The sequence below is a fragment of the Catharus ustulatus genome, chromosome Z (genome assembly GCF_009819885.2).
Source record: "Catharus ustulatus isolate bCatUst1 chromosome Z, bCatUst1.pri.v2, whole genome shotgun sequence".
Taxonomy (NCBI): Eukaryota; Metazoa; Chordata; class Aves; order Passeriformes; family Turdidae; genus Catharus; species Catharus ustulatus.
The window spans coordinates 65,535,702-65,679,880 of NC_046262.2; the positions used below are offsets into that span (position 1 = coordinate 65,535,702).

At 42.8% G+C, this 144,179-nt stretch overlaps 1 protein-coding gene across 1 annotated transcript; it reads right to left on the reverse strand.

Annotated features, from left to right (window-relative positions):
* Positions 1 to 37,690: 37,690 nt before the first annotated feature.
* TRABD2A (TraB domain containing 2A) lies at positions 37,691 to 117,730 on the reverse strand. The gene is made up of 8 exons (XM_033084608.1): positions 117,711 to 117,730; positions 117,599 to 117,671; positions 109,253 to 109,813; positions 65,331 to 65,477; positions 63,015 to 63,189; positions 49,896 to 49,986; positions 41,896 to 42,147; positions 37,691 to 38,514 (listed from the first exon to the last, which is right to left on the reverse strand). Exons 1-8 carry the CDS (start codon positions 117,728 to 117,730, stop codon positions 38,334 to 38,336), a joined length of 1,500 nt encoding a protein of 499 aa, XP_032940499.1. The 3' UTR covers positions 37,691 to 38,333.
* Between the last annotated feature and the right edge of the window lie 26,449 nt (positions 117,731 to 144,179).

Sequence of the window (144,179 nt, forward strand, 5' to 3'; positions counted from 1 at the left end):
GTCTTTAAGGACTATTCCAATCCCAACCTTCCTGTGATTACATGATTGTAGTCCAAAGAAAGTCTGTCATCTAAACAGGCATTCACTATCTTATGCTGAAGAATGAATCTTTCAAAACTCATAGTGGGCTGCATTTTGCAGATTAAAATGGGTTTTGCTTAGGAGGGATGCTTGAAAACACTAATTTCAACAAATATATAAGGGTCTTTATCTCAATCTTTGCAAAACAGTTCAGAACAGTATGCCCAGTTTTAGTTTGTATCTTCTAGTGTATGCGGAAGGTGACTATATAAATTATATAGTATTCAACAAAGAAAGCATTTTCATATTTCAACAGAAAGGAGACATTTGAATAGAAGCTCTGCCTCATCTCTGCAGACATTTTTCTCTGTTATACCTTACATCAAGTTACCAAGTTACCTTGGTTCCCTTTCCCTATCATAGGTGGAAGCTATGACTCCAGTGGAAGTTGGGGCCATAATGATGCAGTCCTGAGCAGTCTGAATTTAGAATGAGTATTGATAGGTATGAAAACTAATGAGTAAAAATACATCACCAATTCTAGAGCAGAATATAAGAGAGCTGTTTGTAAGAGTGAAAAACTGTAATAACCTTGGATAAGGCACTGTGGTATTGTGAATGCCCTGTTCAGTAACCTGTGGTGCCAGAAATAAATTGTCTAAATCTGTTCACTGATTCCCTCAATACATTGAACAGATGCTTGGTCAGCCTTGGAGGGAAAACTTCAGGCATAAAAATAAGACAGTACTGCTTTGCAAATGTCATGAAGGTGTGAAGTCAAGCCATTGTGAACTACTTCTGCTGCAGAGGGTGAAAGCATACAGTTGCTGTATACTCTGCAAAAGCATGAAGATTCTCTGTGGATGCTCTTTCTGTGAAAGCAAAAAGGAGATAATCAGCTGGGTAAAGGCTAACACACTTGGTAGACAAGATAATGGTAGAGTTCAAAGAGGACAGCAGTAAAGCAGTTGCATAGACCAAAGACTGTGACTGTGACTGAAAATAGTGAGCTGTGAAAGCTCCTTACCGTAAGAAAAATTTATTGCATTTTGTGTCAGAAGAGAAAAATAGGAAATTTTCTTTTCATCTTGGAAAAGGGATGTATGGGGTAAATGGTCTCTGCTAATATGAGAATACTTATTTTAGGATAGGAGACTTCAAGAAGATTACCTATGACTTGATAGGCAGCGTGTAAGAATATTTAACTACTCTGTATATGAGAACTATATGTGGAGTCTTTTAGTTAGAAATTTCTTCATCTTTCTGAGAAAAAAAGAAAAAGATGTTTCAGAAATCAAAATCTCTGAGTTATATTAAGAATATTTCAAAGGCACTCAATCTTGACTCATTAATCTATGAGTCTGAGATCAGCAGTGATCACAGATCCTGGACTTCAGTCATCTATCCTTTGTTTCACTGGGTGTTTCAGTTTTAGAGAGTATGTATAATTCAGCCCACCTAATTTTAGCCTTCAGAAAGAACAGCCCCTTCGTGCTAGCCTGCTGTCTTAAACCCTCTCCAGTCAATGGAATGAGAAGCCTCCTCACTAAGGTCATAATAAATCAGGAAGAATATCTAAAACAGATGGAATAAACATGTTAAACAGATGGAATATTCTGTGTCTACATAGTACGTGTTTTTCCTCCTTCACCTCTTTGTCCTTGCTTCTGTAAAGGGTACTAGAGGCAGCTCAGAGAATAGACCTATTAGCTTTATGCCACAATTAAGTAAAATACTTCTGCCTGTCAGTAACTAGCATTCACACTGCCTCTAGTTTGCCATGACAAGCTGTATTAACAAGAAAAACATCTTTGGGTTCTGCAAATGCTCTACAGCTGCATCTGGCAGCCAGCTGGTCATGTCAATTCTGGGCCACATTACATAACCTACCGTCTGCAGAGCTCTTCTTTTTCCGAGAAATGCCAGGAGCAGACAGCTGTGACGTTGCAGCCCAAGTGCTGTGCTTGTTATCTCAGTCAGGGCAGCCCACAGCCTCTGCCTGCCTTGACAACAAAGGCTTCAGGAAAGTATCACCCTCATTAAATTCACCCCAGATGTTCCAAACAACAGCCGCAAATGTTCTCCTCTCCTTCTGAGTTTAAAGTAAAATGTAGCACGTTGTTGTGTGGAGTGGGTTTCGTACAATTCCAAAAACATATGATGGCCAAAGCATAGATCACATCTTGTCCTCTAAAGCACAGAAAGGTGTCTGACAATCTCTCTGTGTGCTATCAAAGAAAACACTAATTAATGCTCAGAAAAAATCCTCTGAATTGCCGCTACATTAATTCTTGGAAAAACTGAAGCTGTCAGTTCAACTCTAGAAAAATTGCTTAAATGGTCCATTGAATTCTAATCTCTACTGGAATGCTAATCTCTTGGTTTGGACTCAAAACCAAGTTTTCATAATTTTAAATAATTTTCCTGACTTCTAATCACCCTTGTTAAAAATTTTCTTCACAGATGTATAGTTTTGGGTTTTTTTACACAGATTCTTTCAGATTTTTTCCTAACTAGAATGAATGAAAGTGGTCATGTGAGCATTTCTTAAGTTACAGCAGCAATTTTCTCAAGAAAATATTTTAAAAATCTAAAAATAAAACAGATTTTTGCTCTCAGCTTTTGAAATCTTTACTGCACAGTGAGATAAACAATGGGAAATGTGAAAACAGAATTTAAGCTGAAATCAATGGCTCTTTAATATGCATTTGTTGTCTTAAAACACGTAGCTTGACAAGTTTTCATTGCGTGACTGAAGAAATATGATGTTGCTTCTATGAGAAATGATAAACGAGAAATTTCTGCCACTTTGGGATGAAGCTAAATAAAATTTTAACATTGGTAACAAGTAAAATACTGCTGGCTGTAGTGGGAACTGGGATAAATATTGATTTACTGCAAAATCAGTAACAGAACATTGATAGTATCTATATTTAAAAACACTTTCAAAAATGAGGATGGAAAGAGATTGATGATGGAGGCATATGCATCCATGTGTTCACTCCCAGTCTACGATCTTATACTTCAGATGTGTAGTTTATTAATTGAACTGCTTGGAAACACAGAGGTCACTTCTTGTGTTTTCTTCCTTTGTCTTGTATTTTATAAGTTAGTTTTAATTAGTAGTTTTGTGTGGACCTTTCTGCAGAAACATAATTAATATGATTGATGAAAGGATTCATAGTAGTGAAATAAACACCATACTTATTCCCTTTGAACTGCTCACTATATAAAAACTGCAGAAAATTCTATTACAATTGTAAAACTCTCCTTAAAGAAGAAAATCCTAAATATGTAAGACAGGTAGAATAACTGTTTTAATGACTCTCTCCTCCTTTGTGCTTTAGTACAGTCAGACATACCTGGCTAACAGCACTAAAAAAAGAAACCAAAAAGCACCACAAATGCAGAAAAATATTTCTCTCTGTGTTTTGCCAAAGATATATTCTTTTAAAAAAATGTAGCTGTCATTTCTGTGAATGCTGATCATATGTCTGCATGAAGTCCTATCAAAGGTTCCTTAGCTATATGAATTTAAAAAACCAAAAAAACCCAACTATATATTTAAATTTTCTTTCCTTTTTTATGGTGCTGTGAAGTTAACAGATGAGTGTTAGCAACATGGAAATGGGATTTCCATTTTCTGAATTGAATAGATTTATCTAAAATAGGGTTTAGCTTTAGTCAGACGAGCATGCTGATTATATAACAAGTGGCATTAAAATTTTGCGACGTTTGAATGGGAGAAAGAAGAGATTTAGAGCAGAAAAAGATCTAAAATAAATGGTCTTGCAGAGATGGGCATAGCCATGCTATAAATCAGCAGAGAGTTGACTAAGTAAGTCTTATTATAATTTAATGGTCTTGTTTAGCTGTTATAATATCCCATTTTAGAGCAGCAGTTACCTTTCCTAAAGGGCAGAAAGAACAGTGAGGCATCAGAGCCAGCATTTTGAGTCTTTTTATTAAAAAGATATGGGTTGTAAAAGTAAGCTAGTTCAGTAAGTATGAAGAAAGAGTACAAAATCAGAGAGATAATACAATATTTCTTCCTCAGAACCTTTTCTAGGTAGTATTGATTTGTGGCTTATGCTTTCCTAATCTAGGGGTGTTTTCTTACTTTTTATATTTCATATAATAGGGTGGGTTTCTTTTCAGTTTGCTAACTAATGGCTTAATTTCATGCCCATCCTCCTCTTTTAAATGTACAGTAATTTCACGACTATAAGGCGCACCAGATTATAAGGCGCACCTCCAGGAGTTGGCAAATTGTGCAACTTTGTGCATTATATAAGGCGCATTGAACTATAAAGTGCACTTTTTTTTTTGCAGCGAGCATCCATGCCATGTGCAACAAAGTAACGAATTAGTAACAGAATCTGTGGCTGCTGGGCCCACCCCCTTCCCCGCGCGGCTCCTGGCCACCGGGGATGCCCCACTCCCCGTGCTGCTCCTGGCCACCAGGGCCACCCCCATCCCCACGCAGCTCCCGAATGCCGGGGCTGCCCTCAGTCACCAGCTGCCTCCCTCCCTGCATGCCTCCTGCCAGCCGTGGCCACCTGCTCCCACACCCCCTCACGACTTGGCCCTCCCATGGCACCGCCCCCACCATTGCGGCTCGCACTTCCAGGTTGGCAGATTTTGCAACTTTGTCCATTATACAAGGCACACAGGACTATAAGGCGCACTTCTGGGTTCGGGCCAAAATTTTAGTCAAAAAGGGTGCACATTATAGTCGTGAAATTACTGTACATTGTTATTTCTCTTCTACATTCGTTTGATCTTCTCAATATAAAGATCTGCTATTTCTTTCTTATTATTTTCCAGGATGAAGGTTTCTAGTCTATTTATTTGTCCAGCCAAAAAAAAACACCAAAAAAAACCCAAACAAAAAAAACAAAAAAAAAGTTTTACACACGTGTGATGATGCATACTGCTTTTTTGTAATCTTTTCTAACGATGCAGCTTTTGACAGGGGATGAATAGAATAGCACACACAGGACTCAGTGGGACCAACATGATTTGTACAGAGACATGGTGTAGAACTGTGCTCCTCTCCATTACTTTCCTTCTGTTTTTTTGCTCTTTCCAGACTGCTGCTCTTAGGTTTTCATAGAACTCTGTGCCACAACTTCTCAGATTGCCTTGTAGGAAGAATAAGAATTTTTTCCCACATGCATTATTTAAAGTTTATCTATACATCTTCCACTTTATTGTTCATTTTACTGCATGAAATATTTGGCGGGTCTTCAGTTTGCTTTTATTTTTACTTCTCTGTATATCTTCAATAATGCTACTTCATCGATCATCCCCTTTCACAGAGCAGTTATAGTCATTAACTGTACACAAGTGATCTAGCAAGGAGATTCATGAGTATTACTTGCATCACTATGATTACTATTCTGGTTTTGGTTTTTGTGTCTAAACAAGTACAGAGACTCCTTCTTATTCTGTGGTTTACTACTCTTTCTTTGGAGATTTTGCTGACCATTTTGAATGCCAGGAGTATTATCAATATTACAACTGGTTTGCATCTTTAACTCTTTCAAAGACCTGCAACTGATCCATGAGGCCTGACTTCACTTCACAAAATGGAATTCCCTTACTCTGTGATGCTTCCAAGAGTACTTGTTTATCCATTTTTAGGAAAAATGTGTAATGATATTCCTTAGAATAAATTGACTCATAGAACGAATCATAGAATGAGTAGTAAATTCTATGATTCATATTTTTTTTCAAATTTTCTCAACCTCAACAAAGACTGTTGTGTAGTTTCCAAAGATATCTCTTGAATCCTTTCTAAAAATTGCAGTCACATTTGCCACAAAGCAAACAGCAGATTCCAAGGCAATTTGAACTGGTTTATTTACACTTGAGCAGTACACTCCTTTCATCCTTGCAATGGTCTAAATTTTGGGGTCAGTACTACTCTGCTTTTGTTACTTGCAGCTCTCAAATGTATCAGGTGTTCTAACCACATCACTTCTGCCAATTCTAAAACTTAAGACAGGACAGAGAGGTTCTGGTTGGGAATTACATAAAGAATTAAAAATGCAAACTGCAATTTATGCTTTCTGTCATAATCATCCTGTGCTTTGATCATTTATTTAACTGGAGATTTCCACTTCTGGCTTCTACTATAATTGGAAAAGATCTATTTGTGGGGATTTCTTTTGCAACTGCCTCTTCAAAATTTTGAATGAAACACGTCACTTGTTTTTGAAAGTAAGGGAGAATAGGAGTTTATTCTAAAATTCTAATGTACCCAGAATTCAGGTTTCCTCGGAACTTACATTTCTATTCCTGAGACTTGATATAGGTACTTGCTTAATATTTACATGCATCACACTACAACTAAGACTAGAATTGCAAAATATCATGATTTGTTATCATGATATTCTTAAATATCTCCAGTGATGACTGCTTATCCCATTTCATGTACAGTAATTTCACGACTATAAGCACACCCTTTTGACTAAAATTTTGGCCAGAACCTGGAAGTGCACCTTAAAGTCCGGTGCGCCTTATATAATGGACAAAGTTGCGAAATTTGCCAACCGGAAGTGCGAGCTGCAATGTGGGGGCAGTGCCATGGGAGCGCCGAGTCGCGAGGTGAGGTGGGAGTGGGTGACAACTGCTGGCAGGAACAGCGTGGGGAGGGAGGGAGCTAGTGGCCACGGATAGCCCCAGCAGCTGGGACCCGTGTGGGGAGGGAGGAGGCCAGCAGCCGCGGGCGGCCCTGACAGCCCCAGACACCACGTGTGGAGGGAGGGAGCCATCACTGGCCCTGGTCCAGCATGAGCCACGTGGGGAGGGAGGGAGTGGGTGGCCACAGAAGTCCTGAACCACAGCTGCGGCCACCCCGAGCCAACCCAGAACTGTAAGCCATGGCTGCGCAATGGCAACCCTGAGCCGCGGCTACACCACAGCAGCCCCAGGCCACCCCGAGCCACCCCGAACCACGGACAGCCCCTAGCCACCCTGAACGGCCGCGAGCCACAGCTACCCTGAGTGCCAGGGGCAGGCGGGAGTGCCAAGGCCTGTAGCATGGGGAGGGCACCTGGGGCTGTGTTTAAAGGCTACACCAATCTGTGAAAAATGTTTGCAAATTGAGCACCTGCCAGTAAACCCCGCCATCGTGCGATTCCATTACTAATTCGTTACTTTGTTGCATGCGGCGCAGCTCCTTGCAGTAAAAAAAACCCGCGCCTTATAGTCCGGTGTGCCTTATATAATGTACAAAGTTGCAAAATTTGCCGACTCCTGGAGGTGCTCCTTATAATCCGGTGTGTCTTATACTCATGAAATTACTGTAATCACAAATAAAGTATGTCTTAAAACATAAAGGAAAATAACTGAAGATAAATCAGTGTGCAAAACACACATCCACAAATTTATTTTTTAGAAAACAACATAAATACTTTATCTGAGAGAGGCTAAAAGGAAATGGTTTCTTATTTTGTTTTTCTGAACATATTTCATTGGCAGTATTTGGCAGCACAGGGACAGGACATGTTTTACAAAGCAGAGAGCTTAAATGGAGATGGAAATTGCCATTAAATTAAATACCTGAAAAACAAATAGGTGTTGTGGTTTAACCACAGCTGTTAACCAAGCACCACAAACAGCCACTCAGTCACCGTCCCCTTGATGTGTCTGGAAGAGAGAATCTGAAGGGTAAAAGCTGGAGATAAAAGAGAAAAAAGGCTGGTAGAGATAAAAAGAGTTTAATAGGGAAAACAAAAGCTACACACACAGGCAAGAAAAACAAGGAATTCATTCACCACTTCTCACAGGCAGGCAGGTGTTCAGCCATCTCCAGCAGAGCAGGGAGGTGTCACGTGTAGTGGTGGCTTGGGCAGACAAAGACCATCACCTCAAACATCCTTCCCGATCCTTGCTCTTCCCCCAGCAGTTACTGGCTGAGCATGAGGCCATGTGTTCTGGGACATCGCTTTGGTTAACTGGGATCGGCTGTCCTGGCTGTGTCCCCTCACAATTCACAACACATCCCCAACTCACCTACAGTGGGACGGTGTGAGAGACAAAAAATGCCTTGGCTCTGTGTAAAAACTGCTCAGCGACAGTGAAAACATCCCTGTTACCAGTGTTGTTTCCAACACAAACCCAAAACATAGCTCCATACTAGCTACTGTGATGAAAATTAACTGTATCCCAACCAAAACCAGCACATGTGAACAGCTTGCTCTCTTGTTAACTTTGACTTAATGCCCTTAGCCCAGTTTTAACCAACATGACGTCACAAAATGAGTTTTTTATTAATATTTGCTAATTCGTCTATGTGTGATTTGGGAGACAGAATAAACAATTTTCTAATTGTACTTAGGAAACCTACTTGGAACTGGGGAGCTTGGAATTGGGTGAAGGTCCGGAAGAATGAACAAAAGTACAAAAATCACAGAAAACTTATGGGAGATGACTGTTAAGAATTAAAACTAAAGGAAGAAGATAATTATTGAAAATTGAGAAGGCAGTAATTGTGGGTTGTTTGTGCAATCATATAACAGCCAAAAACAATCTCTTTTTTGCATATAATTTTATCATCATGGCTTGAATAATGACATCCCTTTCAGAATCACTGTTACACGTTTAAAAAAGGTACAAAACCAATGAAATTAATAACAAAGAAATGAGAGATTATGGATGTGTAAGCAAAGTAAAGTTGCTGTAAAAATGAGCACCTGTTGCATTAGTGAAAGCAAATACTGGTAGTAGAGTGGATTTAGCAAAACTGATTTCTTGCAATATGTCATGTAAACCCGTCTATGATTCAGCTCTCAAGGTTTGAAACTGGATAAGTGTACAGTTTTCCGGTGGATTGGCATTAATTCTTTCGCAAAAGAACCACGTCTAAGTAATATGGTACACCTTAAAAAACCACAAAAATGGGAATGGCCTGAAGACTACTATAGTGTAGGTTACATTTTGCATAACATTACAGCTGATAGCCACTTTTAAAGCATCTTTCAATTTATCCTAAACTGCAAGTGAGAATTACAACAGCAGAATTCTGATCTGACACTAACTTTGCGAAAACATGCTGTAATGTGGCATGAAAATTACATACTTGTAATGTTTAGCTGAGTTAAACATTTTACAAGCTCTTATAGAGCAAACTCCCATGTAAGGTTGACTCGGCAGTTTGCCAGAAGTATTCCATTTCCCTGTTTTATTGAATCCTATATAATCTTTTTTCAGCAATAGAACCTTGGCTTTATCCCAGTGAAATTGACTCCAGTCGGCAATAAAGCAAAAGTTTTATGAGTGTTCATAGTAAATAAAATTCTGTATCTGGGCACTTTTAAAATAGCTGAAGCTTTGGGATTTGCTATTTTGAAAACTCTGGGGCTTAAGTGTTGAAATCAGTGCTTCCAGTCCAATACTTAGACCTAAAATGAAAATGACTTGATTTTCCGAAGAACTAAACACCACCAAATCCACAAGCACATAATTTTGATGGTAGTGGCTTAAAAGCCAGAAATCAAGCCACCATTAGGCATTTAGTTGCTGTGTATTACTTTAGACACAAAAAAACCCTGCTACTGTTCTTATAAAGGTGAAGAATTACATAATATATGTAAAATGTGTAGAAATATATAACACTATGCAAATGAAATCTTACCTTCTGCTAAGTCAGCAGTAAAATCTTGTCAGTTGTTACACAGCTAAGATTCCATGCATGACAATGTATCATAAGGATAGGTGTAAAAGAGACTGGCATTTTAAAGGCATCAAGTGGAATTCTTTTCCAAAGTAGTCTAAATAATTAATTTCCCAAATAGCACTAAAATATTTTGACATTTGATACTGGCATCTGCAAAAATCTGCCTGAATGCATGTGCAATCAAACAGTGTAACCAAGGCCTTTCTGAACATCCCTGCTTTTTGTGAAATTGCTCAGAAGCTTCAATTGGGTCAGGTCCTGTGCTCAGGATAAGCACTAATGCAGCTGAGGAAGATTTGTTTTTATCCAGAGGTCCAAATCTAGCCTGGAGCTTCTCTATGAATTGTTTTATAAGATTCCAAACTCAGCAAGTGCAGAGGTGATCAGAAGAAGTAATGATACAGCTGTATATAAATACAGAAAAGATGAGCAAAACAAGCTGCACCTTGGAAGCAAATCCATTTACTTCTTGAACAATACCTAACAAAATCAGATGGACCCTCATCGTTATACAAAGAGAAAAATAATTAAGAATTTTTAAAAATCAATCCTCTAGGATGCTAATTTAAAAATTTATCATGTCTAGAAACAACTTACTCAGTATATGCACAAGCAAAAGAAAGAGCTCGCTTCAATCTACTATTCAAGTACAGTAATTTCACAATTATAAGCCACACCAATTATAAGCCGCGCTTCCGGGTGTCAGCAAATTTTTGTTCTTTGTCCATATATAAGCCGCACCTGAATATAAGCCGCACATTACAATACAGAGCGTGATAAATGTATCTATTCTGTCTCCATCTGTTGAGGGTGGGGTAGTGATCCTTATCTCAACAGCAGGTATTCTGCTAATGGGCCATCCACTGAAATCAGGCAGGGCATTGTTCTTTATCTTTTCACAACTCATCCTTCCTTCAGCCAGTCATTTTCTGCTAATGGCCCATTGAGTCCCACTGTGAGACTGATAAAATTACTTCATCCCTTTGGAAGTTGCTCCAGCCAGGGGGAAGAGCTCAACATTTCTTACCAAGATAAAAACAGAGATTTGAGACACTAAGGTAGCCCCTTTATCCACTGGACTCCCGAGGAAAACTGGATTTCTCCACATCACCACTGGACCTCCGGAGGGAAACTGCACCTTCTACAGGAGCACTGCTTCAACTGAACCACATCTGTCACTGCAGGAGGACTGCAACCATCATTTAATGGCACTGCTACCAACACCCTGCTTGACAGGGTGTCAGGTTGTACTCTGACTTTGTCAGGGTTTGGAGTTTGTTTCTTTGTAGTACTGTATTTCTATTTTAATTTCCCTAGAAAAGAACTGTTATTCCTAATTCCCATATTTTTGCCTGAAAGACCCTTGATTTCTAAATTATAATAATTTGGAGGGAGGGGGTTTACATTCTCTATTTGAAAGAGAAGCTCCTGTCTCTCTCAGCAGACACCTGTCCTCCAAACTAAAACAGCAAATTTTTGTTCTTTGTCCATATATATAAGCTGCACCTGATTATAAGCCGCACTTTGGATTCGGACCAAAATTTTAGTCAAAATGGTGCGGCTTATAATCGTGAAATTACTGCAATATTATCTGTAGCTGTCAATGCTTCAAGAAATTGAGGTCAGCTGGACCTGCTCTGTATCACAGAGAGGAACTACAAAAGTGTAGTCTTTCCAAGTAGTCTCACTGAAGCCACTGTTGCCATTGGGTTCACAAATATAGACTGTAAATGCCACTGTAGAGCTCTAAAAAGCCTCTAAAAGGCAGGAAGAACAGACAGAAATTACCTTTCAGATCTATGTTCCTCCATAACAGCTATAAATCTACAAGCTAGGCTGGTCTACCAGTAACCGAGCTTGAACTGGCTCATAGAGGGCTATGCCTTCATGCTTTCAGGAGTCATATTTTATGATTTCTTTCACAGACAAGTATTGGAATTTTTGGAACAGGTAGAACTCAAAAGGAACCATAACTTTTCTGCAGTAAAGAACTTTACCACAATTAATTTCTGAAACTTAATCAGTCTTGAGCCTCAAGAAGCTTTCGTCACATTTTAATTTCTTTCTTCCTCGTGTTGCTCCATAGGAAAGGGTGCCTAATCATTGTGTCCCCATTCTGGATGAACATGAATTCCAAAGAACTTTACATATGGAACTACCATTTTCTACACCATGATTGTCTAGTCCATATCATATCAATAAGCCCACATCCAGGTCATAAATATGACACAGATAAAAGAAACAGATTTTTTTATGCTTCTAAGATAAAAGCCCTTAGAACTTCAAAGTGAACACACATTTTATTACATTCACTGGTAACACACTGCAAGGATTAAAACAGTTATCAGAAGACACATACTGCATGAAAATCAGTGAGCAAGTCTTTGAGCCTTCTCTGAGCGGAAGGATTGATCTACATAATGTCTTGCATCTCTTCTAACTTCAGTGAATCTGTGGCAACAAATAGATCATTTTCAGACTGACAGCTATGCCCATCTAACAGATAAAGGTCTTTTTGTGTGTGGAGAGGTTACTATAGCATGTCATCAAACAAGGGCACAAACACTGACATGGTCTGGGTTTGGGACAAGGAACAGGTAAGAAACATACTCTTTTGCATTGCTTCTGTGGACGTGGAAGAGGAGTTTTGAACTGTCCCATCAAGGTGTATGACAAGATCCTTTTATGCAGGCAGAGGAAACAGAAAAAGGGCTTTAGGAAACTACTGACAGACAGAGCTGAGCTGGTGTCTTTGAAATTGTACAAAATACAAAAATACATTCAATTAAATAAGACACTGTTACTATGAAAAATCTATTTTTATAACAATGGGTTGAAAATCACAGAAGTATCTTTCAAAAAATATATCTCGTTTTTTTTGTCACCTAATTTAATGAAGATAGGACTACCAATCCCATCCTTTTGAATTTCTGTGCATTTCATCTCAGTCATGCCACATAAATCACACAGTGTCTTCAAGCCATGGTACATCCAGTTTAACAAGGCATTGCTCTTGAGTAGAGACAATAGTCAGTGAAAATCAGATAAAGAGAATTGCAAATAAAAGTATAGGAAGTATATGACTTTCAGTAAGCAAAATGCAAGACTATAAGACAATTTAACACGGTTTAGAAGATACTTTATCTTGGAAATATATTGTGGTCCTACATATCAATATTTTAAAGTCTAAACTCTAGAAAACTATCTTCCTCCCTCGTCTATAAACACCACTGCAGACCTCAGATGTCTAAACTTTGATGGACGTCTTTAAGCCAAGCCTTTAACAAGGCACCTAAACCCAAGTCAGAAGGCCACTGGAGGCAGAATTCCATTCCATATCTCTAAATCCTTTTCTTTGCTGTAAGGTTTCAAGGCACAACATAAAGCTAGACAAGACATTGTCAGAAGCTCAGAAAGACCCCAACAAACACTGGGATATATTGCGTGGAGAGTCTGACTAAGCTGTATTAGGAAAAGATTCTCCAGATTACAGTTCCCTTTGAAAGTCTTAGTAGTTTAACTAAATAGTTAAAAGAACTATTTGTTTTAGGTGAACTCAGTAACTTAATTACAGCCAAATCCTGAACTAATTCACTAGACTGTCTGAAAACATTGCCCTTGATTTCATGTGCTAGATCGCAGTTTAAACTAAAGATGCCATAGACCCTTAGTTCTCACTAGTGACTCCATTATTTTTTCTCTAGAAGTAGTGGTGTATTAGATGCCAAACACACACAAGAGCACTCGGGAGGCAAGAGGACAAGAAAATTAGTGTGTTTTAAAATGGGGACACCTGCAAGGCTGCATATTCTTATTTTTGTTTTAATGGTGACAAGCCAGAGAGGAAAAAAGTAAAATATAAAGCGAAATGACAGTAGAAGAACCTGGTGCCTTTAGACAGTTCTCATGTGACCTTGAAGAAATTTGATTTAATCAAATGCTGTTTGATACTTAGCTTAGATTCATCCACCTCATAGTAAAAAATGACCTGATTTCAAAAGATGAGAAATAGTGATCAGCCATGCCAAAAAATGGGAAGAAGAACTTGCAGAATTTCTGTCAACGAAGTTTGCTAATAACAGCTTAAGCAAATGCTTGTAGAGAGTGATCTAGGCATTTCAAACCCAGCTTCAGAACAGAAGGGGATGGGCACCCTAGGTCCAAGAGCATTTTGGTCCAAGAGCAAGATTTATTTAAGCATCTTGACCTTAAAAAGAAATTTATATATATGTATATATGTATACATGCATATGTTTATATCTGCCTTGAAAGAGAAAGAAATTTTATTTGTCACCTAAACTAAGACTTAATACTGAATATGCACTGGAATTAAAGCATGAATATTTTTACAACTTCAGTGACCTCAATAGTTTCTCATAATGCTTACATGAGGTATAGAACAAAGAAGTCTGGCTTGTATTGCAGGACAAATTAATAGAATCCATACTAGTCCCATCTGTATTTTAAACTACAGTAATTTCACAAATACAAGCCGCACCATTTTGACTAAAATTTTGCTCCCACACCGGAAATGTGGCTAACACTCAGGAGCGGCTAATATGTGAATAATTTTCTGACATTTACAACCCCAGAAGTGCCAGCCAGAGTGCCGAGCCAAGCAACCTACCAGTAAAAGCCGGCATTTCGCGATTGTTACAAACTGTTACTCTGTTGAGCCACAGGTGGAGCCTGGCTCCCTGTAGACAGCACGGGGGCCAGGGAGAGAGGCGGGAGAGGTCTCCCCTTCCCTCCTCTGCCCCAGCCCGGGAAAGAGATGGGGGGCCCTGTATACCACCATCCCCGCGGCCCGTGGGTAAGTGGGGGGCTCCTGTCCCCGCCTGCTGCCGCGGGAGCCAGGGGGCTCCATCCCTGCCTGCCACCATGGGGCAGCGCCAGGCCAGGGCGAGCAAGCCCAGAGGCGGCGGTCGGCCCTGAGCAGCCCCGCCAAGCAGCAGCGCCGGGTTGGTCCACCTGGCCCTGTCAGCAGCCCTGAGTGGGCTGAGCCTGCACAGCCTTAGCCGAGCCAGTAAACCCCGCCGTGCTGCGGTTCTGTTACTAACTGGCAACTTTGTTGCACATGGGTCCTCGCTGCGAACAACAGAGTGGCTTATACTCAGGTGCGGCTTATTTATGGATAAAGAACGAAATGTTTGCCAACACCCAGAGATGCGGCTTGTAGTCCGTGTGGCTTGTATTAGTGAAATTACTGTATTTTTTTACAAATATTCCAGTTTGTAAGTGTGGAAATTTTAGTGCAATTTAATAAAAGGCTACCTTGGGACATTTAAAACGTGTCATGCAAAATCCAGTTTTCTTAAAAGATATACTAAACAAACTGGCTAAAAATAATTTAAATAAAAACCCCTGATACATGGCATCTGTCTCTGGGAGACTTGCCATTGCAAAATGTATGACAGATCCTTGAGTGGTGACAACTGAGTATTTCTCATGAGTAACATTCATTTTCTGTAACATTTCTTCTGCCTCTTTCATCCTTGAGTAATATAAAAGAAGTACATTTTCCCACAATATTTTTGTATGTTTTCTGTTACTAGGAACTGAACACTGGAGTAAACTTTGCTCTCCCAATGCTAAAGTGGTTACAGGGACAGGTCATCAGAGCGCATTTGGTATGTAAATTGTTATGTCATGCTGAAGGAGACCTGACTCCACACAAATTTCTCTCTCTGTCTCTTCTGTTCAGGAAGGTAGGAACTCAGGACGAAGGTTTATTCCTATCTTGGGTACCCTGCGCTTCTAAAATAATGAAATAAACCTAAAACCCAGAGGACTCTGTAGCATTCTGTGTCTTTAGAGCTGCAGAAGCTAATACTAGGAAAAGGTAGTAGCTAATATTTATTCCATAGGCACTGTGCCAGCAGATCATGTAAACTGACTTCTTGATCAAAAGTTCTGAAGAATTATTTTCAGAAGAAAAAAAAATTATGTAACATGTTCTGAAGGTTTTAAAAGTAATCAGTTGACGACCTTTACTTAAACAAAGTAACTTCTCAGCTCTGCTTTCTTGGCAGGGTGGAGATAGCAAAGTTATTTTCAGCTACAGAGGGGCAGCCTAAGCAGAATGTCAGTTAAATTATGTGATACCATAGAAGCCGTGGAATGTCTTTTATTCAGAAATCTATGTGGAATATGTGCAAATATAAGTTATTTTCCAAGAAAGGGAAAGGTACCCAATTCCTTAAGGCTCCCTTATTTAAAGAATCATAGAATGGCCTGGGTTGGAAGGGACCTTTCAGATCACCTAGATCCAACCCCCCTGCCACAGCCAGGAATACCTTCTGCTACATCAGGCCCAGCAAAGCTCCATCAAACCTGGCTTTGAGCAGAAAATTCCAGGTATCCACAGCTCCTTTGGGCAACCAGTGACTCACCACTCTCACATTAAAGAATTTCTCCCTGATATCTAACCTAAACCTACTCTCTCGCAGCTTGAGGGCATTTCCCCTCATCCTGTCACTGCTGTAACCTGACTGTAGAAGGTCACCAATTTTTTCAGGCATTATCTACTTAGTGAAGGTACACTGGTCATCAACAATTACCTAATTGTTTTTCTTGTGCTCTTCCGTATTTTCCAGGAGCATCTGACCTATGAAGGGTCCAGAAACATAGTTGGGACTTACTGGCCTGTTCCCCATTCCATCCTTACATACCCTTTTTAAAATGTGGGCTATGGTTTCCCTTTTTCAGGCAATAGGAACATCACCATATTGCCACAACTTCTCAAACATGGTGGGCAGTGTCTTAGTCCCTTCCCCCGCCAGTTCTTTCAGGATCCATGGATGGATCTCATCAAGCCCTAAGGACTTGTGCACCTTCAGGTTTATTGGATGGTCTCAAAACTAATCTTCTCCTACATCAGGTGGTTCTCCAGTCTCTTCACTTTCTGTGGCTTCTGCAATTTGGGCAGCATGGATGAAGCACTCACCAGGGCAGACTGAGTAAAAAATTCATGGAGTAGCTCAGTCTTCTCCATGTTTCTGGTAACCAGGTCTCCTATTTCCTTCCAGAGAGGGCCCATATTATCCTTAGTCTTCCTTTAATCACCAGTTTACCTATAGTGAATATTCTTGCTGCCTTTGATGTCCTTGGCAAGTTTTAATTCTATTAGGGCTTTAGCTTTCCTAACCTTATCCCTGGCTACTCAGGCAGTACCTTTGTATTTTTCCCAGGCTGTTGTCCTTGCTTCCACCCTCTGTGTGCTTCCTTTTTGTTTCAGTTTGTCCAGAAGATCTTCATTCATCCAAATAGGCCTCTTGATATTTTTGTCTGACTTCCTCTTCCTCTTGGGATGCATCATTCCTGAGCCGGAAAAGGTGATCCTCAAATATCAGCCAACTTTCTTTGGGCTCTCATTCCTTTGGGAAGTTTACCCATGGCACTCAACTAAGCACAGCCTGAGGAGACTGAAGTGTGCTCCTGTGAAATTCAGGGTACTGAGCTTGCTGTGTGCCCTCCTCACCGCCCTGAAGACCTCAAATTCTACCATTTTATGGTCACTGCAGCCAAGGCTGCCCTCACGGATTGCTCATGTCCTGCTGTATTCTACCTTGAACAGCTGTCAGGGAGGTTCAAGTCCCCTCTGTGGACCAGGCTTGTAAACATGAGGCTGCTCCTATCATCTATGGAGGGACTCAACTGCTCAGTGTTCCTGGTCAGGCAGCCTGTAGTGGGCCCCTAGTATACTGTCACCTGTTCCTGCCCAGACCCATGAGCTCTCAGCTGGCTCCTCATCCATTGCAGCACGTACCTCCATTCACTCCACCAAGTCCTTGACACGGAATGCAGAGCAACACTTTCTCTGTAGAAATAATCCCATCCTGGAGAAAAATAAAACCAAAAAAAGAACATCAATCATTTATTCTGATTTCTGTCCAGGAACAGCAAGCATGTCTCTTGCATTGGATTGCTGCAGTAGATCAGTGAATTCTTCATTGTCCAGAGTGTTTTCATGAAAATCTCACTCAGAATTTTGTCTTCAATGGTTCTGATTTTTATCCTTTTATTGTCAGTATTGGTGCCCACAGTGATTTAAATCCTTTGATCTCAAGCTCTGATTTCCACTGATGCACATCATCACTAGGGAAGATTTGTATTTCTGTTGGTTGCCCTGACACTTCTGATCCTTGTTTTCCTTTTCTTTAATTCAGGGCTTCAGCAAGTCTCACTTTAGCCCAACAAAACTAAAAGAGATCTTTTTCTGTTTATCCACCCTTTAAGTGTCTTAAAGGGATCACCATAGAGAGTCTCACAATTCTGTAACTTGCTGCTTCATCCTGGTGCTGTTGTAGGGCTCCAGGTCAGCCCAATTAGAAGCTTCATTTGACAGAGATGTCAACCCTTGGCAGCTACAAAAGCACTGCACCTACTCCTTATTAGCAATTCTAAATATAGAGCAGAAGTCATTCTCCCAATGCCTGAACTTAGAAACTTCCAACACTTGCCATTATGGGAGTGTCTACCTCCCAAACCAGACACTATCTTTGCTGCCTTCAGTACACTTGCAAGTTCAAGTTTTTGAAGCCAGAATCTTGGAAAAGATAAGTCTAATCTTTTCTCCATCATCTCTGCTGCTGCACAGTTTCTGGTCCTTATCCCACAGCTTCTTCATTTGGCAACACCATTTCTCAACACAGGTACACTTCCTGCAGCATAGGAAGCCTTTCCCCATTGCTCCATGCCCAGCAAGAGGCCTTGGGCTCTCCTAGAAGGCAGCATCCACCCACCAGAGCTCTGACTGGGCAGCAGCTCAAGTGCCATAGGGACAAGTACCCCAGCAGCTGTTGAGGGGTGCTCTGTGGTGCAGGGGCACGGCTGCTGAGGACACATATGCCTTTCTGAGCCAAGCTGCTGAGCCCCAATCTGTGCAGCCTGCTCTGCAAAGTGCTGTGTTTGTTGGCTGCCTCTGAGCTCTTCCTCTCGTAGCTGGCCCCTCTTACTGAAGTACTGCAACTAAAGAACAGCCTGGCAACCAACAACTCTCTGAATTACATCCTTCATATGCATAGAAAATTTATGTCCATTGTGCTAAAAATGATGCAGCATTAACAATAAAATTAAAAAGCAGTCACAATTCTGTTTTAAAAAATTAGGAATACATGGCATTGAGACTCGATCATTGCAATGGCATAAAAATAACTAGCCAGCAACATTTCTCAGATTTAAAAATTAAGAAGAGGCTTATGGACTAGAGTTTGGCATAAATATGCTGTAAAATCTTCACATAGAATGGATTGCAGAGAGTAAGTCTCATGATAGAGACTGTTTCCAGTAGATTTTAATTTTCTGAGTAAAATAGATTTAATGGAATAAATAGGGGATTATGGAATTCAAGTATTGAAATTACCTAATCAAACATTTTAGCATGGTCGACTTAGAACTCTTTTTCATGTTTCTAAAAGAGCAGAAATTATTCTTCTAAAGACTATTAGGATATTAAAGGCAAACTATCCTAGTATCCATAATAAAGTCTTCTTGTATCCTACATAATTTATGGTTTTGAAGCCTCTGGGCAATACTCTACATTTTTGATCCCAACAACACTTTGGGAGGAAGCACTTTTCTGTTATACTATCTGTTCAAGTTATTAGATTAGAATGTTCATTTACACAATGTCAGTCTTAGTTCAGAGAGGATTTTTTTTTTCTTTTTGCTGACTGCTGTGGGAGAGGTCACACATTAAGCAGTCAAAAGTTCTGGTCACAAAACTGTTTTTTCATCTCTCCCCATGGAAGTAGATGAAGACAAAAAATCAAAGAAGTTTCTTAGTTGTGGTTTTTTGGAAGAAACTAGAAATTTGATGTGATTTGTGTCTTCTGGATGCCACCTGCTGGGTAGGTAGGGAAAGAGTGTGAATTCTCTGTAGCCTGTGCAATAGATAACATCAGGAAAGGGGTTCCACCGTGTATTGTTTCTTTACAGATGTGTCAGTACACTTACTGTCTCTTCCAAAGCTTTTCTTTCTTTTTCTTTCATAGATCTGACTTCTGTAGTTTCTCTTCCTCTACCTCTTTGTCCTTCTCAGAAGGTATCAAGAATCTTTGTCACCTTTTTCTCTCGCTGTAGTCTTCTCTGTGGGGCTTGCCATCAGTAATTGAAATCAAACAGCATTTAATTAATGTGCCTACACCAAGATAGTTTCCAGAATCACAGTCTTAAGCTCTGCTGTTTTCTCATTTCCCCATCATATGTATTTTTTTCTAAAATAAAGCATTTTATATTCAGAAAATCAAGAAATATGTTTTAAATTGACAGATTGACCCTTTCTGTTTATTAGGCAGAGTAATTATCTTGAGTTCCTTGTTTTATATTACCTCACAAACTAAGAACTCTTCTCTATGAAAAGCAGCCTTTGGGGGAGTTTCCCTCCAACTTTTTTAAACAGCATCTCTGGTCTTGTTTGTTAAGCAATGAGTCCTTACTGTAGTTAGCTCCCAGAAGGCCATTGAGAAGAGCTCAGAAGTCCCTGAACTTTTCATTCGGTTAAGCTGTTGACAGTAGCCATTATTTTTGAAGATTTTTGACTGTTTTAGGCGTGAGACCTGCACAGTACTCTTGAAAGACTAAGTGTTGGAAAACAATAATTAGAAGAGGAAAACATTGACTGTAGTACAAAATTAAGGACAAAGATCATGATGTTATTGCTCACTTAAAGGGTAGCTTGTTTGCACCTCCTTACAAAGTATTTGTCTACATTTATGCACATATACCCTCAGAGATATATAAAAATATGTCTGATTTTTAAGGACACTCCTTTGAATTTTTGTCTTTTTTTTCCTCTTTAATTTTTCTCTTTTTGTATTGCCATGTGAAAAGATGCATATTTGGACGTTCCTGTTCCTTTTTCTCTTTCAACTAAAAACATTATTTCTGACAAGGTAAATAAGTTAAACTGGCTGCAACAATAAGATTCAGCCTTTCCAACTGATCAGTAATTGTTTCTCTGATGATGCCAGAAAATAATTCAATTTTGACTATGAACTTAGGTCACCTTTCTGAAATAATTCTTTACCTACTGAGCTCTCACTAAAAGCAGGATATCAATATTCTGGCCAGACCTGACATATCATTGTATTCATCAAAAATCATACACAATGGTCGTTTCAGTTATAGAGCAAATGCAATATCCTTCTTTTTATAAATGAGACAAATAAAAGATAGTGACTGAAATTTTGCTTTTCCTTCTTTCAAAATAAGTATCTTGATTTCCATGCAATATACTGTCTGCTATAATCCAACCTGGTATTTCTACTTCTCTTTAGGTCTGATAGTTACTTATCTAATCCCTTCTTTTCAAATATATTTCAGGATTCCACAGAAGGAAGAATATTTATATCTTTCAAGAGTATCTGTATTACAATCTTCAGGTAGGATCGTACATACATACGATTACCACTTGCAACAATGAATAAGTAACAAATTAGCCACAAAAATTGGTATTAATGATATAAATACTCACATTATAAAACCTATGGAAGATGGATTAAAAAGAATTTGAAAAGTACTGCAAACTATTAAAAAGAAGCAAAATATCCATGGACACTCCTTCAAATCAACGAAAGTCCCAAACACATTCTTCACAGTTTCCCTTTTATGTCTGTAAGTCATGGAGCCAGAAAGACCTATAACATCTTTCCTATTATGTGGGGTTCATGGATCACCTTCAGCATTAACAGATCCTGATAGAAGTCAAAGACACAAAGGCATGAGAGCTTTCAATGTCCACAAAAGGGAATTTACACTGCAAATGAGAAGAGATTCTGAAATACTAGAATAGAAGGATGGTTGCTAAAACCCTTCTGGATGTACAGAAGTTTTGAGAAGCTAAAAAAACCTCCTGCTTTTGATACAAATAATCACCACAGATAACGACTTCTCATAAAAATATGAGAATGGATAGGTAGTCTCCTAAGGTGACTTTTGTTTTAGACAAAGCAGAGCTCCTGAGGAGAATGTATGCTCAGTATTGTATACCCAAGCCATGGATACAAAGCTGTGCAGTATCCCTGGTTAGACTGAAATCCCAAGTCAAGCCATCTCATGACTTTCTGTACAGCTGCTTGAGCTCTTGGTCCCAGCATTCAGCATGGGAGACACTTCCAGTAAATTACAACTGTGTCCTTTAGGTTACCACAGACTATCTTCAGTGTCAGGACTAACACCATTTGTTTGTTGCCATGTCAGCCAGATCTTCATCCAGTCCATCAGTTTTTTCTACTCCAAACAGAATATAAATTATCTGATGAAAATAAAACTGTGGAAAAAACTATATAAAGCAGAACAATTCTAAAACATCCTAAAGTCTATTGGTTCATATTTTCAAAATTAGAAATATAGCAACACACTTATGAATATATTTATTTTATGCACCAAAATCTCATTCTTAAAATGCATGCCTAATTTTTCCAGTGTGCTTACACCCATATCTCAATTTTCAGTTTATTTTTTCAGCTTATTAAAAGCTCCACCCGCATAGTTTTCAATATAGGCTACAATAGGCAATCAGCTTACTCTAATTACAATTAAATTGTGTTTCATGCCTCATTTTCTGTCAAATCACTCTCACAATGCAGCTGGAATATTTCAGTTATTGTCACCTCTTACCTCACACATACATATCCTTGCTTACTTGCATGCCAAATTAATTCTTCCTAACTGACTACCTCTACAACAAGGTATCTTCCAGAACTAGGTAGAAAGGAATTCCTAAAAAGTCCTAAGTTTCCACTTTCAGAAGCTAAACAAAACACAATAAAGGCTTTGCTCATCTTTGCGAAAGATAATTGACTCTGAAACCTTTTCTGATAAACAGTTAAATGATCTGATCTTTTTAATGATCTAGCTTAAATTTTCTTTTATTCCTTTTATTCCTTTTCATCATAATTGTTTTGCTGAAGTTCATTGTTTAAAAAGAAATTGTTCAGGGCTAGAGTTTAGTGTAAAACAAATGATGTCAGTGAGAGATTCCTTTCCCCTTTGCTCCCTTGGAGCTGAATGATCAAAATGTTGGGTGTAATTTACCCTCCCCTGGGACCTGCAAGGAGGCAGAGAGAATAATTAGCATTCCCTATTATTGGTGTCATATATGTATAGCTGCTAACTCTTGAACTACCATGGGACCTCACTTGTTTATCCAAGAAATCTAACTGAAGGGGAAATAAACTAATTTCAGCCATTACAATTAAGATGTAAACTCTTCCTTTGAAAGCAGACTTTAAAAAAATTGTATATTTTAAATTTGCTTTGTTACTGCTTTTGTTAGAAAGGGCTGAATGAGCTTACTGTGCAGCTTCAAAAACAGGTACCAAGGAAGAAATGGCATATATTAGAATAAGTAAGAGCTGACAAGAAGTTGGGATGTTTTCAGATGACATTACTGCTCGAGAAGTTGCACTGTCAAATCCTTGTCATTGCTGCTACAAGCACATTACCATCAACAGCTCCAAAGCATTAGCAGCTTCCTCTGCTGAAAAAAAGATCATCCATTTCTGTGATAAACAGATCAAACTTCCACTTACCATCTTATTTTCAGAATTTTTAGCAGGTGTTCAAGGGTTTAGATCCCATGAGATATAGGGATTACGGTATTATACGTAGTTCAGGCTGTTCTCAAGGGGAAACTTGCTTTTTTACAGCCCAAGACCACAGCTGGACAAAACACTATTTTATTAATACAGTAATTTACAGTAATTTCATAATATATGCTGAAAATTAGTTTTTCTGCTAAATGTAAAGGCACGTGGAGAACCAGGACGTGATTTATGACAGCCAGCATGGGTTTGCCAAGGACAAGTCCTTACTTATCACCCTAGAGTGGCTTTCTATGATGGAGTGACCCCACCAGTGGACAAGATTAGGGTTATAGATGTCATTTATCTGAACTTCTGCAAAGTCTTTGACACAGTCCCCCACAATATTCCTCTCTCTGAACTGAGAGGTGAATTCGATGAGCAGACTGAGAAATTGGTTGGACAATTGCATTCAGAGGGTAGTTGGTTAAGGGCTTAGAGTCTCAATGGAAATCAGTAATAAGTGGTGTCCCTCAGGGATCCGTATTGGAGCTGGCATTACTTAATATCTTTATTAGTAAAACAGATGAAGGTATTGAGTGCACCCTGAATGAGTTTGCAGATGACACGAAGCTGAGTGGTGCAGCTGACACTCCTGAAGGATGCTGCATTCTCTTCTCCAGGCTGAGCAATCCCAATTTCCTTAGCCTTTCCTCACTGAAGAGATGTTCCATCCTTCACCAGAGCAGAGCAGAGGGGTAGAATCCCCTCCCTCCCCTGCTGCCCATGCTGCTTTGGATGCAGCCCAGGACACGTTTGGCTCTCTGGGCTGGGAGTGCCCATGGCTGGGTCATGTCCAGCCTCTCACCCACAGCACCCCCAAGTCCTTCTCACAGGGCTGCTCTGAGCTGTTCATCCCCAGCCTGTGCTGATGCCCCAACATGGATGCAGTGCCCTGAATTCGATCTCAGTAAACCCTCATGAGGTTTCCACTGGCCCACTTCTCTTTACTTGGCAAATTCTAAATTTTTTTGTCTCAAAATTGTTCACTTGAAATAAGGAACACCAGCTTCATTGGTTTTTTTTTTTCTTGTTCAATTTAATTATGCTATCAAACTTCAATTATGTTATTAATTCACCAAACTTAACAACCTAAGTCAACCCCTCCCAAAAAAATCAAACAAGCCAACAAGCAACTCCCAATAACAAAACTAAGACCAAACCAATATAAAGCCCCCAACCAAACAAAAAACAAAAAAAAACCCCAAAAAACCCCAAACCAAAACCCCAAAACAAACAAAACCAAAAAATACATCAAAAAACCCCACCCCACAAAACCCACTAAGCATGAAAGCAGGATGGATATTAAAGAAAGAGCAAATCAAGGACAGATAGGAAAGACAAAAAAAAAAAAAGTTTTCATGGTATTTCGTATAGAATCTTAAAGAGCAGGTAAGTACTTAAATCAGGCAAGTAATTTTACGTAATTTTTAACCATTACTTTAAATTATAGACAGTCTCAAGAAGACCAAGCATCTTGACCAGAGCAGACATCTTAACTGTTTTCTATAATCTAGCAATGACAAACAAATCACATTTCAAAAAAAATTTGACTTTCAGGAAAGTCCAAAGCACAGTAATTTCGCGATTACAAGCCGCACTGACTGTAAGCCGCATCTCCGGGTGTCGGTAACATTTTGTTCTTTGTTCATACACAAGCCACACCCAATTATAAGCTGCTCTGTTGTTCGCAGCAAGGACCCGTGTGCAATAAAGTTGCCAAATAGAAACAGAATCACGGGATCGGGGTTTACTGGTTCAGCTTGGGCCATGAGGGCTCGGCCCGCTCGGGGTTGCCGACGGGGCCAGGTGGCCCAGCTCAGCACTGCCACTTCGCGGGGCTGCTCGGGGCCAGCAGCCGCTGCTGCTGGGCTCGCTCACCCCAGCCCAGCGCTGCCCCACGGTGGCAGGGGGGCACGGAGCCCACCGGTACCCATGGCAGCGGCGGCAGGAGGTGAAGGAGCCCCCCCGCTCCTGCAGCAGGCGGGGACGGGAGCCTGCCTGCTCCTGCGGCGGCAGGCGAGGACAGGAGCCCCTCGCCTTCCCCCCGGGCTGCAGGAATGGCAGCACAGAGACCCCCGCCTCTCCCCAGGCCACGAGGCCAGCGGGAGGGAGCCCTCCGCTGCTTCGCTGGGCTGCGCCTCCACCCGCCATGCGACAGAGTAACCAATTTGTAACAATCACGTAAAGCCGGGTTTTACTGGCAGGTGCTCGGTTCGGCACCCTGGCTGGCACTCCCGGGGTTGGAAATGTCAGAAAATTATTCACATATTAGCCACCCCGAGTGTAAACCGCGTTTCTGGGGTGGGAGCAAAATTTTAGTCAAAACGGTGCGGCTTGTAATCGTGAAATTACTGTAGTTAAATTTTGAAAGGAAAACAAAAAAATTCAAATTAATACGTAGTGTTTCTTCACTTCTACAGTTTAATATTTTGCTATCAGGTTTGCAAAAGAGAAAAATTACTTGTGGCAAAATGACTTGCCAAATTTTGAGAAGCTCCCCAATGAATAATTTTTACTAGTTCTATACAAGCAGTTGTTGTGTGCTGCTATTTCTTTTTAGCTGTGTTCTTTCAGTTCCTCAAAATGTCCCTTCTTGTTTATTTTATACGAATGTGTTTTTATGGGTAGGTGTTTGCAGTTTGGATTATGGAGTAAATATACTTTGAGAAAAATGAGAACAGCATTGCAGACAAAAATATTGTTTATCAAAGCCAGTTTACAGCCCTGCATAAGAGCCTGGAGTTGTTCAGCTGAACTGTCAAGGCTAAGCCTAGATGTGAATTAAAGGTGGATAGGTTTTCTTTCTATCACTACTAGTAAGTTGCCTGAGTGGTAATATACTATAAATACAATCTAAAATTAATTTTAGTGCCAGACTATATGGGAGTGATGGAACATCACATTAGAAAAGATACTAGCAATAATTTTCAAAACTTTGCAGTATACCAGGCTACAGGGTAAAAAAAATTGAACTATGAGATATCCCAATTTTGTGCTCAGTTGTGAAACTGAAAGAACTACATTTGTTAAAAGCAAAGCCACTGTGTTCCTTAATATATCATCAGAATCATGAACAATAAAACCATAAAATGTTTTAAGCCAAAAGAAATCTCTGGGATCTTGTATATCAACCTCCTGCTCCAAGCAGGACAAATCAAGTTAGGTCTCTTGTCCAGTAGAGCACTTGTCTGTATTTGTCCAGTAGAGTGTTGAACATCTCCAAGGATGGAGATTTAGAAAACTATTCCAGTATTTTCTCATCCACATGGCAAAAAAAGAAAGAAAAAAAAAAGACAAAGCAAAAAAACCCAAACTTTATATCCTAAGAGTTCTCTCCAGACAATTCAAGACAATTCAACAAGCCCTGTTCTCCCAGCCTTTGTTAATAAGTCAGGTGTTATAACCCCCTGCTACCTTGGTGGCTTTCCACTGGAGCTAACTCTAGGATATTAAAATCTGTGGCAGAAGGTATTTCTAAATGTTGATATTCAAATAAATAATTAGGAAAATAATTATCTCAAATATTTTTCTTTGTCTTTTGATTTGGATTCAATAATCTCTTGTTTACTTGATATGTCTAAGCAGAGAAATTCAGATAAATTGGCACATAGCCTGTTTATCTTGTATTAGTTGTAACTACAGACACCAGAAATAAAAGAAACTTAGTAAAAGCTATAAAACTATAGTACATTTCCAGCTACAGGTACTGTATATCCAAGAATGACTTAGTGCAGGTATATTTTTGTCTTAAAATTAAATTGAGTTTGGTTGCTATTTCTACTTTACAGCTTTTTTTACTTTTGATGTGTCCTAAAATGATATTTGAGCACATGATGCCAAGGCCTCTGCCTTAAACAGCCAGACAAATATAAGTAAGTAATATGTGTAAAAACAATCAGAGTAAAGTAAAATCCAAAACCAGAGATAATCACTGTCCATGAGAGCACTGTTTTGTATATGCCAACATTGAATTTCCTATGCTATGAAGTTAGATTTTCCTGAGAGTTGTAAACAGATGCAAATTCCCGATTAAAACCCTGTCACTCTTCCTGTTCTCCCTATTTTTACTATACAGAAATACAAATAATTATCTACTCTTCAGCTTATAAGATTGCTAATTCATGTTTTAAGAATCCATGTCTGATAATTTTGAAAGACTCCACAATTTATATAAATATATACTCTTTGTTAAACTTCTTTGTCAGTAGAAAGAAACAGACTCTGAAGGGGTCTATAATATTACAGATTTGAGATACATTTAATCAGTTGTAATAACTTTCACAAGAAAAAATAAACATGCTCAATTATTGTACAGGTCTATACTCCAGAGAGTACTGTTTCAGGAACTGAGATTTCCAGTTCTGAACACTGTAAGTATAAATAGAATTACCATGGATCAGCTGGTCTGACCTCCTTGCTCAAGAATGGTCATCCCAGAGCACCTGGCTAAGGAGTGCAACCAGGTGGTTCTTGAATATCTGCAGTGAGGGAGACTCTGCACCTTCTCTGGACAATCTTTTCCATGCACAGTCACCTGCATAATAACAAAATTCTTCCTCAGTTCAGATGGAACTTCCTGTGCATCAGTTTCTGCCTATTGCTCTACCTATTGCTCCTTGTCCTACTGCTGCGCACCATGAAGAAGATGGTCTCATACATACTCCTGACACCCTCCCCTGGGATATTTATGACAGTGGTGAGGTCCCCTCTCAGTCATTTCTACTTGAGGCTGCACAAGCCCAGCTCTCTCAGTCTTTCCTCACTAGAGAGATGCTCCAGGCCTTAATCATCTAATGTATGCTATCAAGAAAAGTTCTCAGTAGGTGGCAGCAGGTCATCATCACTCAGACCAATATAGAGAATATTCCTCAAGTGAATCACTACCACAGTTGTGAAAGAGCCATTCAAGCAACATTTTCCCTAAATTTTTAAGTTTACAAATAAAGCAGATTCAACTGCATTATTATATCTTTCAACATTCAAGCGTTCCCCAACTTGCTGGCCCTTCCTTGCTCTGTCTTGTAGTTCTGCGTTATGCAAAAAGTCTCAAGGTACTTGGGTTTGTGTGTTTGGGAAACATACAGACCGGATTTTCTCCTGGACTGCTGGTATTATTGACAGCATTAAATAGCCCCTTATTTGAATATCTGTCAAGTGTGCTGTTCCCTCTAACACAAGGATGTCAGAGAGAGCTTCTTAGATATCATTACTTACAAATGAAACATATATTATCTGTTAAAGTTTTGGCAACTTCAAATATAAAACTTCAAAAGCATGTATAGTATCTTCCTCCATAGCTGTGCTGGGTTTTGCTCAATAATGCTAATTATCTATGTAGTGGCTTATATGGTTCTGTGTTTTAGATTGGTGTTGAAAATAGAGTTGATGACATCCATGTGTTTTAAAGTCTGCTGAACATTTCTTGAACAATGTAAGTCCTCTTCTGTTTCTCATGGTGCTTGGCCAGTTAGCAAGAGGCAAATTAACAAAAGGTTGGGAAGGGACACAGCTGTACAGTGCTGTGTGACCCCAGCCGACCAAAACTATATTCCACATTGTATGGCATCATGCTCAGCATATAAAACTGAGGATGAAGAAAAGGAAAAGCAGCATGGGCATTTGGAGTTAGGGCATTTGAAGTTAGGGTATTTGTCTTCCCAAGCAATTATTACATGCGATGAAACTTTGCTTTCCCAGAGACAATTGAACATCTTCCTGCTGAAGCTTTGTTTGCACACACAGTTTTCACTTTACCTACCACACTGTCTTTGTCTCAACCCACAAGTTTTGTCACTTTTACCTTCCAACTCCCTCCCAATGCCACTGCAGGGGATGAGCAATTGACTGGTTGGCTCAGCTGCCTGCCACGACAAACCCACAACAATAGTCCAAACACTCTTGCTGTCTAACTTTGTGGCAACTAAATGTCAAATCTTCTATTTTCTCTCTTCAAACAGATGAAGTCTGTGATCTGGATTTTTCTAATTCAGTCTGACTACAGAGAAGCCACTCACAGTCCAGCCTAGAAAAGGAAAATGACCTGGTGAGATTTCTCTATAAAGTCAGAGATCCTTGACAAATGGGTCATTAAATTTATCTTTCTAATGACCTCTTTCTGTGGGCAAGATGGATCAAGACAGTAAGCAGGCAGACATGCACTAGGTAGGTAAGTCTTGCTAGTTAACTGGCAGACATTCAGGCCTTTAGCACGTCTGACAGAGCACATTAATTTACCATCCAGAGAGTCCATGTTTGAAATGCTGTATAACATCAAGAATCAAGACACAGCATGTTGATTCCATTTGGAGAATAACTGATATAAAAACAAAGAGTGATACAAATCCCAAGAAGAGCAGTAAAAATAAAAAAGAAACATGGATGAAACTTTCTGTCAGTACACCAGGAAGGAAGGGATTTTCTTCAAGAAAGGCAGTAGAACTAGGAGTGGAAGTGGCTTTCTCTCACAGGTACAAAGTAGAAATAGCACAGGATCTCCTACAGCAGGATGATAGGTGTACAGCCTGATGTTTACTTATGGTCATTGGATGGGATTCAGGGCTCTTGTGGTTTTATTTTCTGTGAAAGAGTCATGATTAAAGCATTGATGGATTTGCATATGGTTAAGACTTCAAGGTATGTCTCAGAAGAACAAGAGCAGTGGTCTGGCCGGAGTTCAGAGGAACTGGCTGCCAGGACTGTATGTACACGGGTCATTAATTCCTCCAAATACATGACACTCTAGAGAGCTGAATACTGTGGGATAGACTTCTCCTCTTTAATACAGGTAATGACTCTAATGGTTTTATCTCTAAGTGTACTTTTCTCCCACATAATTTTATCAGTCCCATTCACGCACTTAGATATATATTTAAGAATGTAACACCCCTGTGTGAGGAGGAAGCACCTCTAGGCCTCTTCCTAAGAAAAAAACTACCCTAGGTACATAGCTATGGGATTCCAATTTCAGAATTATTTCAGTCAGCTGTACAAATGTATTTCTGCCTCACTTTGAGTGGTGGTTGTGTCTTCTTATTCTTCTCACCATTGTTCATACCTATCTAGTCTTGTCTGAATGACGATTTGAAAGGAAACTCTTACGTGCCTTTTTAAAATTTCCATTGTAGGGGTTTTTTTTGTTTGTTTGTTTGTTTGCTTGGGTTTTTTTGTTTGTTTGTTTGTTTTTTATACCTCAGTATGAAGCAGCGCTACCCAGGGTGGAAATAATGCACACTGTAAGTGGATGTGGCGAAGTTGTTAGTAAGCTTCCAGTACATCCTCACTGTTTTCTATCTTTGTGCTCTGTGTCTTGTTCCCTGTGTCTTTGTCAGCTTGTTCTCTCTTGAACAAAAGAATATATGTGGTTAAAACACTGAGGTGGGAAATTGGAGCACTTTGTTCAGATCCCTGCTCATCCAGGCGTGATTTACCTGTTTTAGATTGGCTGTATTTGGGCCTTGCTGTCCTCAAGCCTGTTTCCTTTTGCATGATGAGTATCACCTTCTGAAGTACGTGGGCAACATCTAGTGTTAGCTGAGGCATACTGCATATTCTGTCATCTTAGTGAAAAGTTGAACACCCAGATTATGAATAATCAATGACCATGCAAGACTTTCCTTGAAAACTCTTGGTCAAGAAGGATGTATGCCTTGAGAAAGCAGTCTAAAGGTACAGTGTCAATTCAGAAGTGATCAATTTTAGACAAGTTTCTAATGCACATGGGTATCCCTGTATCTGCTCTGGGAGCCATCCAGCAGCCATGCTTCCAGCAAGTTACAGATCATTCACAAGCTACGAGTAAGCTAAAAAAAGAGATGCTGTCATTTGCTTCCACTGGGCTCAGTGCAAGGTTCTGCTGGCTACTGCTGCATCATGAGGTCAGACAAGCTATCAGATCCATGTGTCATCTAGCCCTCTTAACTGCACCACCTGCAGTTTTACCTTCCATGCTGGACTTTCAAAGACACAAATACAGTTATGTTTCTTGGGTTTAGCAACATAGAGCTGGTTTCAGCAAAGGAATCTTTAAGGTGAGTTTGAAACTCTTTTTGCCCTGGCCTGTTCCTTTCTTATGACTGAAATCCAAGTTGCCAACAAAAAAAAAATCACTTGTATTTTTGTCATTCTACTGGGAAAATGTCTTGTGCTGTAGGTATGCAAAGGTAAGAGCATCTGTCCCATTAAGCTTAATCAAGGACATATTCAGTGCAAAAGGGAAGGGAAAGTGATAAGCAAGAACACATAAAGACAAACCTGATAGACAACAGATAAGAGAGATGATGCCAAGGATTAAAAGTTTCTAGCTACTAATTGATGGATGATTAAAAGAAATTCCCAGGTCCAGCTTTGGAGATGGCGACCTTCATAACTAATAAGAAAGGGGAAGAAAAGAGAATTGTGAGTATTTCAGATGTTCAAGGGGAGATGTATAAGTGACTAAGAAAGATTTACACAAGGATATTTACTGAAAGGGGATTGGAGAGAAACAGGAAAGGGGGTAGACAGGAACTGGTATAAAAGGGACTGGTTTTCTGGTCACTTGCCTGAACACACCCTGTGCCTGATCAATGAAGTTGGTCCTATCCTCTTTATTAAATCTTTCCTTAAATATAGTGGGTGGTGGTCTTTGCCACAAGCCACTGTGACAAGAACAGTGGGTGTCCTGAAAACCATTAACTGTGAGGGAGAACAAAGTAGGTGAGGGGCTTAGCTCCAGGTGCTGGAGTGAGACCTCAAGTCACAGGCACACGTGCATGGCACCATTTGCCATGGTGCAGAAGAGGGTGCGTATCTTCTCCCAACCCATTGTCAACAGGTATGGGGTGTACTTCACTTGCAAACCCCAAGTTGTACCCTCAGCAAGTAGAAGGTGGTGGGTCTGAGTAGAGGTACCAAGTAGGCAGAGGAGCAGTGCTGGTAACTGAGGGGACATGGGATTGTATGGGACCTGTGAGATTAGCATGATCTGGATCTGTTAACTGGACGAAATTGTGAGTAGGAGACTTGTGAAGCATGCAAAAGGATTCAGGATCCAGGTGGAAGTGGTGGTCAGACAGAAGGGTGGGCCATGCCAGTACAAGCTGATTGTGCGCAGCAAGGTAGAGTTGCTGCAGAGACCTTTAATGCATTATGATTTTCCACAAGTAGAACAGACATAAACACCTCCAGTTGTACAGCACTCTTACTCTGCATTAAAAAAAAAAAAAATCAGAGTTGACAAACTGACATCAGTTGCCAAATTGCAAACATGAACAACATTTAAAACAAAGTTGAGTTTTAATGAAATTCAGGGACAAGAAATTCCATGTAAAGCATGAACACATTACTAGAGGAAACAGACTAGACTAAACAGATAAATTCAATAAAGCAATGGGTATTTGAAGAATATTCAAATTCTTTTTAGTAGTTGCTACTGAAATTTTGGAAAGGGGTTTTTTTTTGTCAATTTTCAGGCTGTAAACCAATCTCTGTAGTGTAGTTTATCATTGACATCATAATTCCTGGGCAATTTATTGTGTATTCATTCACAGTGGTACACCTAACGACTTAATGAATTACCAGTTTCCATTCTTGCTGATTAGGTGATGAACTGTTGAGACAGCATTTGCCAGCTCTTCCTGACTAATTTCTTGACTATAAACTGCTCTACTTGACTAATTTCCTTTATAACTATTCAGTTCTTGGGCTCAAAACAGAAAAGATATTTTCAGAATTCTGAAATGCAACTGATTTTCCTCAAATTTGAGTTTTACTGTGGAAAACAACTCCAGTATTACAGCTTTACCTCCCAAACAGATAATGGACAAGTATATTCGCAATAATAAATAAATAAATAAACAAACAAATAAATAAATAAATAAACAAATAAACGCAGTGAATTCTGCTGAGAGTAGTACTTTTAGTGTAAGTAAGCTTCCACACACCCAGACAATTTAGGCATCAAGCTTGAAAAAGCTTAAGCAAACTTGAAGACGCTTTTCTGCCAGTCCATGATCTTTTGGTAAGATATGAATGCATCATAGGTGCTTTCTATTGCAAAGATTCTGTATTTTCTTGTATTGCTTTTAATATTTACAAACTTCACCAGAGTGAAGTCACCAAGCCACCTTCTAGAGAATAAGTTCTTTTGCCAATTTTGATCACTATATTCCAGTTCCATAGGTAGGAGTGCAAGCTAACAACACTGCAAAAAACCCAAGTAGCATTGTGTGGCATTTAAGAAGCCGGCATTCGTATTGTGGGGAAAGCAGACTGTACATATGCACATCCCACAGGAGCCTGGGTACAGGATGTCTAAGTAGCACAGCTAGAGTGTTTGTACAGCAGCAAAGTGCTTGTTAACATTAATTCCCCAAGACAGAGAGAGGGCTGTTGTACTTCTATTACACATCTTTTTGCCTTCCATTCCAGGGCAGGAGAGTGATACTCAGGATTCTTGTTCCTTGTAGCATTTCTGCTCTAGTACTTTTAATGGTCTTTGTCCCTTTTATCCACTCAGGTGTGAGTTTATATCCTTGAATCTATATTGGTAAATACAGTAATTTCACGACCACAAGGCGCACCGGACTATAAGGTGCATCCCCAGAAGTCGGCAAATTTTGCAACTTTGTACATTATATAAGGCGCACCGGACTATAAGGCGCATTTTTTTTGCAGCGAGGATCCGCCCCCAGCTCCCCCCGCGCTGTTGCTGGCCAAGGCTCCGCCTGTACCCAGCAGCCACGGGGCCCCGCCCGCCTCCACCCGGTTGCCACGGCACTGAGGCCCTGTAGGCCCACCTGCACCCAGTAGGCGTGGCACCACGGCCCCGCGGGCCCGCCCTTACCCGGTTGCCACGACCTCACCTCCACCCAACAGCCGTGGCCCTGCCGGCTCCCCACCACAGCTCGCGGCTCACACTTCCGGGTTGGCAAATTTCCGAACTTTGTGCATTTTATAAGGCGCACCGGACTGTAAGGCACACTTCCAGGTTTGGGCCAAAATTTTAGTCAAAAGGGTGCGCCTTATAGTCGTAAAATTACTGTAATTGTCCAGTCTGCTGCAGAAGTCCAGCACAAAACTTCACATGCCTTCCATATGCAACTGAGGCGCAAACCCACCATTTGAATGTATTGGAGAGCAGCTTCGCCTGCTACCAAGCTCTGGGATGGGCCAGGTGAGTTTATACTTAAAATGTTCTACTACATTAAAATCAGACATACGAAATGCATTTCCTGGGATGACCTTAAAAGCCAGGTGGAAAATTGCAATAATATAATGTATGACTGCATGCAGCTGCATATATACTACAATGCAACTTGAAAAGACAGCATCTTATTTTACTCTACAGCTAATCTGAACATAATCAAAATATCTAACTACTACAATTTCTTTAGAAAAGGCCACCTCCATAGAGAGGATGTCTCCCTAGCCAACTTTTCAGAGGGGATTAAGAGGCCACCAGGAGGAGCTCTGGTTCCAAATCCCCTCTAGCAGGGAGTTGGAAATATATATCAGTCAATATTTTAATCTCAGAGCTACCTCTGAGGAAAAGGCAGTAGCTCTGCTCCATTTTTTATTGGGATTCCAGAAGCAGTTCCCCCACATGTAGAAAGCTTGTCCTCTCACCCGCTTCTGGTACTACTCAGCTGCTGCTGGGTGGAAGGAGCAGAGGACAATCTGCAATGACTGGTCTGGAAAGAAAAGTGAGGGATTGGAACCACTTGTTTAGTTCACAGGTATCCACCCAAGTCCATGAGATCTTCAAAAACATCTTTATTCGATTACTTTGCAGAAAGACTCCCAGGATGCAGCCTCTGTAGGCACACAATCCATCACACTTTAAGTACATTTCTATTTCTCTGACAGTCAGGCACTTGGAAACAGACTACAAAATGAGTTACACCACCAGAACTGAATTATCCACAGTGCTACTTCAGGTCCCTGTTATTTCAGGGCCTTTTATAACCACCCTTCTCTCATGCCAACCTAAGAAAAACATTGATGGTTGTTTCACCAAACCAAATTATCCCCACAGAGATGAAGCTCAGGAACCACCATGGAGGAGAAAACTCCAAGAAAAAAAAAAAAGAGAAAATGCAACTTGGAGCTATTTTACACAGCAGCCTTGTAATGGAGAAAAGAAAACCCTGCTTCAACCACTTTCTCCCAGTGCTTGCAGTACTCTTTTGACCTGTGGCACACTTCCATCATGCAATTCTTAAAGACAGAGGGAGGAGAAGCAATACCAAGGCACAGTTTAGCAAGTGCAGTACACACTCTGGTATGACATTGGTGGTGGCCAGATGTGCTGGCAAATAGGCATGTATGTGACCATGATGAGACACCAGAACAGGCTATTCAGAGAAGCTGTAGATGGCTCATCCCTGGTAGTGTTCAAGGAGGGACTTTGAGCAATCTGGTCTAGTGGGAGGTGTCCTGGCCCACAGCAATGGAGCTGGAACGAGAGGGACTTTTAAGGTCCCTTAAAAGGTCACCAAACCAAACCATTCTATCATCCTATGTGCTAGGTTTGTCAGGCCTGCAGTGCATTTTTGTAATCAACCTACTCTTCATACTATCTGCACCCTTCAGGTCACATTCGGGTCAAGGAAAACAAGCCCCAGCCCCACCAGATCTATGACCAATGAAAGATCAACCAGAGAGAGAGAGACAGGGGAGAACATATCATCAGTCTGGCTACTGTGGAAGCCAAGGAAGTCAGAATGCGTTCAGGTATTCAGAGTCTTCCAGTGTGACAAGGAATATACAATGAGATGGTGCTGTTTTCTACTCTAGCCCTGACACATTTCATTCCCCACAATGCTGCTGCCATGCCACTGACTCTCCTTCCTCTGTTTTCCTCAGCGAACAGAGGTTGTGTTCAGGTTCAGCCCTTCTGGAAGGTGGACTGAAATTGGAGATCAAGAGATGAAAGGTCTATTAGGAAAGCTGGAACCTATTTTGTTCCTCTTCTAACATGTTGTAGAAGGCTATGAAAAAGAAGTAATTTCACGAATACAAGCCGCACCATTTTGACCAAAATTTTGGTGGAAACCTGGAAGAGCGGCTAATACTCCGGGGTGGCTAATTTATTAACAAAAATGTGATATCTGCCCTTACCTGGTACCATGCCAGTCCTGTCCCGAGCCAAAACGGTTTGAAATCCATGGCTTCCCGGTGTTCTGACGATGAACCAATCAGAGAACAGCCTATTGCCTGCCTGTGGATGACGGCTTTACTGAGGGGCGGGGGGTGTTATCGGGGTGAGTTACCTTGGCAGTTTGATAAAAGTGTGTGATATTTCTCTGTACTTTTTAAAGTGTTTTCAGTCTTGTGCAGCTGCACGGTTGGCTGTCCTTGTGCGGCTGCGTGGCTGGTTGGGCTCGCGCGGAGAGAGGTGGAAGGGTGCTCAGCTTGCGTGGATGAGTGGGGTGGCTGTGCCAGCACAGAGATGCAACTCCACTCGGAGCTTGGCCGCTTGCCTGCATGGATGAGCAGGATGGTTGTGCCAGCACGGAGACACAGCTCCGCTCAAAGCTCAGTCGTTTGCCCACGCGGATAAGCGGGGTGGCTGTGCCGGCATGGAGATGTGGCTCCGCTCGGAGATCAGCCGCTCGCCCGCGTGGCTGAGCTGCTGTTTAAAGGCAAAGCGGATCCGTTGGGAATGTTCGCAAAATGACCACACTATTGTTCATGTCTTTTTCAGCTTGTAAATAAAACTTGCAGGGAATGCTGCCGCAGCTATTGTCTGTGTCTTTTTTCACTTGGAAATAATGTTTCCAAGGTTGGCACTAAATGACGACTTTGTGAAAGTTTGCCGCGAACTAAAGTGTGGCTTATATTTGGGTGCAGCTTTTTTATTGACAAAGACATCAACGTTGCCAACACACCGGAAATGTGGCTTATACTCCGTGCGGCTTGTATTAGTGAAATTACTGTACTTTTTATAGGCAATGGAAAAAGCAGTGAAGCATGTGTAAAGGCATAGGAAGAGAAACCTAAAGGTTTGTTTTCTCACTGGGGAAGGTGACTACCATGTTTCCAAGTTACTAAGCTCAGCATAATGCCTCTAAGTTCACCCATGGGTGAAACTTAAGAGATCTTCCCAGGCAATGAAACCCTGCTAAGAGACAGGCGTGAAATATTGCTCACAAATTGAGTTAAGTGTGATCACAAGAGATGTCCCGTACAAATACAGAAAAATCATCACCACTTCTAAGGTTCTTTACATTCAACAGTCAACAACACATCCGCTTCACACAGACAGCAAAGGACTTAAAACCATTTGGAAAGTCTGAGCAATGAACTCAGTATAAAACTTGTAAGTATTTTCTATCATTAAGTCTTAATTGTGCAAATCATCTCTTGAGAACTTATTTTGAAAGACTCCAACATTATGATTTGTGAAGTTCCCACAGAATTTTTTCTTATATGTACATTAGTTTGCACCTATGAGACTTGCCTAGAGGTTCAGGGACACCCATCTAAAATAGCACCAAACAGACAGCAGAAACATTCTATTCACAAGCCTTCACTGTTTTATTCTATTGTAGGTGTTGTCATGAACCTTTATATGTAATCCAGAGCCCTAACAAGCAAGAATTAAAAGCATTACCAGATGAGAAAAAATACCAGTTCTTTTTCCCAGCTGTGCTCGTATGATCAAAATATTCTGTTCTAATAAACAAGTCAGTGGTGTGTAAATCTGTTTACAAGGCACTGAAGGTGAAAAATACGTACTTTAGTTGGGCTCAAACAGCTAAACAGCAGCTATGTTATAGCGGCATATAATCTCCCCAAAGCATTATGGGATAACATGAAATCATTCTTCTGCAAGAGAAGGATAAATAACACTGTCATTAAAATATCTTCTCCTGTTTTGGGCAGGTCAAATCAGTTAAAAGAGTTAATGATCCGGACTCAGGAAAAGGAGGCAGTTTAAGAACACGCCAAAGGATAGGTGTCCCACTCACAGTCTTCTATTTCTTTTTTTTTTTTTGCATAAGTTTCTTTTTTTGATTTTTAAGGCAAGAGTCTTGCAGCTTGGGTCCTTCTGTGTTTCAATAACACATTATCATATGCAAAGTCAAAACCAGTAGTGGAAGGAAGAGAGAATGGGAAAGCTGGTGAGCACTGCTGGTGTCTGTGCCAGTGTGACTGGACCGTCCGTGGCCCCAGGGCTGGGGCTCCACCGTGATGTAGCCATTAATGATCCGGATCCGGGGAGGAGGATCAGTAGCACTGCAAAGAAAGAGAAGAACATCAGTTCTGACCCAGCCCACAACTGACCAACAGCCACAGAACAGGAGGTGCTCAGCCTCTGTGATCCACTGTCAGTTTTCTGGTCTCTTGTACAAGTTGCACACTGACCCTAAGTGGCAGAGTGTGTCTCGTCCTTTCCTCACACCTGTGGAGAGCTCCCACACCAGCCCACAAGGACAAGGTGCTACCCAGTCAAACTGTGAAGCAGACTTGAGGGGGAACAGCAAAGAGACTGAGGAGGGTGATGACAGCACCAAAATACCTGTAGTGTCTCAAGTCTACCCTGACTGCCCATTACTCCCACACAGTCAGGCAGGTGGGTAAAACAACCATATTCCTAGACCCTGCCAGCTAAGAAGAAAACAGGTAAGAACAAAACAAGTGCTGTTGCAGAGGTATGTCCCTGCAGGGGCACTTGCTGAGCACAGCTGGAGTGAGGCATCTGTTTCTGAGTACATCTTCCTCAGCCATGCTTCCTGCACCTTAGTGTGGACTCACCTTGTTTCCATACTGTATCATCTCTTCCACAGGTCAGGAATTAAAAAGATTTACATGATGTACCTTGAGCAGAGGAAGAATGGCTTCCAGAAACCCATCCTAGATCACCACATTCCAGAATATCTCCAGTGGTAGGGAGCACTCTGACATTGTAATGAGCAAGAACTGAATTAGAGAATATATGAGGTGAGTTCCCCTAATGGCAATACATGATGGAGGGGAGAAATCTTTATGCTCCACGCTGCTAATGCCAACTGACTTGAACTAGGGAGGAACACCACAGCAGGCCAAGAGTCAGAGGGGTCAGATATTACACGGGTTGTTGTTCTCTTTGGCAATGGACTGAAAGCAAGGCTTGACACCACAGCTGTGCAACTGACATTCCCCCTAGGACAGCATGGTGCTGTGTAGAACCTGAAGAAAAATCTGGACAAAACTAAAAGCAAGTCCAAATAAAAAACCCGAGTAATTTCTTCTGCACCCAATCTCCAGCTGCTGCGGACCATCCTTGTCTTATTTCAGTCCACTAAGCAAAAGTGCTTCGGGAAATTACTATCCTTTTAAAAAACACTTTTCCTTACCCAAAGGGCTCCCCAGAAGGTCTGAACAACAGCTGAGAGAAGCCAGCTGGCAGTGCATCAAGGAAATGCAGCTGCTAACTGATGCATACAGGGGCATGAACCAAGGCTATTCTGACAAGCCCACTACAACTCTACTAAATCACCTGAGCCGCACTTTTCACATTTTCAGGCTCACAGGAGAAATCACAGAATTATGTAGGCTGGAAAAGACCTGAAAGGTCATCAAGCCCATCTGTAAACCTGAAAGTTGTGAATGGTCCATTCGTAAGAAACCCGACAGCTTTACGTGTGTCTGCACACCCAGAGATGCTGGATTTCCCTGGGAAGGAACGTGCCGCGAGGTGGGGCTGTCAGCCCAGCCCGGCCCAGCCCGGCGCTGTGGCACAGCCCGGCAGACAACCTCGGATTTACGGGTGGAGCTCCTGCCGGAGGCACAGCTGCCTTCCCTCGGCACTACGGACACAGCAATCCCCCAGGCATCTTTTGTCTTTGCCAGCACTGCCATGCAACATCTCCATCTCCAGACGATTAAGCTCTTCTCTGCTGCTAAGGAGTCGCCCCTACAAAGCATCCGTCACTAAGTATTGGGGTAATTTTCTAGCACAAAGGACGACTTAAATAGTGGGGGAAGAAAGGAAACATAAAAAGAAGAAAAGGAGCATTTGCTGCTCCCATAATTTTGCAGTAGTTTCCTAAGCTGCCATAATTTGCTTTGTTTTTGCCTCAGTGTTTGCCCGGCAGTGTTTGAAATCTGGTATGCAGCCCTAATGTGCCTTCAATTTGGGCACAGTAGCACAATTTGCCATCTTCCCTCTTCTTCTGAAGGCTTGATACTAAAAGTGTGCAGGAATCTTAGAGTCACTGCCCACTGACTTCCCTAAGCTGTGTGGGAGCAACTGCATGTGAAATACTGAACATGGCACTGGGGAGAAAGGTAGGGGATTAAGACAGACATCACTTAGAATTTCAGCTAAACTATCAACAGTAACTCCAACCATCCATTCACAATCAGCTAGTATCAACTACTATGTCTATTAATAGAAAGTAAAGGTTACACTAAGAGACAAAATCAAACGTGGTAAGTATACCATTTATTATATTGGTGAATCTTGGACTGCGCGCAGGTCTGTCAGAGGACAGGTTAAATGAGCATTTGTTTCCCTTTGTCTCCCAAATACTTATACTAAGGTTGAAGGAAGGAGCAGAGAAGGGAATGTGGTCTAAAAAATCTGACAATAGCTGAATGCCTCAAGCAGTCACTTGTTGCCAGACTGAGCCATGTATCACTCATAGCACTGGTACAATTAAGACCCAGGGACCTGATACAGAAGGTATAGGGGAGCCCTAATATAGTCAGTAACAGGGGAGCAGGAAGAAGTACTCTTCAGAGAGGAAAAAAAACCAAATAATGTACAGGTTTCATTTCAAGAACTGCCAGATTTTTCTTCATCACCCCAACCTGTCTGGTTGTTAATGGTATCACAAAAATTTAATGCCTTCAACCTGAGTATGGCAGAGATAACAGACACACAAAGTACAAAAGAAAGCTGACATGTGTGTTATCTGACAGAAGGGAAACATTAAGGTATGCATTCAGCCACAGGCCCAAGTACAGGTAGTGAGAGAAATTGTTTTTGTTTTTGTTTTTTTTTTTTTTTTTGTTGTTGTAGTTGTAGTTCTTGTAGGTAAGTAAGCTTTTCTGGATGGATAGTAAGGGTTTTGTGTGAACCTCTGCCCCACAACACACTAATTTTTTAATATAAACTCTGCCATCCATTAGGCTGTCATGTTTTTTCAGACTGAAAGAATACAGGGACTAAAAAATACTGCATGAATATCACCCAGGTACAAGGAGAACATATGCCAGGAATGATAGTTTCATCATATGCAGCAGCTTTTGGATAACAGTCCAAGACTTTGATCTGTACCATCTACCACTGGACCCAGCCTTCCATGAAAGAGAGGACTGCCATACGCTCACAATCTCTCAAACTCAAATGCAGAATGATCTAGACAAGACTTCCACTTGTTTCATGCCTAGTTTTCCACAAATCTAACAATGTAAAGGAAAGAAAAGGAAGTTTTTGGGGTTTTTTTTCCTACTAAAAGCACAAGAAAATTTGTGCAAATGCTTCAGAAAGAATCACAGCAGTGGAGAAGGTCAGATCCTGTCCACAGGATATATCTACTCCTGCAGAAGTTTGAGGGTCTGTATTAAACCATCTAAGTTGAAGCCCAGTTGGTATGACAGCCATCCTCCCCCTCTCCAGCCATTATCTACCTTTCTTCAAGGCGAACCCAGAGGTCATTAAATTGTCGCAGTCTTTGCTTCTTCTGCTGCTTTTTCTTCTTCTTTTTGTACTTCCTGTCTGCTTTCATGAGCACATCAATGCTGTCAGGCAATAGCAGGTGAGGCAGGAACTCTTCCTCCTCCTCTTCCTCCTCCTTCTGGGGGTGCAGTGGGAGCTCATGGGTCATGACATAGGGACTGTGTGATGATGAAAAGGCTAACAAGGTTTTGGGGGATTTACGGCTGGAAGAAAGAGAGAACACAGCATTTAAAAGGGCTTTGAGGCAAAATCCTGTAACAAATACTATCAAGGCACATACATTTTAAATAGATGTTTCTCCTTGGATGCTCATTTCTCTGCCTTGTATTCCTACTCCCTCTTCCTTAAGTCAATAGTGATTTTGTGATCAAAATAGTGCTCTTTAGCAAAAAAAAAAATAATAATCTTTAGAAAAGAGTCATTTTGTATCAGATATCAGAGAAAAGAATGCAGTCCGGATAAGGGTGGAATAATTTCTAAGTCAGAGTCAAACAACACTCCTCTCATCTGATGTGCTGCAGAACACAGACCACATTATTCCTTTCAACATTCCTGCCCAGAGCAAACTACCTTGGGGGGCAGGGGGAAACAAAATAACTAAAGCACCAGCTGATGAGACCAATTCTGCATCAGCAACTCACTGGTGGAGAAGGTAAGAAACAAGCTAGTCCACAGACTATGGTCATGGCTACAGAAACACATCTTGAAAATCACCACCTTTGAAGAGAAATGCTTAGCACACCATTGACAGTAACCTGGTTGCATGCTGGACCCAGTGAAGGCTGAAGTTCTCAATGACCTCTATATCTCAGTGTTCAATGGTAAGTGTTCCAGCCAAGCTACCCAAGCCAGGGAAAGCAAATGGGAGCACAGAGATCCTAAGCACAGTGTAGGAGAGAATCAGGTTTGAGACCATCTAAGGAGCCTGAATGTGCACAAGTCCATGGGGTCTGATGAGATTAATTTGTGGGTTCCAAGGGAGCTGGCAGATAAATTGCTAAGCCACTATCAATTGTTTTCAAAAACTTGTGGCACTCAGGTAAAACTCCCAGCACCTGAAAAAAGGGAAATATAACCTTCATTTCTAAAAAGAGGAAAGTAAAAGTCTAACTATGTGTCAGGCAAGATCATGGAGCAGATTCTCTTGAAAACTATGCTAAAACAAACAAGGACAACAAAGAGGTGGTTGGTAACAGCCAACATGGCTTTACCAAGAGCAAACAATCCCTGTTAAATTTTATTATCTTCTCAGATGGGGCTGTAGCATTGATAGATGTGGCAGAGCAACTGCCATTGTCTGTCTGAACTAGGCAAAGTGTTTGACACTGTCCCAAACTACAGCCTTGTCACCAGACTAGACACATATAGATTTATTTGATGGATGGATTGGTGGTGCATAAAGAACTGGCTGGATGGTCGCATGCAAAAAATTGTGGCAAACAGCTCCTTGTCCACATGAAAACCAGTGATGAGGGTCTCCCTCAGGGATCAGTACTGGCACTGTCGCTGTTCAAGATCTTTCTCAGCGACATGGACACTGGGATCAAGGGCACTCTCAGCAAGTTTGCCACCAGCACCATGCTCTGCAGAAGAGTCAACACACTGGAGAGAAGGAATGTCATCCAGAGGGACCTGGACAGGCTGGAGAGGTGGGGCTGTGCAAACCCCATGAAGGTCAAGGCAAAGTGCAAGGTCCTGCACCTGAGTTGCAGCAATCCCAGACAGAGCTACAAGTTGAGTGGAGAACTGATTGACAGCAGCCCTGAGGAGAAGGGCTTGGGCATGACGGTTGATGAAAAATGCAACATGACCCAGCCATGAGCACTCCCAGCCCTGAAAGGTAATGGGATCCTGGGCTGCACCCAAAGCAGTGTGGGCAGCAAGGAAGGGAGGGGATGCTGCCCTTCTGCTCTGGTGAGATCCCAGCTGGAACCCTGCATCCAGTTCTGGGGTCCTCAGCATAAGGACATGGAACTGTTGGAGCAAGTCCAGAGGAGGCCACAACATTAGCAAGAGGACTGGAGCACCTCCACTATGAAGACAGAGTGAGAAAGCTAGGTCAGCTCATTCTGGAGAAGAGAAGGTTGTGCAGAGACCTCATAGCAGTATCTGAAAGGTCCTACAGGAAAGCTGGAGAGGGACTCAGTCAGGAATTGTAGTGACAGGAGTAACAGACAAACTAAAGAAGGGATCAATTGAGGCCAGGTATTGGAAAGAAATTCTCTACAGTGAGGGTGGTGAAATACTGGAAGAGGTTCCCCAGAGAGGTTGTGGTTCCCTAATCCTGGCACTTTTCAAAGCCAGGATGCATAGGACCTTGAGCAAGATGGTCTAGTCTGAGGTGTACCTGCCCATGGCAGGCGGGATTAGGATACGATGATCTTTGCGGTCCTTCGCAATCCCTTAACATTCTATGATTCTGTGAAGAATCCTTTGGGCCATCTAGTGAATTTCACCTAAAAGTAGGTTAGTTTTGACACCACCAAGTTTACTCTCTTCTCATTTTCTTTTTGTTGAAGGCAGATAGTATACAGCAGTGAATGCACAGCCTTTACAAAACATTTCATCAGAGAACATGTCTGACATGTAAGAGACCAGAGCTCAACACACCACTGTGGCACTGGCTTCTAGTGTTGATCTGCAAAAGGGTGTAATGCTGTCCTGCCACTCAGATAAAGTACACCATGAACTGGTGGTCTTAGTAGGTTTTGTGGACAAGTATGAAGGACTACATGAAGGGGAGGAAACTGAGAAATTGCATCTCTCTCATAAGCAGAGCCAAGATTTGCACAGATTTATAGCAAGTAACAAGGGAATGGGAGTCAGGCCTTAGCCTTCCAGCTGCTCAGATCCTGTGTTAGGCTGGCAGCATTACTGGGAATTCCAAAGGAGTTCCAGCAAGTGAGATATGCCACTGAGACTACGTGCATGTACGAACTGTCTCACAATACAAATCTTGGAAACACAAAGTTGAGCTCCCAGAAAAAGCTCTCAGGGCTGTGACTACTCAGCTTCCTGCAAAGATGATAAATTGAAATAAACAATCCGCTCCACCCTGATTACTGAAACTCTGTTTCTTTATTCTTAGAGCAAGCAACATCTCATCTATACTCTATGGCAGGCAGTCTGCAGTGTCCTATTCACTCATAGCTTTGCTGGCCCACATTTCTCATTGTTTGGAACAATTTTTTCCCTCTTTACTTGTTTATGAGCATCTTGGACAAAACCACAAACTCAAACCACTCTGTGTATACACAGAACCTAGCAGGAATAGCTGACTGATCTTCATGGCTACTTCATAAACAGAAGAGATGTAACAGTCTTCTGTTAAAAAAGTGCGGACTGGTTTGGGCTGAAATGCAGAAAAGTAACAGAAAACCACAGACCAAGCAGAAACCTGCCTTTAATCGATGACTTTCCCAGAACTGTGCTCCTTTTTTAGCTTCCAATGGCATGAAAAGGAAGTGGTCTGGAAGGAGACATATTTCAGCCTGGGTGCAGTTTTCAAGCAAGCCCATCACTGTAAGCCCACTTATTTGATAGCAAATAGAAAGTAGTTCCTGGAGAACGGGAAATGAAGTTGTGGACTAGAACATTGAGAGAGTAGATGGAAAACAAAGATAATGTATCTTATTTGCTGCAAGGAAAATCAGAGTGATCACATATTGAATTTTATAGTAGAGAGTCTGCTGCAGAAAAGACCTTGGGTTATCAGTCTTATTCACAATCATTGTGGTGTCAAAATCAGTCACACTTTATCACCTCTGAACTGCCATGACCCTGCAGCTCTCCTCCTGAGTTGCTTTATATCACCCACTTCCTTAACTCTGCCTTACAAATCAATGATCTCTCATTGGTTCTCTCCAGAGACCTGATTTAATCTGTTCCAAGGTCTTCTGCCTATGTTTCCCTTTTCCACCATTTCCTTCACTTATTTTGTTCCTTAACTAAGTCATGCAGTGGGCAGCACCCTGTCCCTGTAGATTACAGTGCCGTGCTGCCTGCAGCCTTCCCTACTGAACCCATGACCACATCACCCTGGAGCTCAGCACTGCTACAGGTAGAAGATGACCTGCATCCTGCATGGCCAGACATTTATTATGATAGATGCTGCCTCAGGCACATCCATATACCAAACCTCTTTTGCAACGTTTCCTGCAGGACACTCTTCTCAACACCACTGGAAAAGGCACACAGATTCAAAAGCCCATCCTTCCTCACCCCAGGCCAATTCCCTCTCCTGTCACAGCAGCTAAGGAAGAGTCCAAGAGCACCTTAATTATGGTTGTGATAGTGTTGAATATTTTACGATATATAACTGCACTCTAAAATCAGGAACAACAGTTAAAAACCAAAGTGAGTCAGGAGCTCAACTGAACTTGTGGTAATATTTATAAACTGCCCTTTGCAACACTGCCGGCTTGGAGCACCTCTTTTGTCTTCCCTGCCTGAGAGTCACCAGAAAACCAGGAAGAAGGAACCTTTCTGTCTCCTAGACTTGGAGCACCCACTCCATTTGCTCTGCAGATGGAAAGTACACCTCAGGCAGCCCCTTCTGCTACAGGAAAATGAGCATGGCTGTCCAACATCCTTATTGGTTCCTACACACTGGTACCTACCATACACCTCACAAGGGACCTTTTGTTTAGCCAGAGAACAGAAAACAGCAGACTGTGCTGCTACAGCAAAATGGCATGTTGCAGGGAAAGAAGATGATCGCAGACTTCCTCCTTCTTGTATTGGAGGATCTCTACTGTGTCTGACACTAGAGTAGCCATTTAAATTCTCTGTCTCTGTCCAACCACTTGCATTTTTATCCTGTCTCAATTATGTGAGTGAAATAGTCCACAGGTACAGACTGGACTGTGTGTAGCACTATATAGGACAATAGCTGGGTATAGTTCCACATTTATGTGATCAGCACTGGGTTTACTGTCACAGGCTTCTCTGCTATTTGCTCCTAGAATGAGCCCAGAATAGTAATCAATGAAATCTTTCTTCCAAGCCCTACGACTCTGACACACTCTTACCACCGGTCCTTTCCCTCATCTTAAATGCTCTCTTCCTTTGAACCCACATTTTTCTTAAAATGTATTTCATATTTAAAAATCTCTTTCCAAGTCATCCAGAAATGTTAACAGTGACATGCCGTTTTCTTATTCAGGTTTAATACCAAGACTCTAGGAAAGACATCCTGTCCAATAGCCCTAATAAGAGGTTTAAGATGCAACTGATGTCAAATGAGGGCTACTCAAGTAAGCTACTCCAAGTAACCTTGATACCAACCTTCCTGACAAGTGAAAATCTCTCCTCTCTTCAGTTGTCTGCCCTTACAATTACATCTTTACAGAGTAGTACCAGATCTTGCTATTCTCAAGCACCTATTAAGCTATCTTTCTTTAAGCTTTAAGTAGCTGCTGCAGCTGTTTTTGGCAATACCTAAGCTAAGAATTTAAAAACAACAAGAAAATACCACTGCAAAATCGTTTGGGTTTGTTTTTTGGTTATTTTCTATCACCCCTAAAATCACTGATACACTGGATTTTCTAGCACAACTTAAGTGTTACAGAATCATTAAGTCTTGTGCTTAAGCACAGGTGCTTCTCATTGTCAGACTACCAGCCCACCGGTAGAAACTGGGTTAGGGGCTGGCATTCATATACAGTAATTTCATGATTACAATCTGCACCGTTTTGACTAAAATTTTGCTCCCAGACCGGAAATGCGGCTTACACTCAGGAGCGGCTAATACGTGAATAATTTTCTGACATTTACAACCCCAGAAGTGCAAACCGAGGTGCCGAGTTGAGCAACCTGCCAGTAAAACCCTGGACTGCGTGATTGTTACAAATTGGTTACTCTGTTGCGCCGCAGGTGGAGCCGGCTCAGAGCAGGCAGCGCTGGGGGTGGGGAAGGCGGGGAGCTCTCTCCTTCAGGCAGCGCAGCCTGGGGGAGGCAGGGGGCTTCCTCCTGCTGGCCCCGTGGCTCGGGGAGAGGCAGGGGGCTCCTGTCCCCTCCTGCCGCTGCCACCATGGGTGCCAGCGGGCTCCATCCCCACCTGCCACCGCTGCCATGGGTGCCAGCTGGCTCCTTTCCCTCCTACTGCCGCGGGAGTGGGGGGCTCCATCCTCGCCTCCCACCACTGCCACGGGTGCCGGTGGGCTCCGTGCCCCGCTGCCACCGCGGCACAGTGCCAGGTCGGGGCAAGCGAGCTCAGCAGCGGTGGCGGTTGGCCCCAAGCGGCCCCGCCGAGTGGCAGCACCAGCCCTCACAGCCCGAGCCGAGCCGAGCCAGTAATCCCCGCCATCCCGCGATTCTGTTACTATTTGGCAACTTTGTTGCACGCGGGTCCTCCCTGCGAATGACAGAGCGGCTTATAATTGGGTGCGGCTTGTGTTTGGACAAAGAATGAAATGTTTGCCAACACCCGGCGATGTGGCTTATAGTCAGTGCAGCTTGTAATCGTGAAATTACTGTAATCATGGGCTAAGTCTTGGATTAGTTTCTTTTCAGTGCATGTGGAGTTAATGACATACATCCATGTCAAGAATCATTGCAAAAACACAACCTGCCAGAATTTCAATCTCATGTTTACAGACAACAGCAAAAGTGGTATAAAGAGAAAGATGAAGCAGAGTATGAGGAAAACAGTTGTCACTAATTTTCACCACACTGGTAGAGCCCTTGGCACAGACCAAGACTCAACACCCTCTGCAGCGCCCTCTGCACAAATCATATCAAAAGGTGGTAGTCCCACCTGAGAGTCTCACATCAGGAACGTGGGGGAGGAGGGACAGAAATGTAAACAGGGACACTGCCTGGCACAGAAGATGTAAGGGAAACAGTACCATAACTGGGACCAATTTCCAATTTTCTCCTTGGTGGTTTTTTAGCAGTGAAGAGTGAGTATATCTGACAGCTACATGTTTGATAAGTCTGGAGAAGGGGAAAGCAAAGATTGCATACCCTAAGCTGATGGCAAGAATTCCAGGAAGAGGTGAGTCAAAGCACAAGTAATTCTCAGAAGAGAGTGGAGGAGGAGATTATCTGGCATTCTGTAGTTACTGAAACCATGGAGGTAGATAAAAGCATCCAGTGAGAGATAAAAAGAAGCAGAAAGGGTATATCCCAAAGGACAGTTGCAGGATGAACTAGAACAACAAGTACCTTAGCTTAAAAATGCAGAAGAAAGCAGGGGACATGAGAGCAATCAGTTATAGAGACAGCTTGCAAAGAGTCTGGGCAATCAGATGCTGAGCTGGGAGACAGTAAACAGAAAGAATAAAAAATAGCAGTATAAAAGAAGGGGCAATCAAACACGTAGAAGAGAGGAAGGAGAAACCTGGAAGCCTGTATGGTACATGACATCACCTAGATCTGATGAACTAAGCATAGATACTCTGTGGCTGTTCACTTAACAGTTAAAAACTTACAAGGATGAAAAATTTATTAACAAGAAGAAGAAGAACAACAACAACAAAAAAAACCCCAAACAAAAAAAGCCACCACAAAAAAACCAAAAAAAGCCCCAAACCCACAAAAAACCCACAACAAAACCAACAGCAACAACAAAACCAACAAACGAAACAGCCCCAACTCCAGCAACAAAACCCAAGAAACAAACAAAAAAACCAAAAAACAAACCCACAAAAAAACACAAAAAAAACCCCAACCAATCAAAAAAAAACCCCAAAACAAAAAAAAAGACCCCCAAAAAAACCAAAACAAAAACAAAACAAAAAAACCCACCCCAAAACCAAACCAAATAAAATCCTCTTTCCAAACTAACTCATGGAAGAGAAAAGCAAACTGCTGGGAAAGAGAGAAAAAGCCTAGTTCACTCTTAGTTATAATTCCAGCTGCCACTCCAGCTGCCACTCCTACTTCATAACTGTTTACAAACCCACCCCTACCCCCAATGGCTGCTCAGCTAGGTAAAAGCATGCATTACTTGTTGATGGCTTGTCCAGATGGAGTGTGTTCTACCTCGTACCCTTCTCTCCTCAAAACATCAATCACTGTGTTGTTGCCCATGAAGTGACCTGCAGTTAAAAGAAAAATGACATCAGAACTCACCAACCACATGGAAAGAGGGAGAAGAACAACAAAGTCTTTCCTCATCACAGGAGGTGTGCCACACTCAAGGCAGGCAGGGCTTTATCATTCCCCATCAACATGCACCAGAAACACAGGATCTCTAATGAGTGATTGCTGAACTTTCCCAAGGTCACTTCAATTACTACATTCTGCCTTTCTAAAATGCAGATGTGATTACAATTACTCTGATCCCACAGGCTGCCCAGGGAGGTGATGGAGTAACCATCCCTGGAAGCGTTTAAGGAAAACCTGAATGTTTCACTTAGTGCCATGGTCTAGTTGGCATGGTGGTGATTAGTCAAAGGTTAGAGTTAATAATCTCAGAGGTCTTTTCCAACCTAACTGATTCTGTGATTGTCAGGCCATTGTGGATACTTCAGGGAGTAAAAGATGAAGTTTGGACACCCCTGTTCAAGAGCAGCAGTGAGTCTACCACTGGTGGTGATGCAAACAAGGTCTGAATCCAGCCATATTTTAACACTCTACAGTATCATAAAAACACAGAGCTGTTGCTCAATATTGCTAACAATTTTTAAATTATTAAGAATCATCCAACTGCAAAGAACAGAAAATCACTCTGAAAGCCAATTACTTAGATCAACCTCTTTCATTTCTTCATTATTATGCCACTGGGGCCAGAAACCTGACCTCAGTCATCTTGGTAAAAGAACTTAGTTTTAGAAGGACTTACATAGTTGTGCCCTAATTCTGTGATTTACATCTCCTCTCCATTTTTAGACAGATTTTGTGGCTGGTAAGATTGAATTTTGGCATCACAGTGACTAAATGACTCAAAGGTTGCAGGAGCTTTCCTTGCTGTATGCTCTGCTCAAAGAATGTCTTCCACCATTGCTTTAACATGTCATCAGATCAGGCTGCTGAGAAGCAGAAGAAAGAGAGAACAAAGAGGAGAACAAAGAGAAAAACAAAGGCCTTGCACACTCCCTCACAGATACAGCTTTCATAAAACATTTCTTCATTTAACAGCCTACATAAATTAAAATTGGCCTTTAGCAAATTGCTTATCAGAGCGATCCCTTGCCTTTGTAAATGTCCACAGTGCTAGAACAAATAAGTAAGTCCAGAAAAACTGTTTTCTGATAATAGTGTTCATAAATACATGGCAATAGAACCAACAGAATTATCTAGTGGCCAGAGAAAGCAAGAAGTTATAAATAGAATTCTAACAATGCTGAGATTATCAAGAGACTAAACATAAGGGGTTAACAACTTTTCATAAAAAAAGGTGTTGAATGAACAGGAGCACAAAAATCGCAGTTTCTTATGCCACAATAGAAAAGTGTTTATGATGTACCAGCTTAAGGCATGAGTTGGATGGTACCATTAGAGCACAAGATGAACTTTCCCCAGTAGCCTAAGCGCATAAACCAACCTAGCTCAAATGAAACCTTTTAGCTGAACACTGCAATGCACACCCATTGGGTACCATATTTTCTCACACAGTAATTCCACTTTGCCCCACCTCCTCAGATTAAATTTTGTCTTCAGAAGGAGTAAATTTTATGTACCATTATGTTGACCTAACCTAATAGTGTTGGTATCTGTTGCTTCCTGATGGCTCAGCTCCAGGTACAGTTAACGAAGAATTCTCTCGTGTCAGCAAAAAAGACCAGTTGCAGCAGGGAACAGGAATGACTGTAATGAAATATTGTAATTGAGTAAAATCAGCTACTGTTAACCAAACACTAGGTATATAAGCTGCCAGACCCACTTTCTATCTCTCACCTTTAACACAGAGGAGAGGTATGTGCAAAGAGAAGGGGAGAGGGATTCATTCCTCCTTCCCTACCTCCACAAGCAAAGGAAAAGGTGCTTCCAAAGGGTGATCCATTCCTTGCAAAGGACAGGGTGGTAGGACAACTTGGACTTCTAGAGAAGCACCTCTCAACAAGGATAGGGGCAGCATATATTCCAAGTTCAGATGAGGAATTCACTTTATGCAGGCAATGATGCATGAGTCAAATCCCATCTTCAGAAGTGAAAAGCTGTGCCAAGCCTGAACTCATATTTTCCTAATCCAAATCTTTCATGAGGAAAGGGACAAGGCATAAGATAAGCAATCTATAAGGCAATGTATGGTCTTAAAATAATTGTCCTCAAGCCAGTTTAAGGGCTTACAGTTACATGCATTTCAAGAGTGAGCTACTGAATAGCTGCTCACACCACACCATTAAACTACTCCTCCATCAATCTTCAGGCATCCTTGCTCAGAGCAGTGATTTAGCATGGAATGAAGGAAATCACTGTAGCACAAGGATGAACCCCATTTCAATCAGTCAACCTGTTTGAGTGATTTTCTGCAGCTGGCTCTTTATTTTTAATTTAATTTAATGCAGTGATAGGAATATCTTCTATATCACAGTTATCTGTACATACTTTCACAGACTGCTTTTGCTCATTGTTGCCAAGGCAGTGAGTTTTGTCTGCATGTGAGAGAAAAATGATGTGCTAATATTGTGCAAAAGAGAACAGACCAAATGAATAAATATGTGTGAAACAGATGCATACAAATACAAATAGGCACATGATATTAGATTGCTCACAACACATGATCAGTCAGGAGCCACTCAGGCTAGGTGCATAAAGGGTTAGGTGATGCAGCATTCACTATCCGAAAGGAGGGTCATTCCCACTGCATGAGACAGAGCTTGTTTGTGGCCCAGAGGGTCTTCAGGTTCAACTGAGTGAGAGGCAAAATTGAAAAAGGCAGAATAGTGAGGGTTTGAGGTACAGGACCCCACCAGGAGCCTCTCTAGCATCAGAAATTTTGACACATTCCTGGGGACCACCACAAACAGCACTCAGTGGTATTTGAGAGATCAGATTGCCAAAAACAACAGTAAGAAACATGAGAAAGATTCCCTCTCCAAGGTTTAAGATCAAGCAGCTATTGCTGCAAGGGAGACTTAGATGATAAGTCACGTGATGGGCTGCAGACCTCTTTCACCTGCTTTCTATTTTAGCCTAACACACTTGAATGCTCCCCAAAAAGAAAGGCCCTGGGCCCTGTCCCATCAGAAAGCCTGCTCTTTTCTTTCCCTACATAGCCCTGCATTATCCTCACACCACTAGGTGAAGAGATGCCTCCAAGAGGTCAGTTTATTCTGGCAGGGGGTGGGGAGTCATGAATCTTTATTCTTCTGTGTTCAAGCTCAAAGAGAAACTAAGAAGCTGTTGTGTGGATCAGCTCAGCCATGCGCTCTACTGGAGAGTAAATAAGACCCAGGTCTTTAATCTGCACTGAAAGGAGATGGCAGGCAGGGACCACAACAGGCAGTGTGCTCAAAGAACAGCGCAGTTTGATCAATGTGCACTTGCAGACTTGACCACACGTTGTGTGCTTCTGACCTTCCTCAGCAGCCATACGCAATCCTGCAGAACATGGGCTACTACTACTGCCTTGAAACCTGTGTCTCCTGCTTGCAGATTTTACTGTTAGCACACGCAGAGCTGCTTCTATAACTGTGACAGTTTATTTAAGTTTTAAGTTAAGTTTTATCCAGATGACTTTGGTTATCAGCAGAGATTGTTGAACCCAAATTTGAGCCATTGTGAGTTTGAAATAGCCCTGCATCTAGCGAAAGGAACTACAAAATATTGCAAAACAAAGGTTCTGTTTCTGTTACTAAATTTTAATTTCACACAGAAACCAAGTCTGTAAGACTCATGAAAACTATACTACTCTCTGAATTTCAATGAAATCAACTATTCCAAGCAGATAAATAAAGTTCTTTGACCTCTTAGAGTCATGTAAAAGGAAGCCCCCAAGTATACATAATTCTATGTTTTCTTTAGTAGAAAGATGGCACTTCCCATCCACCCCAAAAGCATGTCGAGGCCTCACCATTTACAAACATGCCAAGACAATGAATCACTGGACATACATTCAAGACACCAAATTGTTTGTTAGGAAACCTGATCTTGTCTGCTGACTTCCGAGATGTTGTGGGAACAACTAAAGTACAGAATTACAGCACTGCAATCACAAAACAGCACAGATCAGTCCAGCCACTGGGGACATCATAAAGTGGATGTTTATTTGGTCTGCAAGTGCTCAAACGGACTTTTGGTGCCAGAGACTCCATGGGTCTCTGAAACAAATACTTTCAAGAAAGTTTTAGAGGTATAAATCCTAGAATTATTCAGAAACTTCCTGGAAATGCCTATGACAATTATCATCTGCTTTCATTCTTCATAACTTTACCTTTAACATAAATACAGTTATACTTTTTAACTACACACCAGGATGCAGAACTTAGAGTAATTTTAACTCAGCTAGTACAATTATGGAGGAAAAAAGCTAGACAAAATATTTATTATCATCCAAAGCAAAAGAAGGAAAGAATTAAATTACAAGTATTTTCCTTCATTTATATATTTTATGCACACACTTTTCAAGAGAAAGACAGTGTTTTCAAGCACAAGTATTATGCACCCAGGTGTAGCAAGCTCGCATTTCTCTTCTCCCAGAATCAGGAGGAGGAAGTTTTGCAGTTACATTAGAAAATCTAAGCAACATATGAAAATCAGGGATCAGTCATAAGTGGCTGGAATTCCAAATCTGCCATTTAAATGTATCAAATGCAAAACATATAATACTAAATCCAGTAAATTCTTGCTTCTCACAGTATTTCCAAGTCCAGAAAAGTCCAGGTACCAGAACAGAAACCAAAGGACAAAGAGCATGATATTCTCACAGATTAAATACTGCAGGGAGAAGGAAATAACAATGGTTGAAGGGGATAAGGTGGCATCAGTGATGCTGTAAGTCAGCTTAAAGAATCCCTGAATTCACATTAGGAGTATAAGGATGTTGCATTAAAATACTTCTGAAGGCTTGGAGGTCACATCTCATACATACAGCCCTCCAATGCTCTCCTGCATTTTTCAGACTGCAGACCTCCAAACAAAATCCTTCCTGTGATTACCTACAAGATGAAATACTAATGAAATATTACTCCATAAACTTTGAACCCAAGGTTTTATCCTATTGAGACCATGATAAGTGTTTGTCCATGATTTCTTGGAAATCTTTTGCTAGTTTAAAACCTTAGTGGATCATACCTCTCAAACCAAACAGGAAAATCTGGTCTAACAGTAGTGTTCTCTGTACCCAAGAAAAGTACTTTCCTTCAACATGAGAAGACTTAAAGTGCCTCAAACTTGAATTCACTCAGGAGGAAAAAATACAATCTTCCATTTCTTCAAAAATGACATAATTTACTGATCAACTAACTTATGTAACTTCTCAAAGTAGTAGATGTGTGCAAGCAGCCTTGGACAACATGGGAAAAAGGGTCTAACACCACGGAAAAGAAACATGTGGAGTTACAATTTGCATGAGCCAAAATGTAGGCTTTTTGCTTGTGAAAGATAAGATAATTATCTACATTTTTCTGTCAAAACTTAGGTCTCTTAAATGTAAGATGTGAGTATATTTTATCCAGGGGATTCCCATTTTTACCCTTGGGCAAAATCAAACATCTGACAATCTCCAAAAATTGAAGATAGAAAAAGCTTTTTCACTGATTATAAACCAAATTTATGACTAAATTAACACAAAAGAAAACTTTACAAGCCCATATTGTTTTGATAATTTTTTGATAAAAAATTAGTTAAGAGAAACAGCTTACATTCAGGCAGCCTGGGTATCCATTTACTGAGAGTTTTCCATTGATAAAGCCTTAGGTTATGAGACAAGAAGACCCTTACAGAGGTGACTATGCTAGCATCCGGCGCTGTGTTACCAGTAAGGGGAGGAATTACCAGTGTCATATCTTAGCTACAGTACTCACAGACACCTCTGCCACTGAACCTGCTTCTATTACACACCACTCCTTCCTTTCCAGCAAAAAAATTATTAGCTCAAAACACACATCACATGATGAAAGTTTTCCTACTTTAGCTGCCCAGTAAAGGCAGCAATGGGTAAACCCAGGACTGATAAGAAGACTGTCTGTCAGTACCTGAGCAGAAATAGCACAGTTTTTTGGCCTGGCTGATTCTGACAGTTGCACTAATGTATTAGAACACAGGTTACTGCCTCTAATGGAGAAATGCAAAGCTTTCTTCATTTCAGTGTCAGAGATGTCAGGAGTACTGCCCTTCATGTGAACCCTGGGGCGCTGGATGTAGGTCCTGCCTCCACACATTATCTTTTCCCTTCAAGGACTGTTGTTCTAATAAACCCTGTCATTAGCATTCTGAAGACTCAGAGAGGTTACTAAGGAAAACAGTCTCAAAGCTGCCGGGTTGTATCTGACATTCTCAGATTACAGAGGTACAGGCACACCTTCAGGCACTCAGCCTTTCCTCCCACCCAAGGAAGTTAAAATGCTGCTGCATTCCTGAGACAGAAGCATGCAGGCAATCAGCAAGCCCTTTGAGCCAAGGGAGAAGAGAGGTGGCCCCACAAGACTCATTTAATCTGTTTTTTAAATCTATTTTATCACTACATGTCCTTCCTGCCCCTCCCCCCAGCTTTTCTTTTTGACCTCTTCCAGGATCCACAAATACTCGTCTTCTTACAGTCTTTGCATGAACTTACTCATTAAGCATTTTTACACAAGGCAGACGTAAATTCCCTGTGTAGCCCATATCTCCAATTCCAAATGTACTGATGGCAGCTTCAAATTTTCCTTGGTGGATTTTGAATTCCCACCAAATTTCAAAATTATCTCATTTCCCTGAGCAACTTTCATATTCTCATGGCAGGTTTTGTTTGGTTTTGTTTTACAGCTATAAACACTAATACAAGCTGGACAGAGATATCCTGGGCTTAGCATCACTGACTGCTTTTTGGATTTACTGCTGACAGGTCCTTTTTCCCATCTTTTCTTACCCAGAGACAACAAATCTTGCTCCTCTTGCACAATTTCAAATGTAAAGATTCCAGATGGGACAGAAAATGTCAAGAAGCAAGACCAAACAGTTCTACATGGAAATAGTACCACCTAACACACCACTCAGATTCAACACAATTCCACTTTCCCCTGGAATTTTTTTTCTTTTTATGACATATGGATCGATGGAAAAAGATATAGACATGCCTATGAATCCAATGCATGTGGCTGTGGCAACTAAGGCTGACACAAAACTGACCTCTCACATCACAAGGGTTCCCTCAAAACCCAGAGAAGAAGCTGAAGGAAACCATTTGGTGGACTACAGCAGACTGGGGTAATCATTTGTTACTGTGGTAACACATTCTGTCTGGGGAAAAAAACAACAGTCAGTCCCTGGAGGTTTGATTCCATACAGTCTGACTAATGCCAAATAAACACATTTGTTATTTCCTTTAGTAACTAGAAGAAGTGGTAGCTGAAGAAGTTCTCACCAACATCCTTTTTTGTCTTTGCGTTAATGGTGGCTCACCAACATCCACTACACTTTAAAGCCTCAGAATGATGTTTTTTTCAGGAGTAGCAAAGCAAAATAGCTTTAAGAGAAAAAGGAATTTTCTGGTGTTCTCAAGATTAAGACAACCAGCTTCTGAGGTTGTCAAATCAGCCAGCCTCTCTCACTGAAGTCAGTAATTTTTTCCACTGGGACATAAGGAATCTTAGATCCCTCTGTACTTCTTATTCATGAACTGACACTTTGGAGTTTCTCAACTGTTCAAAGAGGCAGGAGAGACTAGAGGGAATTTAAACTTGGCTCCTAGAAACCTGGCTTCACCAGAGGTCTTGTCAGTCAAAATAAAGCCAAGATTTCAAGCTACTAAGTGTGCTTCCTCCTACATAAATAAAAACCCCAACACTTTATTTTTTCTGTTTTATTCTTCAGCCCCTTCAACAGAATCTGTAGGTCAGTTAAAGGAATTAAATGGAATAAAATGACCATGCTGAAGAAAAAAGCCATCTAGAGCTGAATCTGGTTAGAAACATCAAGGAGAACATGGAATGCCTCTACTGGCACATCAGTAAAATGTAGAGTAGATAAATATAATCTAAGCACTGAAGGGGGCAGAAGACCTGATGACAAAGAATGTGGAAAAGGCTAAGTACTAAATGTCTTTGTTATTTTATTTAGTGGTCAAACCAACCTTCAGGAATCTCCCCCTCTGACTAGGGAGAAAGTGCAAGGCAAAGAAGGTTCACTATGGGTGGAAAAGGATCAGGTTTAGGAACATTCAAAGAGACCAGCCATGTTCAAGTCCCTATAGGACACATCCAGAGAAACTGTGTGAGCTTGCTTAATGTCACTAGGGGCCATTCTCAATTACCTTCAAAAGGTCATGCCAAGTGAGGAAGTTCCCTTAGGACTGGAAGAAAGCAAGTATAACTCTTGTCTTCAAGAATGGCAGGAAGAAGAATCTAGGGAATTATAAACTTCTCAGTGCAGCAGATTAGCCTGCAAGCTATTTCCAGATGTGTCAGGCATAAGCAAATGGTTGGGAGTGGTCAGTATGAATTTATGATAAGGGGAAGCCTGGTTCATGAAGTTCAGCAAATCAAATTCTGCACCTGGGCAGGACAGCTCCAGGCACAACAACAGGCTGAGCACCAACTGGCCAAAGAGTAGTTTGGCAGAAAAAGATGTGGCATCTTGGTGGTCATCAGGTAGATGTTAAGCCAGCAATGTGCCCCTGTGGCAAAGGCAGCCAATGGCCTCCTGGGCTGTGTGAGGACAAGTGCTGCCAGCAGATCGAGAGGGATGATTCATCCCTCCTCCTCAGTCCTGGCAACACATATCTGGGTCCATCCAGTATTTAGCTCTGAGCTTCCCAGTTCAAAAGAGATGAGGACATACTGGCTGCAAAGGGCCACAAAGATGATGAAACGATTAGAAACATGTCATAGCAGGAGAGGCTGAGGCTATTCCACCTGGACAAGAGAAGGCCTGAGGGCCAAAACTTATGCATAAATACCTGATAGGTGGTTGCAAAATAGACAGAACTTTTGCCAGCTGTGATGTCCCATGAAAGGACAAGAAGCAATGTACAGAAATTGATAGAAAGCCACACTTGAACAAAAGAAAAAGCATCTTTCACGATTAAATACTAGCAGAAATTACCTAGAGAGATTCTGGAGTCTTCAAACTTGCCAATACTCCAGTCCTAGGAAAACTGCTCTCTCTACACAGTCCTGCCCCGAGCAGAGAGATGAACCAGAGGTCTCTGTCAGTATCAATTATCCCTTAACTCCAGGAAGGCTTAGCCAGTATGCAGCACTCTTTGTAAAACCTGTACAAGTGGTAAAACTCTCCACAGGACAATGCAATTATCATTACATCAGTGCTCCCCTCCTAGACAAACCAGAACCCTATGGCATTACCTGTCTGGCTGACTGTGGAATCACATGTGCCATCACTTCCATTGGCTCAGCATCCAGGTCCTGAATGCGCCACTCAAGTATTCAGAGAAATTAAAAATGCATACAGAAGACTGCTGGTGAAAGACTATAGCTGCCTTTGCTTCACAAGTTCCACCACTGGCAACAGGGAGTAGGCCTGGCTTATAACCCTGGTGCTGCCATACATAAAGGCCTGTCCACAATTAAGATAAATCTTCATTGAACGTAATGGAATGCTGCTGGTATTGCCAACTCTCTATTCCCAAGATTTCCTCAAATTCCCTCAAAAAGACTTATTTTGGTTTGAAACTTTTCTTGTTTGCACTGGCCAGAAGCAAAGTGTTTTGGATCTTTTCATCAAAATCTGTTATTTTTTAGTTCTCCACTTTTGGTGCAAATTACTTCCAAACAAAAGTAGTTCCAGAAATGAGCTCTGACTGTGAAGCATTTTTGACCAAAATAAAGGGAGAGTTTCCCTGACTGATTTTAAAAAAGGCATAAGATGTACTGAATATAATGATCAAATTGATTATGGCCCAAATTACCACATGTAATTCCATGTAAGAAGTCAACATCTACAGCCATGCAGCTATATCATAACTTGAAAAGAGAGGAGACTTCTTTTGCACATCTCTAAATCCCATCAATCTAGTTAGAATATAAAATAAGTATTTTCTGATTTTCCTCCATTTCAAATAAAAATACCAAGAGTAGTTTAAATAACAAGAAGTATATGTAATCCGACAGTCACCCAAAACCCATAATCTTATTTGCATATAATTTATGATTAAAGTTGTTCTTTCGATGGTATTTCATTAATGGAAAAATTGAACTTTCCTTACAAAAATCCTAGCTGTTTTAAAAATAAATACATTTTAAAATAAACACATTTTTTTGTTTAAAAAATAGGGTGAAAGAAAACAATTGAAAGTCTTCTCTCTCTTTCTAACTGGGAGACCCTTAAATATCCTACTACCATTTTAATACCACTTTTCCTGCCATTTTAAGCTACTGCTAGGAAATGCTTTCTTCACTGGTGGTCAGAAGAGAGCAAACCATCACTCAGTCATGATTTATTTCCATTCCTATAGCCTTTTTTGTTTTTGCTTTTCTTTTCCTACTACTCATTCTAAACTGCCTTGTATGAGCACTTTCTTGGAACCTTTTCACAGTAATTAATAACAGTACAATTCCAAGCAATGCTTAAAACTGATCACAAGATATTTATTCATCTTCACTGCTTGCTGGCATAAAAATAACTCTTCCACATAATTATCTATCACATACAGCAATCTGCATAAGCAAAAGGCTGAATTGGCTTGCTGGAAAACAATGAAAGACTGCATTCATAATTGCAATATGCACTCAGGAAACCTCAGAAATCTGTAGAAATTGATCTGTTTTCTGCAATAGATCCTGTGATGCTACTTCTTGTTGAGATGCCTAATAAGAAACAAATGAAACAAACAAAACAAACAAACAAAAACCTAGCAAAAAACCTCATGCAGTCAAACAAGGACATAATCAAGAATTGTGCTGCTAAATGTGGGAGGCTGGCACTATCCTTTGAACAGAACTATTTGGAAGAGCAGATGAGAACAGAGGACAGACTGATATCAAAGCCAGAGAGTAATTAGAGACAATTTAAAATTCAGTCCAAAGTCTCAGAGAAGACAGGGAAGCTGTCTGGGTTCAAAAGTATGATGGAAAAGTATATGAAGAACATACTGGGTGCTTGGCAATCAAGCCATGTACACATAAGCCAAAGATCAAGGGTATTCATCTAGGCACAAGGCTCTCAGGAGTGTTGCAGTATGGAAATGTTGACAATCAGGAGACAGAAAAGGATGAACTGGGAAAATAAAAGGAAAAAGAAAAGCAAGATTCCAGGAAACCTGAGAAAGGATTTTAGTACTTCATGAAAGCTGAGAGCAGAAAAGCTGAGAAATGAGGAAGGACAGGGATCTGTCCCTGTCCTGCAGTGCTTCTGGACTCTGGGGCAGTGCTATGCACACTATGACAATACAGACAGTCTGGGGCAGAAGGGTAGGAACAGAAAGAAATTGATGGGAGGGGAAACAAATGACACAAAACCATCTAAAGACATGTGATTTGCAGCTGCTGGGATTCTGAGTATGTGCAAGGAGGGGAAGAAGCTCTCTCCTCTATAAGGATCTTGCTCTTGAGACATATCAGAGCAACACATGCATCCGCTTACAAGGGCTGCTCATCACTCAAGCTGTGATGCAGTAACCAAAGCTCAAACATATGCAACTGGCCTCCTGACAGAAGAGTAGCTACTTGCAACAGATACAACATGGACTTGGGGCTGGCACATGCTTTCATCAGAAATATCTGTGCAGTAGGTTCAAATGTGATCAGAACTTCAGCAGTGAAGTGCAGCAACACCCTGGTCTTAGTTTACGGAAAGATATGACCAGAATCTACACAACCAGGGCCTGCTTCACTGTTCTTTGTGACAGCCAGCTGCACAGAGCAGAGATACTGCAGGAAGACTGCAGGTTACAATCTTCACACACATCTGAACAAACATGGTCAGCCACCTTTCCTGACATCTCGACTCTCACATATTGGGCCCTTGTTATGCTAAGTTTGAAACCACAACTCCCTGCTGCAAGTAAAGAAATTCTCACAGACTCTGAATGCAAATGCTTTTAGTGTTTAAGTAAATATTTTTCTTGTCTTGTCTAGATCTCTCATCCTCGCTAAAACACTATGCACCAAGAATGGAAAACCACACATGGATACTGACACCAGTCTCAGTTTTCCCCCTTTCTCAAAGGCCATATGGCTCATGGCGGAGGGCATGTGATACTTCTCTGGGAATTAGCACCTGTCTTTTCTAACACTGATCCTAACTTGCTCCTTTCCCTGGAGATAGAATAAAAGATGGGAGTAATGGAAAAACAATTATGTTCATACACTCCATCCAGCTCTAGTCTGAAGTATAGATGCTAATTTTGAGCTGGATGTGCTGCTGGATGTGCCTGTAGAGGCCTGCTGACTGCTAAGAGGCAGAAAATGGAGAAGGTTTTCTCTAAATATGCCTACTGCAATGCTCCAAAATAGTAGTAGAAACAACTTTCTAGTGGAAGCACAACAAAATAGGTAAGGAGCCACAGGAGGAAGAGAAAGGCGAAATTGTGCCTTGTTTTTTCCCTTGAATTTATTGAGTCCCTTAGATTCACACAATTTGGCATATTCTTCTTTTGAACATGTCCTTGAAAGGTTAATTCAAGCACTGATGCAGCCTCAGATATGCTGCCTTTCATCTCAGTTCCCTATTCCTCCTATCCTCTTGCATTGGTGGCCCAGACAATAAACACACGTATGACCCGTTCCTTCTCTGTATGCATTGTAATTGACTCAGTCTCTTTCTTCTGCATCCAGCAAATAGGTCTAATTCACAGATATTGCAGTAGGCACCTGCACTGTGAGCTCTTTGCACACTGAAGAAAAACAGTCTCCTATGCGGAAAAGGTTTTCCTACCGAGTATGACTATTGGGGAGAAGCTCTGTTCCGTGTCCACCACAGTAAAAGTACTGACCCCTCTTTAAACTGAGGCAAGCATTTGCAAAATGCCTCTAAAGGACACGAGAAGGATGAGTTCAGGTTGAATGGCACCACAGTCACATACCAGCTCCAAATGCAAAGAATAAGCTCTTGTCTGGGTGCTCTTCCAGCAGGTCCTTCACCCTCCTGCCCATTCGCTCATTTCGTTTGTAGATGAGCTCCTGCCGGAAGTAGCTGTCTATTTCTTGGGCAGTAATGCGTTCATGGGCTGGAAGTGAAGCATTAATGAAATTTGGGACCTAAGGTAGAAAAAAAAGGTCTTCATGAAATGGGAATTTATTTCACAGGCAGCCATCATGCACAAGCATTTTTGCTCCACTGCGAGTGTAGCAACTGCCTCATCCCCTCAAGGCAAAGCCAGTAGGACAAAACCCAAAGCAAGCTAAAAAATACTTAGCAAACTTCTACTGATGCATCGTGCTTAATTTCTCTCAATGTATCACTTCATAAGCCAGCCAGATGGATTTTTTTATTCAAAGTCAACAAATACTATCATTTTGCCACATTGCAGATCTCGATTCTTCATTGCTTAGTTGAAGAAAGTATTTGCCCCTAACTGCCTTTAGCTACATACCTCTTTTTTAAATTGCCATAGGTATGACATAACTGTAATGATAATTATGCTCTTCTAAGAGCATTTACCTGGTATCAGATCCCTCGGGCTGCCAAAGAATAACTATGCAATTTGGAGTAGTTAAAAAAAAAAAAAAATCCCCGAACTTTAAAAGGGCCAGATTTTGTCAGGAAAGAACGCATTACCATCTCCAGTTGCCCTGTCCTGACAGTATCTTTTAAAATGCTGGCTTCCTCCCCTGGGGCCCCCAAGGACAGCTGTGGCTGCACACTACCCTGACCTCTTGCCAGTTTAGAGAAAACGTGGGTCTGCAATTGTTGCAGCAATCCTGGCTTTTTGACAAGTAGCTTTAGGCATTCAGTTATGGGGACAGCTAACTAAAGGGCCTGAAAGTGGTGATTTCTGAAGAGCAGAGCCACTAATAAGCCAGGTGCTTTCCCCTACAAGGCTGCAGCAGACAAAGAGACTTTGCAGCCACTCAGAGACTATGACAAAATTCTTCCAGAGGGTAGTTAGCCTGCAGGTAATCACCTACTGGGAAGGAAGGAGTCACATACAACTTACTGAGAAGTTCTGCTTAAAACATAAGCTGACAGTGTTGCAAACAATCAGAATTCAGCTCTGCTGCCAAGGAGAGTGCCCTGCCGTAGAGCCCCTCACATTAAGTAAGGGACAGTTGTTCCCTTGGCAACACGCATGTGTCAGAAAGAGGTGATCTCTCCAAGGACCTAGGGGCAATGTCTGCAGTCTGTAACAGGACAGTGATGGAGCATCTGCACTCTCTTAAAATGCTGGTCTCCTCTGAGAAACCCTTTGAAACCTATGCATGGAATGCACGGTGTAGAAGCTAGGCAGCATGAATAACCAGGATGCCTGTGCCTGCAGGAGGGGTGTTGTGCAGGACAGGAAGGCAGCAGCACACAAGCAGAGCACCAGGGAAGCAAGGGTTGATTCTGCAGCTCCACATCAAAAAGTCATAGCAAAAGGGTTATTCAGCACACAAAGCTCAGGTATCAACGTCTGCCTTCTCAGCACTCTGAGCATAGAGCCTGTGTTTTCACTGATGTGCACAAATTGCCAGGCAACACCTCACAGACAAGAACACAGAGGCCTGATGTCTCGGTCTGAGGTTAGTTAATCTAACAGCCCAAACAGGCCAAATTGGTCCCTGCTGGGCATTTTCTCATGGTTTAAAGATCAGTGTTGCATTCCACTGTGCTGCTTAGGAAACCATCTCCCTAAACCCAAGTCTGTGAGGCCTTAGAAGGTCTCTTTCCCTTCACATTCAGTCTAAATCTATCTTTCCTTTGTTTCACTCCATATCTCTTCTTTGGGCCTTGTCCACAGCGCACAATCACACTGATAGGAGACCTTAAAAACCTTGTAACTCGCACAGCCTTACACAAGCATCCAAGTCACTAGTGCATTTCTCTGTTCCTATTCGCACAAGAGAGCCTGCTGTTGCTCTCTGTTGGTGTTGAGTTTGCTCATACCCAAGCTAACGTAATTCCACAGGATCCTTAAGAAAGTAAATTATTAGCTCATAGAGTTTTGATGCTAAAGCGAGCACTCATCTAAAAAGGAAAGCCAGGTGCACCTTCGCTGCTTGTGTGCAAGAGAGGGACTGAGGTGGTGCAGACTCCTGGAACAGAAGGCTCAGGAAAGCAGATGTGCCAGAGAGCCAGCAACATGCCCCTGGCCCTCACCCAGAAAGGGCCTGCCAAGGGAGAAACGAGCACACTTGCTACAGAGGTTAGTGCTACAGGGAGATGTGTGTAGGACAAGGGCTGCAGTGGCAAGACTCACTTGAGAGGTGTCATGGTTCAAGATGATGGATCTGAGGTCCCCACAGTTGTAATGCTTGATAAGGTCTTCTGTCGTATAGGGGATCTGGAAACTGCCTGCTCGGAGGCTCTCCTGCTGCAAGAGAGTCTGATTCAAAGCAAAGACCACCTGAGGGAGGGGGAGAAGGGAGGAAAAGACAGAGGTCCTGGTAAGTTCTCTTTTCATCCCATAAGAAGGTCACAGACACACAGCCACCTGCTGAAGGCTCTCAGAAGCTGCTCCTGCTCTGAGCCTGCCAGTCTAGACATCACCAACCCATGCTTCCTACGGCTTTACAGGTACTCACACCTTGGATCCTGGCTGCTCAGAGGGAATGGACTCACCGCATTTAACTCAATAGGGTTTTGCCTGCAACTTAAGATAGATGACACAAAGGGGCAGGCTGAAGCAGGGGCAACCTTGCTCCCTTAGATGAGAGTCTGTCTGATCTCCAGAGCCGCAGGGCCTGTGGGCCCTATCCCCACAGCTCCTCAGCCACCTACCTAAATTAAGCATAGTTTCTCCTTGTTTGCCCTTCCTTCCTCATCTGCAAGAACAGCCACAGGCTGTTGCTTCCTGCTTTGTGTCCTCTCTCAGACAATCTATTTTAGGCAGGAATGACTCTCTGGAGCAGGCCAGGGAAGAGTGGTGGCTGTTGGGGGACATGGGAAGCTGCTCTCCCTGTAGCTGCTCAGCACTCAGTCTGTCCCAGCTGGCTGCCTCCACAAGCAGGGTGCTGCCAGCCTTCCTTCCTCCTCAGCCTTTCCCTGGGAATGCAGACTTCCATGCCCTTTGCCTCAAGGAAAACTATCTGGCTGCCTACAGCTCCTAACCTCAGGGACCTTTCTGTTGCCCTTAAACAGAGATCAGAGAAGATCACCCTCCAGATGTGGCTGCCTCAACACCTCCAGCACAGCAGGGCTCTCCCGAGGGGGTGGCCTCAGGGCCTGACCCAGACACTGGCTAGGGATCCAAGTGCCCCCTGCCTTGGGCAATGCACAGCCTGTGAGGATGGTGGCCACTTACAAGGGACAAGAGAGCATTTTGGACCAACAGGTGTCTCTGAAGCCAAGCAGATGCAGAATCTCTGTACCTCTAGTTAGACGGAGGCCACCAAACCCCAGAAAGGCAGAAGTCAAGGAAAGACTGGGGGTAGAAACTCCCCAGGCTGAACACAAGAAGCCTATGGGCACCTTTGGTGAGACATGGAGCTCTATAGTCCCCTGTGCAGGGAGTAGTCTTCTGTCAGGCCCTGGCAAGTAAAACACTACCATCTCTTCTGAGCACATCTTTTCATGTTTATACTCATGCTACCACTGGTTTGCACACCAAAACCAGACAACTGTAATAAGCTTTCCAACAACCTATTGGTTTATTATTTTTATTTTTAAAGGAAGTAAGCTCAGATACTGCTTTGAGTTTTTTCAAAAATTACTCATGAGAGTGTTATTTTCTAAGCTCTGGTTACTCTCTGTGTAATTAACTCCTCCTGGACATTTGCCTCAAAGACCATCAAAGGCACTCTAGAACTGAAATATTTGCCAACACTATAAAACTCACACATGAGTAAGCATACTCAATATTCTGAGACTATGTAAACCAAATTTTAGGATTACAGAGCAGATGTGGAAGCAAACTTCCTCCCCCAGAACAACCATCTGTCTTCTACAGAAAGGTGCAAATTCCACCAGACTTGAAATCATGCTGTCCCCACTACACCTAGACTTACCTCTTTGGATCCAAAACACATAACATAGCATTAATTCAGGGAGGGTGAATAGCAACACTCACTCACATCTCATGTTTGTAAAAAAGGAGATAATTCACTTTGTTGGTACAAACTGCACTCAACTAAAATAGTAACTCCATGCAGACACCAAGGCAAGTGACATCAAACTAAGCAGTGGCAATCTTGCAAAGGACCTCTGTTAGATGCTAAAGTAAATTGAACAAAACCAAATTGAAACCCCTTTATGTCGGAATAAAGGTTTGCATGTGGGCTGGGGTTTATCATACTCCAAAGTCATCATTTTCTGTTTGTTTGGCTTTGGAGAACTCCTAATGGATGCTAATGACTAGACGACATTCACTTAGAGACAAGCCAAATCCATGCTGAAAATACAGGATTTCTGTAGTCATTACTGCTAGGTCATGCCAGGAAAATGTCAATATGCACAATCAGTCCAGCCCAAAGCCCTTCCATGGGAATGGCCTATTTTTAAGCTATTGGGCACCATCTGCTTATTTACCATTAAAGCAGTATGTCCTTTTTCAGACTTTGAAAAAATGACCAGACAGTCCCTGTCCAGATAGCAGTCAGGAAATGTAATAGCCTCCTGAGCTGGTCAGGTAGCTCTGCCTCAATGCAGACTAAGCACATCAAAGAGGCTTTGCAATCTTTACTGTTTGATTTTCATCCAAACACAAACCAGCAGAGGGTAACTGGCTTCTGGGGAGAAAGCACCAGCCTGCTGGGTGAGACGGGAGAAAAAAGCCAATCTTCCCCTCTCTGCTGTATCCCTGCAGCCTGTACTCCTACTGTCACTTGCTCTGCATGCTGCCTTCAGGTCCATACAGACCTCTTCCCTCCTCCCTTGCAATGTGCTCCAGCTGAAATAGATTCAGTCTTGGCTCCAAACAGACTGGGCCTGGACTTTAGCAGCCAGGCTAAGCCATACAGGCATATTCCTTCCTGTGAGCACACAGTAAGCCGCAAAGAGCTACCTAAACCTATCCCAAAAGCACAGCATAAATTTCCACAATGACCTACAGTTATGCAGCATCACTGTACACATTTCACAGGAATAGAAGCAACTCACCCCCTCGTCCTCCCTATCTCTAATCTTACTGCTGGCATGATAAAAAAACTGCCCCAGTGATGCAGCTTTGGCAGCACTGTGGCCTTTGCTCACCTTTCTGGTTGGAGGTGTGAGAGTTAATACTGGACTTAAGGAGAAATTTCAGGACAGCAGCAGCTGAAGGGCTTGCCTGTCCAAATGGGAAAGCACAAAAGATCCTTTACAATGAGGTTATTCATGTTTCATCTCAAAGAACAAAGTGTGCCAGCTCACTGCTCAAGACTCCTACATCCTATCCTAATTACAACTGCCTGGGGACACAGCACCCAGCAGCTTACCTTGGACTCCATGGCCATATTGGTAGTTTGTGTAGCAGTGCATCAGCTGTTTTCCCTTGTCATGGAGGACTACAGACTGTTCCCTGGTAGCTCAGGCTTCCCCACAAGCAACGTCTTTCCCCACTCAGACTAGACCTGCATCCTACCACTGTACACAGTACATGAGGGAGAAGTCACAAAAGAACCACTTGAAGTCTCCCACCTAGAGAGTAGGCCTCCACCTCAGTGCTGTGAGGGACAAAGGTGGTCTCTGCTCCTTTGAGGACAGCAGCAGCAGCTCAAGTCCTTCTGTACCAGAAAGAAGAAAAATCAAGATACAACAAAGAGGCAGAAATCAAGAGAGCATCAATGTCCTTGACAATTAGCCCTCCCTAATGAGTTAACAGTAATTCCATGCATCAGGCTTTGCACAGGAAATTCTACTGTCAAAAATACTCTCCACATCAGCTGAACAAAATGGTGCATCTGCTAGAGGGATGGTACACCTACTAAACAACTACACAGGATTTCAAGTTGCCTTCAGCATGAGCGTACAGCCTCTCAAAGCAATGTGATAGTTCTTCTCAATTCCTCTATCATTCCTACCTTCTTGGGGGAATTTAAACTCCTCAGCTGAAAGAGAAGGGGATGTGGGGGTAAAGAGGCAGGAACTATTCGTGATATCAGATGTTGCTTAAAGCTCTGCCCTGGTGAGAAGGTTATCTTCAGTAAATAGTAATGGATAAACATTGTCAGGGTTTCAAGAAAAGGGAAGATTCCTGAACCTACTGTTCTTAAAGGATTTAACTTAGTGAGATGAGTTTTGCTCAGAAGTTGATAACTCATTATCTGTCATTAGTTCTCAAAGAAAATATCAGACTAAGTGCAAAGTGATGCTTAAAGAAGATCACAGCCATCAAATTCTGCAAACTAGATCTCAGTCTTGTTTACCAGATGTGAAAAGCTGAAGAAAGTCAACAGAGCATGAGAAGTAGGGACCAGATCAGCAGCTGGTCTGAAATTGATGTATTTGTTAGGCACAGATATTGCTTGCCTTCTGAAATGCACATTCAATCCTGCAGTCCTTTAATTTCTAGTAATTCCGAGCAGTTAAGAAAACAGCAAATGCGGACAGGTTAAAAAGAAATGTTCAATTTTGCTTAGAAATAAACCCCAAGAATTTGGGTAGATCTGAGCTCCTCCATCAGGTGGTACAGAAGTATGCATCTGTTTTGCAGGTATCTCTTGCATTACACTATTTTACTATTTTTCAAGATCTTTCCTGTGTTGGAATCCTCAGAAATCACTCTACATTCATCCTCCTTGCAAAACTATTCTTCCTTATTTCACACACCCCCTCCAGCAATTCTATCCTACTCTGCTCCATTAAGTGTATTCATACTAGCATCAAAGCATCTTCTGAAAAGATGAATTCGGAGAACAAAAGTAACAAGTTTATTAGAAAGGGATTTTTATCTCCCACCTCCCATTTTCACTGTGATCTCTGTTTTCCCCCAACCCTCTCTCTTTTTGTACTGTGGAAAAAATCGATTAAGCTCTCTAGTATACATATTGCTGCAAACCTCATTCTCCTCCTAGAGATTTCTTCAGCTGTCAGGAGACACTTGTCCCCTTTGCCAGCATTGTTGGAATGGCCTGCTAGGCTAAGGGGGTGGGGAACAGGGAGTTAGAGCCTGGCAGATGCCTTTTTTGTCAAAGACAAAAGACCCCCTGCCATCCTCTCCACTTTTCAGTACTTTCATCCACACTGGATCAAAGTGCTGTTCTGCATATGAAAGGAACCTGGCATTATTCGCCTCAAATTAGCCTATCGCCATCCCGCTAGCCTCCAAGTCTTCCCAACAAAAGCGCTCACATCTGTTCCATCATTTGCCTCATCTTTGGTTTTTTTTTTTTCTTTCTGCTCTCAGTTTTTGAGGGCCATTCAGCCCCTTGAATTATAGTCCGGGGAGCATCTTCCTTGCTCTGGGATCGCTCAGCCGGACAATTTGCTTTTAATTGTCTTAAGGAATCATGGGCTGCTTTTGGGTCCTTCCCAGAGACTAAGTGCATCCATTACAGCTTCCATTCAGCCTCTTCAGCCAATTCTTTCCCTTTTTCTCCTCCTTCTCAAAAGCATGTTTCTCTTCTTGCTCTTCACCTGGAGGAGACCATTGCTTCTCTGGGCCAATGAACACTATTGCCCCAAATCAAACTGGGCCTTAAATCAAAAGCATCATGACTATCAAAGTCAATAATCCTTCTTTGTCATGGTAATGGTCCAGGAGGCTAAGTGTTGAGAAGAAAGCAGGATTTCTTGTTCCAGTGTGATGCAGCTCCTTAGAAGTCTGGCAAGCTTTCAACAGAAAGCTGGGACTGGCAATGCCAGAGCCAGGAAGTCTGAACCCACCTACCATGAGGAGCTCCTGCACACACAGGCAGGAGAAGTCTGATTTTGTCATGGACTGAAAATGGCAAAAGGAAGTTTAACCCATCATTTGCAGCCTTCAGAGAAGACCAAGTCACTTTCAGAACTGTTGCTTTAAAATTGAAGATAGAAAAATGAGGCAAATTCTCAAACTTGCACTACTTCTGTGAGAAGGATTGGATTGAAGTCATTAGCAGAGACAGGTTTTATGAGGGATCCACCCAGCAGACAAGAACAGTGGAAATCAATGAAACAAAAGGAAGTGGAAACTACTTTAGGTTACTTATGAGTTACACACTTCCCATGGGCTTCGTATAATTTATATTTGGTTTTTTTTTTTTTTCAAAGCCAGCATTTCTAGTAGAGGGAGTACCTTTTCTGTAGCTGGGTCACCCAAGTCACTTCGAAGACATCCAGTCTGCCTCAAGTCAGACAAAAAGGTGCTGGCACAGGTAAAGGGAGTAAAGAATTTGATCTCTCACAACAAACTCTCACTAACACATCTCATGCAAAATTCTTGCAGCCTGTCTTACTAGGACCAAACAGAAGACACTGAAAGTTTTCAGTTATTTGACATTTAAATGGAAATACACAAACCAACCCTTTTTCAAATAGGAGCTATAACAACAAGGCTTTAAAAGCAATTAATGAAATTTCCATTCTCTTATTGCAGAGGGATGGTTGCATCAAAGGAACACCACTTACAGCACCGCTGGAAGAAGTGCAATCCATGTACTTGTAATAGACTGTACTAACACATAGCCTTTGTCTGAGTAATTTACAGTGATTTACAGTGCAAAATGTAACTTCTATGTTTCCACTGACTGCAGCAGAAATAAATGCCCCACTGTGTGCTGAATGTAGAATAAGACCAGCAGTGGTATGGATTGTTCCCATTACACAGGATGGTTTGTAATTCACATCTAGACACCTTCAAGACCTTGCTGGAACTTGCTCCCATCTTTCTAAGGGGTTAATTGTGTGTCTATGAACCTCTGGTTGCACTCGTCCTGAGAACTCTCCATCTAAGCCTATTGGGATTCCTCCCTGTCCTGCAGGAATCTCCCAAGCTTTCATGAAGTGCATTCTCGTACAGAAAATCCTTGAACTGGTGATCCATATTTGCACATTACTAGAGAAGCATTACAAGTTTATTTTAATTCCATCTTCATTAAAGATTTTGTAAATGTTACCAAAGTTTGTTTCTAAAATCTTCACACATCATATCTTCACTAGATACATTTTTACTTCAAGAAACAGAATGAGGGACTAGCACTTTATCTAATTTCAGGTTTCTACAATCCTGAAACAAAGTTGAAGACAAAAAAAAAAATAATCCACCCCCTAATTTTAACCTAGTACACTTAGAATTCCTACCTGTCTCTTGTTCAGCATTTCTTCAGTTAGCAATGTCCAGCTTCAAAACCATTGGGAAAAAGGATCCAAATGAAAAGGAAATACTAACAATCCTGATTTCTCTTAGAATATATTCACTTTCCAATTTACAGAACTGTCTTACCAGTACACTAGCAGCAATAATTTCTTTCTTTTGCCCAATACTTAGTTCACAAGACACTTAACAGAACAACTCAAGATTATATTATAGGAATAACCAAGTTGCAAAGCAAAAAAACCCTGAAACTAGGGTTTCCTGGGCTGAGACTAGCTATACTTTTAAAATCAACACCTGTAACTAATGTTTTAGTTGTCATTTTATTTGTTTGCTTTAAATAATCTTCTGCTAAATATTTGCTTTGTTTCATTTCCTCCTCCTTCCTTTCCACTTGACAGCCTTAGATGTAGTTGAAACAAAACTGAAATACTGAGGTTAATAGAACAGACTCCTTTTTTTACACCTCTTAACATCCATACAGGAGAATTCTCTTAGAAAGGAAACAGTTTGGCTGTCCAACTACAGAAAGCATGTAAAAATGTAGAAATTACAACACTTCACTGTGTTTGTGACTGTAAGGAGTAAGCTAGTAAAACGCTGAAGACTACCTATCTTTCACACCTTCAAGGACAACGTTTAGAAGCACTTTTTGTCTTCCTGACCTACAATTACATAAACTAAACAAACTTGGTATTGATGACCTGGGATTTATCTGTCATGTTTTTTTCACTCAGTGCTCACAGATGCTCTTTGGAGTGCTGTTAGATTAAAGTAAAATTCTTACAAGTCCCGACTAGCCTTCAGTATTTATTTTATTTGTCCTCTCTACCACAGGCCACATATAACTCAGGACTAAACTCAACAACAGTTTTGAAGATTGCTTCCAGAAGTAACGTACATGTCTTAGAAATCTAGAATACCAAACATTCTCTCTCACCAGTGCTTGCATACCTAGTATTTTTTTTTTGTGGAATGGAATAATTCAGAACACATATTTTTAATTGGCTGGAATGTTTCCCCCTCTTTCTGCAAAATTGATGTAAAACTGATGTCATTACTTGCACAATTCCTGTAAGTGTGAACAAATCAAGACTATGAGGTTACTGGAGTAAACAATCTAATCTTGCAATGCCATGAAGAGACCCAGACAGTTACCATATGTCTTCTGGTAACCATGCAACAGAACCTTTAGATTTTCTTAAAGTTCTTTAAGCCAGGAAAGTATATTCTGTATAAAACATTCAGCGCTGATAAAACTTTTTTCCACTCAATAGAACAATTAGGCCAGGACTTTGACTGCTGTTCCAAACAGAACAACAATTTTGAACCAGTGTTTATGTTGCAGGCAACTAGAAGCATGTTTAAGAGAAGATTCTGGTTTCCCAAACGACCACAACAGAACACTAGACGACCTTTCCATGGATACAGGGGTGAAAGGGAAAGTTTACATTCTATTTCTATGTTGTTATATATTGTTAGACTTTGCAACGAAGAACTTCAAACAAGAACTGCTGGAATAGTCCCTAGCTGGTTTCCAGAATATCAAAGATTAGAAGTTCTCAATGTAAAACCTTTCCAAGAGGAATAGCTGACAAAATTTTCAAAAAGTGAGACACAGGCCTAAATCTGTGTTCTTTGTAGCACTCATGAGCTCAGCCACACAGAAAAAATTAGCACGTCCCAAGGTAGGACGAGAATTTACAATCCACCAGCTGTGCAGTAAGAACCTGCAGATGATACTCTTGGAATTAGTCAACTGGATCCATTGCCAGATGGCACTTCCACTCACATCCCTGGATGTTTACATTAGGACATGACCCATTGTTACAATTCAGCCAATCGACCAAGTTACCTTTGTGAAAAAAAATCTAAAATATTTTGATTTTCAAACCTAGGAAACTCCGTCTGCTGCCAACATAATCAGGAAACTGCTGAGTGCTTGGCACTTCTGAGCAAAATGCAAGAAAGTATCTGGGTGGTTTTGCTATGTTTCTCTCTTTGTTTTGCTCTTGAAAAGGACTGTTGCATGCCAAAAAAGACCCCTCAGGAATTTTAAGTGGCTATCTAAATTCAACTGATTTGCAGGACATCTTTTATCAGGTAAACTGTTGCTGGCAAAATATGAAAGAATTTAACCTGTGGACTTCTGAGCTAGTTTCAATGCATCCAAAGCCAGAAGAAAATATTCTTATTTTCCTCTGCTAGTCCTGAGACTTGTCCACTGTACTAAGTGCCTTCATTATTGAAATTCCTCTGCTGCCTACATTTAAAAATAAAAGTATTATATCATCAAAACATAACTACAGTCCACCAAGATATGAAGGCAGAAGGATGCCAGCTCAAATTGGATAGTAGAAGCTTTATTAAATGTATTGTCCATCACTACCACTTGGAATGGACAAAAAATGAAAATGTATTGCAAGATTTTGTCAGGCAAAAAAGGAAAAAAGCTATGAAAATATCTCTGAATTCAAACCTTTTAGACCAATTGAAAAAAAATTTCTTACTCATCTCAGTGAACAAGGTAGACAACTGTTCCAACAGCTAACCCTGTCTTCTTTGGCACATTTGAGCCCTAGATAGTCAACTCATTTTTTTAAAGGCCAGGGCAGGTCACCTTCCCCACAGCAGTTCTAGCGCACGATCACACACACTTGCTGTCAGGGTAAGTGTTCTGGATAAACATTTGCTCAAAGATCCCTGAGAAAAGCAGAGCTATCTGCCAAGAGCTCAGAATTTTTGCAAAGTCACCGTGATTACGTAAGTCTGACTGTCAAGATTAAAATGGTCCAAGATAAGCAGGCAGGCTCTGTCTGGGGTGTGATGAAATGAACAGAAACAAGAACAAAGGATGTCAGGATTTATCTTTCGGGCATGTTACACTTTGGCCTCTTAAGTGAATTACTTGGCAGCTTTTCTGGGCTAAGCAGGGCAATGCTTTCCAGAAATTGCGTGAAAGAGCCACAGTGCAACTGGTATCAACTCAACCAGAAACTCTCTGTACGGAAAAATGCAAGAATATATTGACTTATGGTCTGTACCTTTCAGCACTACAGCTAAAAGCTCTGTTGCAAAAGATTGCAAAGGTATAACGAGATGTGATTCATCTTTCTCCAAACCCTATTTTGAAAATAACAAGCAGTATTGTACAACAGTAGTTGCTTAGTGAGTAGTTGCTAAAACTGTGACAAGAACAAAGCAACAAGCAGGTAATCAGGGAAAAATAGTTCAAGTGGCTGAAATATTTACCCTGTCCAAGCCAGGTAAATTCTGACAAGATGTACTTACAGACTAGTGAGGTCTTTCCCAGGCATTACCAAGTGACTCAATTCCATTTTTTGAACAACAAACCCTCAAGAAAGTCTGTACAGCATAGGCATGGGACTTCTACTACAAAAAGTCTACTCTTAAAAGTTACATTTGAATGAGAACACAACATATACAAAGTCCTGGGTTAAATTTCACTATTGTTATCCACCCCCAAAGATCTGCTGAAGCATGTCTCCCTCCTGCATCATTACATTTTCAGTAGTGTGCCCCTTCTCAGTGTCAAGCAACACCTACTGGAGCTCCTTACGCTTCTGTCTCTTCAGTTAAAATGTGAGGTGCAGATACACAAGCCTCATGTCTATGCAGTGTTGTGACACTGGATTAAGGATAAAAGAGTTCAGAGATTACCTCCCTTTGGATTGTGACACAAAACAAGTAACATAAAGCAGATATTCAGCCCTTGGAATATTCTACATATCCCACACCATATAGCTTATACAGGGTTTTAAAAAATATTCATATGCATGAAAGGATTAAAAACACTCTTCCCAAACTCATATGGAAGGAAAATAAAGCTGAAATTGAAAAACTTATGTCAAAATCCATCACACAGAAGAAAGAAACTCTCATGAACATGAACTTCTATAAATTCTTCATTTGATCCATTTAGGAAAAACACCACCTTGTTCGTATTTTTGACTCATCTGTGAACTTTCTAACTAACAACAATTTCTGATACAAAGTTGCCTCCCAAGAATAGGGCATGTGGTGTCTGAGAGCCAGCATCATTCCCAGGTAGGGAATCTTTTACTGGAGTCACTAACAGTGAGGCCCCATGGACTAGGTTGTGTCATGGCTCACCAAGCCCGACCCAGCCCTTCTCCAGCACTGCACACACCAGAATGCCACAACACACAGTGCACCCTAAGGCCACAGTGCTCTCACACTGCATGCTGTCAGGAGTCTGCTTCCAAAGTTGGGCTTGTTTGTCCTCGAAAGCAGCCTTAACTCCAAACTTCCCCTTCCTTTCCAGCAGCTACTCTTTTCCCAGATGCATTAGCTCGCTTGCTAACTCGAGTCTACACTTGGGGAATTTTTTGCCTCCTTAGACAAGAGCAGGACAGGGACACACTGATGACAGAGAAATGTCAGTATTATTTCTTGCCAATTTTTTTCAGACACAACAGTATTTCATCAGGGAAAAAAAAGCCCACAAGAGTCCTGCTAGTGTAGAATCTTGCTAGACATTGCCCTAAGAACACTCATCCAAAACTACTCCTCAATCAAAACCAGACTTGTGTTTCCCCCAACCATGCCAGTTTTTCAGGCTCTGCACCATTCAGGATTTAACAAAACTAAGCAGAAACCTTACAGAACAGCAGAGATTTCCTGTTCAGAACATGCTGTATTTGTTGTTGGTCAGTGCACTTGGTGCTGAAAAGTAAATTCACATCAAACCTCCTGTTAGGAAACCTTATATAGAATAACACCTGTTTGTGACAAATCAAACACAAATCACCAGCCCTCAGAACTGGATTTCAAACTCTCATATAAATCCCCAAAAATCTCGGAAATGTGGTCACACTTCCAGGCCCTGCTAAGAGATTTGGAATTAGAGTAAAAAGGAAATTAAGGTTTTTGAAGAGATATCAGAAGCCACTGGATACTTTGCACATTAGCCCCACTATGATCTTTATGAACCCAAACTACAGTGAGTGCACATGTAAATTTCAAGCACAGAGGACATTAAACCCTTTTGCCATGTGCATTCACACCAGTTTTGAAAAATTCAGCCCTAACTAGCTACATACTTCCACCTGAACTGTGCTGAAGATTAGGTGTAACACTTGCTAGAGTCTCACTTCATTGCTTCTATTCTCCTGCTTGCACTCCAAAATAAGATCTCGCACTGTATGAGCACATTGAGCTGGTCATGACACATTGGCTGAAGCCTTCTGTTCTTGCTGTACAAACCAGAGCTCGTTATAAATTCTCTTTCTTTTCCATTCCAAGCCCCCTCTTCCAGGCTTAGTCTTCCCCTTCTGCTTGCTTATGACCTGCTGGCATGCACTTTGACTGTGTGACTATCCAAATAAGCCACTGAGTAGATGAAAGTGCCTCTGGTGGGCTGGAGACCTGGCAAGTCCAGTCAGAAATCACTCAATTGACTGTTCCCAGTTTTCCACTGCTCCAAAGGTGGGAAGAAGGGTAGGATCCCTTCCTGATGGTCACATGCTAAGCGCTGTCACATTTGCTTTTTATAATGAGGCTCCCCCTCCCGGATGCAACAGCAAAAGGTGTCAATATTTCAGTATGAAATTCGAGTTGCAGGGTGATGTATCAGATTCTCCTGACATGGCAGTATTGATTTTCTGCCTGATGACAAGAAGCATTGTGGAAGGAACTGCTTGCACAATCATCCATAAATGGTGAAAATGAGATCACTGGGAAACAACTCACTCCCTTGGTATGTCCTCTGGTCAGCATCAAAGTATAGTACCAAACCCAGAATCCCAATCCTCTGCAGCCTCTACTGCACCCCCCTGTACAATTCCTTCCAGGAAACCTTTTAGAGCAAATCTTTCAGGACAGAACTGCTACCTGAGAACAGTCCTGCTTGTCTTGTACACACCAGAACAGTGCAAGCTCACAAACACAAAAATAGCAGCACCACTGCTCTAAAGGCGCAAACCTGAGTCATACAGCAGGCTCTTAGTTAGCCTGCCCAACTGCATACACACTCCTGAACGGCTCAAATCAAGTAAAACAAAGCTTGAAGGCTGTACACCCTGGCAAGTAACTACTTCATACTCTATCCTTGGCTAGGGAAACAAGCCATTCCAGCAATGGAACATGGCATTTCTTTGAAGGCCTCTTCTTGCAAGGAAGACCACCAGATAGACGTCAATCCAAACCATAAATGTGTTCCCAGCCCGTCAGCTAAAGATACACAGCCTCTGCTGGGAATATATCACCCCTATGCAGAGGCCCTTAGAAAATATTCTAGCACATTTATTTTTCATCCAGGATGGAACATAGAGACAATTATACTTACGCTTCAATTAATCCAGGCCCATGTTTCCAATTTACTCAGCAATCACATAGCTCTGTCCCAGAGATCCTCAAAATTTTGTCAGCACAACCTTTTATCTTGAATGGTTACATGAAACTCAAAAGCCACTGGGCCAACCCTCAGTACACTGTGTCAAAGATGTATTTGGTGCAGCACAGTGTTGATTTAAATTTTGGTCAGACAGAGGAGTCATTCAGGGACACCAGGCAATCACATTAAATGACTGCACATTTTGAAAACCATCACCAAAAATCAAACCCAAGCAATCATGAAATAAAAAGAATTCATACTTTAAGCCTATTATAATTTTTTTTTGTGTTGATGGAATTGTTGCAACAGCACTGCACAGAATGCTCTGCAATTCTCTACCAGCAGAAAGGCCTAATTCAATTTCAATTCAAAATAGCTGACAAACTGTTTTTGATATAAGTGCTGACACATTTGACCTTCATAACATTTGAAAATCATTTTAATTCAGCTTTCTGCTGAACAATTTCCAGGGACATTGCTTTTATCTTGTTAAAGCCTTTTACTACATTTTCCTAGTTCAGTTTCCTTGGATCTCATTTGTTCTCCATGAAAGTTCAAACAGGATGCCTAGCAATTTGTAGTATCCTGTGTTAGTTTCTTTAGAAGCCTTGGCTGAGCGTGCCTGCTTCTGCTGGTTTTAAAATGGTTAGTTTTACCAGGTATCCTCTCACCCTCCCCTCACCAGTAAGTTTCTGACTAAACCAGTATCAGGGTTTCTTTTTCCTGATGGTCCATAACAGCACTGATATTTAACAAAATACTTGCTTACTTCAGCCTTTCTGCCATGCTTAGATCATCCAAGGCTGTTCTTTCAAGTCCTCCTCTCCCCTCATCTTCCTCTCTTACCTCCACAGTTTCTGCTCCCTGATGCAAAATGGTGCAATGAATATTTGTGCATTACGAGGGCAGACCTGCTGGTGAACAGTCCTCAAAAAAACTGGCCTAATTTAACAAGTCAAAGAAAAAAAGTGTTAAATAAGCACCAATCTGTACAGTTGATTTCCCTCATTTGGAAGGGAATGTAAGTAACAAAGAATCAGCTGCATCAGTAACTGTTTTGGCTAAACCCAGAAAGTCCTCTGAAACTTTTATCCTGGTTTTGAATGACAGCTAGACATTTACAGGTTACTAGACGGGGTAGGAGAGGCAATACAAAGGGAGTCTCATGGTTGTCTTCTGTAAAAATTTTTTTTACAGTCTTTTAAATTCTTAACTGCTGACACAAGAAAATATCTCTGCTTTTGTCATGAGGGCCTTAATCCTCAGACCTGTTCTCTTTAAAAACCAAGCATAGAGTGTCTTTCAGAGGTGTTGGCAAGCACTACAGTTAAAACACAAAAAAAACTTTGCAGAAAGCACACACTCTGGAGACGGGGGGAAAAACCCCACAGTCAACAAACAGCTCAAGTGTTATCACCAGGTTTCCCTTTCACAGAGTGACCAGATGGATGCACCAAGCCTGCTGAAACAACTCACCAGGGACTACCAGAAACTTGGACCATGGGCTCACTGCTGGCACTGAAGCTTCTAATTGCAGAAGTCCTCCTCTGCAGATGTGAACGATCACCATCTCTGACACACTGCTAGAGCTCCAAAAACATTTGCTGCTTCTCTTTCCAAGCAATGCACACCACAAACATGGATTTTAGCTAGAGCTCACATACTGCCCTGTGCTACTGGGCACAGTTGTACCACAGCTTAGGAGTCAGCAGACACACGTGGTTTGGGACTTGCGCAGCACCACTAAATACACTGCATTCAGGATCACTGCACAGCTGAATGAACTAAAACACCATAATCCTTCCACATTTCATTTTATTCTTCATGTGTTCTGACATTATTTAATAAGTATTTCATATCCAGCAAATGCTTATGGGATTTACTACATTAATGGAATAAATGCACAATTACAATTCATTTGTAACATGTCTGACAAATCTGGGTTTCAAGCCTGCCATATCTCTTGAGCTTCCAAACGAAAAGGACACTGAAATCAAAGGACTTTTTAGACTTAGAAAAAGGCAGTATATTTAGGCAAGTTAATTTATGCAGTCTTCCCAGGACAGGAACTCTCACTGCAAACTGAATGTGCCTTTCTATAATAGGCTAAGGAGCTAAAAATAACAAAATTTACTGTGAACTCCTGGGTCTCTATCTCAATACATGAATATTTAATATGACAAATTTTGGTGGGGTTTTTGGTTTTTTCTTTTTTTTCTTTTTTGGTCAGTGGTGTTTCTAATTCAAAGGTTAAAAAGGTCACCAGAACTTCCTCTTTTGAGATAGCACAATATTTCACAACAGTTATGATAAAATGAAAAGATAATCTCAGGTGGATCAAATCAAGGGAAGAAAAAATCAGGATCAATACAAAAATAAACATGAGGAATTATTGGGAAGGCAGCCATATCATAGATGACAGGACATTAGCAAATTTGTGAATCAACAAAGTGATGTTTTTGCCAAAGCAGTTTCCAGTAGTGTAATACATAACAACTGGGAAGTAATTAAGCTGTCCTATCCAGTCCTGTCAAGGCCTCTGCCAGTAACTTGCATCATGTTTCAGATGCTGCTGAGACAGAAACCAATGCGGAGTCCAGAGGAGAAAAGGAAGACTGTTCAGAGGTTTGCAAACATAAGCTACAGGAAAGGATGAACTGACATAATCAATTCAGGACAAGAGAAGACTGAGGAAAGAGACAGGCATCACTACTACTAAAGTTCATCCTGCCTACAGAAGTCATTAACAAACAAAAAGATCAGCAAGTAATGGCTGACAAGAAGAGATCAGCTTGCAACACAAAGTGTGTTAGGTACAAGATGAAGCTAAGACGGGAAGAAAAGAAGAGGAATGGATTTCCCTGGGTCACTGTACAGTCTCCAGCACTGTGTTTAAGACACCATTAGCTTCATTTCCCTGAATCATTTTGGTTTACTTCTACCTTAGGACAAGAAAACTAATTTAATTACCACAGACTCAGCAAATATTTTTAGTTGTCATAACCAAATGTTCTTACACTGGAAAGTATCTGTTTCTTCAGGCATGAAGACAGCAACTCTAGACAGGAAAGGCTGAGTTGCAACACAGATATGATAGATTTTTAGCTTTTGATGCCTAACTCATCATGCGCTTACCACTCTTGTCAAGCTATATTCTTAAGGATGCTTTAAAAGGGGCCTAATTTCAGAAAGTAAAATAAATAGAATACTACATATGGCATCTACTCAGATTTTTAAAAGGCAAGAAAGAAGTTCTGTTTCTATAAGCCATACAAGAATGTACGACCAAATGCAAGCAAGGTGCCTCAAACTGTCATTTCCTACAATAGCAGTATCAAATTAATTGCCCAGGTCCACCTCCATCTTGAACTCCCATTATACTTGTGGATTTTTGCTTTTTCTAAGGTTGTCTTATTTTCCCCAGTTATCTCTGAAACACTCCCCATCTTCTAGGTCAGGATACTTTGCTGTTTCAAGTGATACCAGAATACCAGATCTTACCTGCCCTGAAAAAGTGATTGCTGAAATGAAACCAAGAGTTCTATTGACTGATAGGCTGGGTCTGGACTCCAGTCTTCTTCGCACACTTGTATCTCCCTATTAAAAATGTTTCAGCTGCTGCTTGTAACACTGCTGGTTTTGGCTGAGGTAGAGTTAACTTTCTTCACAGAGTCAAGTATGAGGCTGTGTTTTGGATTTGTGCTACACACAGAGCTGACAATATAGGGATGTTTTTGTTATTGCTGAGCAGGGGTTACACAGAGCCAAGGTCTTTTCTGCTTTTCAAACTGCCACACTGGGGAGGAACTTAGGGGTGGCTGGAAGGATGGGAGGGAACACAGTCAGGGCAGGTGACCCAAACTCACCGAAGGGGTATTCCAGACCATCTGACATCCTGCTCAGTATCTCAGGTTGGGGAGAAGAAGGAAAAAAGTGGAAGCAGGGACATTTGGAATGATGGCATTTATTACTTCCAAGTCACTGTGAGGCTGAAGGGCACCTGATGTCCTGGAGATGGGAAACACCTGCCTGCCCATGGGAAATGGTAAATGTGTGTGTGGCTTTTGCTTTTCCTTTTAAGCCATCTTTATCTCAGCCCATGTTTTCTATCTCTTACCCTTCCAATTCTCTCCCAATCCCATTCGTGTGGGAGTAAGCAAGCCACTGCCTGGGGCTTGGTTGCTGGGTTGCTGGCTGGGATTAAACCACAACAAATACAAACCTGAAATTGAGTGAAAACCAAGTATTGTATGCATAATAATTGAGAGGCATCTAGAGCATTGAAAATAAACACATGAAGAGAGAAAGTCAGTGATCAAAATAATATGATAATCTTCCCAAAGATTAATTTCTGAGAAGACAGACTACAGAAAAATATATGCTCCCAGGTAATTTTGTTAAACTCCACAAATCCACAAGATCTGAAATGTTTCTGTTTGTTACATGACACAGTAATTTGTCTTGGAGATAATTTACATAGTGGTGGTTATCATTTTCTTGGAATCATGAGACTTGGTGATAATAAAATCATCTGCATCATATGAGCTGTAGCTCCCTGCAAAACAGCTCAGTCAGGAACTTTAATAACTGCCAACTGCAGGCACTTAATTGGTCCTTCAATTTCAATTTTATTAAATTAAATCAGCCAGTGTATCTTATAAACCTACTTAACATACCAAGTGTCATTGTTGAATTAGCTGTTAATTTAGTTACTGAACAGAAATCATTCATGGATACCCACAGAGCTCAGAGGCCACTCAACTTGTTCCTACAGCACAGACATACTCTCAAGATATTTCTAGTAACCAGAAAAGATTGCTGAAAGCGAAACTGCAGCCAAAGCACTGTATCAATCTCTGCCACAGATGAGTCCCATCTAGAAGTCTCTGTGCCAGAAGGTAAAAAACCCAAAAATCCCACTGAAATAGTAAGTCTCATGAAGAGAGTCCTGATTTCCCAGTACTCCAATCCTTCTTGATAAAACATGTCTCTGCCAAACCCTATCTCTCAACTCCATGTCTCTTAGCTCCCCTTCACATGTCACTTCCCATCACACTGCTGCTTCAGCTTAACACACTTGTATGCACACAAACACCCTTGAACAGGAATGTGTATCACAGAAACACAGAATCAGCTAGGTTGGAAAACACCTTTGTGATCATATTTCCAATCAAGAACCAAACACCACCTTGACAGCCAGACCATAGTACCAAGTGCCAGGGCCAGTCTTCTCTTAAACACTTCCAGGGATGGTGATCCCACCACCTCCCTGGGCAGCCTATTCCAATATCTGTTCAGCCTTTCCATGAAGAAAATTTATCCTAATTCCAACCTAATGGAATTCACAGGTAGAGAGTTCTAGTCTTTCCCTACTGCCTTACACTGCCAAAAACCCAAAAGCCCATAAGAAATCTGCATAGAACAGCTGGATCTTTTAATGAATGCCAAGACAGCAAACAAACAAACACTCTAGGAAGTGCTGGGCAAAAGGAAATCAAAGCTATCAGAATTTCAGAACAAGCCCAGGAAGTCAGCACAATGCATACCCATCCAGCTCCCTAAAAATCAGAGTGATGCTTTTCAAACCTGGCTGTCCAAAGAGAATCAACCTATGATTGAGTTCCTGTATATAAGACACTACACTTCTGAAGTCCTGTGCCTCTTCCAGTCCAATTCAAAACCATTGGGAGTCAGTACCTCTAAAACAAAATCTAACTTTTACACACAAATATAATGAGATTTAAAATTGAAAAATTTGGAGATACAAATTAACCTAGAAGGTTAAAGTCCTTTTTAGGTTAAGGTCAAAGGTTTAATTTTTTCTTAAAATTAAAGTCACACTGCAATTCAAAACAGATTTTAGAAATACTAATGGAAAAAGAAACACTTTAGTTGTGCCTTTGAAAGGTAAACCTGAGAAAATATGATTCCTTGGCTTGTGGCTATGAAACAATCCAGTGGGGAGAGAGAGTTAACATCAGCTACCAGCACTGTGATGAAAGACCTTTTAAGCTACAGAAACTCAAGGACATGGCTTCCCCAAGTCAGTCTTCCTCGTGTGGTTTTTTTTCCTGTGATAACTATGCAATATCATTAAAAAAAGTGAGAGTTGTATGTGCAAAAGGTTCAACTCTCCTTTGACCCGAGTTACACCATGCACATGTTTTCAAAAAGCCAAAAGAGGCACCACCAGAGATCACCGAAAGATGATTGTTTGCACCATTGTCTATCCCGTCATCTTTGCTGTAAGCATAATCCATGGAAATGATACTCAACAAAGCACTTGAAAAGTAAGCCACAACCTCCACTCTGCTCTAGGCCAGAAAGCGTGCTGATGCTTTTCCTTGGCATCTCTGTTACATAGCAACAAGCTGAGAGCACAGCCAAACCAGCAAGAAGCAATCTTCTCACCTTCAGCAATCTGAGCTGTTACATCGCACTAACAGCTGGAAAATCACTTGTTCACACTCCTTCTGCAGTGACATTGGTGATGGGGCTGTCACAACACAGGCAAAGTAACACTGAGGAGATTCAGACCTAACATATTCTAACACACAGTCACACTGAAAAGAAATAGGACCCTTTAAATAGCTCTTTCAAAAATTATTCTCTTTCAGAATTATGCAAAATTTGGGTTATCCCAGCAAAGATTTTTAGATGTAGACTGGAATATGAGAGTCCAAATAATATTGAGAGTAAGAAGACTTGTTCTTGTAATGCACATTACACTTTCCAAAATCTTCTTCAGCCAACACTTATTTACTTATCTGGCATACATCACATCCAGGAGCAAAGGGATGCTCTTCACACTGCAAGAAGCCTACAGGAAATTGTACATCACCCCTGCACTAAACATAAACCCATCAACATGACACATAGGCTTGAACTAAAACTTGCCATGACCCAGCAGAACTCATTTAACCATGAGACAAAGCACTCAAGACAAAACTCTCAAGAACATTATCTTCAGGCCACATAGTAGCATCTGCCGATACACCCTCTCCCACAGTCTTTAAGGCACTTACCCTCCTGCTGTTTTCTTAACAGGCCCATTGGTGACAGAACTGTGAAATACTGAAAATAACTCAATTTACACTCACTAGAGCACTGAAAATAAGGAAATCAGGAAACAACACCTATCCTCCCCACCACAAAAGTATTTAAAGTCAGTGGTGCAATACTATCCTCTGAAGCACTTGTGTTTTAGAATATAATCTTCTCAAACATGGCAATCTAATTCCTGCTGGAGAAACAGAGGTCTATTAAGAGGCAAAACACAAAACACCCATTTACTGCTGGGCCACTGTCAATCTTAATGAAATTTGTGCTTAAATTAAACCAACATAAATTAACAAAATCCATGTTCACTAAATCCTTTAACAGGAAACATCATAAACAAAATCAGCATCACCTGAGATTAGAAGTCATTAATAGACCAGCGGACAGAGTAAGCAAAACAACCCTATTCTGGTATTTGCTTTTCTCCTAGGTAATTTTTTGGCTATTGCTTACAGGACAGATTTTTGTACCCATCCAGGAAAGTGTACATGTTGTAATCCTGATGCATGCTTTCTACTTTTTTACCAAAGAGACATTCTTAGCTTTTGAAAGAAAATATTTGAAATCTAGTTTATTAACATAGCTTCACTGCATGTGTAAAACCTATACCTCCTGGGGAGCTAAATCCACTTTCATTCAAAGCAGACAGACTACCTCACATGTCACCTCAGCTTGCTTTGCAGTAACAACCCAATTCTACCTCCCTAAAAGGCAACTGAAATGGCTTGTTGCTAATAAGGGAACTAGATTCTCAGGCTAGCAAAGGATAAAAAAAGTTAACCTGGATTAGAGTGTGACTACAGCATGTGGCTGGCTGCATTTGTTTAGGAAAGCCAACAGCAGAAGCAGCATGCTACAATCCTCTGCTCCTGTCAACTGTTCTGCTACTGCTATTTCCAAGTACTGGCACAGCTCATTCATTGCAACATCTCCACGACAGCTCCACACAGCACTGCTAATCCTGATGTTATACAAGGAACAAAAGGCACAGTACAGGCAGAAATGCAATGGTAAGTCTTGGAATTAAAGCCAGATCTTCTTCTTATCATTTCTCAGCCTGGAGACACCAGGTTCTTTTTCCATCACGTACTATCCCAAGCATCTTTCAATGGGAAAGAATGCTTTTGCCAGAAACAATCTCTAACAAAACCCCAAACCCACATAACAATCACACAGTACAGTCTTTCTCAAACCATCATCAAGATTACGTTAACGTGTTCATGGTTTTCTTTCAAACCTAGGCCTCTCTGGCCTTTTCACAAAACTTTTGGTAGAAAAGAGTTCACCTCAGATCCTCAGAGCAACTCCAGTCAAAGCCCAGTACAGAACTGGAAATCATGAATTGCAGTGCTACCACAGAGCTGGCCCAGGACACGGGGCAAAGGTGAGACATGGAGGACACTACACCATCTATCACCCTGAACAAGATACATGGAAGTCTGCAGGAATAGAATAGCTACAGCACCCTCTTCTCTTGTAGCACACAGGACCTGTTTGCAGCAACTTGCTTCCAGCCACCACTTGAAAATAAGACTCTATCTCCTTCTGAACATCTGCTCCTACTCCACACCTTGTCTTGCAAGCTTTGCCTGGTGTCCTTGAACATATCCTTTGGGCTCAGCCTTCTTTCATTTTCACTGGATGCCAAGCCTCTGGTACATGTCAGAACTAATCACTGGAGACAAACATGGAGCAGAGGTAAGGGAGAAGAGACTATGCAGCCAGGTGTTCTGACACCAAGAAAGAGAATGTCTTTGGAACTCCTGATCCTGCTCTCCCACTTCACATACCCCAGTCCTACAACATCAGTGCTCTATGCTCATCTCTTTTCATAGTGCATGGGTAGGGCACTTGCAAAATATGATACACTGCAACACAGGGTGCAGGCCAGCCTAGCTTATATTATGTTATGTTATGTCATGTCATGTTTATGTTATGAACAGTTAACATGGGTATGTCAGCACACTGTTCCTCTGAACCTACTACAGTGAGCTAATTATCCAATAGCCTTTGTTGCACTCTGATTCACTCCTTTATGGGACTGCATCTTGTTCAACTCTCCCCCTTGGCTACAGCTGGACAAGAAGCTATCCAGTCAGGCCTTGGAGGGATGCACCAGCTGCAATACCAGCTCATCGCTGGTAGTTGCAGTGAATCCCAGCTACCTAGTGAAATACTACACTGCTTGCCTCAAGCAGACAAAGCAAAAGCTAGAAAATAGTGACCTCAGAAAACCTGAAAACAATTGAGGCCAACACTTACTGATTCAGCTGACCTGATTAACATGCTTTGACCTGTTGGGACAAGTTACAGTAATTTCACGATTACAAGCTGCACTGATTATAAGCCGCAGGTCTGGGTGTTGGCAACATTTCGTTCTTTGTCCATATATAAGCCGCACCGGACTGTAAGGTGCACTTTCGTTCTCAGCGAGGATCCGTCTGCAACTTTCACAAAGTTGCCAATTAGTAACAGAATCACAGGATTGCAGAGTTTACTGGCTCAGCCCCGCTTGGGGAGGCCGCCAGGGACCAGCCCTGGCCCCGCTCGCAGCTGCCATCGGGAGGCAGGGGAGCGGTGTGCCCGGCCGGTGCCGCTGGGAAGAGGGAGGGGGCATGCCCGGCTGGTGCCGCCGACAAGAGGGAGAAGGGCATGCCCGGCCGGTGTCGCCGGGAAGAGGGAGAGGGGCATGCCCGGTTGGTGCCGCGCCCCCCACGGCTGGGCAGTGCTGCCGTTGCGCCGTCACTGCGCTGCTGCCTGGGGCCAGGCGGGCTCTGCCTCAGACTTCCGGGTTGGGAAATTTCCAAAATTTGTTCATATATAAGCTGCTCCTGAATGTAAGCCGCACTTCCGGTTTGGGAGCAAAATTTTAGTCAAAATGGTGTGGCTTATAATCATGAAATTGCTGTACCTGTCTATCTGAAGATCCAAATCAGCAGACACAAAAATCACATTACAAGGAAGATGGTTGAATGGAAACTTCTCTTCAGATCCAGTCCTAAACCAGTCCCTTTTCCTATGCTCTCTTCCCATTTCTGGGGAAGCTACCTACTTCCACTTTGAAAGATTAATGGAGATAACAGATAAATAAGTCTGTTAACGTCTCATTCTTCTGTAAAAGACACAATGACCTTTTTTCACAGTATACCCCTTCTAAGAGTGAATCTGGCTCCTCCTCTCATTCTTTCTAATTTCCTTCCTCCTAACTGTAATTTTCTGCACATATTTTCCACTACGCTGTGCCTGTCACAACTGGACCCTTCTCTGGTTTGTAAGCCATTGAAATGTATGTCTTCTATATTCTGAGTAATCAGGTCCCTAGATTTTGGAACGATAACATAAAATCGTAACACCTACTTTCTACAGTTAAGTAGTGAATGCAAAATTGACAATAATGAGTCAGGCTGTGCTGCGACAGTGGGAACTGCTATGTTCAATCTCTGTCCAGGAATTTCATGTTTCACTGCTCACTGAAAAGAATGTAAGTGAATAAAAATTGTCTTGTGCAATTTTCAGTTGTAAACTGCTAACTCAGGAGAGTACAACTCATCTGCAAAGCAAACTGGAGCATCCCTCGAAATATCTGATTAGATGGAGCACAGAACTGCAAACTGAATACAGTACTGTCTACGATGTAGCAGGTTGCACATCAGGGACAGATTTACTAGTTGTTTCAGCACAATTAGAAAAAAATGAAAAGGTAAGAAATACTTTTTGCAACCATGCAGGAAGAGGGCTCTCTGCTATCACAGGCTACACCACTAATAGTTACTGATGCAGTACTAGGCAATCTCTGGTACATTTCTCCAGACAACATGCTGTACAGCACTAAGATTGCAGTCAAATAGAAACCATAATGGGCTACCATCCAATGGGCTCCATACCTGTTTTTCAACACCCAAACCTGTCTGCTTTTTCCCAACACAAGTCTTTCTTTTGAGTCTACAAAGACCTACCTAGCCACAAATCAGCAAAGAGATTAATGGCTGGCAAATCCACGTGGTGTCCTCACTGTTTCACCAGGACAAGTTGTAAGACTCCCACAGGGAACTACAAACAGCTTGGACATCTAAAACCTAATATATGAAAAGTGATGGAGAACATCAAGCATCTCTCTCATAAACTGCATGCTGTATCTTTAATTCTGTAGTTAAGCATTGCTTTATGTAGCTGCTACTCTATTTGCCACATGATGCACAACAAGTAACTCACCCTCATATCTCAATAGTGGAGCCTGGTGTAAGAATAACTACCTTGAAAAACCTTAGAGCCAAATTTTGAAAGGTTACACATTGCTTGAATATCAGATTAAAAGAGAAGGAGCAGGTATGTATGAAATGTAAACACTTAAGAGCAACCAGACCTCTACAGGACATTCTAAATGCCTGCTACTGACATAGCTTAGAGAAGCAGACAGGTAGTGATGCTAACATTGGGAGCTGTTCCTTTTTGCCACTTATGCTCTGTCACTTACTCAATGACTGCAGTATCTCTCAGACTTACAGTCTCTGTCCTTGAGAAATTTGACTTCAGCCCTCTCCACTCTTGCACCAACCATTTCACAACACATTTTCCCACAGCTGCTCATGCTGTGCAGTTTTGAAGCCTAAACTAACAATCCCTTTGCTGTTTGACTCATGCTGGGACAGAGTTGTTTTCTACCACAGTTCTGCCACTACTAAATAAGATGGCATGTGACTGATAAGATCATCTTCGTGGTAGGAGCTGAAGCTGAGAAATGGATTGGCTTCAGTCCCTACTCTCTGAGACCTAGACACGTTACCAGATTTTCATTCCTGTGAGTCTTAGCAACAAGATAGTACCTTAATTTTCTCCCGCCACTCTTATTAGAGGTCATAGCAGAGATAAGGGATGACTGCTTCTACTCAAATCAGTCTGAGGCAAGTACAGTTTCTGCCATCATTAAAACTAAATGCAGTACAGCTTTCAGAAAAGTGCTTTCTCAACCGTATTAACTCTCAGCTATGAAACCCCATCCATAAAATCCTTTGCTGGAACTGCCTGTGGCCAGGATAAAGTTCTTGCTATCAGCTAACTGATCTGCAATCACTCGCCTCTGGAGACTGAAAGGGATGGAAGAAAGCATCTTGGCCAGGGCAAATATTATTAGAACCAGAGTAAGCTATCTGCAGGATACTTGGAAACCTCACGTAATACTTAGAATACCTAATGTGAATACTCATACATTGGTGAATCTCCAGGTTTACATTCTATGACATACAGCTAGACCCTGGATGATAAATTGACTAGTCTCTAGGAGAGCCAGGCTAGATTAAAATGTAGTGTGAACAGAGAGCAAACAGGAGTTCAAGAAAACCAGCAGCGCCAATGCAAACTCTTGAGCTTCGACAATATAGAGGCAGGCATATGCAAGTAGAGATGCTGGGCCTGAAGATGATCATGGTCAATTTGGTATGAAATCCCAGCTTCAAAGCAGATGTTTCTCCTAATTCAGCAGTACTGCACCTCTGCCTGGCATGGGTGACTGGGGAAAAAAAAGAGGGGAGAAAGAGGGAGAAGAAAAAGGCTCTGAAGAGAAGCACTGCATTGTACTCTGGGACAGAGGAGCAACAGGGAAAACCTCTGGTTCACTGGAAGTTCTTGAGAAAGGCAGGTGAGCATATAAAACCAGGAACCTCAGCTAGGGAGAAACTAACAGAGAAATGCAGCAGCACTAGTGCAACTGCCTTGTTCTGAGCCTTGAAACAAGTCACATTTTTCGTTTCCTCTACCAGATAGAAGATGACAAATGTCTGCACAGTTCTCACCACCAGACCCTAGGAAGCTCTTTAATCTTCAGTGGAATGGCATTACCTATGTAGAGCTTGTGCCCTGGTGAACCCTCATCCCCAGCCCATGCTCTGGCCTCCATTTTCCAGCTGGAGGGAAGAGCATTCCTTTTTACTTCACAAGGGGTTGTCAGTGAATGGAAACCTAAGTCTTATCCCACCCCTCCCTGCACCTCTGGCTGTGCAACCTGCAGAGCAGGCAGATGTACAAATCCAGCCAGGAATGCAGTCCTGCCCAGAGGGTATTTTCAAAGCAGTGTGTAGCAAAGTTGTGGCAGACAGACAGGAATCTCGGGTTCCTTCTTGGTCATCTCCTGGCTGGCTGGACCACCACCTGGTGCATGCACACTGAGGCCAAGAGCAGTGGGGGGACCTGCTGCCCCAAGCCCTGCACTCATCTGCCAGGACATCACACGTGCTGCATGTGATGCTGAAGGAAGAAACCTTCAGCAGACACCAGCTTCCAGGAGGCATGCTGCCTCTACAGCAAGGAGATGAAGCAGCAAGGCTTTTGCAGGGCTGATGCTTGCTGCCCAACAGTCAGGAAAATTTGCTTAATGGTTGCCTTTGTTTTTAAACATGAAGCAAAAGTGCTTGCTTACAGTCAGAGCTCAGGCACTCCACTGGTTTGCATTAGACCTATCCAACTGTGAACAACAGTGTGTATTCCAGGAAAAATGCAGGAAAGGAAAAAACCAAACCAAAACAACAAAGTTCCGGCCAAGTGTTGACATTAAACTGTATAAAGGAACCAGGCAGGAATGCAGTTAAAACTCAGTTCTAGCTCTGCCCCTTCGTGCTTACTCCAGAAAATAGCATGAGTCCAGAATGTGGCAGAGGGGAAGAAAAAAGAATTCTGCTCACCCTGAAGAGAAACACAACTGAATTTATGATGCTTGTGGAGTTCAGAGGCAGTGGAGAAAGTGACAGCAGTAGGATTATACGGAGCATCCCAGTACTAGGCAAACCAGACCTGACTTGAGAGTTTCTATAAAACTAGGCCTTTAATGTGGGACAAAAGGAAGAATGACCATCTGAAGCAGAAAATGGGAGTAACTCAAAACACTAAGCTTTTATCTCCCTCCTTCTTCACCTACACACACACACACCCTGGGGTTCGTTGTTGCTGTCAGTGCAACTATGTGGGCACAAAATAACATTTCATTTGACTTCTGCAATCAGCAGTGACATCTGCCCTAAGCCATCTGCTATTTAGACGGGGAGAGAAGAAAACCCACCTCAAGGGGAAGTAGTACTCAACATAGATGTTTAACACTGTGCCCAAAGCTCTTTGACCACTCTGTCTCTGTATCATATGGCAAATGCCCTGACTTGGTGAGGTCTAGTGCCATGAAGTAGTTCTACAGACTTGCTTGAACCAACAGGCTCTCAAGAGATCCCCAGCATCTATATCAAGAGCAAGAACAGAAAAGCATGCAGCACATGTGATCACAATTGTGTAAACTAGGCAGACACTACTGAGCAACCACCATCACTCCACTGCATTGCCTGAGAACTTGCCTTATGCCAGCAGCCAGTCCTGCACTCCCTGACAGATCACAGCCATCAGCTCTGAGTTCGCAAAGAGCCTGCGCGGTGGCTCCTTCCAGAAAGGTACTGCTGGTAGGAGGATACACAGAAGCAACAATTATAAGTGAACATACATCTCCTAAAGACAGTGCTATGTGGGAACACCTGCTTGTCCTGTCCCATAGTGACTCAGAATCAGAGTATTAACTAGGTTGGAAAGGACCTTTGCAATAATCGAGTCCAACCTATGACCTGACACCACCTTATCAGACTAATTCATTAAGGACATAATTCCTCTAAATTTTAGATGTCTGCTTAGCTGCATGTGCACAATCATACATGGTAAATGGAACATGAAAGCAGTGCCATGAACTTTCCCCCTGCAAGCCCGTGATCTCTGGAAGTTACAAAAACATTATGCTCCAGCAACACAGGCAATCCATCTTCCCTAATCCACCACAACAGGGAGCAGATATGTTCAAGACAAGTCTTCAAAACACAGCAGTAGCCTTGAAACACTATCTGTTAGAAAATAGCCTGAGCAAAGCAATGTATTTGGCCTGGTTTCTAATCCTCACTGTGCATGGGGAGGACAGAAGAGATACCCCCACCTAACTATAATGTCATCTCTAACAGCGACAACACAATGATATTTTAGAAGCAGATCTGCAATAGCAGTAATGAGCTCCAACTATTCCTTTGGTCAGCTGGAAATTTTAACTTTTATCATCAAACTGGACAAGTCTAAAATAACAACCAAATCTTGGGCAAAAGCAACTAGATTACTCCCAGAGAATTAATTACAGTGCTACTATTACAGCTACACGCAGTAGCTTCCTCAGATAGTATGAACCTCAGCTGGGAAGGAAATACTGAGAGTATGAACAAGAGGAGTGAGTGAATTCAGCTACCTACCATCACCACTGCTACCTCCGTTTCCCACCTCTACGCATCACAGGGTCCCTGACAGTGCTGCTGTCCCAGTAATCTTCACAAAGCACTGCTCTGGGAAACAACTCAGGCCATCTTAACCAGGGCGCGCAGGAAAGTGTCCAGTATTCCAGGACAGCCTTGAATTAATGGGACCTGGAAACACAGGTACTTTTTAAATCATCGTCCACCTGTCTGGTGCTCCCTGTGCTCAGTGCCAGACATCAGGGACAAGCTGGGTCTGTTATCACTTACCAGCATCACAGCCCGTCCCCCCACTGCCACTTGACAGCACAGGGTATGGCAAGAGCTTTTGCGGATATGGGGGGACCAGCATCACACCTCACAGGGCACTCTGTCCACCTGCCATGCATCCCTGCACCTGCCACACTCTGGGGACATCCCCTACCCTGTGCCAGACAGAAACAGGCCCTTTACAGTGTCCTGGAACAGATGCAAACCATTAAAGTTAAGGTGGGGCCTTACTGAGAAGAAGGCACTATTGAACTCCAGGGGCTCATTCCTGACTAACCTGAGCAGGTACGTGGTTTCCAGGCAGCATTACGGCTTTAAGATCCCACTTCATTCCTTCCTAAGCAGGTAAACAGAGTCTAGAAGAGGTGGTGCCTGCTCCGTAGGGATCTTCCTCTGCACGCACTGCAGCACTGCATGCAGACCTACAAGTTTTTTGCTTCCTGTCACACACACACATCCACACACACAGAGCTGATGCCTGAGGGCATTTAAAACAAGCTAGCAAGGACCTCCAGTACCTTAAGACTTCCTCTTCTCTACGTTCATTTAAATGTTCCTAGAAGCTCAGCCCATTTGCAGAGGATGTGCAGCAAAGAATGCTCAGCTTTAACCTGCAGCTGCCATCCCATTCTTGCCTGCTGAAGTCACAATACCTCTGTTTTAGAAAACCTTACTGTTCTGTGCCTTATTGTAATAAAAATATCTGTTTCACATTAAGGTAAAGACAATCACTGGCCAGATAGGTCAAAAAGTACATTGATAACATGTAAAAATCAGTAACCTAGATGCAGTTTCTGTTTCAGAAATATCTGGTGGCAACTTGAAGTCTGAATATCAGCAGTTCCACTAGGTCCTAAGGAACTTTGTTAAACTGGCTACAGTAATTTCACGACTATAAGGTGCACCCTTTTGACTAAAATTTTCCCTGGAACCCGGAAGTGCGCCTTATAGTCCGGTGCGCCTTATCTGATGGACAAAGTTCAAAAAAATTGCCTACCTGGAAGTGAGAGCTGTGAGCCACGGGGGGAGCTGGCAGGGTCATGGCTGCCAGGTGGAGGTGGGGCGGAGCAGGGGCGGGCAGGCCCCGGCCCTGTGCAGGCGGAGCCGCCCCTCCAGAGGCACGCCCGGGCCCCGTGCAGGCGGAGCCACCCCTACACAGGCACGCCCCAGCCCCGTGGAGGCGGAGCCGTCCCTCCAGAGGCACCCCCCGGCCCCGTGCAAGCAGGACGGCCTGTCCAGAGGCACCCCCCGGCCCCGTGCAGGCGGAGCCGCCCCTCCAGCCCCGTGGAGGCGGAGCCGCCCCTCCACAGGCACCCACTGGCCCCGTGGAGGCAGAGCCGTCCCTCCAGAGGCACGCCCGGGCCCCGTGGAGGCAGCACCGCCCCTACACAGGCACACCCCGGCCCCGTGCAGGCGGAGCCGCCCCTCCACAGGCACCCACCGGCCCCGTGGAGGCAGAGCCGTCCCTCCAGAGGCACGCCCGGGCCCCGTGCAGGCAGCACCGCCCCTACACACGCACGCCCCGGCCCCGTGCAGGCGGAGCCGCCCCTACACAGGCACGCCCCGGCCCCGTGCAGGCGGAGCCGCCCCTACACAGGCACGCCCCGGCCCCGTGCAGGCGGAGCCGCCCCTCCACAGGCACCCACCGGCCCCGTGGAGGCAGAGCCGTCCCTCCAGAGGCACGCCCCGGCCCCGTGCAGGCGGAGCCGCCCCTACACAGGCACGCCCCGGCCCCATGCAGGCGGAGCCGCCCCTACACAGGCACGCCCCGGCCCCGTGCAGGCGGAGCCGTCCCTCCAGAGGCACCCCCCAGCCCCGTGCAAGCGGGACGGCCCCTCTAGAGGCACCCCCCGGCCCCGTGCAAGCGGGACAGCCCGTCCAGAGGCACCCCCCGGGCCCTGTGCAGGCGGAGCCGTCCCTCCAGAGGCACGCCCAGGCCCACGCAGGCGAAGCCGCCCGTCCAGAGGCACCCCCCGGCCCCGTGCAGGCAGCACGGAGGGGTGGCGGCCATAGCCCGGCCCCGGAGAGGCAGCACGGAGGGGTGGCGGCCATAGCCCGGCCCCGGAGAGGCAGCACGGAGGGGTGGCAGCCATGCCCCGGCCCCGCCGGATGCAGGCGGGCCTGGGGTCCCGCGGCACCGCCCCTGCCAGGTACAGGCGGGCCCGGGGGCCAATGACTGCCGGGTTGAGGCGGGGCCTCGGCCAGAAACCGTGCGGAGGGAGCTGGGGGCGGAGCCTCGCTGCAAAAAAAAAAGTGCGTCCTATAGTCCGGTGCGCCTTATCTGATCTACAAAGTTGCGAATTTTGCCAACTCCCGGCGGGTGCGCCTTATAGTCTGGTGCGCCTTATGGTTGTGAAATTACTGTAATTGCTTTCACTAGAGATGAATTATACTGAATCTGATAGCATGTTTCCTCAACATCTAGGCCACTAGACATACATCATTTGTTATAATGTCCTGTTGCCTCAAATACCCAAGAAAACTCATGGAATGATTTGTCTGTTTCTCTTGACACAACTTTTCAGATCAAGTTTGTTACTTTCCTGTTACAAAAGCATGGTTTTCAAGTCCCAGAATAACCATGGGGGACATGGCCTAAATCCATGCCCTTCTATGATCTCTGAAGTGCGGACACCAGGACTAGGCAGAATTCCTGCACTAGGGTACCAAGAACATTTCTCCGCTATTCTTACCACTCACCTGAGGACTGCAAGCTCAGCTTTCAGCTGAACTACTGAGCTGGGCAGCCATGTTAACTGGCATCTTCCAAGCCTGTTGTAACACCAGGATATTCCAGACAAGGCCTCCAGTCTTGCTAGCTTGACATCTATGCTGTAAAGATCTAGATGCACAGTCTTGCACAGAGCAGCACCATACAAGCCCTGCCCTTCAGGTGACTCAGCTCTGCTCCCACAGCTCACCTGTTCTTTACACCCCCTCCAACCACAGCACCTCCATGCTTGTGACAACACTTATGCAGTATTTGTATCAGCAGGACAGGGCTAAAGACACTTTTAGCTCTTCTTTACAAGATTTTTTTTTTTTTAAGTTTCCCTACTCACTGGTGGACGATGACTCCCAATATGCAGCTGTTTCTTAAGAATGCACAAATACTATGGGCTATTTACAATAAACCACTTAAATTTTGTCTGGTTTGTACTCCTACATGAGTACAAACTGGCTAGTACCATACTGGTTTCTCTCAATTCTTCACCAGCTGCAGAGGTTATCAGAGGTTCTGCGCTCTGATCAAACTGAATTTCAGGTAGTCTGGCAGGCTACTCCCTCATTGTCCCAGAATAATGCTCCTGCAGCAGGTTTTTTACCCCTTCCCCTGAATTTCTTCAAGTGCAACTAATAATCCATAGAGTTCCTTGGTTTAGTCTCTAAAAATTATGGGCTGTAAGTTGACCATTGTTTTGAACATTTAAAAACAATAACATTGAAGATGTCTTCCTAACTATTGGAAGCTATTTGTCAGCAGAGCAGAAAACATTCTCTTAGGACCAACCTACAAATACAGGATCTTCTCCTTTCCAAACATGACAAAATAAATAATGATTATTACTGCCACTGCTTTTTCAGTGTCAGTATGGAGCCTACAGCACGGGTAGGATTTCAGGAATCCCAGGTACTTTTAAAGAATCTCTTCTTATTGTTCAAATTTGCTGCCCAAAAGCTCTTCACTAGTACCCTTCAGTTCCCCCATGATTGTCTGCCTTTGCTTGCACATTACTTATGTTGCTTGCTCTATTTTTCTATTCATTGTATTTTGTGGTTTCTTGTTGCTTTAATCTCCTTTTTTAACTAAACCAGCTTTCTATAAAACTAAAAAAAATTAGTCTTTGCAAATGTAGAATTGGGATTTCTCAGGGACCTAATTTGGACTCTTGAACTACTTCCAATTATCATTCCCATTTCTATTCTTAAGTTCTTCATTCTACTTTATTTGGCCTATAATTCTTTTCCAATCTAAAAAACCTGACCCCCTATAGAGCACCAATCATACATATTATTATTTGGGACTATACATTCTCTTTTCACATCAAAATAAAGTTCGGTCATTATTATTTGTACCTAAGCAAGCATTCTTTTCAGTTCACTGATTAATTTTTTGTTAAGCCAGATGAGGTCTGAAAACGCATTACTCCAAGACAGCATCAATACCTTCTAGACAGTGTTATTCACATATGTGTTTTAAGTGAATAGCTTTCTCAGAGTGCTGAATACCTGAACCAGAGTATAATTATTATCTTGTTCTCCTCTGGTAGAGTTTCAAGGAGATGCTCACCCAGGAACTGTGCAATACTGATAACAGGTACTTCTATCCCCTGCATTACTGGTGATCAGCTACAATATTGAGCTTTCCATGTCTTCCTGAGTTACCAACAGCTTCAAAGCAAATAAAAACAAATGTGGTGTCACCTTCTCTTCCTTCTCCATTTCATGCTTCCTAGAAAACACGGTTGTAGCTACTTCGTTTTTGAACATTACAAAAATGTAGCTTGTCTCATGGGACTCCAGCTGTGAGAATAGCTTTGTAAACAGGCCTTATAAATTTACACAAGGGTGGAACTTGTGACGAAATCCTCCTAGCCTAACAAGTTACCGTACAATGGCTGAGCATCAGAGACTGTACAGGAGCTTAGGTTGTATGGGGTGATTTGTTTCATCAGAAATGCCTCTGTTAGAAACTTCCAGCCACTCCTGACATGCCTGCATTTTAGAGTCAAGCCACACATACACGCTGCTGTGAAACTGGAAATGCAGTGGCCAGCACAAGACTGAAAGGTATATTACCTCTCTATATTACCCCCTCTGGTCTCAAGGAGAGCATAGATACACCTCACCTCAGGATATCTGCAACTACTTGAGTACAGACATTTCAGCCCTAAAAATCTCCAGAGACCATTTTGCCAAATATACCAGCAGTAGTTGGATACTAGTTCCTCTCTCAAAGAGCTACTGAGGAGTTTGGTATGTTTGCATTTTGGGGCATACCCTAAAAAGTCAGAGGTGGGAATTTCCTCAGGCACACGTGGGAGTTCTTGTAAGATTATAGGCATTGGCTATCCCAGGTGACCCTATGGTTAGCTCACCTGGTTAGAGCATGGTGCTAACAACACCAAGGTTGGGGTTCTACTCTGCATGGACCATCCACTTAAGAGCTGGACTTCACAATCCTTGTAGGTTGCTTCCAACTCTGAATATTCTGTAATCTGGAAGTTGTGTTTCTGTGATCAGGTGATCAAATTGTTGCACATTCCCAGCAGAACAGGCTGTTTTGGCCAGGATAAGGCAGGAGATTGAAAACAGAGCTCAGAACAGCAGCAAATCTTCCCACCTAGCAGGGGCTAAGGGCATGTCTTTGCTGCTGAGACAGCTCTGGTCTAGGCTAGCAACCACAGAGTTCCCTAAGCTGCACAGCCCTGAGTGAGGTGTCTAGTGAAAGACCCAGGAGAGTTGCCTTTGTGTATATCCTGTGTAAAACGTAGAAAGCTAAACTGCTTTAGTTTTCTTTACCAGTGGATTCTGACATAAATTACTTGCCTTTCAGAAGGCAGAGAGGTAAAAATATGGGAAGAAACCAGTGGAGTTTGGAGTATCTGAGGGATTTAGCCAGCTCCCTTCTGCAAAACAAGCCCAAACCAATATCAAAACTTCCTTTTCATCCTGGCTCTTTAGGTGTGTACAGGAGTCAGGACCCAAAGGTTTTCAGTTGAAGAAGCAGGAAGATGTTTGGGACAATGTCTAGATGAAATTTTCTCAGTGGCTAAAATCTTTAAGCAGTTAATCCAATATCCCAAACAAAGGTAAAGCTTTTACCTAACACAACCAAAAATTTGGCCTACACTGAATCAGGGGAACTGTAGGGTCAGTACCAGAGTCCTCAACAACACTTTGTGCTAGGATACCTCCAGCAGCACACCAGAGCAGAGCTGTGAGTTCTCCGGCTAGTGTGGAGTATCTAGCGTTATTTATACAATACAAACACTTCCCCTGAACTAGGAGGAAGCTCTTCAAAATGGCAAAAGATGACGGAAGACCAAAGCCAAGGAACTGTATGAAGCCATCCTGTGCTGACTGCTCTCAAGCAGGAGTGAAAAAAGGCTTGCACAGGCTCCCCACTCAGCCAAGTGAAACACACCATGAAAATCCCATCCTTTGTGATGGTAGCAAGGCTCAATCTTATGTAACATCCCAGTGAGCCAGTTGAAAAGTAGAGGGGTTAAGTCTGCATGGGGTGCTCTCAAGACAGCAACAATGCACAATTTCTCCCCACAAACCATGTCTCAGTGGAGTCTCTTCCCCAACAAGTACTACAAGTGGCCAGTGTGACCATACCTCTCCACCACACATACTCAGAAAGGCAGTCAGAACTTCAGCTTTTACCTTGGAGAGAAAGGGATAATGCTTCCTGTCTGCATCAAGTAGCTCCTGGAAGCACTGATTTATTTGCAGCAAATTCAGCCAGATTTGATGTGCGGTTGCAAAACCAGTCAATTTGAGGTTTGACAGCTTGATGGGCCTAAAATGCACATACAGTAATTTCACGATATAAGGTGCACCCTTTTGACTAAAATTTTTCCTCGAACCCGGAAGTGCGCCTTATAGTCCAGTGCGCCACATCTGATGTACAAAGTTGCAAAATTTGCCAAACCAGAAATGTGAGCTGTGAGCCACGGGGGGAGTTGGCAGTGCCACGGCAGCCGGCTGGAGGTGGGCCCAGGGGCCCACGGCACCGCCCCTGCCAGGTGAAGGCGAGCCAGGGGGCCCATGACTGCCGGGTACAGGGGGGCCAGGGGGCCCATGGCACCGCCCCTGCCGGGTACAGGCAGGCCCCGGGGGCCTATGGCTGCTGGGTTGAGCGGGGCCTCGTCCAGAAACCGCGTGGGTGGAGCTGGGGGCGGAGCCTCGCTGCAAAAAAAGAGTGCGCCTTATAGTCCGGTGCGCCTTATCTGATCTACAAAGTTGCAAATTTTGCCAACTCCCGGGGAGTGCGCCTTATAGTCTGGTGTGCCTTATGGTCGTGAAATTACTGTACGTATTTTTCTTACATGGTGCTGTCTGGGGAATCTGGAGGATGTGGGATACACTGATAATCCATGCAGATATGAAGTGTTTGAGTGAGTAAGATGCAAATCAGCCTCTAACACTATGTGCTAATGAATCCACTCAAAAAGCAAAACAGGTGACACAAAAGCACATAAAATCTGCCATTTGAAAAAAAAAATTGCTAGAACAATCTTGTAATGCATTTACCAGACTTGACTTTGTAGAAGTCAAGTGAGTGTATCTATTTTTATCAAAGATTAATCTGAGTTCTGGCTGAATATAGAAATCCTGCTAATCTTGTTAAGAACTAAGAGATTGAGAAATGCACAAGGCCAGCAACCTAAATCTTCCCTCAAACAGTAACAGGACAGGATTGACATCAGAGTTAATTGCAGACTAAACACTGTTACATATTGGTCTTAATTGGTAGGACTGTTCTCAAGATCCATGGATAAACCTTCCTAAACCCTCTCCCTGGTTTCAGACTGCATAGTCAGCTGCTCCCCACATACTCATCTGTTCACATGTGACCTCTGCATGCTCAAGAAAGACAAGTTTTTTGAAAACGGAGAGCATGTGGGCATCTGAGTGCTTCAGCAGGGACACAGCCAAGCTTGCTTCAACTGACCCATTCCATATCAGCTTCCAAACCCATCTAAGCTACATTTTGGGAACAAGCTGTCCACATCTGCCCAGCGGAGCAGAAGCCCACAACCTACGGAAGAGCTCCTCTACTCGCACCTGCCCTCAATTCAAGCTGTCAGGGACTGAGAGATGTCTTGAGCCAGAGACGGTGGTGTGACTATCCCTCATCCATCTAATCCCTTTGAAACTGTCCACACACCTTGTTGTCATCCAGGCATGCTGGAAAAGGATGATGTCTGGTATGGATGCACACATAGCTGCTAAGCTTGCTGAATTATAAGAATTTTATTGAGGAACCTAATCTTTTCTCTATCATCAACAAAATATGAAGAATTGTTCTTATGCATTCCTTTTTGCCTTAGGTCAGAAAAATACACAGTTATCTTAAAACTATTTTCAGCCTCACTCTACTTGCAATCAATCTTTCAAATTATCTAATGAAAGCCTTTGTGAAGATTATTGCAAATAACTATAGGACATAGACATTTTAAGTCAACAAGTATAATGGAAATCATACCCTTTCCAAAAACCTTCATAATGTTTTGCAACTTTTCTGCAGTAAGACAGCAGCATCAGTGAATAGTTTTATCAAGAATGTGTATAACAGTAGGAATTTAGAGAAATTCAAACCAACACTTCACCTACTGGAGATATGGGGAACAGAAACAGTACTTAGGACACCTAAAAAGGTAAATGCAGATGAGAAAAAACATGTAAGCTGGCTTGCAGTTCACCTTGACCAGACAGGGACTGGACCAACAAAAACAGTAACACTTTTTCTTCCCTTGGAAGCAGTGTGAATAAAAAGGACTTTGACAGCCCCAGGCACAAGTTCTTAGAAAGCCACTGTGCCTGAAAGAACCACAACCAAACACAGATGCACAAACAAGGAAATATGAGACAGTGACAATACCACTGCAGCAAGCACACACGTGACTGCCATGTCACAAGAGAGATGCTGCTAGGCCTGGGAAGAGCTGAGTCAACAGTTAACATATAGAAAATGCGCACTTCAGGGACAGGCTCAACAAACAGAACATTAAAGGACAAACTGGTTATAGCTGTAATGCTCACACCAGTACAGCAGAGGCTCTCCAGTGGAATACAAACCCTCACAAAATCAAACAGATGAAAACTAAAGCTGGGCCTTATTTTTCATCTGAATTTGTTGATGAAAACTAAAAACGAGTCTTCAGAACCACAGCCATGAATCAGAAACACTGTCATTTGGGATGCAGAAGCCAACACAGATGCCTGTGGATCTTGCAATCCAATCTGGGCCAGAAATACCATCTCACCAGTAGGGGACAGGAGGGTGACAGGAGTGCAGTTCAGTTCTTAGGTGTGAAAGGAAGCTGTCTTCTGCAACTTCTGCAGGCACATGCCTTTAAGGTATCCAAACTGGTTGCAACCTTTGTGTCTAAGTGAAAAGCTGGTAGCTACAGCTCCTTGCTTTGGGTTCTGTATTGGCAATAAGTAGTGAGCTCTTGGGATCAGGCATCTGACACAGCATCAGAGCTTCGTGATTCATCACTGTAATTCTTTCAGAACTTGAGAACGTGTACAACAAAGTTTCACACGGGCACCAGCTCCTGAACAGCTGATTAAACCAAGGCCATATCTCTACCCTCCTCCACACTCCTTACTTTTGGCTGAGCTGCTCCAAAAGGCAGGATGTCAAGTGACACACAGTGCACCCGCCAAACAGCCCTCCAGTTTAGCACTACTTGTCAGAGGACAGCAGCACAACCCAGTCTAGTGCACTTGCCAGAAGTCAGCAGGATAAGTCAGTCACAAGAGCTGCCAGAGCAGCACACACATTTCATTGCCCAGCACTTGCTCACTGAGTGAAAAGCAAAGTGCACTGACATGCTCACACTGTAAAGCTGGCAGCCAGACACTCACAAGGAACCTCCTTGGGAGCAGCAAGGTCAGAAGAAGGCACCTTTGCCACCTGATATCTTCTGTTCCTACTATGTAATATAATGAGCTAAGGGTATTTTTAATGGGAAAATCCAGCTAGCTGATAGGCATATAGAGGGCAAGTGCAAGGGATTTCAAAGCCCTACCACAGAGTCCAAGCTGTTTGAAACAAAATCCCCACCCTTTCGAGTGTAGAAGCAGCATATCACCACTGAATGCCACTTTCACTGAGGGAAGAACCCTGAAATCCCCAGAGAGTTAAAAAAGATCCTGATTAAACTGTAATTATTTCAATACATAGGCAAAGTCTTAGTTATTTTGGTTCCCACCAACAGCCCATTCCCCATCCCTGATGTCTAGACATGGAGTCTGCAGATTTGTTTACACACAAACTGGAAACAAAAACAAATCTAGGTCACAGACTCCAGCAGCCAAAGATGCAAATAGGATCAATTCAGTTGTTCCAGCTCCAGTTCACGTGCACCGCAAAACACTAATGTTCCCATCACCTGAGGAAAGAAGGCTGGTCCTAACAAATAAATCTTGAAGTTACACCCATGGGGCAGCACACACAATCAGGTTACTGCAAGCAGTGTCCCATCCAACTTGTTTAGCAATAAAATCCTCCTCTTCTGTCAGCTCCTTCATCTAGCAGCTGCTCTTTGCCTTGCTCTGCTCCAAATTTGGACCTGAACTACAGAATCTAATCTACTCTTTGCAGATTTTGTACTAGGTGCTCTTCCTTGCTTTTTCTTTCTTTGAGTATCTTTGAGATTCTCCATTACAGTCATTGTCAAAGATGAGCCTGAACCAAGATCTAAATGGAAGCACTGCCAATCTGGACTCATCACCCCAGAAATTAAAGACAACAATTATAACTGACCAACCAAGTACAGCAAAAACCCCCTTTACCTGAAATGAGAAGACTAGTACAAATCTCACCAATTTCATATTGTACCTTTTGCACCTAATTTCAAGGCATCACTTCTAATTCCCTGAGAATAGGAAAAAATCCAAACCAACCAAGAAATCACATAACACTAGTTAACAAAGCAATGGTGTCTTTGCTTCCTATTTTCCCCACAAATACAGGCTTTTCCTAAACAATAACTTTCTACAAGGGGTTATCAAGGATGGCCCTTTCACCCAAGTGGGTACACAGACTAAGCAGCAAAAATGATGTTGCTCTTATATCAGAAGGACTGTATTTGCTAAGCAGTCATCTACAGCTCACACAGTCATGTTAGTGATCCAGAACCTGGAACTGCTAGGAAAAGCAAGAATTACTCATCACTTTGTTGCCTGCAAAGGTTATTTTTTGAATAGAAACATTGAAAAAAAAAAGGCCTAATTAATATGAAATTATCAATGTAGAAAATTTTGCTTCATTTCCTATCTGCAATCAGCCATATGAGGGACTGGTTGAAAGATAGAAATGACAAGACTTTCAAGTGCTCAGTCCAAGATTTGGAGCCAGGATCTCATGAGCAGTCAGCCCTTAGTAGCTCCTGGCTTCCTATTGCATCCCAAGCAGCTCTGAAGACTATGTCTGAATATAAAGCCGTGAATTCAGATGCTCAGGTAGGAAGAATGCTGTGACTAGGTATGACCACAGGAAAGACATGTGGGGAAACAACTATCAAATCAAAAATAGGTAATGGAATCTTTTACCAAGTGTCTCAGTACTGGAGAAACCAAACTGGCTAGGGTCAGTGCCTGGACAGTGTTTACGCACTTAACCATGGCTCCACACAAAGTGTAAACTTCTTATGTTCAAACTCAGACCAGTTTGTGAGGAATACAGCCTGGACACCACCTTATTGTACCAAAGCAAGTGCCTGGCACAGTACAAGGGCCAGCACTTGCTCATCTTCTGAGCCAGTACTAAACTGACACTCATGGCATTACTGAAGCCAACAGCAAAGCTGTTTTGGGCTGGAGCACTAATGGTCCCGACACAGCAAACATGTAAGCACTGGAGGCATAACTGGAAAGGAGCAGTTGGGAGGGACCGACTCCATCCTGGAAGTCAGCAGATCATGCATAGTTACAAACCCAGGCGCAGTCAGGAATGAGAACTATGCAGGGTATTGCAGTAGGGGCACTATCCAGCAAAGAAAGTGGAGTTGGACAACAAGTCTGTAAAACAAACTAGGATGGAAACCGCACGAAACAGGAAAAATAAACACCATGGCCCCATCATGGAGACAAACTGATCCTTCCATACTCCTGAAGTTGCACAGGATTTGGAACAAGAGAGAGGGATTGAGAAGGCAGTAAAGTATTTAACAGATTGTGTACACATCATTGTGTAATGAACAGAAATGATACTTTTATGATTTGGCAGTGTGGGCAGCCAGTCTGAGCTGAGCAAGAACAGAGAGATTTGGCAGGTAAAATAAGAGATTCAAACTGAAAGCCTTTGGTACAATAAGCCAAAGAAAAAGAGCCCCTTGACAGGCACTGTTGGCTGTTGTATGTGGTTTTTTGTTGGGTTTTTTTTCCCCATTTTTTTAATGTTCTCTCTTCACAAGGAGAAGGGATTTGCTAATTTGAGCTAGTCTGTACTTTGCAGTAAACTAAGCACTGTGCCCAGGGAGACAACAATAAACTGTTCCAGACCTTCACCGGCAATAAAATACACCAACAAGGCCTTGTTCAATAGAATGGATCAAAACAGGGACCTAGCTAGTGACAATGTATGCTTTCAAAGTGGCTTGGGAGTCTACTTTACCAGCCAGAACAGTATGTGAAAGAAATAGCAAACCCCACACCTAAAAAACCGAAAACACTCAACTTGCTTCTCTGCTAAGTAAATAATTTCTCTATAATTCTGTTATATAAAAAAAAGCATCACCCTAGATGACATCCAGAGGAACCTGGAGAAGTTTGACAAGTGGGCCCATGGGAATCTCATGCAGTTTTATAAGACTAAGTGCCAGGTGCTGCACCTGGGTCAGGGCAACCCCCAGTATTGGCACAGGCTGGGGATGAACAGCTCCGAGCAGCCCTGTGAGAAGGACTTGGGGGTGCTGTGGGTGAGAGGCTGGACATGACCCAGCCCAAAAAGCTAAATGTGTCCTGATCTGCATCCAAAGCAGCACGGGCAGCAGAGGAAGGAGGAGATTCTGCCCCTTTGCTCTACTGAGACCCCACCTGGAACCCTGCATCCACCTCTGGGGTCCCAGCACCATGGATGTGTTGGAGTAAGTCCAGAAGAGGCCACCAAGATGGATTACAAGAAAGGGGTACCTCTCCTACAGGAAAAAGCTGAGACAATTGGGATTGTTCAGCCTGGAAAAGAGAAGGTTTTGGAGTGACTTACAATGTACCTTTCAGTATGGGAAGGAAGCCTACAAGAAAGACTTTTTACTATGGACAAGGGGGAATGACTTCAGAGTGAAAGAGAGTGCGTTTACATAAGATATTAGGAAGAAATTATTTGTTGTGAGACTGGTAAGGTACTGGCACAGGTTGCTCAGAGAAGCTGTGGGTGCCCCATCCCTGGAAGTGTTCAAGGTCAGTTTGGATGTGGCTCTGAGCAACCTGGTCTAAGTGAAAGGTGTCCCTGCCCACGGCAGGAAGGATGGAACTAAGTGATCTTTGAGGTATCTTCCAACTCAGGCCATTCAGTAATTCTATGAACTTTCTTGTACAGTGTTGGACTATTCTTATGGGGTTTTTTCCACTTTCCCCAACAGAAATTTCTGAGTAATACCTGTGTGTTTGCTTATTTGAAAAGCAGTCACAGAAGTGGCCCAATACTGTGGGTTTCCAAAGAGCAGCACACTACAGAAAATAATTTTCTAAGAGCCTATTTCAAACTCTTTGTTTGGTTTCTATTAAACACTTAATTAACTCTACTGCCTGAACAAATTGACATGAGAGCTCTGAAATCAAAGACTTACACAACTGCCAACCATGAGAGCTCACAAGTCAGTTTCTGAAACAGCCATGAAATTGGCTTAGAAGCACAAAAATAATCTGCCTCTGGTTTTGCTTTTCCTTGAGCTGCCCATATTGGAAATCTAGTAGTGGGAAGCAGTAGAGGTGTGAATTTGCAGTGCAGTAGCTGCTCCAGGCCTGCTCCCTCAAGGGAGAGTGCGCTCCTTCCCTGGGAAGTGAGCTGGCATGGGAGGAGCTGCATTTCCTGATGCAAATGCACACCTCCACTCACCATGGGACAACCGTGGGGTATGAATTTCCCAACTAGAGGCATGTTTCTCCTGCAGTTTTTGTCTCTCTGGCCTTCTCAGAAGGCTGGGCAATTCTGGATGTTGCAGCTCTGTGTCCCTTGCCCATGCAGCTTCTTGGATCACTCTGTATTTATCCCATCTGCAGAACAGCACAAAAACAGCTGCTCTTTAAAGAAAGCTGTGAAGGTCTAAAAGTCAACATTTACATGAGCTTTGCAAGGACATGATTTGCAATCAACATTTCTCAGTCTCCCTACCACTTTCTTACAAGACAGCGGAGAAAAATGTCCATGCCTCCACTTCTATCATGATAAACTATAGGGGCAATGCCAGCAAAAGAAAAACAATAATATGGGCAATAATACTTATAAATCCTCAACCAGGTGAGAAGTGGAAAAGGAGGGCCTTCTCAGCCTATTCCCAGGTTAGCTGCAACCAAACAGCAACAGCATAAGGATTCAGAGCACCGTGTTAAGCAAAAGACTGAAGATGCAAATGAGGTTGCCCAGCTCCAAACAATGGAAAAGTGAAGTGTAGAAGCCCTGCCTGCAGTTAGGGACTGCTCAAGTGATGCAGCCTGGGCTGTTGTGCTATTCCCTGTAACATGGTCTCCCCACCAACATTGTCTGGGTAGCAGCACTTCAGATATCTGTTCTGACTTGCTGTCCCTGCCCTTGCTGCCCTGCACTTGCCTTCTGCTCTTTCCCTTCCAAACTACACATCAGTGACAGGACAGGCTTCAGGATACAGGGGAGAGGGTCAGGCATCAGTCAAAACTACTCAGCCCTATGATTAAAGATCCTCACATGTTGTGCTACTAAGGCATACTGCAAAATGCAGGTTTTGATTATTCCTAAGCAAATACCATTTCCACTCCCCAAGCACTGCTGTGCAGAGAAGGTACTCCATATCCCCCACATAGAGAGCAATGTTATGCCTGAGAGCAGAATACGCCCAAGGTTGCCTGAGGAAGAGAACAGGGGTTTCCCAGGCCAGGCCTAGATGAATTAGTCTCTGGCCTGATCTCCTGTGCTAGCAAATTCTCCTGAGGATGCAGGCAAAGGCAGAGGGTTCAGGGAGCACACACAAGTCTCTGAGTAGAAAGCACTTACCCCATGCCCCAGCCCATGCTGCTGCTGTGATATCCAGCTCAGCAGCTAGCCTGGCACCCTGCACACCACTGTGCCTCACCTGGGAGAAGTTCAGCCCATTGAGTGGGTGGCACTGCTCTTCCACTTTCTCCACAGCGCCCGTTTGCTTCCTCAGCCGCTCTGCTTCCTGGGCCAGGAACAGATCCAGGACGGGCACACCTCGTGATTTGATGTCTACCTCTGTCAGGGAGTTCACCATCAGCATCACCCAGACCGGCCTCTTCTGTTCCCAGTTGCCAGCAATGGCATTGAAGAGGTAGTCTGCATACAGCCCTTTGCCCCGCTGGTCTGGGGTCATCCAGGATGGCATCATGAGCTTGACGTACTCCAGGTGCCGCTTCAGCCGGCGGTAGATGTCACGGGGCAGCACATCCTGGAGGTTCTTCCCCTGTGGCAGGAGCTGGCAGCTGGTGAGAGCTGAGATGGTGTAGGGATCAGTGAGATCCAGCTCAAAGTACACGATGTGGCTCTGCTGGAAGGCTTTCTTGGAGTTCTCTGGAATGAAATCCCAGACACGTGTGTATGGGACATGGATGGTGCCAAAGAAATAGGATGGGGGATCTCTCTTGATTGTCCACAGGAAGGAGTTCAGCTCATTTTGCTGGGAGAGAGGGAGACACAGCTGAGTAAGTACACGCATTTATGGCAGGCCACTGCAGCAGAGGGCTTAAGGAAAACACAGTGCCAAGCCAGCAGTTCACCCAGCTCAGCAGCTTGCAGCATGGACTTTTCCTAAAGTTGCTCACATAAAGTTCTCTTTGACCACTGTTTTTCTCAGGTCCTGAGGTAAAAATTTCATTTTCATTAAATAAAAACATAAGAATATTGGCTCATGCTTTCTCCTCCTGAAAGGTAACACTGTGTCTTCTTAAAAGTAATATCACCTGATACATGATCTGGGCATCTACCAAAAGCAGCAGCAGAGCACAGCCCTAGCATGTCATGATTCAAGCACAACACTTACCCAACTTCTGCCTTTCACCAAGTCAAAAATTGGCATCACTTTGCTGAAGTAAAGAAGGACAGTAGAATTTCTATCACTTTCATATCTCACTTCAGCACAGCAATGCACCTTTCATCAAACAAACTGCTGTGACTCTTAGTCTTGAGGTGCTGCAGCGTCACGGGTGAACTTCCCAGTTTGAGTATGCTGGTTTTGGATGGGGTGGAGTTTATTTTCTTCACAGTATGGGGCTGAGTTTTTTATTTGTGCTGAAAACATAGAGTTGTTTTTGTTATTGCTGAGCAGCTCTTGCACAGAGCCAAAGCCTTTTCTGTCTGTTGTATGACTGGGAGCATACATGCTGAGAGTGCACAAGATACTGGGAGGGGATACAGCCAGGAGAGTTGACCCTTACTGACCAATGCAGTATTCCATACCATATGGCATCATGCTCTGCACAAAAAGCCAGGGAGGGCAGGGGGTCAGGACAGGGGACATTCAGAATGATGGGGTTTGTCTTCTCAAGTCACTGCTATGCATGATGGAGCCTGCTTTCCTGGGGATGGCTGGACACCTGCTTGCCCCAGGAAGTGGTGAATGAACTCCTTGTTGTGCTTTGCTTGTGTGCATGACTTTTGCTTTAGCTATTAAGTTGTCATTATCTGAACCCATCACTTTTACCCTTCCAATGCTCTCTTGCAACCTCTCTTGCATGGAATGGGAATTTAATGAGTGTAGTGCTTGGTTGACAGCTGGGGTTATACCACAACAGCAAGACACCAAGAAAATGAGTAACACAAAACACAGCTGGCAGGCAGACTTGCTGGAGCAGGCAGAAATAAAGTTTCGCACATAGCAGACAGACACTCAGCAAAGACTCCTCACATCCCAATACTCTTTCTTGAGCAGTAGAGCATGCAATACCTTGGAAAAAAGTAAAAATAAAATTTCTGCAGGCCAAACTTGGCCTGTGGTTTCAGGGTATAAACTTGTAAACATAGAGAAATAAAGAAAAGCACCTTTTTTAAAGCTAGCTTTTAAAATCTCTCAAAACCCACAGCCATCAGGAAATTAGAATCAGATTTAAATTTGTTCTGCTGGAAAATACACCTCACAGCATCACCTGAGATAGCTCAATACAGGGTTGTGGTGCTCCCACAGGACAGGAGAGCAGATGGGACAACACAGATCCTGCCTGAATCCTTCCAACTCATTTTGCACCAGTAGCAGGCACAACCTTCATCACCCACAGAACTGACTGTAACAATGGACACAAGCGGTGTCTGTCTGCACAGACAGGAAGAGGTAGCCTTTGCATGCCTAAGTAAGAGAACAGGCTTCCAGATGCACTCAAACATCTGGTCAATCTTGAGCCAGCAGATAACTCTAACCTCCACACTGGGGCTAACTGTGCATGTGTGCTGATCTAAGAAGCCTGCCTGACTGCCAAAAGCGGAACAGGCTGCTTGGAGGAATTTACTGGAAGCACATTGCCTATAAATTTCTAACACTAAAGACTCAGGGTCAGAAAGGTTAATCTCAAAGACTACTCTGCAATGGCTCATCCCAGACAACCTTCTCCAGCAGCTCTGTACTTCAAAATCAAGCCACAGATGAGGCAGCACTTCAGCAAGTGCACTTCACCTGCATGGACTATAAAATGTATCATATCCTGAGCTGAAAAGGACATACGGATCACTGAAGCCCAGTTCCTGGAGCTGCATGGGAGAACCCCAAGAACTTCACCACATGCCCAAGAGCACTGTACAAATCAAATATATTCCAAAGGACTGTTCTGCAGCATATCAAGAGTTTGAAGGATACTTCAGACACTGGCAACACCATTCTACAACTCCAAATCCTATAGGACAGTCCTGGAATGCACATCCGAATTACAGAGTACAGAAATTCCCCTTGAAACCATAGGAAGAAGGGAGAACAAACATGAAGAGCACCAGGGCATACAAAAGATACAGGGCAACAGGTGCATAAGAATCTAACATAGACCTGGGAAGAATACAGGAGAATGAATATGCAAAGTAAAACAAGAGAAAATGAGACAGGGCTCTTCCCCAACACTAACCAGAAGGGGAAAATAAAAGGCAATACCACTGTGGTGAGAAATGAACTAGAAGTTCTGCTTTCTATCCACTGCAAGGACAGAGGAGGTACCTGGGACAGGCATGAGGTTAGGAGGTCAATACTCCTTCTCTTCAAGCAAGTCTGATCATGAATGTGGGAGTGCACAAAACCAGCTATGACTGCAAGAAATTGCACAGAACAAGTAGTCACCAGATAGCTTTTCAGTCCTCAATAAATCCAGCCAGAAGTCTCAAGCCCAGAAGACTGGTAACAGACTAACATGATGATCGTCACGGCTCTGGACTACTGCATACATCCCAGATAGAAAGGTTTTTGGCATTATACTCTCTTTTTCTTTTCCCACTCTTTTTTTCCCTCTGCTTATTCCCACAACCTTCATAATCGGACACTGAAAGCAGAGTACTACTGCCAGCTACCAGTGGTACCTCTGAAGAAACAAAGCAGGCCATCCGGCACAGGGTACATGAAGTCTTCCTTTAAAGAGCCTGTAGCACAGGCGGAAGGAAAGCAGGCTGAGACACAGCAAAAATTTTCACACAGTTCTTGAGACCCTGACATTACAAAGTGAAGCAGCTGAGAACTCTTGCTGGCACTTGCATGTCAAAAGGAGTAGTCATGAACCTGAGAGATCACCCTAAGAACCATTCAGACTTTCATTCACAGAAAGTTTGGAGCCAGAATGAGAGGACAGAGCAACTTCAGTTTCCTACCACTCATGGGAAGCTTCCCAGACACTGTAGAATCCCTTTCCAGGCACCAGTAGTTATCACCAAGTGATGGTATGTGGGGAGCTTCCAAACCTTTAAAAGTGTCACTACAGCTGCTCCGGACATGCTAGCGCCTCACACTCCTTTGGCATCTCCTTTTCCTTCCAAAGTGGAGACTGGAATCCCAGCAGTGCTCTGCCTCTGTGCCTGACCCCTGCAAAGAGCCTCCTGTCACTGCCCTGTGCAAGTGGGCTTCGAAGGGACAAAGTCCCTGCTGTGCTTGAGCAGGTCTGTCTTCCCCTGCTGTATCTTCAGGCACTCCCACCTCCCTGCTCACCTCCTGGAGCTCTCTCATGTCTCAGTGCAGCTTCAGAGAGGGAAAAGAAAGGATATCATCTCACCCCAACACCATAAAAGGGAAGCTGTTGAAGAGTGCTCTAGGTAGCCATGAAATAGTACAGGAGCAGCACCAAGGCTTGTTCAGCATCACACCACACACCCTACACCATCACTGTGGCACCTCACTTTCCTGAGAGTATGCAGTAGATAAAAGTGCTACAGCCCAGTTTTCCTTTGCAGTAAGATCCTTTAAAACAGCTGTTGCAACAACAAAAAAAAAAAGTACATTAAAGCAAACAAATTACAGTCAAAGTGTTGTGCTGGAGGCTTATGGCAGCTGGGCTGTATAGCTTAAGGAATTTCAGTTGCAGCAGCATAACAACAAGAAGGTTCATGAATAGATCAAGATGATCATAGATATATATTTCTGCCTCCACTCTACAATTTACAGGTGGTATTCAATGCATTACTCATCATGAGAAAAACCCTTTTTCCTGAAAAGCGGAAAGAACAGCAGTCTCACAAGAGAACACAGGTCTCTCAACTTGCTGCCAAACAAAGGTTCAAGGAATCATCAGATCAAGGTATTTCTGAATGCACAGTACTATGTCATGGTGCCTTCTCCTCTGCCTTACCCCCACAGGTGAAAAAGCTGACACTGTCACAGAGAATACACTGGGACTTGTGGGATACACTATCTGGTACAAAATTTGGAAAGCCACCTTCTCAACCAAGGCTGCACAGGGGACAAACTTCACTGTCCACTGAGGTGCATAGGGACAGACAACACTTCCCCAGCACAACAGGACAAATGTGTCAGCCACTGCAAAAATTCTGGAAAAGTATGGTGCACAGCAAAGGTATTTCCTTGGGAGCTGAGGTTCCTTCTTTTTGATTAAAAAACCCCAAGCCTCAGATTTTGTTCATTTTCGCTAGCACCAACAGCTTGCTTTTTCGGCAGTATTTATAGAGCCATTTAGGATGCAGTCTTCAATACTACTGCATTTGTCAGATATCATACATCACTTCAAGTGAGGGAGCAATTGATTCTTCTGAAAGAGAAATGCTAAAGAAAATCAGAGAAAGCGTAGGTTTTTTCAGGGAAACTAGCTCAAATTGGGCTGAATTATGTACTAACAAGAATAAAATGGGCAAACATCCAGAAAACAATTCAGAAAAACACCAGGAGGAACAAAGAATTCATCTAGTGACAGCACTCCAAACATCTAGAAGAGCATAGGAGTATAAAAAACTAAATATAAAAGACAGAAGGCTGTGATGATGCAAGGAATGAAGGCTCAGAGGGAAAGGGAAACTGCTGTCTAGAGACTGAAGAACTGGATGGGAATTCCAGACACGGTCAATCTACACTTGGTCTGCTTCCTTCTACATGAGTTCTGCTTCCTTCTACATGAGTTCTGCTTCCTTCCGTCTTCTATCTCCTCTATGCAGGCTACACATTTCAAAGCACAAAGTGTATACACCTCACTGTGCAGGTGCTCTCTGTGGCTTCTCTCTCTCTCAGGATCCCTAATATTCACCACTTGATCTCACAGCCACACCTTCCAAAGGTCAGCCCAGAACTGCACTGTTTGTCAATCCACAATATTCTCATGCCTTATTTTTCTTACTTGCTACAGAAGCCAAGGCACATGGCATGCAATATTTCACCCAGGCAGGCAGCCCTATAACCCTCCCTATATGGCTTTCTCCCTCTCTCTTATCTATCCCGGCATCCTATCTTGTCATATTCCTTTATAACTAATTGAGGCAAAGATTTTACTCACCACACTACATGACCATGAAACTACGGTAACATACACAAAAATTCTAGCTACATTTTTAATAGTACTTATCTTGAGCTTTTGCCCGCCTGCATTACTGACACTCTCAAACTCTGCTTAAGATTTAAAGCAGGACTCACTTAGGGATAAACACTGCACTGGCTACAGTTACTAAAAGAACACATCCAAAGAGCCAGAAATGAAAAATAAAGTTTTTAACTAAAAAGCCACAGGTTAAGAACAGACAAATTACTTGCTCTGCTGAAGGGCATATATGGGGAAAAGTAGCCATATAGATTAATTGGCCCTCTATCAGGAACAACACACCATAAAATACTAACCAACTACAACTACAAGCATTCTACAATTAATCCCCAATTTCTGGCTTTGATTTTTCCAATACACTCCAACATTAAGCAAAAAGAAAGCAGTACCAGACCACATTACTTAGTATCCGGAATATAATCCAAAAAGATTTCAGCATACTTTATTTTAAATTAACTGTTTTCAATGGTTTTATTTTTTCTCTTTTTTTTTTAATAATTATTTGTTGTAGCTTTAACTATAATTTGGAGTCATGATGAGATAGCCTTTTGAAGTACTGTAGGTTCATTCCTTAAAATAGCAACAACACACATACTTTTTTCATAGCAGAGACTGAGGCTACCTGACAAAAAGAAGAGAGTTAGACCTAAGAGAGGTAAGAAAAGGAATCCTATGAAGAGATAAAGTAAATTAAAAATCCATCCATGGTGATGCAGGAACAAGACAGTATATTTTTTCCTGTTCATGTAAATATTCATAAGGATAAATTCAACAGTTTTTTAAATAAGGCAGATGCTGCCATTCCTAGACAGCGTGGTTATTACCGCTATCCTAATGACCCTCGGAAACGGCCTGCCTATTCCAGAACTACAGGTGGTCTCACATTTTAATGACAGAGTAATCAGCAGATAATTACCTACCATTAACACATTTCACCTCCAGTCTTTCTAGCTACTGGCAGAAGTCCAGTCAATTGTTCAAAAAAACTTCCTGCATGTCCCACCCAATCTGTGAAGCTATCCATTTCCACAAGTATGACTTCTGCTCAGGAGCTGTCCCCTTTTCCTTGCTCTCATTAGCTCCATGCAGCAGTTTTGTACAAGCCCACAGTCTTTTGCACCTCATGTCCTCAAGCAGAAAAAGGCACCCACTCCAAAGGCTTCACCTGGCCTTATGGCAGTGTCACAGCTGGCCACCTACAAATCCAGCTGACCAACTGTTTCTAAGCAAATTGTCAGGATACCATCCCACAAGGTAGGACTAGGCTCTGTTTAACTCAAGCTCAGGCAGACACCTCCAGTGAAGCACATGTAGTTTGCCACAAGGCTGATTCCATAATGCCCTAAATCCTAGGAGAAGATATTCTGGGGAACCAGTATGCTCACAGGGACAGGAAAGCCCCAAGAACAAGGGCTATATAGGTACATGAGCAGGTGAGAGAGTAAAGTCACAGAGCAGACCTTCGTCAGTTGCAAAACTTTCTCACACCTACCCTGCCGTAAGCCTACTGTGGCTTTGGCACCTCCCCAGTGCAGCAGGCCTGCACTTACTTCTAAGGGCTTCCAGTTTCCTTAAGTGCTGGTAGAGTTAACCCTGCCTGGGAGGGAAGGTGAAGTGGTGATACACATATCCCAGATGCACGTCAGGTCCAAGTAGATGCCAACAGACAGCATAGATGGCCTGTTAACACAAAGTAAGTTCAAGAAGACTTTTCCTACACGATTTTTGCTACTTTTATCTCAGAAGCTTCAATGAGAACGACTTTTCCTGATTTTCCACAGAAATTATAGACACTATTTACACAAGCTTCACACCGGTCATAGCGTCACTCCTAACTTGCATCACGGATCCTCTGCTGCGCTAACCACCCACCGGAGCTAAATCAGCACATGCTGCTCCTGGCTACTGCAGTCAGGCTGCTAAGTTTAGGAGACGAGCAAAACCTAGCATAACGTGTAGCCGCGTTTTCACGCCAAATGGCCATTTGCTGGTCCGACCCTGTTCCAGCACGCCCGGCGTTCAGAAGTGGGATTAGGCGGCACCCCTGACGGTGCCACCAAGTCACTGCTGGCCAGTCTGCCGTCGGGCGAGCAGCGCAGCTCGTCATACTCAGCGAAGGCTAGATCCTGCTGGGGTTCACCCCGAGGTCCTCCTCCCCCGTCACGTTCTTCCGTCGGCATCCAGGGATGTCAGCACGGTCGGAGCATCCCGCCGCACAGTCCCGGGAAGCCGCTGCCGAGCGCTTGCCGCCCCAGCTCAGCGCACCGCGCTCTCCTGGCGGAGCGGACCGAGCCGCTGCCGGGGCGGCCCCGCACGCAGCCCCCTCCCATCACCGCACCCCGAGGGGACCAGACCCGAGCGGGGCGGACGGCAGGGCACCTGGAGCAGGAGGGCACCCCAAGGCAGGAGGGCACCTGGAGCTGGAGGGCACCCCAAGGCAGGAGGGCACCCCGGGCGGCGCTTACCTTTCTGTGGAGCGGGCAGGCGGCGGCGCGGCCGTGCCGGGCAGTGGCCAGCAGGAGGAGGGAGCCCTGCACCACCAGCAGCAGCAGCAGCGGCGGCGGCAGCAGGCGGCACAGCCCGCCGGGGCGCACCATGCCCGCGCTGCGCGCAGCCTGCGGAGCGCGTCCCCCTGCGCTTTCTGCTCTGTGCCCCCACCGTTCTCTCCCTGCTTCCGTACTTCCCCTTTTACTTATTTATTTTTCTTTCTTTTTTTTTTTTAATTCCTTTTGCCTCTTTTTTTTTTCCTGCCTCCTCCCTGTTAGTTTTTGGTTTCGGCCGTCCGACACAGTCCCGGAGCTCTCGCAGGAGCGGCCCCGTCCCCCGGCCAAACCCTCCCGTCGCTGCCCCCTCCTCTTTAAAGGTGCCCTGCGGGGCGGGGGAGGAAGGGGAGGGCGTGGGGCCCGTCGCAGTGGGGGCGGGTGCTGGGGCGGCACCGGGGGGGTCCCGCAGCCGCTGGCCGGGCCGGGCCGGGCCGGACCGGGCTGGACTGGACCGGACTGGACCGGGACATTCCCTGGCCCTGAGGGGCTGGGGCGGCCGCGCCCCCGTCCCGCAGCCCCCGGCGAGCCCGGCTCTGTCTGCCCTGCGCTGCCTGCCTGGGTCTCTGCCCTCCGCACCACTCTCCTTACGCGAATATAAAATGGAATGTTGTGATTCTTCACGAGTTTCTGTATTGGCCGTCGGCTTGAATTATTTTGACCGCTTCTTGTGTCATGGACGGCCATTCCGAAGCTGTGCGTCCGGTGTGCTTTGCATAAGCAGTGTTCAGAGCATCACCGAATATTCTGAGTTGGTAGAACCCGCAAGGACCGCTGAGTCCAACTCTTCAGTGAATGGCCTATGCAGGGATCGAACCTGTGAACTTGGCATTATTAGTACCATGCTCTAAGTGTGAGCCTTACATGATCAAAAATAACGCTGAAGAATGTATCAACCTCAAGTACAGAAATTCAGCCGTTCCTGCAGAGGAGGCTAGTGTTTAAATCTACGCAAAAGTACACCTTGCTGTTAAGCACAGTCTTAAAAATGTTCAGAAATGCACCCGGTTTTAATCCAGTACAAATTAAAAGAATGGGCTTTCATAGCTCTCAAAATATTCAATAGTCTCCTCCTGATAATTTTATTATGGCACGTGTAAATAATCCATACATAGCAAAACTGTTAGTACTTTTAAGGCTTAAGCTGAGTAAACCTTTGAAGTTAAAATGCTAACTATCTGTGGCTCGCTGAGGTGTATGGTGTTATTGCATGCAGCAAACCTTCCTGCATCAATCCTCCTTGTTTTAATTAAGTACTTCCCAACAACAAAGCCAAAATCTGTTGGAGCATTAAATAAAGACAGTAAAGTTCAAATGAAAGATAAAAGGCGTACCACTCTATGAAGCTGTATCTTTTTATATAAGTAGAATAATAAGGCGCTTCTTTTATGCAGGTCATTCTCTATTATAATTTTTTAATCTTTTCTCAGTATGATTGCATACAATAATGCATGTTATCTACTCTATATATTACTAATATATACCATTATACTAGCAATATATATTATATTAATGTATTAGTTATATATGCTATCCAGTAGTAGTATTTTTGCAACTTCAGCCTTAGTAGTGACCATGAGGGTCTGAATAACTTTTCTTCTCATTTGGGTTTGTTTCTTGCTTGTTTTTTTTGTTTATTTTTTTTTTTAATTGCTGGTGGTCCTGACCAGCCCGTGGGCTAAGTACACAGAATGAACAAAGGTGGTCCTAAAAGACTGCTGTGACTTCCTTCCAAAGCTGTGTATGTGAAAATACAATGCACAAAGCACACAGGACAAGCATTTCTGGCTGTTTGCAGACTCACATAGTCACTGTCTCTTTAGCTTTCCCATATTCTTACTTCTAAACACATCTTTTTCTACCCAGAGATCCAGATATCTGTCCCAAGATAAATTCTGCTTCAGAGTCCATGGCAAACATCCTACCAGCTTGAAGACAGAAAAGGTACCATTCTTTAGTTTTGTCTTGTTTTTTTGGTGCAAATTAACTGCCTCCAGAAGAAAGGAGGCAGAGCCCAAACCCTTCATTGTTTTGCTTTCTTTTATGTGCATCACTATATATCTGAATCTTGTGGATTTTGATGAGGAGAATTTTTCTGGAGTAATACATTAATTGAAATGACCTTTTGTTAGTTTAGACCAAAGAGCATTATAAGACCAAGGATATTTGCCAGTCGTTCACATACTCTTGTAACAGAGAGAGCAAGAAGTGCAGATGGTACCTTTTTCTTCATTTGCTCTCCAAGAAGGAACCCTGATTCAACACTGGCACTACAAATAGTGCGTTTTCCCATCAGTCACAGATAGTCAAGCAGCTTTTCTGAACATTACCCTTAGCAGCTCAGAGTAAAACATAACAACATTTTCTTTGCGCTGGAATGCTGTAAATCAGACACACATTTGGTCATAATGTATGTCTGGTCATGAAAGGCAGATAGTATTCATACAATATCCTAATCAATCTAAAGAGAATAAGAGTAAATTTTTCATGGCAGACATATGCTGGCAGACTGATTCTTCTGTGTGACCGTTTGGTTTGCTTTTTGTTTTGAAGTGGCAAAATAACAGCGTTTTCTGAAATACAGCTCACAGGCCTACAGGCAATGCAGATTAACATGCTGCTTGGCCTTATTTTTAAATTGCTGGGAAATGCATTCTTTGTGGTGAATTGCTAATGAAAAATAGGGAACAAGAAAAGACAAAGGCAGTGTCTTAAAGAGACTTCTAAAGTAATTTTTACTTGCACTGAGACATTTCAGTAGAAAGCCACACTCTCTCTTAGCAGAGAGATAAACCCAACATTTTTATTTAATAATTTCTGTCTGTAGCATGGCCAGGATTTGTTTATTCCAGTCCCTTGCAAAATTATGTCAATAGGACTTCAAAATGTCCTTAAATCCAAGCTTGTGCTTATGAACATTGTACAGAAAGGGTAAACAAGTACACACTTACATGCTTTTCTGGATCAGGACCTTAGACCACAGAGTGTCTGTGGCCTGAGTTGTCACTAGTTGGTACTTAATTCAAGGTGATTGAAGGAGCTGTGTCTCTTACAGCAGCAGTTTGAGCAGCTAGCTGAAGTAGCTGTCATGCACAAGCAGCTGCTCACAATCGCATCCCAAGCTTTAGGTATGCCTACAGGTGGGGCCAAGGGGTGACCTGGAGTGTGTGCAAAAAAAGGCTGGGTTTTGGGGTTTTTTTGGTTTTTTTTTTTTACATCAGCTGGTGCTTAACATCCCAGTTATTTTCCCAGGCTGTAAGAGCATTTATGTGGAAATGGTTGAGAGGCTGTCAGAGGCACAAGTCTCCTCAAGTGGATGTTACAGGCGATAGATCTGCAGAGCATCACACTCCAAAACTCCTGCACGTGCTAATTGGGATGGCATCCATGTCTACATGTGACACAGCAGACTCATGCCTGAGAGACCTCCAGATTATGCATATGCCTAACATTAACCTGCAGTGGGAAAGAAAGCCACCTCATATAGTCAAACACAGTGAGTGAAAGAAGCTGCCACAAAAGAGGTTTGCACAGAGTTCAGGACAGAAATATATTCAGTCCTTTAACAGGCAGGTCAGCTCTGATTCACCCACTGTTGAACATGAATTCAAAACTGATTTTAAGGACCATGAAATTTAAGCATTAGTATTTCTCACCATTTAAAATTATGAAACACATATCATAAAGCACATAATAAAGGAGCAAAGGAGCTTTTTTCATCAAGTTGAGAAAAAGTACTCTATCTGCATTTGAAAGGAAGTTTGCTTAGGAGGATTGATGTGGACTTCAGAGATTCATGAACACAGAGCCCCAATTATGCCTCCAGATAAAAAAGGGTTAGTGAACTTTGTAGTATGTTACTGTATGAAAGTGTTAGGTCAGCTGGAAGAGAAATATGGGGAATATATTACAAAGTGAAGTGGTTACATGTAATTATCAAGCATAGTTAGCCAAAAGCAAAAAATAAACAGAAAAGAGTGGAATTCTGTTCTCCAAATGCATCTTAATAATAGTAATCTCAATTTGAATGGAGAGACAAAGCTAAACAAAAATAAATCTCTTCAACATTGAAAGGAGGTGAAGAGAAAGTACATGACCATAACAGGGAGCTCTGCATTGTGCTAGGCCCCGGGACTTTTGAAATGAAGGAGAGGATCATTTGAAGACAGGCTGGAAGGAGTTAACTACAGTTTACAAACTGCTTTCCTCAATCTAGAAGTATTTTTATAAGACTGCAGTCAAAACCCAAACTATTTCAAATGTGAGAATAAAGTGCTAACGTAAAAAAGTAGTGTGAGTTAGTCAGTTAGTAGTTCACAATGTTGGAAGGAAAAAAAGCAATGGATTGGAAAAAATGAATGTGATTAATGCGTAATTTTATTAAATTCGGTAAATAGGGATTTTAGTCTCTCTCTCTGTGTGGGAACTGGAGAACTGGAGCCCCACATCTAGCCTATACATGGCGCTCAGCCCTACTGGCTGAAAAATAGCTGCCTAGGACTTGGAAAGGAGGGATGCAACAGTCTCTCTTCTCTTTGCACTCCCTTCTCAAGCCCTTCACTGGGCTGGAGGAAAGATGCAGGAGGAATCAGTCCTGTAAACTCGGGTGAGCCCTAGTCCTGTGCATGGAAACATCTGTCTGAGAAGAAGCTGGGAAGACTGGGCCCCTGAGGAAAGCTCCAAAATTTGTAAAATCTTTCATTTACAGAGGTATATTTATGATGTCTTCTAGGAAATATCAGGACAGCTTTGCTTTGGAACAACTGAAGGAAATTTAGACCGCTTAGATATGCATTGAATTCAGTTTATCCATTAAATTAGCTTTTTTTTTTTTTTTTCTTCAGGATGCCTTTTGGGGGAGAAAAGCTATCCTCATTTTTTAGCAATTGTAATTAAGGATATTCCCCAAAGCGGAGAGGAGTTTTCCAAGAAATAACACTTATTTTCTCCTGTTTTTGTAACTTGGTCTAAAAAATATGTGCAAGCATGTCAGAGTTGAAGACAATCTGTAAGCAACAGTAACTTGTTACAAAATGTTATCTTAACAGTATATAAGGTATCTTCTTCTTCTTCTTTTCTTTTTTTTTTTTTAACCAGATAAATACATTATGAACACTGCTTGCCTTTGCTGAAGCAGTAACACAGAGGGCATCATGGGAGTGAAGCTCCAGCACAAGGGAAACCATTTTTGGTGTTTTTTGGGATACTGACTTCAGTGGGGTGGAATTTTCCTTTGGGGTGGTGAAGGTCAGATCAGTCATTTGTGGCACCACAGAACTGCCATGCATTTTCCAGCCCTTTCAGACCTGCCTTCTGAGAAGCACTTGAGTGTGTCCTTGCTCGGCAGTGAGCCACTGTTTATCCTGCTGGGATATTTGCTATACGGACTTGCACAGCTAATGGCCATCCCTGCCTCAAGGCGTTTAAAGCTCAGACCTTGTGAAGAGTTACATAGTTTGCTTCACTAACTGCAGTATGTCCCAGGAAAATTAAAGAAACAGCATGCTGAGAAAGTTCCATGCAGAGCCTTGAGCTCTCTCAAGAGACCACATAGCTGGATATGAGCCTGTCAGTGATTATTCTTTACTTGGCTGTAAAGATTCTTGTTTCTTGTCAGCCCATCAAGTGCAGCAGAGCTGAAATTAAGTTTTTATTCTAGCTCTATTTTCACAGATAATTTTGTTTTAGTCAGCACTCGCTTTTCTTTCTGCCAACTGGGAATTTTCTTTCTCCCCATTAAAGACTGAAGAAAATGCTTACATTTCTTCATCAGGATTAAAGAAGATAAATTTAAAAGAACCAATAAATGTGCTTTCTGCTTATTCCAAGAAATGGCACTACTCTAGCTTGACAATTCTAAAGGCTGAATTTATTTGCTGAAACAGCATTTTTGGGTGGGGAAGGGACTAATACCTGCCTTTAGTCACAGCTGCTGCACCTCACTTTGCCAAACAGGTGATCTTGGAGAGCAGAAACACTGTCCAAACCTTTATCAGGCACCATGAACATTTCTGCTGGAAATGCTGTGTAACTTTCTTAGCCAGTCTGGATCTGATTTGCACTCTCTCCACTGACAGCTCTGTCCAGGATTTCAGTGACCACAGGATTACTCCCTGAATCCTGTGCTAAAGATGTGCTACAAAAACAGGCCAAATTACCTCCTCTGCATCCACTGACATGACATAAAACAAATTTTTTTCATCATTGTGGTGTCTCTCAAGTGAGTGAGTTGCCAGGGACATGAAAGCAGCAGGACCATGTTCCTCCAAACCAGGAGGGTTCTTGGAAGCATGCTTAACTTGAAGCAGATGGACAGTACCACTGCTCTCCACTTGAGGCTGAAATCTGGTCTAATTCTCTGTTATGCAGAAAACAAACCCAAACCAGAACAATCAAAGGAAATGGAACCCTCCATTAGTCTGTGTGTTTAATACTGAATACATGCAAAAACATTTAGGAAGAAAGTTCCTGGGGAGATAGTTCTTTCCTAAGGACATCTCCTCACCATGTGAAGATTAAAGACTATGTGTGCCAAACCATTAGCAAGACAACCCATTCTTTCCCTCATCCGAAGCACATGCACTGAAGGTACTTCACTCTGTTTATTTGCCTTCCGGTGGTGGACAGCACTTCTACTTAATTACCATGACTATCTGCAATTATTTTAAACCAAAGTGTCATTTTTTAAGCTTCAGAGGCATTTGCTAGAATTAGCTTTGACATTTCATGAGGCCTGTAGCTGTCCTTCAGACAGACAGGAACATTTAAGCCATTGCTAAAAAATGCACGATCCAAAGCAGGATTTTTTTTAATCTCTCAGGTCCCTTCATCTCCACACCTGAGAAGCAGCCAAGTTAGCTGCTACACCTTTGTTCTCCCCAGGCCATGGGGTCAGCTTTTATCAGTAACAGAAGCTTATAGGCTTGTCTCATCTGCTTTCTTGAATCTGCACTCAAGGGACCAGGGCTACTTGTCCAGCCCAGACTCTAGCCCAAGTGCACAGCCATGCACAGATGGGATCTGCACAAGGTACTGTGCAGACGAGGTTCTGAACAGCACTCAACATTGACTCCAGTCTTCTTTCTCTGCAGATAAAGGAATTTGAGATGTATGGTTGTTTGCTTCTCCTCTTCTTCTGATCTATGAAGACATTCTGACTAGAAGATGGCATTACGATTTCTATAGATTCAGCCTAAAGCATAGCCCTGTACTTTTTCCCAGGATGGTCTCTCTCCCCTTATCCATCTTCATAGGATTCTCCCCACTGTGGAAGGCTTCAGGCCTCAATCTCTCTTAGACATTATGAACCATCTGCCTCTGCATCCTTCTGCCAACATCACAGCCCAATAGCAGGGCAACCTCTAGATCCACACAAAGAGTGCAGACTGGTACCAAGCATCCAGTGTCATTACAAACCAGCTCACACAGCTCTGCATAGAAGTCAAGAGGACCCTATACTCAAATAAAATCAGCTAGGTTCAGCACAGGAAACAATCTTGACTGGGTCTACTACAAGAAATAAGAGAGACACTATTTTTTTTCTGGACTCTAACTTCCTGGTCCTTTTTAACAATTTTAAATCCAGTTAAAGAATGATTCTTACCTCTGCTGTCTTCTTGGTTGTGCTGCCTTCTATTATCAAGCAATAGGACAATAAAGCAGGAATAATCAGTATCTACATGTGTCAGTCTCTCTCTGCACAGATGCAGCAATGAGATGGAGTGGCAGTCATACAACTGAAGCAGACAGAAAATGTTTAAACATCAACAATACAGAGACTGTGTCCTAAAGATATGAAAATCTGGGGGAGATGTGGTATCAAAGACAACAGCATTTCTTGTCTAAAAGTTTATTAAATCTTTGTTGAATGAATACCACATCTTGTGAGATATATCCTGGTCATTGTCAAGTCAGAATAGCTAGGTGAAGAAGTTAAGGTAGGAAGAGGTTATGTTGCTTCTCCAAATGTCTGAGCGAATTGTTAAAATTGAACAAAATTCTCATTACTGCTAGGCTGGGCCTCTAAAAGCTAAATACAAGGCTGGAGTAGGAAACCAGTTTTGATGGCTCCCTACTCCAGTCTGCATATGGCATTTGCCTGGATGAGAATTCAGACAAATGCATTCTGGCAGAATCTCTGTTTCCTCTGGTGAGGAAAGAGGAAAAAGCCCAACATACTCATTCTGTATTCTGGGACTAGGGCACAAGATTTTTTCTGCATGCCACAAAACTTGTGGTGCCAGAGTTTGGCTTTGTTCACCACCTGTTTTACCCTCTAAACACTCTGCATACCAGCTCAGTAGCCTTGCTGCATCTGCTGCTCCCCCAGTCTTTGCATTGCCTTTTTATCTTCTGCATCACCCACAAGATTACTTTCCTAACTCTGTCTAGAAAAGAAGTTTTCTGCCTGTTTGCACTGAGTACATCCCAAGGTGTTCCACTAGTAGGGATTTCTTTTTCCCAACCTCTTGCTCCTCCATTCTGCTTGGCACAGCTGCCAGAATGACACCTCAGACTTGGCAGGGCTTTTGATTTTGGGCTCAGTGCCTTGCACACACTGCAAATTCACTAGTCCCAGGCATGGGGCCCCCTGAAGCGGCTATGGGCTGATAGGGCTTAGCTGCAGGCTGACTAAATGAAAGTGGATACCAGAACATCAGTTATATATAAAAGGGATTTTCCTTACTGTAAGTTCACATTAAGTTAGCCTTTCCACCTCAGATAACCACTTAAAAAAATCATCATCACTCAAAGAATAGACCTCTGTGGTAACAATTCTGTGCCTGTGCAAAATGTCATCCTGCAAGAAGACTCCCTCCCATTGCTCCTCAGGCCTAGCTAATGTGACTGTAGAGGAGACCATGATGAGATGCAGGGTGCCAGGATATCTTCTTCTTCCTGTGCTGGCACAGGACACATCTCTGTCAGTTCTAAAAATGGCCTTCAGGCTGTAACCCTAAACCAAAGGAGGAGATTGCACCTTCTCAAGAAGGATGCCTCCAGGCATCCATAAATTACAGAGGGACCCCCGGTAAAGACTGGAGGACTATTTTTTCCTGGGGAGCCTGGGCCAGTGTTGATTCATGGCACTTCTCAGAAGTACTCTTTCAGTACATTTGCATGAGACAGCAGCAGTATGGGGGCTCTTACAGACACTAAAAGCACTGCAGGACCTCTCCTAAACAAACAAGGGTGTTAAATTCTTGGCTAGACCCCAGTGGAAGAAACCAGATAATTTACACCCCACTTCCGGGATTCTCCCCATCACTTTTGGGGACACAATGAAACCTTGTAACTCCTTACCTAGAATCCAAATCCTGCTGAATCTAATGCACCCTTTTTGCTCACCAGCACCTACCAAGAGGTCAGTTTATTGACAGACTCCAGCAGATTTTCATGGGATTGCTCTCTCTGATTCCCTTCAAGAAAATTTGCGTCTGAGGGATTGGTGGGTTGGCCTCTTGTCATCTAATTTTAAGGCAGTACTTGTCACCCCAGAACAGGGTCTGGCCTCCAGAAACTTTTTCACAATAATTTTTCCTGCCTGTCTGTTCTCACACACAGAGAGGAGAATCACATAGGCAGATCTTGTTGCATATAGTGACAAGATGGGAGAACTCATATTTGCAAATTGCCTGCTGTGTCAGAAGAGTCTAATCAGCTTTTGGGATCGGTCATCTCACTCTAACCAGTAGAAGACACCCTGTGAAAGAATGGATCATAATTTTACAGTTTGTGGTTTCAGAAGAGTTGAGGAATACAGTTCAACATCCACGAGTTCAAGTGTACTTGGAAGTATACAGGAGTTGAAGGTCCTTGATAGATAGTGGGATGAATGTCAAATCAAGATGTAGTGTTGTGCTGAGATAACAAAGCTAGTTCAAAGGCTGGTAGGGCTGCACAGCTCCATACAGCATTGTATGCAGGGGGCAGGTTGTGCAGTGTGTCCACCACCTGTTGTTGTGGCCAGGGTCCTGGAGCCATCCTGAGGGAGGATGGAAAGTGTCCCAAAGTGAAGCATTGCAGTCAAGCATGTTGATATACCTGTGGCAGCTACCATTGTCACAATCATTACCTAGTGCTGGTGTAAGCAAAACCTAAACTCTGAAGAGTTTAGAAATGACATTTTTAATAGAAAAAGTGGCTGATTAGGTAACTATTTAACTCTAACATACAGTTATATGTCATAACTGTAGTACAAAATGTTTTCAATCTCACAAAAAAACTGTGGCTGCACCTTTGCAAGTGTGGATAGTGCAGATGAGTTTGGCAGAAGTCAATTGCCACAGAAGCCACTGGAGAAGCAGGATATCCATACTGCAGTAGACTGCTGAGCAGTAAGAGGGCTTTTTTTTAAACTCACCACACTGATCTATGTCCACATTTGCTTGTCTTCTAGCCATAAAACCTCTGCTAACTCTGGACACAGTTATCTTAAAGTACTCTGTAAGTAAAAACCAGTGAGAATACAAGATCCCAAGGTCTTACTATGCCACTGATTATGCACAGACTAGGTTGATCCTGGCACCAGAATTCCAAACTAACTCTGCTGTAACATCAGAAGGGTGAAACACCCTGCAAAATGGCATTGATATCTCATGTAGCTGGTGCTCTGAGACAAAATTCCCTTTTTGTATCAGCTTCAGAAACTTCATGTCTTAAATGCTTAACAACATTTTTCCCAGTGCCTGTGTTCTTCCTCAAGAGAAGATTATTGCTGTGGCAAAGATCCCAAAACCTCTCAGAGTCAAGGATGATTTCCACAGAAGCAGACTGTCTCAGCAGTAATGTTGCTCTCCTGCATTTCCAGTGCAGCATGCTCAGAATCATTTTTTAGGTCCTAGACCAGGCAGTCACTGGAAAATTTTCCCTATATGTAACAGTGCCTTGAGAGAACAGATTATGCAACATTAGGGCTGGTTTTGGGTCTTGTCTCTGAAAATTACCCCCAATGAAGCACAGTAAGAGATATCTCTGAGGTCTGGGTTACAGTATTCTATTTGTTATTTCCACCTAGCTAGTTGCTGAACATTTTACCATTATTTTTTTCTTTAGACCAGTTAGAGGCATAATTTCAAAATCCATCTACTACATCACACAGCTGCTTGTTACCAACAGACTGCAAGCATCTGGAGCATATTTCCCCAACACAGTGGAAGAGAAATGTTCTTGCTGGCTTTTTATTTAATTTATACCACAGAATTACTTAGTTCTGAAACAAAATGGACCAAATCTTTGCCTGTGTTTCAAGTTTAGTGGATTGCAAAAGGTTTTTCATCTACTGATTATTCAGAGAATTTCCAGGTCTGTTCCTTTTCTACTTTTATGTGATTTATTAGATCTGAGCAGAGCATGCTTGCAGCAATCTCACTTTTGTCAGTTACCAGTTAAATTGCCCCCAGGCACAAAGGACAGAAGGAAAACCGAATGTCACAGAGTTTTTGCACGAGAAAAACCTGGAATGTGTTGCTTCTTTTATTCCCTAGGACAATACTGCGTAACCACCTCACGCACGAAGTGGTATTGCCTAGTGTGTTGGCCTCTGGAACTGTCTTACACCTAAAGGAGCCCATATCCACTTTCCAGGGCCTCATTTCCCATGGATGTGAAATGTGAATCCTTGTTAATGTGCTTCGGTGTCTGCAACAGAGAGAAGCTGCATAAGAGAAGGCACTGCTTCTAACAGATGATCATGGCTAAGCCGTGCCATGTGCCACTGAACTGGTGGACTCCCATTACCTGGGTGAAGACCATGCTCACGTTAGATTGGTCTGAAGAGACACCCTCACTTACTGTCACAGAATCACTCCCAAGGTCCAGCAAAGCCACTTAGAGCCAGTTACCCAGGACTGAGTCCAGATGACTTTTGAGTATCTCCAAGGACAGAGATCTATGCCTTCTCTGGCCGATCTGCACCATTGCTTAATCACCCTCAGTAAAAACAATATGTTTCCTGGCGCTCAGAGGTAACCTCTTGTGTTTCAGTCTGTGCCCATTGCCTCTGGTCCCATTACTCAGCATCACTGATGGGAGATCAGCTTGAACATATTTGCACACTTTCTTTAGGAATTTTTCCACGGTTATGAGATCCACGCTTTTCTCCCCATTTGTGTTTTTCTGCTGTTTTCTTTTGATGCAGAAAGACCTTTCCTCCAGATGGCATGATACAAATAAAGCAGCTCATACATAATACCTGAGACACAGCCTTCAAGGAGAAGATTTCCTTTCTCATGTAGACATCTGTAATTCACACAGGGGATGCCTACAGAAGCGGGGATTCATCTGCTAGGCCAGCCAGCTGCTCAGTGATGGCTCTGCTCCTACCAGGAGTGAAACACAGTCTGCAAAGCACTTACCCAGACATCACAATCTTACTGGGAAGTTTGAACTACTGTGCTAACAAGCTACCCTTGAATTGCAGAGGGAAGATAGTTTAACAGGCTGGCTGATGGCAGTGATTTTAAACTGTGTAGCAGATCCCCTCTGTCAACTATAATAGTCACAGAGTCCCACAAGGCTGCTGAAGCAAGCCTTCATCTCTCCCTGTCTCAGAAACAGAGTTTTACCAGTACTGCCTGCACAGAAACACTCTACACTCACTGCTCTCAGAGCAGCATAAAAAAATAGAGCATGACATGATCTCAGCAGAGGATTTGGTCGCTGGCTATCCAGATGTGGCACATCAACATCAGTTAGAATCAGAAAGATGTCTTTATAAATGTATTCTAACTTCGTACCTGCTGCCTCTGTCATGTCTGGGTGGTCACATCTGCCTGAAAACTTCACAGCAACATGGTGCTATTACTTCCCATGATGATGCAATGTAGGGCTAAGAGAGACAGATTCTGATTTTCTCCTCTCAGGTACTGTTTGGAGACCTGCTACTTGAGTGAAAATTGCTGAATCCTTCACTGATTGCTGGAAGAGCAATGCAAGCCCCAGATCTAGGCTGATTTTGTGGCACTGAGGGGTACTGTGGTTGCTGCAACAGATACACAGTCATAAACCAGGCCACATCCCCTTGCACACCACATTAAAAAACTAAAAATGAGAGTCTTCTTAATCGTCGCCATGCATGTCTGCACTTCCAGAAGTCAATAAAGAAGCAAACAGAAGAGCAATAACTGCATGTGCTACAGGAAGTGGGCAGTATGAAGCAATGAGCAATGGTGGTAACCTGTGTAAATGCAATCAGAGATTAGGAAGACTGTAGATAAGACTTCAGTTTCAAATAGCATTGTCTAGTGTCATAACTGCATTTGAATAAATGTGATTTAAAATCTAAAAGAGAAGACACACAAAAAATATAAAATCCCTGTTACAGAACCTGAAGGCCACCCCCCATATTCCCACTGAGATCCCAAAGCAGTTTCTGGAAGATTTAATTATGTATTTCATTTATGGTTTTGGTGATGTCAGTCACAGATAAAGTTATTTTTGCCAAGAACAGATGTGCTCCCAAATTTCTGAGATGTTCCCAAATTTTTGAGATCTATATCCAACCCAATAACTGCATCATGTTAGAAAAACAAATGCAAAAACATAAACAGTGGGACTATATAGAGCTGAAAAGAAGGACGGGCAGGGGAAGCAGCTCTTACTGTGCCATGTAGTTTCTCTTTTCCTACTGCTTGGTTATCTAGCCCTATCAAGTTCAAATCAATCAACTGACATCTGATGTGTTTTGCAGATGGATCAGCAATGATGCATATCTGATGCACAGATGTTTCAACTTGGATTTGCTAGCTATCCAGCAATCAGACAGAGTCCTGGTGCTGATCATTCACAGATGTTGCAAAAAAGAAAGAAATTCCTCCATCTGCAGTAAATAAATTTATAAATTTATGCATTTTACTTTTGGCCAGCCAGAGCAGCAGTCTCTTATGAAAACCAAAGCTGGACTCTCAGCTAGGATGGTGAGATTTTGCAGTTGGCTGCTTTTTAGGTGTTTCTCCTATGAAAGGAAGATCCCTAAAGCCATTGCATAAGCATGTGAAACAGTTTTAGCTGTTCAAAAGGCACTTTCGACTATCAGCCAATACGGAGAGCTGTGTTTGAAATTAAAGTCACAGTTGCTTGACTGGCTTGCTCTTTCAGTGGGGAGGTTCAGCCAGCCTATTGAGGAGCATGTCTGCAGGGCTATGTGGGCAAGTTACAGCTACAGTCAGGGCTGTAGCTGGGGTGTGACAAGCCATCAGCCTGGCAGCGCTGAAGTCTTTAGCCTAGCACCAAAAATACCTGTGCCATTTTTCTGGTTCCTGAAAAGTCATGGAGTGGACCTGAAAATATCAAAGAGAAAATAAATACAGGTGGAATTTGTTTTCTATGCTTTTGAGTACTTGATGAATCAAGTTTTCACATTTTTCTTCATGAGCACAACTCTTATGAGAGCCTGCTCTATCAAAACTGATTGTCACCAACAATTCTGGGCTTTTTAGCTGTTACCTATTTACCTCCCATGGGTAACAAATGCTGCACCAAAAAAACTTCTAAAGACAGGAAAAATACTATCTATAAAAACTCAGAGAAGTGATCTGTCTTGCCCTTTCTCCTTCAAACATGTAGTATATTGATTTTAGACAGATATCTAAGACAAACCTGCTCTTCCTGACCCAACCAGGCATAGCCAAAGGGCAGCACTGGCAGAACTTATGTTGGTCTCTGACCCTGTACAACCTGCATTCATGCTACCATGTAGAAATTAAACATTGCAGAGAACTTTCATCAAGGACCAAGTCATCTGATGTCTTTTCCCTGAAATTCTTAATAGTATTTGAACACTTTCTGATCATCAGAGATCACCTGTTCATCACAGAAATGTTCCAGACAAGTACTCAAATTCCTTCCTTAGAGAGCACAGTCAATGCATGGCGATGAGCAGCCAGGCCTCTAACCCTTGGTCCCTTACATTCAATTCCTGCTCAGTGATTTCTATTTAGAGTGACCCAGCTGCCAGGCTGATGGTACTTCTCAGCCCTGGCTGTAGCTGCACCTTCACTACAAAGCCCCTTGGACATGCTCCCCAAGTCCTGGCTGTGACAATGTACCCAGATCACAGAAAGTACATGATGAAGTGAAGGCACCTGGGAGCAGAGTGAAATAGACAGGGACTTAAATAAGAGATTTCTTAGTTCCAGTGGTTCCCTTACACATCTAGGATGTCAGAGCAGGAGATGAAAACACCAAAGCCGTGTGTGTACTATGTGGTGCTCTCGGATTGACAAACTTCATGACAATGCATTCCTGCAGTATTATCCCCTCCAGGTCCTTCCATTTTATGCCACTTCTACAGACTTCTACAGAAGTCACATGGCAGGTTTTCGTGTCTGAGGAGTGTTACCTCCACAGCAAGAGTTAAAATAAACCCATTTCCAAGTTGTTGTGCCTGGTAGCAAAAAGTTGATGGCATGGATGAATCTGCAAGTATGGCACTTTATCCATCACACTGAAAAGTACAGATAAGCCTTTTGGCTTACCTGGCCTTGGCCCTCATTCCCTGCAGTTCTTAAATATTCAGAGTAGCCAACAAGAGTTTTCACATGCTGAAAATCTACTCATGGGTGCCAGTGCTTTGTTGAGACAGAGCTGGGAACCTGGCCCTATGATACTGCAATCTCACATTGCTGGGTTGCTCAGGGCTCCTACAACCAACCTAGGCTGCTAAACCCTAATAAGGACAACAAGAGAACAATGGCAAGGACCTGTTTTGCCATGTTTAAGACACACGTCACACAGGGAGGGAAACTCTTTCCCAGAAAGTGGAGGTGCTGACAGATGGTAATAGCTGCAGGAGGGAAGCGTGGGATGCATCAGAGTCCTGGGCACTTCACAGTACAATCAACACTGGCAAAAGCTGAGTGTGCAAAGACTGGCAGGATGCTCTCCCTTCCAAAGAAAGAGGATGGGAAATATCCTTGGAAGCCATTTTGCAGTTATGAAAGGGATTTAGTTCATCCCTACAGCTGTGTCTCTTTCCCCCTAGTGACATTGGAGGGCATGGAGGATCACCAGCTGGCCTGAAGATCAGGGAAGTGGCAGAGACATTGGTGCATGGGGAGAGCCAGGAACAAGCACCCAGTGGAAGATAAGAGGAATCACATGAAGGGGGAGTTTCATAACTGGGCATCCTCACAGCTGAAGGAGGTTTTAAGCCGCAGCCTTTCAAACACAGTTTTTTTGTCACTTGCACACAATGTTCACAAATGTATCCTACAATGTTGCTGAGCTGAATTCCAGTTTCCAAGCTAACTCACTGAGTCCCACCTGAAATCACTAGAGTACTGTGAGCATGGCTGTCTGGAGAATGGAGAGGACAATATGTGGCTACACCAATACATATCATATGCAGAAGAAGGGGCTGGGAAAGCTTTAGGCTGGATCTCCCCACTTTCCTTTACATTATGCAAATATTTACTGTACAAAAGTACTAGAAGTCGAAGCATAATTTTCAGGTACAGCATGGAAATGTTACTAGTCTGACAGAGCTTCACATAGGCTTGCTGAATGGTGTTGGAAAGCATACTTGGGGAAGGAAATCAGATATATGTCAGCAGCCTCCCTTCCCCTCTGTTGTGCCATATCCAGTAGTTACTCACCCACTGAAAGCAGAACACTTCCGAGGTGTGTATAATGTTACTGCTCTGTGATCACTCAAGTCCTGCATGTCGTTTTCTGTGTGACTCAAATATAGCTTTCATGTTGTGGTTGTTGTTGTTGATGTTGTACTCTCTCTTCATCATGTGCTCCCCAAAGTTTTGCCAGCAGTAAGCCTGTTCCAGAGAAGCCTTGTCTGTCAAAGTGGTAAGCAGGAAGGATTGTGTGCAACCTGTGACAACCTGTGACACTTGCCATGGCAAAGCACATTGTTGAAATAGAGGGTCATGCACTCCCTCAGCTCTCCACTTGATAAAATTTGGGTCACCAAATGCGAAGTTTCTGAGGCTCTTAGTGACTCCCATGCATATTGGAGCAAACCTCACTCTTCAACAAGGCCTTCAGCAAAAGCCTTCTTGAATGTAGCACAAAAGTCACATCTCAGGCAGAGTCAGGAGAGGGAAGGGAAATGAATACTGTGCTCCCAGAGCAGGCAGCACTAGCCTGCAAAGGCATATGGCCCACATGGCCACCAGAGACACAGAGTTAATCATCCACTGGAGTCAGGGCACAAGGCCTTTGTTAGCACATACTGACAGCCAGGCTGCTGCTGAAGAGTGGTGCTGCCAGCTGCACTGTCAGGGTTCCAGCACACGTGCACAGTTCAGCCTGAACTGGGCTGGATTGTGCTCTTGTCCCAAAAGCACTTGAAAGCTGTAGAAGTATCTTCTTTGCTCCTAATACCCCATACTATGTTTTTCAGAACAGACTCATTCCCCCCAGCAATTTTTAGTAAAAGCTGTTCCTCACAGAGGGTAAGGAGGAGACAACATCCCCCCTGCCCCCCAGCAAATACTCCAGGGATGTACAGGAACAAATCAGTGTCAGTATTACCACTGCCTCTATGAGGCAGCTCAGACAAGACCAGCTCTACTCTCCTTGGATCAAGAAATGGGGAGGGGAAAAAAAAAAAACTAAGCTGCTTATTCCATCTGGTACTGGAGAAAAGTTTGACTTCCCCCCTCCCAAACTACTATTTCAAGGACTATTTGTAAAGAAAACTCAGAGGTTATAAATCTCTCTTGGGCCTCTCCCACACATAACCTTCATGTTAATGTACCATGACAATCTTTTCCCTTTCCTTTTAGCAAATGAAGGGTGAAGGTGCATAAACTGGAGTTTCTGAGGTCACTGGCTTACAGGGCAAGGGATGTGACATATGCTTTACATTGCTTTAAGCTCCAGCTCTGAAGCTTGTGGGGATATTCTTGTTCGCTACTGGGTTTACTCCTGCTCCTTCCCTCTAAATTCTTTTAGTGTTCTTTGGCTAGAATGCTGAACATGAGTGCAAATCAGGAGCAAAGTTGTTAGAGCCAGTGAAACCATTTTCATAGTTTCTTGTGTAAACAAGAATGGCACTAGGCCTCAGAGTCTGAAAATAAACCACTTACAGCAGACAAATAAAATCAACTTTTTTTGTTTCTAAGATTATTTCTCCTCTTGAAAGAAAGCACACATGTTATTCAGACACGTTTTCACTTAAAACTCTATCTAAAGAGGATTTGTGACACACAGATTAACATCATGGTTAAGCAGGAAATAATTTTAAGTGTCTTGTCCCCACTTGCCCTTCCCAGCCTTCTCAACTTGTTAACTTTCACACAACCCTGTTCCCTCTCTTTCTTACACATGATTTTCAGAAGAGCATTGTATTTCCACTTCCTAATGCTGGTAGAATCATATTTCTTTCCCAAATAAAGATTTTCCCCTGTTATTTCTTTTAAGGATACACTGAAACCCTCTCAAAGTCAAGGATTAAGAAATGGAGAACATTAAGGGTGCCTTTTCACATGGGGCTGTGCTTCTGGGTGCTTCTGCAAGACTCCCTTTCAGGATTTGAGGAAAACCAGTCTCAGGTGTAGAAACCCTTGCAGCTCTCAGAACAGCCTTGCAGCACAGGAACTGGAAGAATATTGCAGTTTACATCAAACAGTAGCACAAGAGATCCAAAGGCAATTTTCCTACAGATGCTTTTGCTTCTCCCAGGAACACTAGTACTGCAGGTTGGGGTTTTGAGGTGAGAGCTTTTGACAGGGCTTTTCTCTCACCTACACATTAAAAAGTCTATCTGAAGGATTTACAGATCAAGGGGCTGCTCGGTTTTTGTCTTGGTTTGTCTCAGATAGAATTAAGATTACTTGGAGTCAGTGTTGGGTTTTTTATTTTTCTCTACTCAAATACAAGTCAGCGCCTATTCTGGGCACATATTAGAGCATCAAGGGTAGAGCAGTGGGATTAAAAAAAAAAGAACCTAGCAAACCTTGCAAAACAGAGAGGAGAAGAGTGAATGATTCATCCCTAAACAGCAGCCCATCAGTGGGGAAAATCATCTTCAAAGTCCTGTTCTGGAAAAGCCTGCCCATCCTAGCTCACAGCAGAGCACATTGGAAGGGGCTGCTCTGAAGTCCCTCTATTATATGTGTTTCACTTTAAGAGAAATTTGCTAGATGAGGATTTGGAGTGAACCTTCATGCATCCATGCTGTATCTGCCTTGCAGTCTAAGTCAGGATCCAAACCATGTGTTAACCTGTTGCTCTGAAAATGTCTCAGGTCTATTTCACAGGGCATTAAAGCATTGATGAATTTCTGTTACTAGGCCAACATGATGAATTTGTGACTTTTTTTAGAAAGCAAAACAGGGACCTGAAACTCTAATACAGCCAATAGTTCATCTAAAATAACTGCTGGAGACAGCATTAAAAATATTAGCAATTAATTGGCTTTTGCTTGTTAGACAATATGTGCTAGCAATAAATGGAGGCAGGGAGGGAGGCTTCAAACATTAAAAGGAGAGAAATTTGCAGTTCAAAAGGGATTTTTCTAAGACATTAATGATAATTTCCCCACAGAAATCAGAGATGAAACACCCACTGAATCAAATGTGGAGTCTTAGGCCAGCAGCAAATGGCTTATTGATGGCTTCTCTCTACTTTGAGATCTAACAAAATGACAGCACACTGCAGCAAAACCTGACTTGGTGTTTGGCTATGAGTACTATGAACAAAAAGGTGTTTTATTAAACAGCAACAAGAAATTGCTGCTCGAAATGACAGGAGCTGCTGAATAGTCTGAACACCATTCTACTTCATTACCAAAACTATGGCCAAATCCAGTAATACAGGCATCTAGAAAAGGTCTTTTCTAGGCAAAAGGTCTCTCCCCGGGCCCCAGAGCTCTCTGGTTCTTGGATACTTTAGGTACGGAGGCAAAGGTTTATGTTATGTTTATAATAATGTTAATAATGTTATTTATGTTTATAATAATGTTTATAATTTATGTGTATAGTAATGTTTTATAACAGTATTCTATCAAAAATTTTGGGAAACAGCTTTGGCAAAAGCAGAAGAGAAAACCTCTCCAAGACTTTCTTGAAAGCTCAACACTTTCCTCTCCTGTGAGACCCCCAAAACAACCCACATCTGTCTGTCACAGCTGCAGAGCATTTAATTTCCATGTTACCACAGCAGCATGAATGTATTTTTCTACTAGGTCCAAAAGCCAGGAGCAGTCCTTCATGTGCTCTTGCACTTGTATTTTGTGGGAGGGAGGTGCCCAATAGAAATTTCTGAACAGACAGATTCGGATTCTGAATTTCAGTGGTGCCAGTGGGCCCTCCATAAACATCTTGCTGCAAAAAGTGTCAGGAAAGGCCGGGAGAGAGTCTGACTGATAGCATCAGATCAGTCTGAGGTCTTGTCTGTAAAAATCTGGATTCCCAGCAGATGGCATCCCGCGTTTCACTGATGCTATTCTCCTGGTTCATGCGGCAGACTCTGAGGAGAGCAAGAGTTTAGCGTGTAGTCTCCCATCCGTTCTAGCCCGGCTATTAGGGTCGGTGGCTCCACTGAACTCGGCAATTTTATGCAGAAAGAAAATCTGACCTGATTGACTGGGAACTAAAACTCTTTAACAATAGAAAACAACAAACAGCAAGCCAAACAGTTTGTGCTGAATGAGCTGGGAAAGATGGTACAGGGAGGCCAGTTCCATCCACGAGGGCAAATGGCCAAAAGCAAGTGTTAGGGCATGGCAGGGTATTTATGAACTCGGAGGAGGGGAAGAATTAGGGCAGGGTTTAGGGAGGGGGTCCAGTAGGGAAGGGCAATTAGGAATATTAAAATTATTGCAGCAAAAAGGAACCAATGACAACAAGGGAAGCAGAGAACTTTCTGGCAATGATCAACACACTGGAACTGGAGGATGCTGGGGACGATGTTTTACTCACCCCTACTGCAGGGTTTTCCCATGACCTTAAACTGTGGTCATCTGCATTTTTATTGGAGCTAACCCAAACATCAGTGGCCCCAGAATCCAGAGTAAGGGCACAACACACCAGTGTTACACAGGGACAGCACAGTGCTGGCAAATGATGATGCAGCAGCTCTGAGATCAGCAGGGCTATGAAGAAGGTGACAGCCTGTGATGTCTGCTGTGCCCTGTGTGCCGAGGGATCGCTGGATGTGTAGGGCTCTGCCCTGTGCCCTTCAAACCCCTGCGGCTCAGATCTGCTCCTTGCCCCAGGTGTTGCCCCTCGGCTGTGTTGGCCCTGTCTGTGAGGGCATGAGATCACAACACAGGACATCATCTCTCCTGCAAGGTGGTGGAGGAATGAGTGATGCCAGAAAGGCACTTGAGAGTCCTGTTTCTCACCTCCTGGAACTCCAGTGCCCATTCAGGGTTGACATGGCTCATCTTCTCTGTGGAGGGGTTGAGTTAATAGACAAGCACATAAAGCTGCAATGGTTATTTTCCATAAGGATTTAGAAGTTCAGCATAGTTATTGTATCAATTTATTCAAGAGATTTATAGTTGTCTAAACACACAGCAGGCTGAGAAAGATGCTTTTTCTCTCAGAGAATAAATAATTTCTTGCTAATTAATTTTAGGGGAATGGGAACATGCAATACTGTTTAATCAGAGAAAAGCCAGGCTAAGGATGCCAGGAAGGCTGGTATTGTAGGGATGTGGTGTCCCAGGGGACTAGGGCACCATTTTCAGCTTAGACACACTTTTGACCTTGGGCAATACACACAGCCTCTCTGAGGCTTCTGTCAGTGCCATTTTACACCATGGGATCAGAGGTGGGGGTACATGGCATGTCACAGCCTGTTTGTGCATGAGCAGATTCCCATATGCTGTGTATAGTGCCTCCCAAACAATTCCAAGAGCCTGGCCTCAGCTTCCCTTTTCTTTAAGTGGGCCTAAAATTGTGAATGACCATCTCCTTAACAGTACTGGGCAAAGTAATGGCTCTTCTCTTGACACAAAATCAGAGTCTCTGTCGTCGTACTTAAAATGCCCTTCAGGGTTATTTATTTTTTTTTTTTTAAATTAAAACCTCCCTTCTTCAACCAGTTTGATCTATGAAGGGGAAAATCTAATTATAACTGCTCCATAGTGGAAATTTGTGACCAAAGTATGATGTGGCATGGCAGTCAAGAAGGCCCATCTGGAAGGAGCTGTTAATCTGACTGGAAGCAGGAATGACCTGAGCCCATGAGAACAGATGGATTTCGTGAAGGGTGTGAAGTTTCCCTTGGTGATGAGATAATCAGCAGCCTCAGCACTGTCTTGTAGCCATCCTAGAATGGAATCCAAGAGGAACCCAAGCTCAGGGGACCCCTTTGGACAGCAGAACTGGGCTGGGGAATAGACTGACATCTGAGCTGAGTTGTCCCATGCATCCACTCTGGGGAGCAGTGCTGCTGCGAGCGTATGTAAAAAGTGTACTTGTGATGCAACTTTGCAGAGTCTATGTAGAACCTCTTGTTGCTGTAGGACTCTGCTCAGGGTACAGTTCATTAAGCTTTTCTTTTATATTTAAACAAAAATGCATATTTAATTTACTTCAAAATGTATCTTTAAAATTTCCCATCATCTACCATGCTAATTCCTTTTCCAATGAGTTATGCGATCCTGTCTTACCAGAAATAAAAGACAGCAAGATTGATGGCAAGTTCTGGACAAACATGTAAAACACACATTTTATGACCAACAAGTAACCTTTATTGACTGGAAAGAATTCATGTCTCGTGGGAAGAACAACTGATAACTTCTGCAAGTATAGAAGAATATCTTGTCAAGTTCAGCTCTTGTCTGACTTTCTTTCGAACCTGGAAACTGTAAAGTCTCTCTTAGGAAGCCTCAATGGGAGAATATGACTGTCACATGACATGAATTAATTCCCTATGGTCATAAGACTTCCAAGCACATGGCAAGACTGGTGAACACTACACTGTGCAGCAGAGAAAACATGTTTGCTCTGTTTTATTGCTGTAAAAAGCCCGGAAGAGTTTCATTCAGCAATAACAGTTTTCTTAGAGGCTAGAATATACCTGATTTATTTAAAGAACAGCGAAATCTCATTTTAAAGCCCATGAGAGCTGATGAGTCCCCAACCTGCTTTGCTGTACTATTCAATTACCCACACAGCCAGCTGCCTGCTGCGACCAGTGCCTGCTTCCTGTCTGCTAAGGAAAGGATCCTGACTGGAGGAAGATTTCTGGCAGAATGTAATTTTCAGGAAAAAAGTCAATAACATACTTTTCGAAAAATAACCTGGCTTCTTTTGCTGAAGTCCTTGGAGCAGTGACTGGGGTCCCCCCCGCTCCCCTCCCACACTTTGTTTCTAATGAGGGAAGCTATACTTGGATCAACAGTCCACATTGGGATTTATTGAATATTTGCAGATGTCTCTTTTACTCAGAATCATTCTGATTGACCCAGCAGTTAATTCTCTATTTTCACAGCTTGTGTGGAGACAGATGAATATTTGCAATTGCAAGACTGCAATTCATGCAGTGCTCACTTCACAGAAAGTAAGAATGCTGTGCTTTCCCCCCCACCTTCTCCTGGTCCAGAAACAGTGAACTAGTCTTTGTACTTCTAGGTTTGGATTTGTGTCCACTCAGGCACTGGTGTCTTTTCCATTTACATTTACAGCAGCTGGTGCCAATCCTTATGGTTTCTCATATGCTTGTTGGCCTGGGAACCAAGAAAGCAGCCAGTTTCTCAAGCTGCTGGAGCTCTGCTCTCAGGCTTCTCAAGGAAGAGGAACCCAAAACAAAGATTATAACACCTGCAGCATACATGACTAGTGTCACGGAGTATGTTTTTAAAAGGGTTTTCCTCCTCTGTCCAATAAAATGTCTTTAAATTGTTTTCCACAATGTACACTATTTAAATACATGATTTTCTTCAATAAGTGTTCTTTCTCGCTCATGTAAGAAACTCACCATGTTACGATAACCATCACTGCTCTAGGAACCACGTACAGTAACATATGGTTTTTTAAATGTCCTTCCTTCTACTGGCAAGACAGACTCCTTTGTGTAGGAGATACCATTGCTCTCTAGTGGAAGCCCACACATCTCATCTAGCTACCAACTGAGCATCAAAATTTTGACTTGGATGAACAATGACAGGCCTGAGCCCAGATCTCTGCTAGAGGAACATAGTCAGTCCCCAGATCCTGTTTGATCTTAGGGTACATTCTGTAAACAGGATAGCTCTTACTGACTCAGCTCTGATGAGAAAAAAAATGAGGGGCAAGAGGATCATAAGAACATTTTGGTAAAAGCTGGGAATGAAACAATATTGTTCCCAGCATCTTCTGTCTTCTAAGCTTGCATGGCCTCTCTGCAGCAGCTAGCAGAGCCAGAGTTTTCCCAGACCTGTGTGTCTCAAGGTATAACCCCTTCCACCTTATGGGAGGCCTGCAGTGGCCTGTAATTTCCATCCTGGTGCACCTCTGCCCCTTTGTGTCATAGTTGTGCCAGTCAACCTTCATTAGCTGTGCTCAGTTTTGGGGTGGTCTGTCCTTTTGTGTCCAGGAGGCCTGTGTTGCAGCACCTAACCAAGGGCTGTCTAAAGAGTGAACAGCAAACAGCCCTGTGGTAGCTGATGAATGAAGTTAATTTTTTGCATGCTGGTTTCAACAGGCATTGCCATTTTTTGCTCCTCAGCTTATCCCTTGCTTTGTTAAGATTATGTCACTACTGATGGGCTTCATATTAAGGACTGGCTCTTTCCTTTCTCATTTATATCTTCCTAAAGACCTTTCTCCTTCTATGTCCACTGTCATGTTCTACTTGATGACAGTGAGCATCTTTTCATGTCCATTTAGTCTATCACTTCTACTTTCCTTCTGACTGCACAGTACCCACACACTGTCACTTCCACCTTTCCTGCTTTTTAAACCCTCATGGAGTTCTGGGCTTGAGCTTGATGTAGCCTCTTCACCACCTGGCAAAGCCTTACCGTCTCCGTAACTCCAACAGGTCCAAGTGGGCAAACCTGCTCTCACTAGCAAAGGAGAAAGGAAAATTCAGGATAGCCAATGGCCTTGTAACCCCTGAAGAACAGCCACAATGGTACAGAGGGACTGGGCTTCCTGGAACAAGGGAAACAGATCTGGTGCTCCTTTCAGTTATACAAACTTCATAAGGATGTAACCCCACTGGGTTGAGCTGTGAATTGTCTCAAGGGAGTGAACTAAGAGTCTTATCCGTGACTTCGTTTCTCCAAAGATCAATTAGGCTGTGCCACAAGCCTCCTGTCTCTTGATTCAGCTTAATAGGTATGCAACAGATGGCAACACAGAGTCATCCCCCTAATTCCTTTTGATTATGTTTGATTACCTTCTCAGAAGATGAGGAAGTTACTTTTACTCTGGAGGACAGGTCAGAGCTGAGAGTATAGGAAACTTGGCTTCAGAAAGAAGAGGTCACTTCTAATGTTTTAATTATTGGTTCTAGCATTTTATGGGCCTTCTGCCATGTGATGGAGATGCAGAAGGGAGGGCAAACTTCATTCTTTCCAAAAATTGCAGCAGTAAAATATCTAAGGGAAGGGGAAAATGAAAAAAAACTATCAAAAAGAGTTAAGTTTTGGGATGGGACAGGCAGTAGTAAAATTGCAATAAAGAAAAACAAACCCTTAGCATAAATTAAAAATAAATAATAAAACCAAAACAAAACAAAACAGTCAAAATGGAGGCTCCCTTACTCATCAGTTGATAGTAAAGGAATACAACCCTCTTACCATTGTTTCTTGCAGGGGTAAGGTTCTAGCAAAGGAAAGTCCAGCACCAACAAAGAAGAAAAAGAAGGAACATGGGGAAATAGAGGAAAGTACTCTGTCAAGGAGTCTGCTGTCTAAAAACATAGGATCACTACAGGATTTTTATCTGTGTTTTGAAGGCAAGAGACTAAGCATCAAGGAGCTACATTGTTGGACCAAGATGACGCAGAGAAAACATCTATAATCATGAAATAAAGCATTTAAATGTTGACTCAAACTGCCATTTTGAGATAATGAGAAGGTTTGAGAACTGTGAAGCTATGCCAATGGAAACCCTGAGAATAAGGCTGCAAAAATCCAGACTACAACATGTGTCTTCTCACTATTTTCAGCTAATGCAGATGTTAAGATCCCATTCTTTCTTAATGTTAAGATTGTGCTGGCTTATAGTGACACTTCCTTTCTCTGGAGAGGCTTTTGAAATTATTGAACCATCTGTCTACTGCCATCTGTTGTTGCTTTGGAAATGAATTTGTCAGGTCAGTTGGAAACAGGTTTCAAATAAACCACTGCTCTGAAAGATAATGCTCAATTGCTGTTGGTATTGTCACCCTTCTATCATGGTGCATCTGCCTGCCAGCAACTCCCAGCTGGTGCCCGTTTCTTCTGTGGTGAAAGCACTCTGCTTCTCCAGTAGAATCAGTCTGCTTATGCACATCATCCCTTCGTAGTGGGGTTGCTTGGCATGTGGGTATGCTTGGCACCCACACTTCCATGTGGTTTTCTCCCCACCATCCACACAGAGACGACACATGAGCACATCCACATTCT

What these genes read in the sequence shown, in the direction of transcription:
- TRABD2A (XM_033084608.1), bottom strand. Translation starts at nt 117,730, where the DNA reads ATGGTGCGCCCCGGCGGGCT. An exon ending in ATGGTGCGCCCCGGCGGGCT is followed by an intron (nt 117,672 to 117,710) that starts GTGCCGCCTGCT and finishes GCTGCTGCTGGT; the next exon opens with GGTGCAGGGCTCCCTCCTCC. An exon ending in TGAACCATGACACCTCTCAA is followed by an intron (nt 63,190 to 65,330) that starts GTGAGTCTTGCC and finishes TTTCTACCTTAG; the next exon opens with GTCCCAAATTTCATTAATGC.